Source organism: Medicago sativa, chromosome 2 (assembly GCF_051527215.1).
Source record: "Medicago sativa cultivar Bolivia chromosome 2, Bolivia_mono, whole genome shotgun sequence".
Classification (NCBI taxonomy): domain Eukaryota; kingdom Viridiplantae; phylum Streptophyta; class Magnoliopsida; order Fabales; family Fabaceae; genus Medicago; species Medicago sativa.
The window spans coordinates 62694544-62812260 of record NC_140750.1 but is presented as its reverse complement, the minus strand read 5'-3'; the positions used below and the strand labels follow the sequence as shown (position 1 = coordinate 62812260).

Sequence of the window (117717 nt, the reverse complement as noted above, 5' to 3'; positions counted from 1 at the left end):
GCTAAAATAGAGCCCGTTTGTTATAGCTTTTTTAAGAAAAAAAATCATTTTTTTAAACAAATAATCACTTTTAAGAGTTTTGCATCCGTTTGTTACAGATTTTTAAAAAAATCAGAATCTAAAAAAAATTTAAAAACAGCTTCAAATGAGAAGCTGTTAAGAGTGGGTCTGTTTGTTACAGATTAAAATAAAAGTGATTTTGATATAAAATAATTTAGAGATTATTTTTTAGAGATTTTATGAAAAATCAGAATCTATTTTGCGTTTGTTTACCGTAGTAAAAATCACTTTTTTTAAAAAATAATTTAGTTTGTTTGGATACAGCTATATAAAAGCGATTTTTTTGTTACAAAATTAGTTCAATCTTTAGATCCATATTTTCTCTCTCCTCTAAAAAAAATCTATTTTTTTAGAAGCTGCTCTCAACAGCTTCTCATTTGAAGCTGTTTTTAGATTTTTTTTAGATTCTGATTTTTTTAAAAATCTCTTACAAACGGATGCATTATTCTTAAAAGTGATTATTTTCTTAAAAAAAAATGATTTTTTCCTAAAAAAAAGCTATAACAAACGGGCTTAGAAAATACGATTTAAAAGATTGAACTAATTTTGTAACAAAAAATCCATTTTATATAGTTGTATCCAAACAAACTAGATTATTTGTTTAAAAAAAGTGATTTTTGTTACAGTAAACAAACGTAAAATAGATTCTGATTTTTCACAAAATCTCTAAAATATAGAGCTCGTTTGTTATAGCTTTTTTTAGAAAAAAAATCGCTTATTTTTAAAAAATAATCACTTTTAAGAGTATTGTATCCGTTTGTTACAAATTTTAAAAAAAATCAGAATCTAAAAACAGCTTCAAATGAGAAGCTGTTAGGAGCAGCTTAAAAGAAAATAGATTTTTTTTAGAGGAGAGAGAAAATATAATTTAAAAGATTGAACTAATTTTGTAACAAAAAAATCCCTTTTATATAGTTGTATCCAAACAAACTAGATTATTTGTTTAAAAAAGTGATTTTTATTACAGTAAACAAACGCAAAATAGATTCTGATTTTTTCATATAATCTCTAAAATATAATCTCTAAATTATTTTATGTGAAAATCACTTTTATTTAAATCTCTTGTTACGGATTAAAATAAGGGCCCGTTTGTTACGGATTAAAATAAAAGTGATTTTGATATAAAATAATTTAGAGATTATTTTTTAGAGATTTTATGAAAAATCAGAATCTATTTTGCGTTTGTTTACTGTAATAAAAATCACTTTTTTTTAAAAATAATTTAGTTTGTTTGGATACAACTATATAAAAGGGATTTTTTGTTACAAACTTAGTTCAATCTTTTAAATTATATTTTCTCTCTCCTCTAAAAAAAATCTATTTTATTTTAAGCTGCTCCTAACAGCTTCTCATTTGAAGCTGTTTTTAGATTATTTTTAGATTCTGATTTTTTTTAAAATCTGTAACAAACGGATACAATACTCTTAAAAGTGATTATTTTTTTAAAATAAGTGATTTTTTTCTTAAAAAAGCTATAACAAACGGGCTCTAAAAGTGATTTTGATATAAAATAATTTAGAGATTATATTTTAGAGATTATATGAAAAATCAGAATTTATTTTGCGTTTGTTTACTGTAATAAAAATCACTTTTTTTAAACAAATAATCTAGTTTGTTTGGATACAACTATATAAAAGGGATTTTTTGATACAAAATTAGTTCAATCTTTTAAATTATATTTTCTCTCTCCTCTAAAAAAAATCTATTTTATTTTAAGCTGCTCCTAACAGCTTCTCATTTGAAGCTGTTTTTAGATTATTTTTAGATTCTGATTTTTTTTAGAATCTGTAACAAACGGAGACAATACTCTTAAAAGTGATTATTTTTTTAAAATAAGTGATTTTTTTCTTAAAAAAGCTATAACAAACGGGCATCATTATTAAAAAGTGTTTTCTTTGTCCCCAAGTTTAGCTAAAATATTTTAGAACGCAATCTAGCATATTTTGGAACACAATAAGAAACAAAACCAAAAAACATCACAACCAATACAATCATTGATTAAAGAAACTTTTTGATTATTTTTACAAATATACCCTCATAAAAAATTGTGAAACATTAAATACACACACTAATATTAAAAAGAGAAGTATTAAATGAGGGATATAAAAGTCTTTTAAACAATAAATACACCTTAAAAGTTGTGAAATTTTCTTATAAATTGGACCAAATTTTTTTTTGAAAATTTTCTTATAATAAGGACCACACTGTTCTCCCTTGAAAAGTAAAATTTATAAATTAAAACAAAACATTTCATGGTAAATTAAATAAATTATGAGTTTCCAAAAATAAAACTAAACCCCCAAAAATATTCATCATCTTCATTGGTTTTTTTTTGAAGGATTCTTTATTGAACCCTAATTACCAAATTCTTTTCAATTCCTTCCATCTTATTCTTCCAACATCATCCAGAAATGAAGGGAATACAGCAGCAACACTTTTTGGTGAGTATAACAGGGACTCCACTTTGGTGCCATAACTTGTGTGTCATAGCTTGCATCTCCACCACACACACATCACACACACATCCATACACATCAATGGTCAGGATTTCCCCAATGGCACCAATGACACACAAGCTATGTCATGGAAGTATTTTCCGTATAACAGCAGCGACACTTTTTTTTTTTATTTGCAAACACATGATGTGTTCAAGCAAGTTTGCATATGGAACATACACCCTCCAAATTCAGAGTTGCCTCTTCATCTTCTTCTATTGAATGTCCTTTGCATCAATTTGTTTCCTGCTATAGCAACTTTGAGATTTGGATCTGAGATTAACTTTTGTCTGGTTTTCGATTTTAGATCTTTCTTTTTTTTTTGAGTTTGAGATTTGATTTTTTTGAAGGATTTTGGATTTCAATTCTGTTGTGAATTTTTTTTGCAATAGAATGTTCTTAATAGGTTTGAGAAGATGAGGGATTTAGTGTATTCTACCTTTTTTTTCCTTTCAGAAATGTATGAAGAAGATAAAGGATTTATATGATTTTTTTTCATTTTCTGGGTTTAAGGTTTTTATTCTTGGATTTGAATGTATAACAGTATAAGATGGAGATGAATAGTGAAAATAAGGATTTGTTGTGTTCAATTTTTTGTGAAGGAATGTGTTTTTTTATGTTGTGTGATATGTGGTTGAATGATGAAGCTAGTTGATGATGGGATGAAGTTGATGAGGATGATGATGATAAAGATTGAGATGAACATGTTGATGTGTTTTTATTTTTTTTATTTTTTTTATGATCTTAATTTTCTATTATTCATTTTTATCTTTCTTTAAATTTCATTTTATTTCTTTCTTTTTTTTAATTTTTTTTATTTCTTTCAACAACAATTTGTTTTTGTTTTAATTTCTTAAATGTTTAAATTATTTTTTAAATTAAAAAATGTTGATTTTATGACATGTTAATGTCATTTTTCAAGTTGGCACGGCCACATGGGTGGTCTTTTGCTATATTAGCGTTTTTGGGAGGGAAAATGGAGGTTAGGGCTAAAATTGCAAAAAACATGATAATATAAGGACTGTTTTGTTCGATTTGAAAAAGACAGGACTAATTTCGTGAGCTGGTTAAAATGCGAGGACCAAAAGTGTAATTAAGCCAAAAATAAATGGTTAGCCGATTATGTAACACCACACCCACTCACACTCACACAAAGCTGAGAGTCTTGATCAAGGATGTCTCGTCTAAATAAATTATCCTTGGTGGGAAGTCGAATTTAGTCTTTATTAAGTAAAAGGTCACTATAAATATATAGAATTTTGTTTTTGATCCTGCAAAATAAAATCACACTTTTTATTCTCTATGATATTTTCCTTCAGCATTTTAAGGACCTGAAATGTTGACGAAATATTTTTACGGAGACTAAAAATATTGAGAGAAATTTTTACAGGGACTAAAAATACGAACGAAAATTTTACTAGGATTAAAAAGTGCGATTTTATTCTCTAAGGACTAAAAATGAAATTATTAAGTTAATGATGATTAAACTTATATTTTTCATGTCATTTTGCATATATAAACTAGTTTAACTAATTTTGCCAAATGCTAAAAAATAATGTGCTAATTTATTCGCTATCATTTTTTTTTGAAAGATGATTCGTTATCATTTATCAACTAACTTTTGTTTTGACGAACCGTCAACTAACTTATCATTTATCCGATAAAAGTATATTCATTACAAGCTAGTTTATCAGTTATATTAATATTTTTTTTGAAGAAACTAAATTAATTCATCAAAATTGACTTCAAGGACAATCGAACTTGAAACTTTAAAGAAGAACTCACTCCAAGTCTCAATCAACACCACTAGGCTAATGTAAGTAAATTTATATCAATATGTTACTTTCTCTTATCATTTTTATAAGAGATAAATAAGTTAACAAAAGTTTACGTATTTAGTTGATATTATAAACTAAATGTAGTTAAGTCACTTGTCTCTTATAAAAAGCAGCAAGAAGTATCAAATACATCCATAGTCTATAGGGTCTGTTTGGTAAACACCAAAAAAGAGCTTTTAGCTCTTAGCTTCTAGCTTATAAGCTCATTTGACAAAAAAAGCTCTGTTTGGTAAGACTTTTTGACCATGAGCTTATAGCTTATTTCACGAGCTTATAAGCTATTTTTCAGAAGCTATTCCAAGTAGCGTTTGAGCTTATAGCTTATAGCTTCTCATATTTTCTTCCACTTTTACCCCTATTGTTTTATCTAAAATCCATTTTTACCCTTTTATTATAATTTAATTCAAACCTACAATTCCCTAATATACATCCCTCGTTTTTTTCCCTAATAAATATACATCCCTCGTTATTATTATTTTTTTTTGACAAATACATCCCTCGTTATTATTTATCTCACTTGCCTTATGTTGCTGACAATATATATACCTCGATTTATCTTTTGCCTTATGTTGCTGACAATATATACCTCCATTTATCTTCTTGTTTTTTTTTTTGACAAAATACCTCTATATATCTCTCTTGCCTTATGCTGTTGACAAAAAATATATATACCTCCGTTGACAAAAAAGTATATATACCTCGTTATACTTAAATAATTTTTTTAGTGAATAAAATTTAATTTACAATATAAAAGATATATTAAATTTATAAATTTCAATTACTTTTTAAAAAAACAAAATTGAATTAAGAATTCCTGAATATTTAAATATCAAGTTATATAAACTTTATATTTTGAATTAATAATACCCTTTTATGTCATTTTACATTTATCAGCTAGTTAAACCGCTAATTTTACCAAACACTTCAACTAGCTTATCAGTCATCAGTCATCAGCTAGCTTATCAGCTAAAAGCTATCAGCTAGCTTATCAGCTGTCCGCTATTTTTACCAAACAGAGCCTATGTCTATAATAATGAAATAAAGGTTTGGAAGTATTGTTTTATATCCTTGATAAATGTAGCACCAAGGTGTTTTATGACAAGAAAATACAAGTAATTAAAATTGAAATTGTGGTTTAACTTGATCAAAAAAAAGATGGTATGGTATGAGTATGACTGTGGAGGAGTAAAAGCGTTTCCTTTTGATCACCGCCCTACCCTCCTCGAAAAACTAATTCACTTTCCACGTAAATAGAAAAACAAAGTTAAATCACAAAAAAAAAAAAGCACTTTTTAGAGAGAGAGAGAGAGATGCAAAGAGTGTTGTACAGTTGAAGAAGAAGAAGTACTGAAGAAAACTCCACTTGCCATAACTTCTTCTCAAACTAAGATGAAGAAGAAGAGTACAACTCATTCTCTACTCTTCTACACTCTCATTGTACTTGCTTCCATTTTCTCTCTCCATTTTCAACCAACTCACGCTGCTCCTGCAGGTAACTAACACAACCAACCCATTTCTTCAACTACTTCAATTTTCCATTTTTACCAAATGGGTATTCTAAATTTTCAACCTTTTTGCTTATTGTAGTTCAATTCCAAACTGGGTATGTTTTCATTTTTTTTTATATATTTGTTTAATTTATTTGGTTAATTTAGTTAAATAATGTTAATGAATCAGGACCATTGATTAAGCATTTGTCTTCACTTATCAAATGGACAAGGTCTGCCACTACTAAAACACCACACTCAGGTCATTCTTCATCCTCTGCTGATAGTTTTTCAAGTCATATTTAGGCCATGTTTGTATAAATAGCTTAATTAAGCACTTTTACCATAAGTGCTTATCAATACTTATGTATAAGCTATTTTTATAACAAGATAAAATAAAGTCAAACTATTTTCATACAAGCTATAAGTTGTTTTCATAAGCTAGTTTAGAGAACTTATGGAAATAATCTGAAAACAGCTTATAATCATGTCATAAGTTGTTTCTATAAGCAGTCTCACAAGTGCTTATGGCAGTAGATAAGGTCAGCCGACTCAATGCAAATGCTTTATTTTTGTGTGTGTGTGTGAATGTAATTTGTTGTTTCTTTGTTTGTTTTTTCAGATGGGAATGTTCTTCAATTTGAGAATGGTTATGTAGTTGAGACTGTTGTGGAAGGAAATGAGATTGGAGTTATACCTTATCGGATCCGTGTTTCTGAAGAGGATGGTGAACTTTTTGCGGTTGATGAAATTAATAGCAACATTGTTCGAATTACCCCACCACTGTCTCAATGTATGGTTATACTCTTGTTTGTTCTCTTGAGTTTATGATATTAACTATTATGTTTCTCACAATAGCATTAATAGATGAAAATTATCTGGCAAGTTAAGCAGAATTTTGATATGGGTAAAAATTAGCCAGAATTGATTTCCATTAATTTGGCTTACGGATTACTTCTTAATTTCGTCGGTTATTTTTTTTATGGTATTGCAGATAGTAGAGGAAGATTGGTAGCTGGGTCATTTCAGGGCTACACTGATCATGTGGATGGAAAACCTAGTGATGCTCGGTTTAATCATCCCAAAGGCATAACCATGGATGATAAAGGGAATGTTTATGTTGCGGATACTCAGAATCTTGCCATCAGAAAGATCGGAGATGCTGGTATGTGTTTATTTAGCTACAAGATTTCAGAATCTAGTCTGGACTAGTAAGGTGTATTAGTATCTTACAATATTAGAAGAGTTTAATTTTGATACACTTTTTACACTTTCAGTAAGACGAGAATGGTGAAATGATATTGTTACTAATATCCATAGATATTTTTTAGGTGTGACAACCATCGCCGGAGGAAAGTCAAATGTTGCTGGGTACAGGGATGGGCCTAGTGAGGATGCTAAGTTCTCAAATGATTTTGATGTGGTATATGTTCGGCCAACCTGTTCCTTGTTGGTCATTGATAGAGGAAATGCTGCTCTTCGGAAAATTATTCTTGACCAGGAGGACTGCGATTACCAATCAAGTTCAATTTCAAGCACAGGTTTAAATTCTTATCTCATATTTTCTTATGCTTTAGTATTTAATGCAATAATTTGTGTTGATATTAAATGATACTATTTTGGCACTTTTTCTTTATCTGCAAAGCGTGTGATGATAATATAAGAGTATTCTGAATGATTTATGCTCCACTGAAAAATAAAAACTTCCGCTCCTTTGCAACACATGATTCTGATGTTAAAGTTCTGGTTTGAAATTTGAATATGCATACAAACATAATGAAAGGAAACTAAGTGTTAACACTTCCAATCAGCCATGAAGAAAAGACGAAAATACTATATGTTAATTGTATCACACTGTTTGTGGACTACTAATGTTCTTGCTGTGATTACTTGCATGTCTGTCATGTCATATTTTAGTAAAGTTAGAAAAGGTAGTAACTATGATGGAATTGGAAAAGAATTGAAGTTAAAGGGAAGTCTTTATTGACAAGACCCACGATCTCTGAATTGGTGCCATGGTAACGATGTACAGTGATTAAGAAAGACGTATATATAATGAATAGTTGAAACTCTCTCGTCCTAGGTATTCGAGAGCGAAACGGGTAATCGTCAAAACCCAGATCCTTTTTTGGGTAACTGTTTATTTGGGTTGTGTTGTAAGAGAGCAAAACGAGAAGGGTCATAGCTAAAGTGAAAGCTAGTAGTAATAGAACTACGAGAGGGTGGAGCTACGTTTGGTGAATTTTTTTTATCATTTTGAAAGGTGAGTTTCTGGTTCATTTCATTGTGGTGGTGATGCCGGATTCTAAGCCGACCCATGATAGTTGGAAAATGTGCTGCTGCGGAGGGAGAAAACCGGCAACGAAGGAAGTTGATCCTTTTGCAAATATAATCAAAAAACCGGAAAGATCTCATGGAGAGGATAAAGAAAATGATATTATTTCTTCTGATCGGTGAGCATGGTGGTCGGAGTTGCGTCGAGAATGTTGTTGGCAGTGGTGGGTTAAGAAGAGAGAAGGCTTTTTAGGTTCTTGTTCTTCTTTCAATTGAGTTTAGTGTTAATTTTTTTTTTGTTATTTTAAATTTTTAATTAATTTGCACGTGTGTGTAGTTGGCAAGTGTTGACCGAGTCAAAATCATGGGGGCCAGACTTGTGCAAAAGGGCTAAAGTTAGGGGCCTAGACTTTTTCAATAATAACTTAGGATTATTTGGCCTCTTGCTAACCTCAGACATCCCATATGCCTTATTTTATTTCTGCTCATATGAAAACCATTTAATTCCTAAGTTTACCTGCATAGCTCAAACTTTCTATCTATTTATTTGCTCAACTCACTAGGACATTATCATTTGGCAAACAAATGCATTGTGGTGCTTGATCTTGGATATATGTTTAGTAAGCATATCCAACTCCCAAGTTCAACTCTTATGATCCCATTTCAAATATAAGGGAGCATCTTTTGGCCACATGGACTAGATTTGTAGGTAACACATCAAACACATGTTCGATAAATGGAAAGGAAAATGCCTATCAGAGAAGTTATCTAAGTTTGATATGCTGTTCTTGTTGGATCTGATTCTTCTTTATCGGAAAATTATTAATTGAATTTGTAGTATATATAATATTTAAAATTTATTTTTGTTAAAATAAGTGAATTTTCTGTTTAGAGAAGTGAAAACAATGGGAAATATGTAAATTTGAGAACAATGTATGTGACTGTATCTTTTTATTAAATGTATTAGATTCTCTCTATCTCCAATTAATTGATTCGAGTCCATTTTGTGTTTTTCTGCAGATATCCTTATAGTTGTTGGTGCTGTTTTGGTTGGATATGCCACATGCATGCTTCAGCAGGGATTTGGATCCTCTTTCTTCTCAAAAACAGTATGTTTTGCATCCACAGAATTTGTAAATATACGAAATTTCGGAATTACATGAGTTGCATGATGTAACCTAAGTTATAATGGCGGGTACTGGGTAATGTTATTTTGGTATATGTAGCATTTCTCCGCTTCTTGATGTGCCAAAACATCTGGAGTGATTATAAACTGCAAGTAGTTCAAACCAAGTGGTTGTACTCAAGTAGTTACGAGTTTTAGTTAAATTTGAATCGATGGGAGTATCCGACCTTCATCCTTGACTAGAATAATCGTAGGTAAGATTTACTTATTTTCCGGCCGAATTCCAGATTACTTGAGAACCAGAGGGTGGAGACAAAAGAAACTGCAAGGAGTTCAATTCAAAGTCAAAACTTCAAAATTACCGTGTATTCATTTTTAAAAGGAGAAAAAATTCTTTATTTCGTCTTTTCCATTATTGTCAAACTTTTGGGGTTGTGGGGAAGAAAAAAGGGAGAACTTTTATCCCTCATTTAACTTTTCATTCTTTTGTTATGAAATAGCATCTTCTTTGGACCTTGATATTTACACTTTCATAGTTATATTATCTGATGTTCATATTTTGACCATGCTGGTTGCTAATTACACTGCATAAATGACACAGAGATCATCAGGACAAGAGTTTAAAGGGCAAGAAAGCAACGACAAACGCATGCCGATCCCGGAGAGCAGTAAAGAGGATCCCGGATGGCCATCTTTTGGACAACTTATTGCCGATCTTTCTAAGATATCCCTTGAAGCTTTGGCTAGTGCATTCACTCAATTCATACCCTCACATTTCAAATTTAACAGCCGGAATACCGGACTAACACCGCTGAAGGATCGTTTTGTGATGCCAGAAGACGAAGTCCAGCCTCCATTAGTCAAAAGGAAAACTACGCCTGTTACTGTTACCGAAAATAGGCAAATGCCACAGGTACATACTCCAACCATTGCCGAGAAATATTCAGAAGCAAAGCCTCCAAAGGTGAAATCGAGCAGTTTCAAGGATCCTAGTAAGCACCGGTCTTCAAAACGATCCGAGTATGCTGAATTCTATGGATCTGGTGAGGTTCCATTATCATATGCTAAATCAAAGAGCCAAAAAGAACGGCCTAGACATCGGCACCGAGAAAAGAGCGGAGAAGTTGTTTTTCCGACAAATGGAGCTGAGGCTAAACCTGTTGAGCCGAGGGCAGCTGTTGATCATAGTAATTCAAAATTTGATCGTTATAATATGAGGGCTGGTTATGTACCGGGAGAGTCCTTCCGATTCAACTCTCAGTAACAAGTTTTGCATCATATATTTTTCTCTAGTATTCTGTTTTCCATTATATCGAATATGTGCACTTGCATCTGTTTGAAGTTGGTATGTAATTCTAGTTGTACAATCAAATGTTCCGTGCTTAATGTTGACCCAATACTTGTGAGTTGTGATGAAAATTGTATCCCTACTTACGAAGCTGGGTATGACCACAATGGACAGAAAAACTCTCCCTCATGAGTTTTAAAGTTGCATTCTTAGATTTGGATTTGAATTCAGGACCTTTGGTTAAGTTGAAAGAGACTCAAGTCATCTTATTCAAACGATCTTGGAGTACAATTTCTGTTTGGCATGTGCATCAGTCAATATCATAGGTTTCTGTTTGCAATGGGAATTTTTATGAGATGTTTATAGCAGTGACTTTACTCCCAGCATGTTGTGACTAAATGCTTTTGTATTAACTGAGTTATGATATTATGAATATATTATGCAGGAAATCAATGGCATATTTTAACTTTACCTTGTGACTTTCTCCTTGATGAGTGGTTTTGAGTCAATGTGACTAGTGCCCATTGGGTTAATAAGTGTTGCTAATTCTGACGTAATGAGAGGGACCTTCAGTTCAGTTTTTTTTTTCTTTTACAGTTGAACCGTAGAACTTGTCGTAATGAGATAACATGAAGTTGAGTTTGTTGACCTATTCAACTAGTATATACAAAAGGGGAATTAGTCACTTTAGTCCCTGAATCGGAAGGGATTCGTCACTTTACTCCCTGAATGCAGATAAATTACAAAATAGTCCCTAAATGTAGACTTTGTTAGTCAATTTAGTCCCTGAATGCAAACTTCGTTAGTCAATTTAGTCCCTGAATGTAGACTCCGTTAGTCACTTTAGTCCCTGAAATTGACCATGCAGGGACTGTTTTGCAATTTCTCTTCATTCAGGGACTAAAATGACGAATCATCTCCCATTCAGGGACTAAAGTGACTAATTCCCCATATACAAAACTATGATATCAATACACTCTTCTTAATATAAAAGTACGCTTTAATTGATTGAAATCGAAATGCCTCACTAAACTTATGTGGAGTCTACATTAACATTATTTATTGTGACATTTAAATTTCAATCAATTAATGAGTATATACCGAGAAGAGTGTGTTGATAACACTCATAAAAAATCAATCGAGAAGGATTTATATGCTCATATGATGGTGAAGAAAATAGCTTTTGGTAGAAAAATAACATCCTTGGAAATGTAAATCATGCATCAAGAAATATATATTTGTAACCCTTCCCTTGTGTTGAGGTAATGACACACTATAAATGCACTAAATGCTTCTAAATTGTAGTTTATGCTGATTCTAGGGCATTGGCAAAGGAAAGCATGAGCATCCAAACACTTGAAGGGATTTGTAGTCAAGTTGGGAATTATGCAGGGCAAAGTAAGGTTAGATAAAGGAGGATGCAAGAGTTGTAGTCGGTAACCTGTTATAAGTGGCAGTGGTAAAGCTATTATCCCAAAAGGTGAGTTATTGGGATAGACTAATAATGTGAGACCAGTTTCAACAATTTTTTTTCTCATGCTTCCTGTCTACTGTTCCATTTTGATGTCAGGTGACATGTTTTAATGTATTGAATTTCAAGTGTAGCTAGGTGCTTAGTGAATGTTCTAAATTCTTCTCTCCAATCAGATTGTACAGAATTACTGATGGTATAAAATTGAGTCTTGTTAAAGCTGTGAGCTGATTGAGTGCAGGTAGTGCATGACAACAAAAAATGCAGAATTCTACAAAATCTTTCTTGGAAAAATGTTTACTTACACAAGGAACTGTAATATTAGTAAAAGAGAAAGAAGAGAGAAATATTAGTAAATCTCAACATATTTTTGAAGAAAAAAAAAAAGAAAGAATAAAAAGGTGAAAATAAAAGAGGGGTGGAAGCAATTATTGTGAAATGATTAAAGGCGCCGCATAAAACAAATGGAAGGCAGCTTGTGTTTGACCCCTATCCTTAGATAGAAGGAGAGAGATACACATCACACCCCATTTCAAAAAATAGTACTCCCTCTGGTCCTATTTACAAGAGAGATTTAGGTCAACAAAAATGAATGTATTTGGTCCAATTTTTTAACCAAATATATTAACTTTTGTTGACCAAAATTTATCTTATAAATAGGACCGGAGGGAGTATGTTAATATTCCGGTCTCAATTATAAAAAAGAAAATTTACTTTTTAAATTTATTTAATAAATCTAGTTTATATGAAAAAGATGTCATCAAACAAAATCATAGAATTAAGATTATTTTACATTTTATTTTTTAGGATTGATTTAATGGTTACATAAGATTTGATTTGAAATTTAAATTATGATTAGATCAAACTTGTTTTGATTCGAAATTAAAGTTTGGATAAATTTTAATTATTTAGTTAGATAAAAAAAAGAAGAAGATAAGATTGTAAACAAGAGAGTTTAGATGAAGAGGAAAATTGAAAGAAAAATCTATAATAAAAATTGACGTTTTCATTATATTACTTCCGATTTCAATTATAAGCAAAAAATTCACTTTTTTAATTTTTTTTTAATAATTAATATATTTTGTCCATAATATATATGAAATGCATTAGTTAATGAATGAATCTAAGATATAACTCTTGATTATAATTGAAACCGGAAGAAGTACACACTAGTGGAAAGACGTGTTTGTCTATCTGTATTTTCTAGCATGACACATAGCCACCGTTGCTAAATTATGAGTGACATCGTTGGCTTGTATCTTAATGAACCTAACATTAGAAATTACTAAATCATAAGCTAACAGACGTGTACAATCGTTAATCACTTCACTAAAATTAGAAATGCCACTTTTACTACCATATAGACCTATCCATCACACGTTTGAAATTAATCTCAAAGTCCAGAATACCCATTTGAAAGTTACGAACCAACCGAAGAGCTGATAACAATCCTAAGACCTTCCCCAAACCCACATGGCCACATCAAGGAGTGGAGCCGACGACTCTCTTTTGGCTAGCACAAATCAATCCTCTTCATCTCGAATACACATGCAAAGTCCAACTGTATTTTTTTTTTCTCATGCACTGAATAAAGTATCTATTTTATACCTATATATAAAAGGGATGCGTAATTTTCAGAAGAATTTTTAGGTTTCAATTATACTATTCATTTAACCTATTTTAATTAAAATTTTATTTTTTGTACAATATGGTTTAAATTTTCAATAAAAAAATCAGTTAAATCTCATTATAATAAGAATCATTCCACCAGTTAAATATTTATTTGATTGCGTTATATTCCAAAATATTTATAATCAAATACGATAATAGCTGATGGAAAAACAAATTATAAATAAATAAATCATTAAATTAATTTTGACCAAATAAAATATCATTAGATTTTGCCTAAAAAAAAGAAAGAAGAGTACTATATAAATATGAAATTTGATTATTTATTTGAGAGGTAAAATTTGATTGAATTTGTATAGGGTGACGTGTATAATGATTAAGTAATGAGTTAAGAGGTTCTCTCTCTCTCCCCATTGCACAACAACAAAAAGCGAGCTTGTAGAGTGTACAACCGATTTCTCCTTACGTCATTGACTCTCTCACTGAAAAAACTCTCTCTCTCTCTCTCTCTCTCTCTCTCTCTAGAGAGCTTCATCTTCTTCTTCAATGGGTTGTGCTGGATCCTCTCAAGCTAAAGCTGATGGTAACTTTATCTTCTTTCTTTCTTTCTCTATTTTGCATTGTAATTTGCTTAATCTTAATATATTTCATGTTGGGTTCTGTTCAAAATCTGTTCTTTATGAACTCTGTTTCATAATCAGTTCTTTCTCAATGTTGGGTTGCTTTCAAAATCTCAATTTGATGATAGCTTTAAAAATTTGCATTTTTAACATCAAGAACAACTCAATTATATAGATTCTTGTATATTTACTTTATTGTATTTTATTTTAAGGTCAATTTTTATTTTTAATATTTAATAATATTTAAAATTATACCCTTTGTGACTATATTGATAACATTTCTTTTTAATGTTTATTTATTTATTTATTTTTTCAATCTAATTTTGTTTGGTTGCTGCTAATGGTTTTCTTTGATATATGTGTTAGAATTGTATGCCAAATATTTGAATTTTATAATGTACTGAGGTGTAAAAGAAAAAAAAAAAAATCTGATTGGAAATTTTTAGTAAATTGAGAATTGAAATTGGTTCATCTTGAATTTCATGTGAAGCAGGTATTGAAATTTGGATTAGTGTAATTGGAAAGGGTAAATAAATATTATTGATTAGTTTAATACCTTTGATTTTCATGTTGGTTTGGATTTTTGATATTTTTGTTGAATCACAGTAGTTTGTTTTAAACATTTCGTAAGCAGCAACTTTCACATTGTGTAAAATGTTTTTAGTCGACGACGATGATGATATCAATGGTCCGTGTTATTGTTGCTGTTGTTGTCATTCATTATTTCAAATGCTTTGTGGGTAGATTTTTCATTCGTGTTGTTTTCTTAAGGTGGAACTATCTTTAGTGTCTTGTTCCTGATACAATGTTAGATTTTAGACTACAGTTCAATTTCAGCTTCCTTTAACATAAACTTGAAACAATTTTAACAGGTACTGTAAAGAAGATCCGAAAGCCTAAGCCATGGAAGCATCCTCAGCCAATAACAAAGACTCAGCTAATACAATTGCGCGACGAGTTTTGGGACACCGCTCCTCACTATGGTGGTCGGAAAGGTATTAAATTGACTTATTTTCAATTCCTATTTGTAATTAAATTGACTTAGAATATAAGGAGTTTAAATAGAAATGATTGCTTGCTATGAATTAGTTCACTTCTAATGGTTGACTGCATTGATCCCATTTCTTCGTTTAGATTACTTTTCCTGATTAAAATTAATAGCTTGCTGTTTCGCTTCAATCTCATCAAGTATGGTCATCTCTTAAGATGCCTCTAAATTTGATTTTGTACAATAGGGCAGTGTTTTCAATTGGGGATTATAAAAAATAACGGTTTGTTCAAATTCTACTGGGCTACAGTGCTATAGTGCCGCTAAAGCTGCTATTTAACTACACTGCAATAGGGTTTGTAACTATTAAGATATAAGTTATCATGTAATCTCAACCAGAACTGATAATTCCACTAGTTCATATTCCAATCGGATAATGAATAGCTGACCCTTACTCTTGAGTTTATATTTAAACCAACAAGAAGAAATAAACATGTCAACATGTATTTTTATTCTTAATATTTTTTTATCTTACTATGGGGCTCTAAAAAATTGTTCCCTCTTATTCAGAAAGTCTTCACTATTGTCTGTTGTTCACACACGTGATAGTGTCATGAGATTGGAATAAGATTGAAGTGTTTTATCTGGAAAAATAAGTTGGACATAAAGCTTCAACTTAAAGGGACTAAATGGATGGTTCTGTTAGAAGAAATTGAAGTTGAACTTTATAGATTGATTAATCTGTAGTTCTTCATATTGCGTTAGAACTGTTTTTCAATAATTTCTTAATGGCTTAGAGTCTTTTTTTTAGTAAAACGGATCCAAGTTCTTTTGTATTTATCAATTGCAAGAATGACCATGATGTTCATTTTGACTTGAGTTAAGGTTTTTTCACTACAAAGGTGAAAATTGGCTTCAATAGGCACGTTGGTGATGAGGAAATAATGAAGGATTATTTCCTTGGGATCAGTGTTCCTTGTGAAGTCATAACTCTCACTTTTGTGGTGAAAAAATAGAGAGAATGTCAAGAAAACAAGTAATCAACCTTTGAATTTGGTTCTCGAAAATTATTGTCAAATAATAAGAATTTCCGATAAATAATAAAGTTGCAGCCATTGTTTTTAGTTCCTGTAACTTATTTTGTAAGGCCAATCATTCCACTTTGTTTCATTTCTACCATAATTACTGTAAGTCAATTGAAATCTGCATTTGATTTTCCGCACGTTAGAGATTTGGGATGCTCTTCGAGCTGCTGCTGAAGCTGATCTATCTTTAGCACAAGCAATTGTGGATAGTGCTGGGGTCATTGTCCAGAGTTCTGATTTGACAGTATGCTATGATGAAAGAGGTAAGTAATTAGTTCATCTTGCATTGAACTATTTACCATGTTTTAAATAAAACTAAAAATAAAAACAATATAACATGATTTGGTTTCTATAATCTAAGTCTGTCTTTAATAAAAAGTTTAAGAACTCTGTTGATTCAATTTTCTTTGATTTTAAAAGTTATTAAGAAATTGGTAATTAAAATGAAAAGGCTGGAGCAACATTTATGCCATTCCTATGAATCATGTGGGCTTCCAACAGCACTACCATACTTTTCGCCTTAATTAAATGTGGTCCAGGTATACTGGCTTGGTTGTATCATGTGACACCCTTCTTTATTGTGGATTATGGTGGTGGTGTACACTGCACTTTTTCAGATATCTCGGTTGCCCGAGACTCAGATTCCCTACAGTCGGGATAACCACGTATTTATGCAATAACGAATCTGATCTCAAATGTCCGATCATAATCATACAGCATGAATTCCTATTTTTGGAACATGGCTTGTCTGACGTTGATCCACATAATGTGATTGTGTACAATCCATTTCCCTGGAGCCCCACCATTACCTTTCTCACCCTGGCTTCCCTACCACATAAAACATGTTTTCTCACTATCATAACTGTTTCATTTTACACGTCTCGTCAGAATTTATTACCCAAAAATGTAAACCAACCATTTGGGGGGTCTTTAAGATTCTTTACAAATTCCAAACAGGCATTTGAAAAGTATAATCAGGAGAAGTACAGTAAAAGTAGTGGCAACACTAGCTTGGCATGAGAGTAGTGAACTACTACTTAAGCAAAATTCTTTGAAATTTGGAAATACTATTGCACCTTGTGTTTGTTATGATAGGGCTAGAAAAACATGTTAATTTCTTGCAGTATTTTCCTTCATCAATGTTTCCTTGTTCTGATTCTTGTTATAATATTTGCAGGCGCAAAGTACGAGCTACCTAAGTACGTTTTGAGCGAGCCAACTAACATGATTCAAGAAAGTTAACAACAAGGAATAACTATAGTAACATTCGTCTGAAGCATATTGTAAATCATGTATATTTTTATCTCATTGATTTGGTAACTTTCATAGGGTAGCAACTTTTTTCATGTCCAAATTTGACTTTATCTTTCCTTAATCAAACAAAAAATTATGTCTGTTCTGTATGAGATGATGTTGATAAGTATCATCACTCTTTGGCAAATACAAACTCCATCTTGTATCTTACTTGATGAATGAAGTGAAATTTGACAATTACTCAAAACATTGATTTTATCTGGATTTGATGAAAAAAGACTTGCCCAATTTGGGTTTGTTACCATAATCATTATTTATAAAAAAAAAACTAGTTTAAAGACATTCTTTTTCTTTCCAAAATCATATTTAAACTTGAAAATTTAGTTTTAAAACCGGTTTTTGTAAATTTATACCATGTTTAAAAACTAAAAGAATGATTTCATCACTCGATTTTATACACTAAACATTATGCACTTATTATGATTCGAGCATTGTTATTGGTACAAAAGCCTAATATTATTATATGAAACTTCAAATAAAGGCTATAGTTGGACCCATAAACAATGCCAAAAATTTAATTTCAAAGGTATAAATTGAAAATTCAATCAACCTTAGGTGCCACAATCCAGAACTGGTTACATACCCATTTTAGAAAACCTGATGGATCATGCTCACCCAAGCTAGGGCATGACTCAAGGTTTAGAGAGTGCTGATGGATTATAGATTTATATAATCTATGAAGCACGTACACTTCTCGGGTTAGACGTGTTTTAGTGTCAATAATTACATTAAATTATATGATTTTCTTAAATTATTAGCAAAGTTGGTGTGTTAGTGTCCGTGTCGTGTTTGGTGTCTGTGTTTATACCCGTGTTTCATAGATAGCAATTGACAAGCACAAATATTCTCGTAGACAATACATTGAATTTATAAACAAATGCATGCTTGGGAGCATGCATAAGAAAATACAACACAACAGAACTATACATATACATACAGGAATAATGGTGTCTAAATCTTATAATTATGCAGTTGGATAAGATGGTTGCATTGCAATACCACATATTCCTTCTGAAGCATCCACACCCCTTTGCATCCTAATGTACCCTTCTTCACCCCATTGAGTTCCCCATGAATTCTTCACCAACCAATACTCAGTCTCATCTTCACCAACACCATAACCCACAACAGCTACACCATGATCCAACTCAGTTCCACATGAACCAGTAAAGACACCACTTTTGTAAAATTGAAAGTCAAAGCCACTAGCATCAATGGCTACCGAAACCGGTTGATTTGCTACGGCTTTTTGCAATGCCTGCTCATCATTTTCGGGGACATTCTCGTACCCGGAAATGGTAGCAGCAGAGCTGCCTACTTCAGTTTTATTGCATGTTCCATCAACACCTTGATAAGGGTATTCCACTTCAGTGCTAAGTCCATTATTTTTTATAATGAATTCGAAAGCATCATCCATAAGGCCACCTTCACAACCTTGGTCTTCACCACTTGTGTCACAATCAACAAGTTCTTGTTCTGATAAAGAGACCAAATTTCCTGTACTCAACTTATGAATTCCTTCGGTTGATGCAACAGCCGAAAACGCCCAACAACATCCTACAAATATTAAATCACAACTAAATTTTACTATTACAAGGTTAAAAATAAGAAACCACACCTTCATTGTTATATAAATAAATAAACACTTACCACATTGACCTTGATTTTTCACAGGTGTGACTGCTCCTTCCTGCCTCCAATCCACTGCAGATGGTACATCACTCACATTTTTGTACTTAAAAGTAGTTATGCTTGAGCCATGCAAATATCCATTGAATTTGTTTCTAGTTGCTACAAACTCATGGTTACTAAGATCAGCAAAATGATTAAGTCCTAATTTATAAGATTTATTTCCAACATTATTGAAAGATTCAATGTAATTCACATTTTCTTTGAATATCCCAAAACGTTTTTGCCTTTCATGTGCATCCTTATAGACTTTGCCATGTTGTACCATCCATTGCTCATGCCTCTCATACATAGGGTCATTTTGGAGAGTTCGAGATGTAGCTTGAAAACTCAACAATCCCAAGCAAAGAAACAATGCAAATGAAATATAATGTAATTGAATATTCATAACCATATGGTAGCTAGTGCAATGTGACAATAATAGGAACAAACAAGGTTGAATAATTGGTTGATGAAATATGAGAAAGAAGTGTTGTGTGTTTACCAAGATTTTTTCATGTATTTATAGCCAAGTTAATGCTGAATTGTATATTAGTTTATCTTTTTTTTTTGAGTAAAATATTAGTTAATCTTTTAGTGCTTAAAACAAATTTCTTTTCAACGTACTTGTGATGTGAGAATGTGCTGAATAAGACCCTCTTGTGGGAAGCGTAACGCAAAGGCTTTTGTTTTTTGTAATATAAAATTGGATAGTATATCACGATCAAACACAACGGCATTTAACTCAGATTTTTGGTTCATGGTAACCAAACTAGTTGAATAAATAAACAAATAAATGAAATAATTAAGGAGATTAAGTTAATGAAAATGTATAAATTCGAGCATTTTTAAACACGAAAGGAAAATGAATAAATTATTCCTAGTTGTGTACAGTGGATCCATGTCTTGTATCAGTAAGACTCACAGAATTAGAGTCAGAATAAGTTTTGAACACTTGTAAGTGAGCGTATTTAGAGAAGACAAAAACAGAGAATATATAATTTTGGAAAGTATTTTAATGCATTTGAATAGAGGGACATATTCATGTTCTCCCCATTAAACTTAATTGAACACCACTTGTATATTTTTGAAGGTGTTAATTAAACCCAATGAATTTTAATGATGAGATGATAAGCATTGCACTTTTATGTTTGATTCAAACATGAAATTAATCGGGACAAAAATTCTCTCTCAAAAAAAAAAAACTGAAAAAATCTATTGGACACATATATTGAACACCACTTTATATTTTGGAATATTTGGTTCTTGTGGCTTCGTCAAACTTGATTATAACTTTTATTTTTTCCCATTAGATTCTACTGGAGTCACTTTATTTTGAAGGACTGCAATAATGAATTTTGGAGCTTTCAACACATTAATGCAGACATTCAAACTGTCTGCATTAATGTGTTTAAGAACTAGTACAAACTTATCAGTTTAATGTAGTAATTCAAAGAAAAAATCACTTGTTAAAGATAAATTTGTACTTGTACAAACTTAAAACACTTATGTTTGGAAGAAGAGAAGAAGATGAGAGAGAGATATGGACGAGAGAAGTTGGAGAGAAATGCTTCCTTTCTGCAGCTTGGAGCATCAGAGAAATTGGGACGATAGATTAAAATGGGCTGGGACCCACACTTTTTTTCATCTCTCCAAAATAGCAGAGAAACTCGAGAGAGATAAATAATATCATTACTTTTCCATTTTTAGCCTTTTGTTTTCTTGTTTTCTTGTTTTCAATTTATGCGGTGCAAATCTACCAACTTACTACGTGAGTGTTTTATCTTTTTTGTTGGTAAGTGTAAGTTTTTTTTTAATTGTTGATCAAAACGAATCCATACATTTTGTTAATATAAGCCCTAGTTAGTAGTTATTATCATTTCATATCAGTAAAGTTGAATTAAAAAAACATTTATTTACAGAAAATAAGTCAAATTGAATGTGTATAAGAATATGAAATAATAATAACAAAAACTACTATATGAATTATTTTGCACAAAAAAAATATTGTAAATGATATGTATTATTACTAAAATAATAATTAAATTAATTATGTAAATTATAACAAAATTAAAAATTAAGTTATGTTAAAATAAAAAAATCAATCAATTTTAAATGCAAGGATATTTTTGTCTTTTTAAAATCTAAACACACTTCTTTCTCTTCTATTTCTCTTTTCTTTCTCTTATATCAAACAACTCATCAAATCTACTTTATTTCTCATCTATTTCTCTCTTTTCACACTCTCTCTCACCTATTTTTCTCTTCTCACTTTCTTCTCACAACCAAACACACCGTGCAGTCGCTTGTTAGCAATTTTATCCAATCTCAATAAACTGCTGAAATCACTTACTACAATGACTGTTTCCCTTTCTGCTCTAGACTTTACTACCATCACACCACAACATAACAAGAAAAAAGAAATACACAACATATTTAAGGTATTTCAACTATTCGGAATACAGATTACAAGGTAACGCCCAGACTAAAATAGAACTAGATCTACATAATGCAAAATCCTCACAATCACAAACGAAGTAACATTGATGAATTATCCTGCTAGAAGGGTCCCTTGAATATTGTAACTCTTTGGGAAGATGGCTTCACACTTTCTTTTTGAAAAATGAAAGAATATTGCCCTGTTTGGGATCCTTTATGTTTCCTGCTTTCTTGCTTCCTCCTCTTCCAGTAGTATTTGATGTAGCTGGTGGCTTCTTAGTTGCCGGTGCGCTGGAAATGCAATGAATGAAGTTAGTCATCAATCACTGTCAAGCTTTAAACTTGCAATAAAACAGTAAACTTTTGTTTCAAAAAAAAAAAAAATTGAGTTTAAACCATAAAATCAGATTGAAAGTACAGTGGGGATGTCTACAAACTTCAAAGTTTTAAAATGTTATTGCTGGCCAAAGTGGACAATCGGCTAGTAAGAATGAGCAATGAACTGCCTATATTCATGAATTGCTCATATCAATGTAAAACTTATTTTAATATATCATGAAATCAGGAATTTTTTGTCAAACCTTCAAGCAACTTTAGAAATAAGACTGTGCAAGTTGCAAAGCAAACCTAATGAGAATCACAGTATACTTCAAGGGACACCTAACAAGGAGTCATGCAGCCTTTGAAGTATTGATTGCTTCCAAAATTTCATTCATTCAATTCAAATGTAAGAATAACACCAACCCGTTAACAGCTTTGGTAGATATATTGTCTGCTTTCTTTGCAACCGTATCAGCTTTCTTAGTTGTATCCTTGTCATCTTTCTTTGGCTCTGTCTCCTCCCCCTCCCAGACTACTTCAGTTACTGAAGAATAAACATAAGTAAGAGACAAATACAAATATATAATACAAAAGAACTAATAGTCATACATAAAGGTGATAAGGATCACCCGATAATCATGCATATATAAGTGAAATTTTCGTAAAGAACTAGGTTCAAAACATAAGTGCAAAATTAACATATTATAGTCATACATAAAGGTGACTTCTACACTATAATATGGAAAAAAGAACCTGGTGAGTTAAAACAATGCATTTAAGGGTACCTTCTCTTCCTCGTTCATCAATCCTAGTCTTCATCACTTTTCTCCTCTTAGGTGAACCTGGAGAGACCTTTTTTGCACTATCCTTATTTATACAAATTTCCGGAGCATTGCTCTGCAACTTCTCAGTAGATGGTTTCCCAGTACTTGTGCACTTGGTGATAACTGATAAATCTTTTGGTGGTTGGAAAACTTTTTTCTCAGTAACTCTCTCATCCTTAACCAACGGTTTAATTTCTACCGGTAAATCAAAATTCAAAGCAACTTTCTCTAATGACTTTTTGTCATTTTGTTTGGAATCTTTAGATGACAGTTTACTAGGGACCTCATCTGATGCTAAACTGATGACATCTTCATCTTCATCTGAGAAATCAAAGACAACCCTCCTTTTCCTGTTGGATGATCTTCTTAAGGCGACACCTTGATTATCATCGTCATCACTGTCACCCAGTACTGCTTCATGAGCACAAGTTTGGGCATTTTCAATAGCTTCTGAAAGATTTAATTATGTCAGTAAATTTTTTGGAGATGCCATGTTACATAACTACTGCTATTATAACTATAATCATCGAGAAGGATTTGAAAAATCTTAAAAAAATATATTCAATAAACCGGAATGGAAACCAACCTGCAGGTTTTGAAATCATGTTACTATTTTCCTCTGGCACAGCGCAAGGCTTGGGTTTTGAAGATGGACGACCCCAGAAGCTTGCCAACGAACCTCCATTAACAGAGCCACTTTTATCAGCTTGTCCTTTCTTTTTGCCTGCGGGCAAGGGAAGAGACTTTTCTTTCTCTGCAATAGGTTTATTGATGTTATCATGAACTCCTGCATTTCCTGTACCATTGCTTTCACTCTTGACATCTTTCTCCACATTCTGTGTTTTGAGATCAACTTTAGCAATAGAATTGTGTGCTATGTTTTTAGGAGGTTGGTGAACAACATTACTCTTTGTTGGTCCCAAGCCTACTACAGATTTTACTTCTGGAGTGGCAGAAACTGCCGGTTGTCCATCCTCGTTCCTTTTTACCCTTTGTACAAAAGAATTAGAGATCCCACAGAACCTGAAAAATATGCTAGTTAGCCACCAGGAATTAGGAAACCGCAAAGACACATATAAGACAGCAACGCATGCGTGTCTGTTCAGAGTTCAAGACTGAGCACCTGGCGGTAAAAGAAAATTCTTATAATCATTTTCAGTGACTACATTCTTCATTAATGAAGTTATTGAGGAAATTAAATCTTACAACAGTAAAAAGAAACTGCCAGAAGATTGAAATATTAGATTGATTATTTTGGTCAACTCATTGCACATACATACAATGAATTAAAAACTGCAAAATCAAACCACCACTTTTTTTCTGGCTACAAAAATCAAATACATTTGAATGACACTGATTCAGAAGTTTATTGGAAGCACTTTTTGTTGATCTGAAACCAAAAAAAAAAAAAAAAAATTCCCCTACTTTTCAAAGCAGCTTTCTCATCTCTTTTTAAAACGTTGTGCAATTACATGTCCTGGAGAGATGCATCACACATTCACATCATTCTATCTTTCACTCTTTCATATCAAAATAGAAACCAAAATCATATTATATTATATCCATTCTACATTTTAATATCAGAAGACTTTAACAAAACAAATATATGATAAGAAAATAGCACAACAAGGGGTGAGAAAGAGGTCTTCCAGCGAACCTGAAACCCACACAAAAGCAATGGAAAGACTTAATGCTAATCTTTTTTTATGAACACTAAATTGGTGCTCTATCATTCCAATAGTGGAGAGCATATTCCAAAAGCAGAAGATGGAAGGATCCTGGTTTGGTTTCTCGAATTTCTACTGACACTGAACCATTTTTTGGTCACATGAAAGAAACATTATTAGGGAGGAAAAAACCAAGTTTTGGAACATGTAATAGTGATAGATTGTCTTGGCGACAAATTTAGTCAAATCATATAGTTCATGAAAAATAGTTTCATTTTTAATTATTGAATATATATTACGGTGACACTGAGTACTCCTACTAAAGCAATTCACAGAAACGTTACCCAAAAAATTTCTGGTCTCTTGTCAAGTATACAAAATATATTAGTGTTGTAATCGCCATTGGCAAAGAGAACCAAAAAGAAAATTTGTCAGTTCAGTATGAGTGGCATCAAATCTGCTGGCATAAATTTTATAAAGCAATCAGACTAATTCTCATAAAAAACATTCCTACTAATATCATGACTTGCTTGGGGGACAACAAATGATAAAACCATATATTCTAATAGACTAATACTATATACATACTCAATATTCCTTATCAAAAAACTAAAATACTATATACATATTCTGAAGACATAGAACCTACCTATTGTCTCCCAAGCAATTATCAGCTTTGGAAAGCTTCTTGAAGAGCTCTTCTGCTTGAATGAATTCTGCATTCCAAAGCACAGCTGCATCCTTTGGAATACTAGCTTGCACACTATATACCTGGACTGAGCATTTCCCATCAAACTCTTCCTGTGCTTCTGCATAAAAAATGAGAATCAGTTTCATGATACTCCTACTTCCTAATGTTTGTAAGGCACTCCAGAGTGACATGAAATTTTTTCTCAACTCATTGGACAACAATGTTTCCAATTTTTTTTTAACTGAACATCTAAATTGAGTTAGTTTTTTTGAAGAAGCTAAACTAGCCCACCTAAATCTAAATTGAGTTAGTTAATAAGCATTTCTTCAAATAGAGACTAAATTGACCATACCAAAATGATGGGTCAGAAAAACACCAAATTGGTTCATGTCATGGTTTCATATAGGAGAATTAATAAACACCAATTACTTCAGTTCCTGTACAAAAAGATGCTAAAGGACAATCAACAGTTCGCTTCATCACCATCAGTTATGTTTGTTTTCAACCTGACCCCAAAAGCTTGACACTCAAACCAAACAAACAAGCATAAACTCAACAGCCACAAAACTATGAAGAAAACACACCAAGTTTATGAGATAAAAATTAAAGATAGAGCAAAATCTAATGATATCACATCAAATCAAAACATCAAACAGTGAAGTATTAAGCAGTAGGGAAAAAAATTACAATTAATGGAAAGTCAAAATCATTTTTCATGATCCATGCAGCACCAACACTCCTAATTGAAGGCATGTCTAATATCCGACAATAATACAACACTGACACATGTGATAATTACTTTCAATCACTTTAATTTTCTCAAATGATTATTAGTGTCGACATAGCAGTGTCAGTATCGTGTGTCTGTTTGACATGTCCGGTACCTATATAGCACTGACACTTAAAATTTAAGACATGCCCGATATCTGACACCAATACGACACCAAGACATTTACTCAAATTATCATCAGTGTCGATGTATCAGTGTCGGTTTCATGTCTAGTGTCCGTGTCTAACCTTCATAGTTCATAATTGCCGCTACAACTATAATTATTATACATAAAAAAGATGATAGTACCTGCAAGCATTGTCCCAGTAACAAGCCTTACATGGTAGCTAGGAATACTACTCTTTAACCAGCCAGACAAAGCATACACCACTTCCAACCCATCCTCATGTTTTTCAACAAACTCCTGAAGCAACCTACATATAACAAAATTTTCAACTTTTCACAAATTTCATACCATAGTAAAAAAACCCATCAATTTCACAAAGCAACAAAGCTTTTTACGCATTAAAAAACCCATCAACTGCAGAAAACTAAAAACCCTACCTTTTTGCTTCATTTGATGATATCTTATAATTGCGACTAAGCCACTTGTATGAAACCTGAAATTAAACAAATTTTCATGAAATCAAAGAAATTTAGGATAAAAAAAGGCTTTGAAATTGAAAATCGGGGGAAGAGAAGTAAGGGGAAATTGAAGAGATTTGATTGGAGAGAGAGAGATGAATACCACTTGAAGTTGATCTGATACGAGAGATTCAATTTCGTGAATTAGGGATAGGGTTTCGGTGTTCGACATCGGAATCGGAAGAGAACGAAACGACGGTAAAAAGGCGCGTTTGGGGTTTTCTTATGCTTTCATTCGCTTTCTTTTCCCGCCCAATGTATTGTGGAGGAATGGAGATGATGATTCTATTTATACCTGGGGAAATATCCCCAATTTTTTTAATATTAATTGTAACAATTTTTTATTTTATTTTGACACAAGATTATTGCTAGAAACATTTTCTCTACACTTATCATTTTGTTGAGTTAAATCAATATGATTTTAGACAAAGTTATCAAGTCTATTAATTTCACATCATAAAAGAGTGAGTGATAAATAGAGTTTTAAAAAGATAGTAATATTTTATACACACACAAAATTAATAAGTGAAAATTAATTTGGACACACAATTTCTCGTGCCATATCTTGAGACCATATATACAAAAAAAAAAATTTGGACACACAATTTCTCGTACAATCTCAACACCATATCCTAATCCATCTCATTTTAATTGTCGCTTGATGGTTGTGTCCGATCATATTTACAAAAAAAATAACTTTTTATATTCATTGAGTAAACAGGCACCAGTTAAGGAGTCAAATATAATAATATTTTGCATTGAAAGTTGTGTAGTAAATGCATTAAAAGCTTAAAAAGTTCACATTTTTACTTAAAATTTCCTTTTTTGGGTTCGCCCCGGGGGCACCGGTTAACATGACCCAATGTGACCAGAGAGTATTATTTACTAAAACATTTTTATTAATTGAGTTAGTAGAATTATTAAGTGCAATGGACTTCAATAAATATTGTATTAGTATTTTAAATTGACAATTACTTTAAGATAGAGAAAAAAAACACTAAAGTGACAATAAAATTAGATAGAGGAAATATTTTTGAACAAAGATAAAGGAAATATTATTAAATGTAGACATCATACATGAGGAGAGATTTTCTTTGTTTGTAGGAAATCATTCGTAAGGAGAGATAACAAGAACGAGTTGCGCGTGAGTGATACTGAACTTTGATGATATTGCATATATCTCTCTCATAGCCAATCATTATCTATCATCAAAATTAATTTGTTTTAATCATTCCTAGAACATTCTCTCATCAAAATACACTAATGTGTCACCCAAATATTTTCCTAACAAGCACTAGATGAGTGAGAAAAATGGTGTGTTTGTTTAAAGGTTTGTAATATGATTCTCGGGAATGTGAGATTGAAAATGCAACATTCTCATGTTTATTTTAAGTTTTGAATATTTGTTCCCAAAAATGTTATATTCTCGAAATGTTATTTACATATGATTTCTTCTATTGTTATTCCCATGCTTAAAAGGATGGAAATCTAACATTCCCATGAGGAATAGAACTCAACTTGTTATTGTAACAGCCCGGTGGGCCCCTCGCAAGACAAGACACTGCACCCCCCGCACTGCACTGTTACTCACAAGCTTAATCACTAGCCCCCTCACAGCCCGGTGGGCCCCTCGCAAGGCAAGGCACTGCACTGTTACTCACAAGCTTAATCACTAGCCCCCTCACCATACTAGTGTTTTTGCCTCCCGTGGGAATCGAACCTAGTACCTGGGGATAAGTACTACTTCAATGCATTCCCACTACCAATTGAGCTAAGGAGGGCGTTACAGTTATAACTTCCCGCTACCACTCATATTTATTTCCATTTTTAATTTTTTAATTAAATAATTTCTAATACATTCTCAAGAAATCTAAATTTTTATCTAACACACAGGTAGGAATGTTATCCCTAAAAATATTATTCCTGAAAATATTATTTCAAAGAATGTAATTTCTTACCTTGAAACAAACACACCCATACAATTTAAAATTTGGAAACCATATAAATATATTATTTGTATGTAAATCTAGAATAAAAAACATTTCTCATATGATAAAAAAAAGGAACGAAAAAGACAAGAAAAAGATCTTAAAAAGAAGACAAATGTACATTTAAGTCTCTATTTTTGTTGATTCACAATTTCTGCTTCTTTTTTCTAAACCTAAAAATATAGCTCCTCAATTTTATAAATTTTAAAAAAATTCCCCGCTGCTAAATTTTCGAATAAATAACAGAATAATTATTGACAAAAATAATAGGGCTTTTGTGATTTCAATTTTCAAATCCTTTAACTTTAACAAACATTTGTTTTTATAAAATTCAAAAACACTAGGAAATTGCAAAGTTTGGAAAGTGGAAACTGATATAAGATGTAGTTGAAAGGTAAGTGTATAATGCACATTAGTTAAATATAAAGTTGGTGAAATAAAATAAAATAAAATGTGTCTGCATGGTTAGCTACAACATAATCAGTATCACCATTTGGTAACTAACATGTTTGATTTTATAAAAGGAACTAAATCAATCTATGGAAGAACTTATATGATCATATGCACCTGAACCAATGATCCTCAACACGAAAATCAAAGTGTTGCACATAGCTCATTTACATCATCACGAACAAGTACAATAACAAATAGGCCAATAGCTCGCAAGACTTAGAATCTTGCTTTAGGTTGTTAATAGCAAACTGTAATTTGGAAACATGAACACGATCAGCTTTTGAAAAATGTTCTTTCAAATCTTGCAAAACATCAATGAGTGAATTAGGTTATCGTGCCTTTCTCAAGCAGGACGATTCAGATTCATTTGTATCAAGAATATGAATTCTTCCATCAATGAAGGAAAACTTGTTTTTGCTGCAAAGAGCTTGTTGCATGGAACGGGAGGACTTGAAGTAGTTACGTACATTGAGAGGTGGAGCCTCCAGGATATTGCTTGACTCGAGCAATAGCGAATATGAAACTTTTTATTTTAAAAAGTTTCTCCTACTATTATTATCTTATATCATTTCCTATTTCTGTTAATAAAACTATTTTTTCATTTGAATTACATTTTTCCAATGATGAATTTTTCATGTACCAAACCATTGTATGAGAGTTTCTATAATCTTCTAATCAGTAAGTACTAGTATACGTTTTTCCTGTCATGTTCAAGTAGTCTTCAAAAATTAGCATGCTACAAAATAGTCTTCAAATACTAAACAGTATTAAAAAGTACAACATGTTATTAAAAAGTTAATTATTTTCCTACAAACCATCTTTAGCCGTGCATTGATTCTGCAGATGTACAACATAGGCCAATAACTAACTAGGCAATAACAGGATATAAAGTGTTAATAATTAAACATATAATTTAGTACAATGTTATTATTATCGCATACAAAATAATTGTGCTTGTGCATGATAATAATGGAAACATTATACATATTACATACTCGCGAATACAACGTGATTTACCGCTTTTCACATGTTCAACTGGAAAGCTACAAATTGGTATTGGAGCTTTGTTTGCAGTGAATCGATACAGAGTCAAAACCAATACACACAGATGCCTAATTGTTATGCTCTATTTGTTATCGGTTGATTTCTCCTGCATTTAGATTTATACAAATATATAGACTTCATCATATGCTTTCCTACAAGCAGAATAATTAAAATCAACATTAGCAAGTTAGTTAAACATCAACATTAGCAAGTTAGTAACTTGACATGCAAACCATACCAATATCAAAATCATAAACACATCTTAGGCTTACCCTGCCTTTGCATAAAAAATGGGACTATTATGGTAAATGAGATTGTCGAACAACTCTTGAGCATCTGGCCTGTTTAACGATTTCCTCGCTTCGCTGGAGCCGGATCGGTGAAAGTAGAAAAATGTCAAGTTAGTCAATGATAAGTGCGAGAAAATATGATACACTAAACTGAAATGCTACAAGTAGCAAATCAGAAAACGATAGAAGATCGTGAAAAAATTACCACAAGGTACAAGCTCTTGTGAGATAAAACAACTACCAAATAACTCTACTTTGACCATACAAGTTATATGATGTTATCTGCTATAAGCTAACAGTTTGACCTTGACAGAGAGCCTAAGTATCGATGGTACTGCTTCACATAATTGCAAATGGTAAAACTAAATTTCATCGTTTTTATCTTATTTTCATTGGAATTGTGATTGCTGTGAATAACATTGTTTAGTAACTATTCAGATTTCAGGTAGGCTGATGGTTCCGCGGAATCATCACCTAGTTATACGGCACGACTAGTAAGCATTGGATGAATGATTCTTGATTTCTAACCTGACCAAATAATTCGCGACATACTGAGTTGTCTGAATGGCATCTTCTGTGTGTGGAATTCTTGGTGAGCCCCATCCAAAAGAATTTTTCTATGGCATCAGTTATAAATAATGTTAGATATCTAAAAGAAACATGAAAAAAAGTGTTGCATGCCTTTAATTCTCTGGGATCCGGATTCCATGCAATAACACAGTCACACTTATAATAAATCTCGGCTATTGAGTTGAGATTAGACGACTCAAATCACATATTCACTAAATCAATTTTCAACAGTGGTCGACATTAGTAACTATGTCAGAGTTATTGCAGGGAATCTGTTTCCAGTTGCCTTGGAGCTTATTTGAATAGTATCTGCGAATGCAAATTTACAATACTACAATCACAGATTATGAACATAATGTTTTTAATAATTACCTCTGGATGCCATTGGAAGCCGGTGATCGGATATTTTCGTGAATGTACCGTGGAAACATATACCTAAAACAATTACAAATGCTGTTAGTTTTATTTATTTATTAAATCCTATAATAGTTTATGAATATGCAACAACATATCATCTCATAAGAAAACTTATTAATAAATACCTTATCTTCTTCGTCGTTGGAAGTTGTTAAAATCTCAAAAAAACTAGATAAGTTTTTATTACCGAGAAACTTTGCCGGAGATATGCCATACTGTCATGAAATCAGATATTAAAAAACACAGTACCAATTTAAAACATGTATATCAATGATGTGAATCTAGTATCAAAATAGTCTAATTTGTGACAATAAGAGCTTCATGGTGAAAATTAACTTATTGACCATATATACTCACTGCATGATTTTGCATGACTAGAAAATCTGTACTCAATTTCTTTAACAAGTCTGTAGGAAACCTGCAGAAAAAGATATCAGCCTCTTAAATAGATCTCAATTATCTCGGAGGATTAGTCTCCGCAGTTGCACGGAGATACCTTGCTTTACAAAAAATTGGACAAAACAAAACCACTTGCTTAGACAGTATCAGCCTTTATTTTGTATTTGGCTATTCATATCGACGTTAAACCGAAAATAGCCCATGATAAGGAGATAACAGTTCAGTTTTTTTTCCCCTTCTCTTTCAAGTAAAACAAAGGTAGAAATTCATTTAAGACGAAGAGATGAAAAATACAAGGCATTTCGTGGATTGAGGATTATCAGTTGCAAAAAACGGGTAAATCAAACACAAGAGTTGATACAGAGAAAACATAACCAAATAAAGTTGGTCAATTTGTCTGAACTAAATGGAAGAGAGGGATAATAGTATAAGTTCCTTCTATATGTACATATATTGTTTACCTTTGAAATACAGTTCCTTGTATATGTGCATTCTCCACAAATTGAAGAGTACTTGCCTGAATTTTTGCTTTGAATTCTTCAAGAATATTTTTGTCCTATCATCAAGAAAAAGAACAGCCAAACTTGTAAACAATCAAAAGAAAAAAGAAACTGGAATGTGTTGTACTTGTCACAATTCTTCAACTTTTTCTCAAAATTTCATGAATGTCGTTCAAAATGTTTAACATATGCTTATAATAAAATCAGCCTAGTCGATATAATAGTGACTCTTTTTATAGCATAGAATAAATTTGACACTGACACGTCGGCAACGGTAATAATTCAACACAGAATCATGCCAGACACCAGACACATCTTTAATATGAAGTATCGGTGTTACATAGATTACTAACAATAAAATCAGCCTAGTCGATATAATAGTGACTCTTTTTATAGCATAGAATAAATTTGACACTGACACGTCGGCAACGGTAATAATTCAACACAGAATCATGCCAGACACCAGACACATCTTTAATATGAAGTATCGGTGTTACATAGATTACTAACAAGTGAAGTATTGTAGCTACTATACACATTTCTTTGACTAATTTGAAAACCTCTCCTCTTGAGAAAAAGATATTTTACAGAGAAAATTATAAGAAAACTAACTCACCTCGCTTATGATCATTGATATAAGTTGAAAACCTAAGCATATTGCATATATTGGGAAATGGTCTCCAGCGTCATTTTTCTCTAAAGCTTTCTGCATCAACAAATACATATAAACCAAAAATCAACTATTATCTCATCAGAAACAATTCATGTATTGTATGCAGACCGTGGAGCGGCTTTGCACGTCTTATGCTAGTTTGCTCATCACCAATAAATTTTTGCTTACCAAAAAAATAAAAAACAATTCCTACATAATCACATATTTTTGCAGACTCGGTATATCGCTGGTGCAAAAAGTTTTATTTGCAACAAATACAATACAAATCCTCTGAAATCTACATGTATATATGACTGGAGAATTAGAATAACAAACATGTACCTTAAATATTCTTCCAACAGTTTCAAAATATAAACCACTGTTAGCCCATCCACCAGTTAAGAGAACCCCATTTACCAATTCAAGCTTCTGCAATTAGTGCAAAAATGTTGACATTAGTTCCAAATAAAGGCTATGACTAAAATAGAAATGTTTAGTAACATTTTTTTTCTTCTGACAAGCTTATTGTTTTTTATTAGTTTATAGCATTTTTTGATAAGCTACTTCAAGTAGCTTATAACTTGAAAACTTATTGCTTATCTTATTTGCTCTCAGTTTTATCCATGTTATCTTTGAAAATAAATAAATATTAATCAAGCATATCATTTTTATGTCATTTCATATTTATTAGCAAATCCAAATGTTAGTTTTAACAAATATTACAACTTTCACCAACGCTAGTTTGCTAGTTTATCCTTACAAGGAGCGATTACTTGAGCATTTTCTTTAACATTTCCTTTGAAAAGCGGTGACAGTGATCGATACCTTGAGAAGTTTCTCCGGTGGCTCGTTATAAATGAGGGGAATGACTCTAGCGCCGGCAGCCTCCACAAATTTAACATACGAGGCATGAATGAAGGAAGCGCCAGTAGCATTACCGAGGCGGCCAGAGACGCCATGGCCAGGGTGGCTAAGAATTCCGATGACCGGTGATGAGATAAGAGAGTCAGTGGAGAGAATGAAGGAAGCGCCAGTAGCATTACCGAGGCGGCCAGAGACGCCATGGCCAGGGTGGCTAAGAATTCCGATGACCGGTGATGAGATAAGAGAGTCAGTGGAGAGAAAGCAGTGGAAGATTGCAATGAGAAAGAGAAACAAAACGGCGTTGTTTAACATGTTGGAGAAGTAAAGTCAAGAGTGTTATGGAAATAGAGTTAACTAACCATGTTACTACCACTTTATTATGTAATATTAGATATTAGAAATCAGTGTCTTTTTGCACCCTATGAGAAGACAGTGAAGGTGAACAAACAACACTTAACTGACCCTTCCAAAATCATCACAGCTGCAAAGTATATTCCAACTCATTCCATTCCTTTAAGGGTGTTTCAAACTAAATCAGAAATGATAAACAAATAAATTAATATTAAAAATTTCTATAGGTTAAATATGTGCCAGCGAAAATTGGAGTATGGTTTCCTTGTGCAACTAAAAATGGACAGTGTGTGTGGTTTATAACTTGACTGTTATTGCAGAAGGAGAAGCTTCAAAATGAATGTGAAAATGTTGCTTTTTGAGTTAGGCTCTAAATTGAGTTGATCTTGATCAAACAGGATTCAATTACATAATAGATTCAAGGAGGTTCATCAAATGTTTAACTACTCGTATTTCAGAAAATGGAAACTATGATAAAAAAAATAATTACACAAATGGAGAACCATTGGTTCTTCAATTCCTTGTTTCTAATGTCGAATCTTAAATTTCAGGTGTTTTCTAGCCAAAACCTCACTTTTAGAGTGAAAACCTCAATTCAGCCATTACCTTCGGTTCGAACGGCCTTACATGCCTGCTGCATGGTCGTGCAAGACATCAATATAGAAAAAAACCACCAGGCAAGCTCCTTTCACTTGTATTTTGTGCGTTTTTGTGTAAAATAAACACTCGCTCGCCAAGTGAGCCAGTCTCTTTGCCAGACAAAAATGAGCAGATTAAAGGTATATTTTTGTACTTCATAGCCAGGCGAGCCAACGTGCCAGATGAAAATGGCTGAACAAAAGTACAATGGAGACCATTTCCATTATTATGCCTCAACAACTCCATAACTTCAGTAGCAATATTTTACCTCAAAGGATCAACATGGTTAGCTTAAACAGATGAAATATATAAGAAAACTACAATTATTGTCTGGTTTGTGGAGAACAATCTAACTAAGTGGTTGAGCTCAAGTAGTTAAGGACCGTCAAGACCAACAAAATTGTACAAAATAGTCTTCAAAAGCTCACATGCAACAAAATAGTCTTCAAGACGAAACAATCCGAAAAAAATACATCATATTATCAACAGTTTACTTATTTCCCTACAAGCCATCTTCAGCCACGAATTGATTCTAAAAATGACAAAATTGGCCAAAGAATATGCAATAACAAGATACAATGTGCTCATAAACATATCTTTTGGTAAAAGCTATCATGTACATCAACTACTGTGCATAATAGTGGATTCGTTCAACATACTCTCGAGTATCCTAGCTAATAGTTGATGAATTTAAGATGCATTTAGCTTTTGATTTACATTATTGGCTGCAAAACCCGCTGTTTGTCTCGATTTTGTCAACTAGTCTATGCCGTCTTTTCTTTTGTTTTCTGGTTTTTGGAACATTATGGATACTACTTAAATCTTCTCCTTGCTGCTGGTTAAGATTCAATTGTTGATTTTTAATATATTACATTTTACCTTAAAAAATATTTTTTTAAAAAAAGAAAAAGAACTAAGGAAGACTTCCAATGGGGTACACTACAATAAAATTTCAAATGTTTGTTAATAACAAAAACAAAATATAACTTACAATACGTAATCAATATATTTGCTTTAAGGCACAAAATAAGCTCGTGCAACATAGTTGCATAAAATGAAAATTTAGTCGTATTCTAATTCATCAGGAGTGACATGCCGTTTAAGAGGGCTGACGGACTTCTTATTAACATCACGAGATAACGCCTTCCTCATATCTGAAAATAAAGGGAAAAACGACAGCAAATAAATAGTGATACGGACTTTGTTCAAAGAGTTAGAGAAGTACAAAAAAAAAAAAAGAAACCATACCCAATCCATCTTCTTCCCCAGAATAATAACGTAGCACTCGTCGGTAAATCACATATCCAAGCTATAAGATGTCAAAAAGGAAAATAATTAGTTAGCAATTTAAGCTTGAAAATCAGAAAATCCTAATCTAAAAGAAAACATATCCTAATCCAACAAATGGAAGTCCATATCCAATGATTAAGTTATACATTAAATTCCTAAACTATTGATAAGTAATCTGTAAATTCTCGATAAAAAACCCTATTAGAATTTGGGTTGGATCTAACTCAACCCTACAAAATCAGCTTGTGCGGTGTCTTATTTAATTTCACAGATGTCTAACAAAGAAACCGATTTAAAACAAACCTTGTGTACAAACCTACAAGGAAGCAGTGGAAGGTTTAATCTGAAAGGAAAAGTACAAAATCATTACCTTTTCATACATCTTGATGGCTGGTGCATTTGATGCTCTCACAAATAGATCAACAAAGTATGCTTTGTCACTGCAAAATTCAATTCTAAATTATATCAAAACCTCCACACAGAGACAAACACACATACCGATGCCTTACATATTGTCACTGATGTCTTCGAGAATATTCATTAGTTTGTTTGCTAACTGTTGCCTGCGATACTCCGTAGCAACGGTTACTGCAGTTACATGACCATGCCAAGATTCTCCTTGCCCCTCTACTTTACCCATAACTGCATGAATGATATTGGTGGTGTTAATATCCCATAGTATAGTCTTTTACACAAAAAAGATGAAGAAAAAGACTTACTGTAACCCATGATTCGATTTCCGGGGCCTTGGGCGACTTGGAAATAGTCAGGCCATCTTGCTAAATAGGTCATGTAGAAGGACATGTTAAACTGAAACAGAATGAACAACTTATTAAGAACGAAAGCATAAAGTGAATTGAGTTGAGGGTTTAGGGTTTAGAAGAAAGAAAAACGTGAGTACGTACAGTTTCGGTAAGATGATCAAGATTGACATTTGTAAAACGAAGAAGGTCTTTGCAGCAAAACCTACGTATTGTCGTCATCTCTTAGGACCTTCAAAGAATTTGCCAAAGCAATTTAGGTTTGAATAAAAAATAAAAGTTTCATAAAAAAATCAAAACAATTATAAATATACTTTTCACAGGTTTTGAACCCCGGTCTATGCCAACTGAGCTAAGCTCACGATGACAATTAGAAGTATACTTTAATCAAAATCAAAGTTACATAAAAAAAAATGTTTATAATTTACACATGTGCCATGAAAAATAAGGATAGACGGACCAAACATTAGTATATATAAAGAGGATTAATGAACCCATCCTTTTTAGGTTCATGAGTTTAAGGAGACCGTGTTTTCTATGCATCCAGACAAATCCAATACAAATGGTTTTAATCTAATATTTTTCCAACATTTTGGTCGATGTGTAGTCTTGATATTTTTCAGGAATGTTGTCGATGGCTAAATAATAACCAGTTTCAGCGATCACTAAATTCCACGAACATTGCGTTGATTCGTGAAGGAAATGAGCAGAAATCGATGAAGGATTGGAGACCCATATCCTGGCGCAATGTCTTATATAAGTTGGTGGCGAAGGTACTTGCTAATAGACTCAACTATTTTACATAAGTGCATTTCTGAGGACCAGTCAACATTTGTCCCTGGGTTCCATTCTTGATAATGCTATGATTGCTACCAGGGACGGACCTCATCAAGGCACAGTGTGACAAGTGCCACACCAGTGTAGGTCCTTTTTTTTTTTTTTTATAATTTTTATTAACTGGTTCACTGTATAATTTTTACTCTTGTTAATATAGACTTGATTTTTTATTTTTTTTATGTTTATACATGTGTTTATATTTTTACTCATATATTAATACGAAGACATGTTTTTTTTTTTAAATTTATACACGTGTCTATATTTTTTTTACTCATATATTAATAAGATGACTTATTTTTTATATATTAATACGGAGACCGATTTTTTTATTAATTTATACACATGTCTATATTTTTACTCATATTTAATACGGAAATATTTTTTTTGTACAATTTGTACATATGTCTATATTTTTATTCATATATCAATACAAATATCTATTTTTTTTTTTTTTTTTATAATTTCTATGCAATTGCGACTTGCTTCCAAAATAAGAGCGCAATGCGCTCACCCGTCCGTGTGCACGTGTATCATGCTGGAACATTTGATTCTTCTCTTGTAACCTATATAGAAAGAGATGTTCTTAGAACAATTAGTAATGATATATTTTAGTTCATTTCAACAAATAAAAAATAGATTATTTTCTTTGTAATTTTGGTTGCTACTACTATTTTTAATATAACTTCTTATTAAATTCAGTATTATTTAATTATTTGACAAAAAAATTTGCCCCACTAATATTGTTAGTCCAGATCCACCCCTGATTGCTACTGAAGTGGTTCACCATATGAAAGTTAGTAAGATTCATTATTTCTTATTAATTTTAGAATTATTGGGCTAACAATTATATCTATAACAATATATAAAAGGTTCCTTAAAAAAACTATATGAAAGGGATACACCCTTTTAAGTTGGATTTTTTTCTTCTTCTCATGTTTACCTTTCATTTAAATTATTTTAATATTTTTGTAATTTTATAATATTATCAATTCAAAAATTAATTCTAAAAATGCACAACATTAGCCAAAGACAAGGTAATAGAACAGGATACAAAGTGCTCATAAAGCATATCTTATGGTACAATGCTATCATGGATACACTATACATGCCTAATTATTACAAACTAAACTCTTATCAGTCGATTTCTCAAGCATTTAGATTTATACAAATATATAAACTTCATCATATGCAATCCTACAAGTAGAATGAACATCAACATTAGTAAATTAGTAACTTCATATGCAAAACATACAAATATCAAGTCGTTATGAAATCTTGGACTTACCCTTCTTTTGCATAAAAAGTTGGACTATGATTGTAAATGAGATTGTCAAACAATTCTTGAGCAACTGGTCTGTTTAAGGATTTCCTAGCTTCACTGGAGATGCATTGGTGAAAGTAGAAAAACGTCAAGTTAGTCGGTGATAAATGTGTTGAAAATACGGTACACTATAAACTCAAATGCTACAAGAAGTTATAACATCTCAAAAAACACTATGAGTTCGTGAAAAAACGTTACAAGCTCTTCTAAAATAGGATCGCTGCCAAACAAACTTTGATTATACAAGTTTATATGCTATAAGTTATCGACTATAAGCTAGAAGTTTAGACTTTAACAAATAGAGCCTACGTATGACGTATCAATAGTACTGCTTCACAGGATTGTAACAGTAAATATAAATTTCATCGTTTTTATCTTATTTCCGTTACAATCGCAATTACTCTGAATAACGTTGTTAATTATTTAGATAGGCTAATGGTTCCAGAGAATCATCAACCAGTTATACCACATGAATAGAAAGCAATGGATGAATCATTTATCAAATTCATGAGTCTTTACCTGACCAAAAAATTGGCAACATACTGAGTTGTCTGAATGGCATCCTCTGTGTGTGGAATTCTTGGTGAGCCCCATCCAAAAGGATTTTTCTATGGCATCAGTTATAGATAATGTTAGATATCTAAAATACAGATGGACAAAAGGGGTTGCAATAATACCACACAGTTACAAGCAATAATCAATCTCGACTATTAATTTGAGACCAAACCGCTCAAATATAAGCATTCAATTAATAAATTTTAAACGATCTCAACCATGGATTTAGATTGAACAGTCAAGATCAGCAACTGCATCATACATTGTGTATAGAACTTTTTTAATCACCTCTGGATGCCATTGGAAGCCGGTCACTGGATAGTTTCGTGAACGTACCGTGGAAACATAAACCTAAAACAATTACAAATGCTATTAGATTAACATTTTTGAAGCAAGCTCATAACAGTGTTATAAATACGTGACAAGATGAATATATGAACCATATCACCTCATAAGATAACATCATCGAATACCTTGTCTTCTTCGTCGTTGCAAGTTGTCAAGATCTCGAAAAAACTAGATAACTTTTGATTACCATGAAATTTTGTTGGGGATATGCCTTGCTGTCATAAATCAGATATAATGAAACATTTTACCGAACTTCAAACATGTATATATGATAAACTTGATCAAAATTTGTTTTTCAAGAACTAAGATAGATCCATGTTGATTATTTTTTATTTTTTTTATCAATAATATGGATCTAGTATCTAAATACTCAAATTTGTGACAGTAAGAGCCTCGTATTGAAGAATAGCTTATTGATTATATTTACTCACAACATGATTTTGCATGACTAGACAATCTGTACCCAACTTCTTTAACAAGTTTGGAGGAAATCTGCAGAAAAAAAAGTGATTAATAACTTTGCATATTAAATTCAGTGACAAAGAACCTATACATTGAACACTGTTGAATGATTAAAAGTTTCAGAACATAAATTGTATGGTAGATGAAGAAAATTTCTTGTATATACAGTCTCCCTAGACTATATTACATTAGCACGTTGGTTGTCCTCATCGTTGTTACTCCCGGTGCTCTTTGGAATCCCAACTATTCTGACCTCATTATATGTCCATTAAGGCATCAAAGTGTAACTTAAAAAAATAATATTACATATATTGTTTACCTTTGAAATACCCCTTCTATGTTTGCATTCTCCGCAAATTGAAGAGTACTTGCCTGATTTTCTGCTTTAAATTTTTCAAGAATGTTTTTGTCCTATAAAAAACAGGCAAACTTATAAACAATCCAAAGAAAAAAGAAACTGGAATGTGTTATACTTGTCAGAAGTCTTCAATTTTTCACAAAATTTCAGGAATATTGTTCAAAATGTTCAACATAGGCATACAATCAAATTTTCCTAGTCGATATAATGGCTAATCCTTCTATAGCATAGGATAAAATTTGAGTGACATTAATAATTGAACACTATGTGTCATTGTCCGACCTAACACGTGTAGAACACCAAACACGTCTTCAATCGGAATTGTCAGTGCTACATAGACCGTGGAAGGAAATACTTTTATACATAAGACTAACTAGTTAAGTATTATGAGTACTATGCATTTATCTGACTCATCTGGAAACATCTATTCTTGGAAAATACATTATACAAAGCAAATTATAAAGGATAAAACTATAATAAGAAAGCTAACTCACCTCGCTTATGATAATTGATATAAGCTCAAAACCTAAGCAGATGGCATATAATGGGAAATGGTCACCTGCGTCATTTTTATCCAAAACTTTCTGCATGAACAAATACAATTTCATATGTAAAATTCCAAAATGCATAAGTTCATCTAACAAAATTAAATTACAAGCCAAATAATTGCTGGCAACTAGCACAAAACTAACTACCATTTCATCAAGAACAATTCCAGCACAGTTACAAATTTTAGGAGCATCTGTATAGCCCTTGTGCAAAAAGATTTTCCAACAAATACAAGTCCTCTGCAATCAACATCTATTTGACTAAGGGAGTATTACTGTATTAGAATAATGATAGAACAAGTTGACAGATTTTGGGACTATTATTGAAAGATTGAGAAATTGAGAGAGTGAGTATATGACGAGAATCAAATTTCTTATTGATGATGAATACGTATTTACAATATGATTGTATTCTAGTTATACGAAGTTAGTTATAACCTCTAACTAACTCGTTACTTACAACTCAAGTAATCCAATAATAAGTAACTTGTTTATTATCTAACAAGTTGTCTAATAAATAATACTAATGGTAATAACCAGATGAATTTAATTCATATCCACCGATAGTGTAAAGAGGTTTTGCTATGTCAATCGATCATAACTATCAGATTATTAGAAACATTTGACTTTTGTCATAACCAACTCCAAAGTCATATACATGATTGGTTGTGACGTGTTGACAATATAAAATCGTTTACATTAATGGTGCATGAAAATTAAACTTTGACCAGATACCTTAAATATTCTTCCAACAGTTTCAAAATATAAACCAGTGTCAGCCCATCCACCAGTGAAGAGAACTCCATTTACCAATTCAAGCTTCTGCAATTATTGAGAAAATGTACTCAATACCATCACAAACATTTCTAAATCACCTTAAGTGAAAAAAGAATAGTTAAGGTTACTGCTGTATATACCAAAAGATTTTTGTCTTCTCCATGTTTTGCAACATAAAATGTTTTTTGGACAACAAAAAAGTTATCTAACAATGTATATATACACAGTTTAGTAATCGTGTTAGATTTTCTATTACTTTTTTTCTTATTCCTCTTTTAATCAAAGAAATTACAAGTGATGTAAGAAATTACAAGTGATGTACTTTTATATGATGATAGTAGAGATTCGATGGATGTCGGCTATATTTTTCCAGAATAATCAATCAAGAAGTTACTAACTATATGAATGACAAAATTGAGGTGATCTCAATAGTTGGAAGTCGCCAAGGCATGGATGGTATCAAATAAACACGGATGCTGCCTTGCTTGGTATTGATCAAATATGTTAGCAAATGAAACTTTTTATTATTCTATCCAAACAAAAACATTCAGAAACTAAGACAATTCAATTGAATCATTTGAATTGACTATAATTCTAAATTCTCTAAAAATTTCCAATTACCTCATTCAAACACACTCTAAGTTTGATTCATAATTTTTTTACGAAGTTATGAAAATTGTGTTGGTGGCCTTTTTCAAATTACTGGCATTTTCTGATACCTTGAGAAGCTTCTCCTCTGGTTCATTATAAATGAGAGGAACTACTCTAGCACCAGCAGCCTCCACAAATTTAACATAAGAGGCGTGAATGAAGGAAGCGCCTGTAGCATTACTGTGGCGGCCAGAGGTACCATCACCGGGGTGGCTGAGAATTCCAATGACTGGCTGGTAGTAGAGGTTGTGGTCAGGAGGTGGACAACTGACCGGTGATGAAATCTTTGAATCACAGTGGAGTTGATCTGGGAGAAGGATTCCGGAGTTAGAGTTTGTGGAGCGAAAGCATTGAAAGACTGCAATAAAGAAGATAAACAAAACGGCATAGTTTAACATGTTGGAGAAGTGAAGTGTGAAAATGGAAATGGAGGTAACCACATTATTGCTTTATGTATCGAAAATCGTTGTCTTTTTGCGCCCTACGGAAAGACGATGAAGCACAAGAACATCACTTTCACTTGACACATTTTACTGAACCTTCCAAAACCATCAATGTTACAAAGTATATTCCAACCCCTTCCAGTCTTTTAAGGGTCGTTTCAAACCAAAACAAAAATGATAAAAAGAAAAATTAATATTAAAACTTATCAAAAGTTCTATAGGTTAAAAACATGCAAGCAAAAAATGGAATTTACTTTAGAGTCAACCATAGGATTGGTGGTTTTCTAGGAAATGGTCAAATAATGTTTTTGTTTTTTTTTTTTTTTCATGGTGAAACCAATTATTAATAGCATATCTTAGTCATGGTTTATTAATAGCAGAAAAGTCACACAGGCCAGGTAATAACATTCTTTTCGTACATTCGTTCATTAATAACATTCTTTTCGTACATCTTTTGGTTCAATGTTATCATACAACAATTATTGTGCATAGTAATGGATACATATTCATCTATACAACAATGTCATTTACAAGTTTACATGCATTTGGATGCAAGTTGAACTGGAAAGCAAACAATTTGAGCTCGGGTTTTACGAACGCGCCTCCAAACACGTTCAATCACCAATACAATACATATATACACTGAATTGACATGCTCAATGATATCTCCAGCATTTAGACTTATTCAAATATGTAAACTTCGTCGAATCCTTTCCTACAAAAAGCATAAACATCTACATAAGCAACTTCACAACATGCAAAACTTAAAAATGGAAAAGTTGTAAAGAAAACTTAGGCTTACCCTGCATACCCACAATAAGTGGGTCTGTAATTGTATATGAGATTGTCTAACAATTCTTGAGCAACTGGTCTGTTTAAGGATTTCCTTGCTTCACTGGAACCGGATCCATGAAAGTAGAAAAATGTCAAGTTAGGTATTGATAAGTACGAGAAAAAAATACAGCAAATGGAACTCAATCATCCATAGCTAGAAAGAGTGTTTCAAAGAAAAGCATAAAAGGTGAATAATAGGTCTCATCACTGTAAATGGTAAGCATAAATTTAGCAAGTAATGGATGAAGACATTGTAAAATTCTTTAGTCCTGACCTGACCAAAAAATTTGCAGCATACTGAGTTGTCCGAATGGCATCCTCTGTGTGTGGAATGCTTGGTGAGCCCCATTCGAAGGAATTTTTCTGTAAGCATCATTTAACAAGGATGTTACATGGCTAAAATTAAATATGATTTGGGAATCAAAATTAACAATGCTGCAATCAGAGTCCGCGCAGGAAAAATCATTAATCACCTCAGGATGCCATTGGAAGCCAGTAACCGGATAGTTACGTGAGCGTACTGTGGAAACATAAACCTAAAACAAGTACAATTGGTATTAGACTTTATTCATGAAGGAACATATCATTTTCAAAAGAAATAAAGGGAACATATCATTGATTACCTTATCATCTTGATCGTTGGAAGTTGTCAAGATCTCGAAAAAACTAGATAACTTTTGATTTCCCAGGAACTTTGCTGGGGATATGCCATACTGTTATGACAAAAACTTGATATAAAAACATAGAACTAAATTTCAAAGATGTATATATGGTAAACTTCATTAGACTTTGTTTTTCAAGAACTAAGATAGAGTCAATAATGGAAACTTTGCAAACATAAAGCATCCAGGTAACTGAAGAATGGAAGAGATTCCGTGAGAACTATCTATAAAACCTTGTCATGTATTAAGTTCTGTAATAGGCCATTTACCTATGAATCTGTCTTAACACTTTTGCATATGGTTTTCCTTGGTCTCCCTTACCAGTGCCTATACCACTCTAATCTCACGCATGCCCAAACCACCTAAGTTGAAACGTTACCATATTGTTTACAATAGAAGCTGCCCCAAATTTCTCTCCACTGACTGCATTTCTAATCCTACCTTGTCTCGTATATCAATAATCCATCAAACTATTCTCATCTCTTGTACATTTAGCTTACTTTCTTCTTTAATTCTTTACCAACTAACACCTGAAATACTTCCTCATCTCACTCATGTTGTTTGGATCTTGTGGTATTATATCTAATGTACTTGGAATATCTTCCTCTATTTGTCATTTTGTATGATATATCTAAGTTACTTGAAATGTATGACGTGTGGTATTAGATGTTCTACAATTTTCCGCTCCAAAGGGATGAAAAGTTAATTCAAAGAGACAGTTAGCACATAATTTGTCTAGGACTCTAGGCCTATAGTATGTACGGAGAGGTTATGATAAGAGAGATAGAGAAGAAAAAATTGCGAATATCCATGTGACTAAGACTGAGAGGAGAGAAGTAGTCAATGAATTGTGTAAAGGGTATTCTGTTATAGGAGGGAACGAAAAGGGTATCAAGAAGAATCATACAGTTTGTTAGTCGCAGAGAGCATTGGTTCTCTGAAGGAGCTTAGCTCTTGGCAATAGGATCTCATTCTATTGTATTTTCCTTTTGATTTTCGGAAACAATACACACTTTATCTTCCAATCGATTTGTTTTCTTCCATTTTCTGTTAATTTCATCTATCTTGCACTTTATGATGTTGGATTCGGATCAGATTGTCTTCATACCTATAAAATTTGACTTATTTTTTCTTTTGACACTGCAACTAAAACTAGATCATTTTCCTAAAGCATGTACGGTGGCTCCTTTCTTCTGTAGACCCTTTCACATTATCTTTCTAGACAGTCTATCATATACCTAGTCTTCGTAGCAAAGGTATAACTTCAATGGTTGATCTACCCAAAATAAAATCAAATTAATTATCAATGGTGCAGATCTAGTAGACGAACAATTGATCGTGTCAAGGAATAACTTATTGACTACGTGTGTATATATACTCACTTGATGATTTTGCATGACAATACAATCTGTACTCAACTTCTTTAACAAGTCTGGAGGAAATCTGCAGGAAAGGCGAACTGGTTAATGTCTTGCTCGTTAAACTCAGTGACAAAATGTTAAAGAACGTATAAATTAAAGACTTTTGGAAGATTGGAATTTTTAGAACATAAACCACATGGTTTGTTGTCTAAACACCGACTTAATATGTCTGAATGAAATCTATATGTTTGATGGAGAGAATTTCTTGTATATATTTATGTTCATACTCTGGCGTCTCTTTATGTGACACTCCCTCTTTTCCGTCTTACATCTTGGTCATCTTTCTCTAAATATGCTTACATTTTACATTTTTTCTTCTTTCTTCTCTCTTACTTCATCGACGTGCTAAATTGAAGCCATTACCTCTTGGTTACCAACTAAATCACTAAACAAGTGTACTTAGTATGATATTGTTTGATTGGAATCATGTTTTGACTAACGAGTCGTCAAGTCTAAATGCTACGTGTCAAGTCTATGTACGTCAATACAAGAAATTCTCTTAGATGAATACTATGTCATTGATAATAGTGGTATAATAAAGACAAGGAGGTAAGAGTCCTGTTTCTTTTAAAGCAAGAAAAAGAAAAAAAACTCATTTAAGATGAAGAAATGAAAACTAGAAGGAAATTAACCGACATGGATTATATGTTGCAAAAAAAAAGGGTAAATCAAACAGCAGAATTGATATAGAGAAAACATCAACGAAATACAGTTGAGGGATCCACGAAAATACAATGTACATAGATTGTTTACCTTTGAAATACAGATTCTTCTATATTTGAGTTCTCCACAAATTGAAGCCTGCTAGCCTGATTTTCTGCTGCAAAATCTTCAAGAATATCATTGTCCTATCATCAAGAAAAGGAACAGCCAAACTTGTAAGCGTACAAAAAATGGCTGGAATGTGTTGTAACTTGTCGACATAATAGCTAATCTTTCTACTTTCTTCGTGCTGGGAATTTTACTTCTGAGAAATATGTGCTGGGAATTTGAAATCTAAAAGAAATTATGAATAGCAATGTTTACAGTACCAGGTAACATAATAAGATATCATATAAGCGGCATACAACTGTAAGAAAACGAACTCACCTCGCTTATGATCATTGTTATAAGTTCAAAGCCTAAGCATGTGGCGTATAATGGGAAGTAGTCTCCAGCATCATTTTTCTCTAAAACTTTCTGCACCAACAAACAAATACAACTGTGAAATTAAAAAAAATACATCAACAAAGCATTCCTTGACATCTTGGAAACAAACTCATCTGACATAATTACAAGTATCTAACAAATGCATGTATATATGACTATGGGAGTATTAGAATAATAATAACAATAATAATAATAATAGATACCTTAAATATTCTTCCAACAATTTCAAAATATAAACCATCATTAGCCACTCCACCAGTGAAGAGAACTCCATTTACCAATTCGAGCTTCTGCAGTGAGGGCAAAAATGTACTCAATATCATCACAAATATTTCTAAGAATTCAAAAATAACAGTAAGGTTAACAAAGCATATATGAAAGATTTTTAATCAGTTACTAGAAAATACTGGATTTTTTTTTTTTTTTCAATTTCCTTGAAGTTTCAATTTCATGTGACATGGAATGGTTCAGCCACAACAAAACACTGTTGCATGTTTTCTTGCAGCAAAGAGAGAATCATTTGTTCGGTGTTTCTTAATGGAATCATTAACAAACTTAAGATTTAATATCGCGGTCATGTTGCAATCGATCATTGATGACATGGAAACTAAGTGCCATGTGGCAAGGACCAGTCATCAAAATTCCTTATTCAGCAAATCTAGTGTGACTACGGGGAGCAAAAGTGACGGGGTGAAATCAATTCTATAGACAAAATCAATTATTCTCGGTAATATTTAAACATGTCAAATAATCAATAAAAGTGGAAGCAAACATCTTAAAAAAAATGTTGTATTGTAAGAGTGATACCTTGAGAAGTATCTCCCATGGCTCAGTATATATAAGTGGAACAACTCTAGCACCGGCCGCCTCAACGAATTTCACGTATGAGGCAGCGATGTAGGAAGCGTCGGTAGCATTACTGAGGCGACCGGAGGCACCATCACCAGGATGGCTGAGAATTCCAATAACCGGCTGGTAGTATAGGCTAGAGTCCGGTGCAGGACAACTGAGCGGCGATGAGATACGGCGGAGTTGAGTTGGGAGAAGAATTTTCAAGTGAGAGTTAGAGAAGAGAAATGAATGGAAGATTGTGATAAGGAAGAGATACAAAACAAGGTGGCTTAACATGTTGGAGAAGTGAAGAGTGTGACAATTGAAGAAATGAGAGTCACCAGTCACCATACTATATAACAAAGAAGAGACCTATACGTTTCTACTAATGCAACTAGATATACAAGATATTTTTTTAATGCAACTTGTAGAAGATCACGTATACAAGTTCCTTTTTTAAGAACACGTATTCTAGTATAAAAATATATAAAAAGTCAATTCCATTGAATTTTTTTGATTAATTTTAATAATGATCATGCAAACTAATGCTCTGGAAGCATTTATTAAAAAAAAAAAAATTGTTTTACACTTTTAAAATGTTCACTACATAAGTTTTAAAATAAGTTTACTGTATTTAGTTTCGTAACAAATGTTCTAGAGACTGTTGTTTGCACTTTCCCATTAGGCAAAATGTTAAAAAAAACTTCTTAACTTCTTAACTTGTGATCAATATTTTAAGCAAAATGTTAATTTGTATCCTCCTAAAGGATCTAGTTACTTATAGTCTTGAAAAAATAGGTGTTAAAATAATTCATGCTCAGGTATACAAAGATCAATTAAAATGATAAAAAGGGTTGAGAATAAGCAATAAATTGTCACTTCATTAAATTGGATGGTCAATACAATGAATTGGTCAAAATTTCTGAAATAATAAGCCAAAATCGCGCAATTAAAAATGGTGAACCAAAATTGCATTTATGCCTATTTCAATAGCCAAAGTTTATATTTTAAATATAAAAGATGTACAGCCCTTGCCAAATGTTAGGCAATAATAATAATAATAATAATAATAATAATAATAATAATAATAATAATAATAATAATAATAATAATAATAATAATAATAATAATAATAATAATAATAATAATAATAATAATAATAATAATAGGACACAATACAAAGAGCTAATAATCAGCACATATTTTGGTACAATGTTACCATACAACAATTATTGTGCATAATAATGGATACATAGTACATACTCATCATATCCTTTCCTACAAGAAGCATAATAATGGATGCACGTTTAACCAGAAAACTACACATTTCGGGTTTAACGTGGTCCCAAGTTCGCACAACACAAATACAGTTATTATTAGGGTCATGCTAACTAGTGCCCCGGGTTGTAGTTAGCATTTCCCTTATTATTATTATACAAACATACGTCAACTTAGCATGTGCAATGATATCTCCAGCATTTAGACTTATTCAAATATATAAACTTCATCATATCCTTTCCTGCAAGTAGCATAAAAATCTACATAAGCAACTTCACATGTAAAACTAAAAAATAGGAAAGTTGTAAAGAAAATTTTAGGCTTACCCTGCATACCCACAATAAGTGGGTCTGTAATTGTAAATGAGACTGTCTAACACATCTTGAGCAACTGGTCTGTTTAAGGATTTCCTCGCTTCACTGGAGTCCGATCCGTGAAAGTAGAAAAACGTCAAGTTAGTCATTGATAAGCACGAGAGCATAAAAGGTGAATAATACTTCTCGTCATTGTAAACAGTAAGCATAAATTCAATAAATGGATGAAGACATTATAAAATACTTAGTCCTGACCTGACCAAAAAATTTGTAATATACTGAGTTGTCCGAATGGCATCCTCCGTGTGTGGAATACTTTTTGGTCCCCATTCAAAGACATTTTTCTATAGGCATCATTTCACAAGGATGTTACATAGCTGAAATAAAGATGAACTAAAAGTGGTGCATGACTGCAGTTCCAATCTTAATTAAATAAGATTTGGGAATCGAAATTAACAATACTGCAATCACCTCTGGATGCCATTGGAAGCCAGTCACGGGATAGTTACGTGAACGTACTGTGGAAACATAAACCTAAAACAAGTATAACTGGTATTAGATTTTATTCATGAAGGAAGCTCATTAAATTATGATATGAAAAAGATCGATTTACAAACCCTATCACCTTATAAAGGGAACATGTTATTGATTACCTTATCATCTTCATCGGAGCAAATTGTCAAGATCTCGAAAAAACTAGACAACTTTTGATTGCTCAGGAGCTTTCCTGGGGATATGCCATACTGTCATGAGTCATGACCAAAGTTAGATCTAAAGACATGATACTAAATTCAATTATGTATATATGATAAACTTCATTAAACTTTGTTTTCCAAGAACTAAGATAGAGTCGATAATGACAATTTTGGAAACCTAAAAACAGCTGAGAACTAAAGAATGGAAGACGTGCCATGGACTAGCGATAAAACCTTCATGCATTAAGTTAAAAAATAGACCATTTCATTTACCTAAAAACCTCTCTCAACAGTTTGGCATATGGTTTTCCTTGGTCTCCACTATCATCTATATAGTCAATGACCCTCCTTAGTCCTTACTAGCGCCTCTAAGACTCCTCCTCCCTCACGCATGCCCAAACCACCTAAGTTGAGACTTCACCATATTGTTGTTAGTAGGCCTCCTATTAATAAGGTTTGTGCAATGTGCAGATGGCCAATGGGCCGGCCAACCTAGTCTAGAATAATGCTGTAATTGAATTAATGATATTGGAAGAATTCAAATCGGTCCTTATTCAAAGATTTCAACCTTCAATGCTTCAAAGTCCTTACGAATTATTGTTGAGTCACAATAAAACCGGCTCAGTAGAGGAATACCATGCACAGAGGGGATGAAAGTATCTCAAATTAATTTTTTTTCCTCAATGGTTCGAGGGATTTGTGAAGGCTAAATTGAAATTACATCCTGTGAGTTCATTAGTAGAAATGGTGGATTATGCCCAGCGAATTGACATAAAGAATTTGTTGTCGAATAAAAACCATTCGGGAACCAATAAAAGTGGGAATGTCCCCATGAGTTATCCATCTTCTAAAGTTGTGAGTTGGGAATCAAGAAATAAGGGAAGTCACTCCAAATCAGTGAGAAGTAGTTCGATTGGAGCCTGTACTAGTATGAAAATTACTGGTTCTTATCAATGCAGAATAAGGGGTTATGTTTCAGATGGGATGAAAAATTTGGGCCAGAACTTGATGGGCCGGAACAAGGACTGAACACAGCAGAGGATGTAGAGGAGAGCCTAAAAAATCTGCATGTATCCATGTATAGCATTATAGGATTAACATCCAAGAAATCCATCAAGTTATGGGGAAAAATTGCAAGGAATAAGGGAAATTGTAGGGCATCTAATAGTTTCATATCTTCTAAGTTGGTTCAAGAAAAAGGAATCCAGGTGACTGCAATGCCTCCTTACACAGTAGAGTTGTGTGATGGAAGAAAAATCAGATGTGAATGAGTTTATAAACTAAGTATCATTTCCAAAAAGCCATGCGTTTTCAAAGAATTTCTCCATACCTATAGTTTTAAATTAATTTCTTCTTTTAACACTGCAACTAAGACTATCATTTTCAAAAAGCATGTGCACTGGCACCATTTTGGACATTTTCAATAAATACAATGCAGATTTTGCTAGACAAGACAATCTGTAAACTAAGATTTTGCTAGACACAACTAACTGAATATGTCTATATATGTACTCACACGATGATTTTGCATGACAAGACAATCTGTACTCAACTTCTTCAACAAGTCTGGAGGAAATCTGCAGGAAAAGAGAAGTGGTTAATAACTTGCATACTATACTCAGTTACAAAATGTTAAAAGAACCTCTAAATTAAAGACTTTTGAATGATTGAAACCATTTCTTTCGTCACCATCTTCTCATGTTTCATTGCTTGTAAATGCTAAGGAATCTGATAAATCTGATAATGCCTTATAGGTAGGAACTACTTGAGCTTTTCACTTATGCTAAAAGTAATAATTTGAATTTGGACAACAAAAACACACTTCCTAAGTTCGTTTCAGTCCTTATCTAAACAGCTTCTGCATTTGACTGTTCATATGGATATCCAATAGAAAAAATAGAATGTCTTACACTTTGGAAGAGTTTGATGTGGTACACATGGAAACCAATTGAGAAGGGAATGCAACAAGTAGATTTCAACACGCGATAAAAAGGAGAGATGGCTCACATCAGCGGTAGCAAGCTATATTAATCAACCCATCAAGGGATCAAAGTGCAACTTCAGAAAAATACAATTACCTTTGAAATACAGATCCTTCCATCTTTGTATTATCCACAAATTGAAGGCTACTTGCCTGACTTCTTGCACTAAATTCTTCAAGAATATCATTGTCCTATCATCATGAAAAAAACAGCCAAACTTGTAAACGTAGAAGAAAAAAACAAGGACTGGAATGTGCGTTAACTTGTCAGAAGTCTTCAACTTTTTGCAACATTTCAAATCATAAAATAGTATTCAAGGTGTTCAATATATGCATAAAATATATCAAGTCAACTTAATAGCTAATCTTTCTACTTTCTCCGTGTTAAGAATTTGAAATCCAAATGAAACTATGACAGCAATGTTCACAGCACAAGGAAACATAATAAGCGATTTTGATCGTATGCAGTGTGACTGCATGCAGTAAGCCACATGTAGACTGTATGATCTTAGATCGGACAGTCTAGATTTCAATGCAGATTTTGATCGGACGGTCCAGATGTGGTTGACTGCGGAGTTGTGAGTGCACACAACCCAGATCTTGTAATTAGATATCATATAAACTGTATCCACTCAGAAGCAAAATGGGGGGTAAAACACTTCTTATACACAAGATTAGTTAGTAAAGTTGTGGACACTAGGCATGTATCGGCTTATCTGCAAACTTTTCCTCAGGGGAATTTTTTTATAAAGAAAGTCAGACATGATAAAATCTATAAGAAAGCTAACTCACCTCGCTTACGATCATTGATATAAGTTCGAAGCCTAAACAGACGCCATATACTGGGAAATAGTCTCCAGCGTCATTTTTCTCTAAAGCTATCTGCACCAACAAACACGAAATTCATAAATGCATAAATCAATTCATCAACAAAACATTCCTTGACATCTTGAAAACAAACTCATCTCACAAAACTACAAGTAATACAAGTCAACAATAACAACTTTTCCACCTTCTATTCATATACTGAATTCTAGAAGCCTCAGAGAAGCAAAAAGACTCTTTTCATTAAGGTTTACCCAGGGTTCTAACAGATGCATGTATGAGTATGGAAGTATTAGAATAAAATGATAATAATAAACCAATACCTTAAATATTTTTTTAACGGTTTCAAAATATAAACCTTCTTTAGCCCATCCGCCAGTGAAGAGAACTCCATTTACCAACTCGAGCTTCTGCAGTCAGTGAAAAAATGTAATCAATATCGTTACAAACATTTCAAGAACTAAAAGATATAACAGTTAAGGTTAACATGGATTGGAGTATAAAAAAGATTTTTTTTCTTTGTTTTTTGAAATCCTATACTTTCATTAAATGTTTTTCTATATTCATTTTCATGATAAGAATCCAATTCTCCTTTAACCAATCAATACAAATGCTGATTTTTTTTTCCTTCAACTCCCTTGAAAAATTATTAAACCGGGTGATACCTATACCTATATACACAATCTCAAGCTTGACTTGAAGCAAAAGAGTAGAAAATAGAAACTCATGGCTAACTGAAAGATAACAGAAAATCATAGTAGAAAAGTATTAGAATCAATTCTAGACAATAACCTCCCAAACATGATTTTACCTCCACTTAAAATAGAACCAAATTTACACCAGTGTACATTTGGTATCACAGTAGACTTGCGAAAATCAAAGTAAACCACTGTGATTTTGCAAAAGATACAAAATGTTGCTTTTGCATAAGCTACAAAGTGTAGGCTGAACGTGGTGATTATGACAAATCTAATGTGATACCAAGCATGCATTAAATAGCTTATTGATTGATACCTTGTGAAGTATCTCCCAGGGCTCACTATATATAAGTGGAACAACTCTAGCACCACCAGCTTCAACAAATTTAACATAAGAAGCAGCAATATAATTAGCTCCAGTTGCATTACTGAGTCGACCGGAGGCACCGTCGCCGGGGTGACTGACAATTCCGATAACTGGCCGGTAGTAAAGACTAGGGTCCGGTGCCGGACAACTCACCGGCGAGGAGTCACGGTGGAGTTCAGTTGGGAGAAGGATTCCAGAGTGGGAATTGGTGGAGTGAAAGCATTGGAAGATTGAGATAAGGAAGAGAAACAGAACAACTACGTTTGACATGTTGGAGAAGTGAATGATTTTCATTACTACATCACTGTTTTGGTTTTTATAGTAACTAATAAGTGTCGTTTTTTGACTCCATAATAGAATTAAAAAGCTGAAAAACACGTGAAGACTCCCTCAAAAAAAAGAAAAACACGTTAAGACATCACTGTCACAGGACCCACTTCACTCTTTGGAGTACATAGGATAAATCGTTTTCGTTTTTTCAAAACAAGAAAATCTCCCATCCCCCCCCCCCCCCCCCCCCCCCCCCCCCCCCGCGCAGAAGATCACGGTTTTATTAAAATATCAAAATTTGTGGATCGTGTGATACTCGAGTTTAGAGAGTAATATTTTATATTTGAAAGTGTTATTGGACAGGTGTAATTTTGAAAAAGGAGATGTTTCAATCCACTCATATGTATGCTCAAATCTGTTAAAATACACCACCAAAAATTAAAAAAAAAAAAATCTTATTTGATGAAATACATTGACCGAACCGTTCTTTTCGTAAAATGCTCCAGTTCAGGGGGTTGGGCAATCATCCTCAATAAATGCATATCTTGTAAATGCGCAACCTACCTAAGAAACAAAATGACCAGGATTCAACAAATTCTCTCATGCACTAAAATGAAATCAAACTCCAGTCCACACTTGATGTGAAGCTTGAATAGACAATTGAGACCCAATTTTTAAGAGTTGAAAATTTGTTTCAAGAATAAAGAACGAGGCTTGGGCACATGACATGCTGCTAATTTGCTTTGTTTTATTTGATTTAAGCTGTAATAAAATGTGTGGGCAAGTTTTGCTTAATAAGGCCAAACACTTGAACTTATTTTATTTTTTTAGAGAATTTTTTTTCTCATCCTCCACCTTTCTCGTGTGCCGTCCATTCAAATTATATAATATAATCTAGAGCATGTTTTCCTTTCCCACCTTTGGATTATATAATACGAGATATGCTTACATATATGTTTTCCAAAATCAGACATCACCTCACCACCTTTCTCACCTTCCACTCCAAACCCCTAAAAAAACACCCTCATTTACAATGTTATACCTTGGCCTAGATATAGAAAATAATAAACATGCTACAAAATAGTCTTCAACACTAAACAGTCCTAAAAAATACGCCATGTTATTAAAAAGTTATTTCATCCCCTACAGGCTATCTTCCGTCATGCATTAACAGAGGCCAAAAACTAGGCAATAACAAGATACAAAGGGGTAATGCTGAACCTATATGGTACAATGTTATCATACAACAATTATTGTACAAAATAATGGATACAGACTTGTGTATACAATATTTACCAGTTTTCATGTGTTCGGATGCACGCTCAACTGGAAAACAACAAATTTGAGCTCCGGTTTGATGTGTGCCCAAACTCACTCAACACCAATACAATTATACAATCATATGCCAGATTATCGTGCACAATGATATATTCAACATTTAGACTTATTCAAATATATAAACTTCATCGTATCCTTTCCTACAAGAAGCACAAACATATACATAAGCCAACTTCACATGCAAAACATAAAAACGGCAAAGTTTCAAAGAAATCTTGGGCTTACCCTGCCTTCCCACAATAAGTGGGTCTGTAATTGTAAATGAGATTGTCTCGCAATTCCTGAGCTACTGGTCTATTTGAGGATTTCCTAGCTTCACTGGAACCAGATCAGTGAAAGTAGAAAAATATCAAGTTAGCCATTGATAAGTATGAGAAGAAAAATAATAGAAAATGGAACTGAATCGTTCACAGCTAGTAAGTGTGTCTCAAAGATAAGCATAAATGGTCAATACTACTTCACATCACTGTAAACAAACGATAAGCATAAATTTAATAAGTAACGGATGATAATACTATCAAATTCTGGGGTCCTGACCTGACTAAAAAATTTGCTACATACTGAGTTGTCCGAATGGCATCCTCCGTGTGTGGAATACTTGGCGTGCCCCATTCGAAAGCATTTTTCTATTGTATCATTTAACAAGGATCTTACACAGCTATAATAAAGATGAACTAAAAGTAGTGCATGACTAGTTATGAACTTGACTAAATAGTATTTGGGAATTGAAATTAACAATACTGCAATCAGAGTCCGCACAGGAAAAACTATTATTCACCTCTGGATGCCATTGGAAGCCAGTCACCGGATAGTTATATGAACGTACTGTGGAAACATAAACCTAAAACAATTCCAATTGACATTAGATTTTATTCATGAAGGAAGCTCATTAAAGGTTATGATATTAAAAAGATTGATTTACGAACCATATCAACTCATATTAGAACATAACATTGAATACCTTGTTATCTTCATCATTGCAAGTTGTCAAGATCTCAAAAAAACTGGATAATTTTTTATTGCCCAGGAGCTTTGCTGGGGATATGCCACACTGTCATTACCAAAATTAGATATAAATACATAGTACTAAATTTCTACATATGATAAACTTCATTGAACTTTGTTATTCAAGAACTAAGATAGAGTCAATAATAACAACTTTGGAAACATAAAAGCATCCAAGTAACTAAAGAATGAAGACATGCCATAAACTACCTATAAAACCATGTCATGTATTAAATTTAAAAATAGACTATTTACCCATAAATCTCTCTCAATAGTTGGCATATGGTTTTCCTTGGTCTCCTTATACCTCTAACTATTGCACTATTATCTATATGCTAAACCATCTAAGTTGAGACTTTACCATATTGTTCACAATGAAAGCTGCCCCAAATTTCTCTCTAGTGATTGCATTTCCAATTCTATCTTGTCTCGTATAACATTATTCCATTGTAACATTCTCACCTTCCTTGTACATCGACGGTGTAACTAAACTAAGATTATATAATTTTCATAAAGTATATACAGAGGCGCAATTTTAGATATGTTCAACAAACACAATCTAAATGTAGACAATTAAACTCCTTTCTTCTATAGAGTCTTTGACATAACCTTTCAAGATACTCTATCATACACATTTTTCTAAATCACTAAAAACCATGCATATGCCTCCACCCCTTCCATACCCAATATCTCTCCATTAGTCTCCGTACCAAGTATATAACTTCAATGGTTGATCTACCCAACATAAAACCAAAATTGATTATAAACGATGTGGATCTAGTAGATGAATACTCCAATTTATGACAATTTATCATTTGGAAGAATAACTTATTGACTATGTCTATGTATACTCACACGATGATTTTGCATGATAAGACAATCTGTACTCAACTTCTTTAACTAGTCTGGAGGAAATCTGCAGGAAAAGAGAAGTGGTCCATAACTTGAATATTAAACTCAGTCACAAAATGTTAAAGAATGTGTAAATTAAAGACTTTTGAATGATAGAATTTTTTAGAAAGAAAAAAAAAAACCGCATGTTTGTTGTATAAACACGGACTTAACGCGTCTGAATTTCTTCAAAAAAAAAAAAAAAATGTCTGAATGAAATTTACAGGTTTGATTGAGAGAATTTCTTGTATAATGACAGTGCTAATCTTCTGACTCCTCTTTATGTGTCACACTCTATCTTTTCTGTCGTATCTTTTGATCATCTATCTCTAAATATGCTTATATTTTTCATCTATTTTCTTTTTCCTCTCTTACTTCATCCATGGCTAAAAGAAAGCCATTCCATTTGTCACCGATTATGTCAGAAATCAAGTGTATTTAACTAATATAATGTTTTATAGGAATCACCTTCAAGCTAATGAATTGACGAGTCTTAAATGCTGTGTGTTAGGTCTATGTCAACACAAGAAATTCTCTCTTAGATGAATGCTCTGTCATTGATAATAGTGGTATAATAAAGATAACAAAATAAGAGCTCTGTTTTTTTTACAGTAAAACAAAAGAAGAAATTCATCAAAATGAAGAAATGAAAACTAGAAGGAATTTAGTGGATAGGGGATTATCTGTTGCAAAAGAAGGGTAAATCAAACACCAGAATTGATATAGAGAAAACATCAACAAAAAAAAGTTGGCCAATTCTTCAGCATATCTGTTGACGGGAAGATTGAGACAACAATCTAAGTTTAAAGCCCACATTCCAACCTCATTTTATGTCCACTGAGAGATTGAAGTGCAACTTCATAAAAATACTATTTACATAGATTGTTTACCTCTGAAATACAGATCCTTCTATATTGGCATTCTTCACAAATTGAAGGCTACTTGCCTGATTTCTTGCACTAAATTCTTCAAGAATATTATTGTCCTATGATCAAAAAAAAAAAAAAAAAAGCCAAACTTGTAATGTAGAAAGAGAAGGACTTGAATGTGCTGTAAATTGTAACAAGTCTTCAACTTTTCTCAACATTTCAAATCATGAATATTGTTCAACATAAGCATAAAATAATAAATAATACCAATTCGACATAATAGGTAATTTTTCTACTTTCTCTGTGTTGGGAATTTGAAATCCAAACAAAATTATGAGCAACAATGTTAACAACACGTGACAACATGATAAGACATCATATAAACTGTGTCCACTCAGAAGCAAAATGGTGGATAAAACGTAACTTATACAAAAGACTAACTAGCAAAGTTGTGTCCACTACGCATTGTGCAAACTTTTCCCCTTGGGAGATTTTTTTATAAAGTCAGAAAAGATACAACTATAAGAAGGCGAACTCACCTCGCTTATGATCATTGATATAAGTTCAAAGCCTAAACAGGTGGCATATAATGGGAAGTAGTCTCCAGCGTCATTTTTCTCTAAAACTTTCTGCACCAACAAATAATACAACTTATGTGAAATTCAAAAGAGCATAAATTAATCCATACATTAACAATGCATTCCTTGATATCTTTGAAACAAACATATCTACCAAAATTACAAGTAATCGATAAAAACTCTTCCACCCTCCATTCATACTTTGTATTCTCGAAGCATCAGTACACACCCCAGGAAAGAACCTTTGCACTGGGGGGAGTACTGAGGCTTCTTACAAATGCATGTATATGACTATGGGAGTATTAGAATACTATTATTAACAGTAATAAACAGATACCTTAAATATTTTCCGAACAGTTTCAAAATATAACCCATCTTTAGCCCATCCACCAGTGAAGAGAACCCCATTTACCAATTCGAGCTTCTGCAGAGAGTGCAAAAATGTACTCAACATCATCACAAACATTTCTAAGAATAAAAAATAATACAGGTTTACGTTACCACAGAATGTAAAAGATTTTTTCTTCCCCATTTTTTGCAATCCAACACAAAGTAGTACAGACTTACCAGAACTTCTATAAGTAAAATTAATTGAAGAATATAACCTGTTTTCTTAAAATTTTGTCCTCATAATGTATACCTCTTCTCATTTCAGATTTATCTACCGGTGCTGCTAACGAACGATAAAGAACAATGATGATTAAGTAAATCAAATCGCGAATTTTATTGCAGCAAAGAGAGTTATTTGAGGGATGTTTCTTAATGGAACCATAAACAAACTATCATTCTTCCTTTGTAACGCAAGTCCAATTGTGCTAGTTGCTGGAAGTGAACTGAAGTTTAAAATTGTGGTCATGTTGCAATCATTGATATTGTAGAAAATTACATTAAAATATGGATAATGCAGCAGCAACCGCCAATCGGGGGATGGTTAAGGAAAGCCGAAAAATGATGAGAGTGAGTAATTAACTTCTAATACCTTATTTTGAAATTGGAAACACTCTTCTGAAAACGTATTAAAATTAAATCTGGTGAAGTCGTTACACACAATCACAAGCTTGACTTGAAGCAAAGGAGTAGAAAACAGAAACTCAAGCTAACTGAAAGCTAACAGAAAATGATAACTAATTAACTAACTAACCGTTTTACTTTTTTTTTGGATAACTCATTAACTTAGTCTAATTATTACTCTCTGCAATTTAAAGTCTAAAATATATAAAAATATTAAATATGAATTCCGTCACTTTAATTCCAACTCTTTAAAAGTTAGAGACTAACATACATATTTTCATATACTTACCAATAAATTAACGAGTTCATATACTATACAGATTACTGATTAGTTATAAATAAATTGGCAACTAAATTGGAGAGAGAGTTATACTCTAGGCACTGAATACTAATGTGTGTTTTGTTCAGACAAAAATTGATTTTGACTAAAAGTGACATAAACAAAAAATCTGAAACTGAAAATCAATGAGATAAAAACTCCTAACTTAGAGTTGAAATCAATTCTAAAGGTAAATCAATTATTCTTGGTAACATTATTCACATCACTGTTCTTACGTTACTGTTTCATTAATCTTTTGTGCTTAAGACAAAGCAGTAATTCTACTACCTCTCCAAAATTGGAAGCAAACACACACTATTCTACTTCTAACTATTTTTGTGAGGGTAAGAGTAAATTGAGAGTGATACCTTGAGAAGTATCTCCTCTGGCTCGGTATAAATGAGGGGAACAACTCTAGCACCAGCAGCTTCAACGAATTTAACATAGGAAGCAGCGATGTAAGAAGCATCAGTAGCATTGCTGAGGCGACCAGAGGCACCGTCGCCGGGGTGACTGACAATTCCGATGACCGGTTGGTAGTAAAGACTGGGGTCTGGCGCGGGACAAGTGATCGGCGATGAGATACGGTGGAGTTGAGTTGGGAGAAGGATTTCGGAGTAAGAGTTGGTGGAGAGAAAGCAATTATTGAAGAAGATTGTGATGAGGATGAGAAACGAAACGGCGTCGTTTGACATGATGTTGGAGAAGTGAAGAAATGGAAAAGAGGATCACCGCCGATCAATCACCGCAGCAGACTGTCACTTATTATATTATCAGAAATTAGCAAACGTCATTTTGAATTTTGCCCATACGGGAAGATCATGATTCAAGATAACACGTTGACATCACTTAGGAAAAGTAGGTTTCACTTAAATTTTTTCTTTCTTTTGAGTTAGTGATCATTTTGTATTCCCTTTTGTCATATTTATAAGAGATATTTATGTCAACCAAATTTGATGTATTTAGTTCAAAATTTAGATCATATATGTCAGTTTTTGTAAATCCAAATGTCTATTATAAATATGATCAGAGGAAGTACACTATGCATTTCTTTTGAATATAAAGTAGGTCTATAAACGACAATACATATTTTATTTGGGTGACATTGATAATTTTCTTTCTACTAACCAATCATTCTCACTCACCAAAAATAGTTTGTTTTCATCATTCTCCCTCCTTAAAATACACTAATGTTACCAAAACTTAATGTCATCTAAATATTTTTCATTCTTATATACTCCCTCCGTCCTAAATCATAAGCAAAAAAAAAAAAAAAAACCCATTTTCTTTGTCCCAAATTATAACAAAAAAAGACCAACTTTTATCATATTCAATTATGTTTTTTCAAAAAATCATCTTTTCCAAATGAAAATTAAATGCAAAGTGCATTCAATTTGCTTTCTTTTTCATTTTTTCTATAATCAACTACCAATGAAAATTGATTTTACATCTTCCTATAAAACTTATTTCAAAGATAGCACAAAATACTATGTTACAAACTACTACTCCCTCCGTTTCAAAATGAGTGTCGCTTTAGCCAAAAAAATTTGTTTCAAAATGAGTGTCGCTTTCAGTTTCCAATGCAATATTAACTTTTTCTTTTCAATTTTACCCTCCAATTAATACTCTGCACACTACTTCCAAAGTATTGCTTTTGAAACTAACCAATAGTTAATAAGGATAATTTGGTAAAATAACCATTCTCTTTCTTTTAATCATTGCATTTCTTAATATGTGTGTAAACACTTAAAACGACACTCATTTTGAAACGGAGGGAGTATATTTTAGTTTTCTTAATAAGTGTGATTTTTTGTTTTTGCTTATAATATGGGACGGAGGGAGTATAATAAAACCAGATATAGACCCAAGTAATTGAACTAAAACAGTTAATGAGATTCAACAAAGGACAATTATTTGGGAAAACCAAATTCAATTCATGAGTGAAATAATTCTTAGTTGGTCTTTATTTACCTCTCGCCCGAACTCCAGATCACCAAGGACCCTTTCGCATGAGAAAAATAGGTAATTTTTTTTTTTAGGCAAAACTCACTCATTCAACCATTAAGCACAACATTAACAATCGATTGGTCACTTTCAAAAATTACTTATTCAAAGCTCATGTCTACAACTATCGGAATAGCAATATCTTTATTGGTTTCAAGCGTGAGTAGTTAATATTTCACATCGCTTATGAATGTGTAAAATATTTTTTTTTTTTAAGGAATGAATGTGTAAATGTTAGATATATACAAAAGATGACTCGTATACTTAACATCTTAAGATTTTTGGTCAAGATGACTCGGCGCTTCCCAAACTCTCCGATAAACCCCGCATTCAATCACATGACAAACAGGAGAAAAATACAGCGTAACCCAAGCTATCACCAAAACATATACCGACTCCAAAACAGCCTTTTTTACTTAAAAAGCGCAATCCACATTACACTTCAATAAAATAGGAGGAGGTAGAGACGTGCCTCCATGAGATGGGATAAAGCTTGAGCACACCATTATTGGTAATCACAAACAGCTTCTGTCACAAGCCTGCATGTTGCAAAGGATATCATAGCAATGTTCGCGGGAGGTAGTATATGTTGAGTTCAATTTTACGTAGATATAATTTATTAGAAGTAAAGATATATCAACTCAGAGCTATATAAAGTTTTAATCCTAATACTAGCGTGTAACTTTTCTTATTTCTTTGGTTACAAACTTGAAACATGCCAATAGAAAGAAAAACTATCACTACACCTAATCCCTAACTTAGGTAAAAAATCAGCGGAAGATTTTCCTCTTGATAGCACAAATTAAACTCCGATAGCTATGACTTCTTCTTGAGTAAGTCATGATAGCAAGTATAGTAAAAGAAAAAAATAATCAATAGCAAAACTATGAATGTAGTTTTCAAGAGGATTTGTTTTGCCATACAAACGGTCAACGGTACAGCTTGTTGTCCGTTGTCTCTGGTGCAATTTTCTCTATATATAAATCAAATATAACTTGCACAGTTGGTCAAATAATAGCAAATAATACTCCTGATTTCAGAGACCAACACAAGCGCCATAATATTTTTTTTTTTATGAAGCAGAACAATTTATCTTTAAATTACAAGGTATTATTAACTTTTTACATAATCAAATTCAAATGCAATTGACAGAACTTTAGAGAATAAATTGCATATTTTCTTAACAACTGACATACTCCTTAAATCACCATACAAAGACTTACCTAATTTAGGTAACTAAAATCCATCATGAAATGGAACAGATTTGGTGGATGATAGCATAGTAGCATGCCTGACATAATCAAATTCAAGCTTATAGTCACACGAGAGAGGGTAATCTGATGATGTTAATTGGTCCTGATCAATTTGGTTATGATAGGGATTAATAACATCTATAGGCTCTTGTTTTGTTGATACAGAAAGTGGTGATGAAAATGCAGGGTATTGTTCTTTGATTTGGAGGCTGTCATTGAAGCTAAGGAACATAGAAGAAGTATTATTAGGTTCCAATAATGTGATCTCTGAATTTGATAAAGAGCTTTTGCAACTATGATGGCCATAATATATGGTTCTGTATAATGGAGGGTCCTCTTGAATTCTCTGCACATGTTTCATAGCTTCACATTCTTCATCACTTTTGTAACTGCATCTGTAGTAGCTCCTATAATATGAATCACATATTGAACTATGATTAATCATTAAGAATAAATAGTGCCATATAGAAGGAAAAAAAAGAGATTTTGAGTAAGTTATTATAAGTTGAAATTGAAGATATATACCTGAGGTATTTTGCATTGATTAACTTTTTTTGTCCATACTTTCTCCATTCATAGCCATCTTCAATCAAAATTGAGCTATCCTTCTCCCAAGTAAGTGCTTTTGATCTTATCAAAGTAAAAGAGTCTACCAGTAAATATCATATTTTGTACAACTAACTCATAATCTGCTGAGTTTAATACATGTTTTTATGAAATCAATAGCATTAAATCACAGTTATAATCCAATAGGGATGACAAAGTAAGCCGACCCGTCCCGTTTAGGCAAGCCCCGTTTAAGCCCACCCAAAAATGGGACAAGGCAGGCTGAGTTAATTTAGGTGGCCGAGTTCAATACTTCGACTCAGCTTGCCAAACATAGTGGGCTAAACGAGCCGGTCCAGCGGGTAAGCCCTGTTTTACCATCCTTATAATCCAATGATATTAGAGGAAGAACAACAACAAAGAGAAAGTAGTTCTGCTATTACTTAAGCTGCAAGCTATTACTTGAGCTGCAAGCTTCTTATTCTTACTTAGGCTTAATCATGTTGATTAGCATGTAATTAGGCTTAATGTACTTTACTTGTTCTCTATAAATACTCCATGTATCCTCATTTACATCTATGACAAATGAAGCTATTTTGCTCTTTCTCTCTTTCATAATAAATGATTTTATGATTATGATAAATCTATTTATTTAACCTTGTCGGTTTGCTAATTGAAACATAATGAACTTAATAGACTAAACGTTTTGATATCATTCAGTTGGCAATGCAACAACTATAAAAGGAAATCAGGACCTTTGAAAGTTAGAAACGAAAAGGAAATCAAATTCAAAGGGATGTAGTTTAATTTAACTAGAACATTAATTACTTGCAAAAAAAAAAAAGGAAAAATAGAGAAGTTTACACAAGTTCACTCTGGCTTAATGTAGTACTCATACCACAGGATGATGTGACACAAGTAGTAGAGGAGAAACTCTTGTGTGAACCAGGACCAAGAAATTTGGTTTGGTCACACATAGAGTTTTTGCCTTCTCTCTCTCTCTCTCTTCACAAATAAATAAATATTTTCCATTTTCTCTCTCTTCTCTCTTCTCTCTCTTCTTTCTTTGGTTGTGACCAAAGAAAATTTCTTGGTCCTGGACCACCTAAGAATTTCTCAGTAGTAGAGACTTTGATTCTTAACAATTTGATCAGAGGTCTAATCTCTTAACAGTGTACATGAAAAAACATCAAGGTGGAAGAAGTCAACTCTTAAACGAGTTAGGCTCTTAACTCGATGAATTACCCTCCGCAATTGTGCTCTAATAGTACATTGGTAAAAAAAAATTGTATGCTTTCATTAGTCGTAAACTTTTTGTTTCCTTTCTCGCACTTGTTTGGTGATAAGTGCTAGAAAGTGTTAGTTTCATGATTTATATTAAACTCTTTTAGTTACTTGTTGTATAAGTTATCCAAGGAAAATATATGAAAAAGTGGCAAAATGCATAATTATGTTTTTTATGTCTTACGTAACCCAATTGTGCAGGAAAATAGTGATCAAGACATGAACCAACGAAAGAAAAACAAAAAGAGGAGCAAAAGGATTTGTCGCCCGAGCAACAAAATCCTGCCTGGCAAGATGTCGCCCAAGCGACAAATGTCGCCATGGTGGGAATGGAGAAACAGAGAGCATGTTTTTGGCCATCAAAGTTCGCCAGAGCGACAAATGTCGTCTTGGCGGGAATTTCCTGCCTGGCGAGATAAGGCGGTTTGGAGCAAGTGGATGATGACGTGGCAGAAACCCAATGGCAAAGAAAGTTCTTGTCGCCAGAGCGACAAAAATCCTGCCGGGCGAGATCATAATATATGCAGAAGTATAAAAGCCCCTTCTTCTTATTTCAGAAAGATTATTATCAGATATTATGCTATTCTAGGAAGAGAAAGGAGCACAAGGATTGAAGGGATTCACAAGATCATTGAGACATCATGGCTTGCTTCCATTCCATCTCATCTTTTCTCCTTGTAAGGTTACCATGACAATGAGTAGCTAGACTATTTTTGTTGGGATTAAATGTAATCAACTCTACTAGTATGTATTCCCTTTGATTATGATGTTGTTTGATTTTAATTATCTCATGATGCTGAGGTTATTCTTGTTTTCCATGCTTTTAATCTTATGGATTGATTTGTATTGAAAAATACCTTTTGAATCTAGGTTAGAATAATCTTCTATCAAAGCTTTGTTCTAGACATGGAATTTAGGTTTTGTAATTACTTTTGAATATTGGAACCCAAAGCTTTTGTATCGTTTAATAGCTTGGGAAATCAACTATACAACGATACAATCGACTATTGGATCGTTTAATAGTTTGGGAAATCGACGATTGAACGACCCAATAGAAGTCACAACATCATTTGGACACGAATGATGTTGCCGAGCAATATGTGATAATATCAATTGATAATTAGAATCCGCAACACTTATCCGAGAATACGTATAAGTAGGTTGATGATGTTTAATCCCAGCATAATCATTTCCCTGTTAACTCTCAAACCTTTTACAATTTCGTATTTTATCGTTTATGAAACAAAATCTTGTGAAACCTTAGCTCAGAACGACATTGATTGTTGAACGACTTAGAATATCGCACCAGTCCCTGTGGAGACAATAAACAAAAATACTTACTTTTGATACTACATCATTTGGTATCTTACATGTTAGTCTATACCATTAATTGTTAGAGATAGTTTGAGATTTGTTATAATTAGTTGAAATATTATTTAAAATAGTTACAAATTAGTTGAAAATTGGTTATAATTAGCTAGCTTAATTAGGATCCCTATATAAAGTGATATACACATTGTAATCATGTTTTTTCATTCTATAAATTTCAATTAATCAACCTTTATCTCAAATTTATCTTCCTACGCTTCTCAAAACTAATTGTTGTCAGCATGAATGTGGGTTGGGGTAGTGGATCAGAAGTTATACGAGTATCAGTGGATACAACTGATCCATGTCCGGATGGGGGGGTGAATAGTATTGATGAAGCCCAAATCAATATTGACGAATCTAATAGTAGTGAAGCAAAATTTGGAGGAAGTGGTTCTTCTAAACTCCGACAATTGCTTTTTACGCACCTCAAATTCGTTATTTTCAGCAAAACGAACAATTTTGAGGTGCTTAAAGAGCGATCGTCCTAAGTTCCAACCCTTGTTGTGGAGCAAAACAAAAGTAACAAATCAACCCAACCCGTGTTGTAGAGCTGAAACACTTCAGAGAATAAGAATTCAACAAAAGTATCGTTAGATTACGAGATTGAAGATAAAGAGGAGCCATAATTGAACCATAACAATGGCGATAACAATGCGAATAAGAAATCAAGGAGCAAGAACATCTCATGCACAAAGACTTCAACCTCAAAGAATAGAAGAATGGGAGAAGATCCGATATAATGAAGTGGATTCTCATGGCAAACTAGTGCATTTAACACTATTTGCAGATGTTGAATCAAAAAGTTTTGAATGTGCCATGAAAGACCCAAGGTGGATTAATTCTTTGAAGGTATTAATTACTTTAATTGCGAAAAATCAAATAAGGAAGATAGAAAGAGTACAATTGGTTTAATTTTCATGATTGGTGCTCAAAAAAGGAACTTGTACTTGTTGTAGCTCTCTCCTCATGTCAGGCATAATATATAGCAGCTTCCTTAGGATCTTGCTAAATTGTATGACTCAATACATTGCTTGAAGAATAAGGTGTGAAGATATCATAAACTGTGATCATTAGAATCAACAACAATTAAGCTATAAACCTAACCAAGAATCCAATTGCTCATGGGAGAAGCAAGCATATAGATACACATTTCCACTACTTGAGAGAGAAAGTTAATTAGTAAAGGAAGACTAGGGTTGGAGCACTCCGGAAGTGAAAATCAAGTGGCATAACATTCTAAGTAAGGAATTAAAGAAAGATACTTTCAAGCATTTGAGAGATGAACCTAATGTTTTGGCTCGACCTAATCTGAATTACAAAAGATTATTGAATTAATTAATTCTGTTAGGATATTTAGTTGTTTTGTAACTGATTTTGTAACAAAGTAAATGTGTAGCCAATGTTTGTATAAATAGCTTGCCAAACAAGCAAGTGTTTATGTGTGTGCATTCAATTCAAAACAAAATTTCTCCCTCACAATTTGGGCTAATTCTTTTGTTGTCTTGTATTGTTCTCCCTCCTTAACCCCGATTACAAACTCCTTGTGCCTAGAAGCAAATTGTATCACTTCTATATCCTCTCTTATTATCTTTCATATATTAAATTATCTTCATCTTGATGTTTTTGGGGGATGAGTTTCGATAAAATATATGTCAGTAGGGTTCAATGTGAGGTTGTCTGGGTGGTGCAAATAGCAAAATAAGTACAAGCTTTTAAATTTTTCTTTTTATAGTTTTTTTCTCTTTATTAGACATGTCTTTTTTTACCCTCAAAAGTATGCATTTTATGCAATTGTATCTATCCATGATAAAGGAAAAACCTGCAAAGGCGCAAGCAAGGTTGTTGTCTACTTCAAAGGTGCTCAAAACTCTTCTTTGAAACGATTCATATAAAAGAAATGAATTTATTCATGCATAAATCTAAAGAACATGAACCAATTCATGCCCTGGAAGGAAATTACTTTTCAGGTTTGTTGAAATTGCATCAATTTGTATGCTTAAGTATGAATTGATTCATGTGAACCATCTGTCATATTTTCTATGTTTTTACCTATATCATATAAATAACATTCATTGAGCAGTTTTAATTCATTCACATTCTGAAAAATCATCAAGATTAAAAAATTTCTCCCACTCCAATTTTCTTAGTGCGATATTGAGAGAAAAAAAAGTGAGGGATCCTTTCTAAATGTGTTCTTAAGAGAAAAGTGATGAATCTTTTCTCTTCTATGGTGAGGGATCCTTAGATTGTTAATCGAATTTATATTGAAGAAGGTTTTCTTGAAATTTTAATTGCTATCACAATCTTGATTAGAGGAGTTAATTTTGTTTAGCTTTATCATTTGGATAAGTTTGTTAGTGAGTTACAAGTGACTTGCACTCTAAGTCATGTATATAAATACTCTTGTAACCTCTATATTTATAATCAATGAAATAACAACTTTCCATTATTTTATTTCTCTCTCATTCAACATCCACTAACAACCTCTAACCAACTTCATCTTCTTCTTCCTCCATCAAACCCTAAAATTGTGATTGTTTGCGTTTTAAGAAACCATAGATGCGCTAATAATTGACATCTAGAGCCTTGGGTTCAGATTCAGGGAAACACGAGAGAAATTGTGAGAGGTGAATTTTCTGGGAAACACGAGTGAAATGTGAAAGGTGGAGTGCATTGATGAAGTCTCTATTTGGAGCACAAAATATTCTTGAATTGGTGGAGAATGGGTATGAAAATCTAAGTGCAAATCCTACAGATGTGCAGAGATCAACCTTCAACAAATTGAAGAAGAAAGATTGCAAGGCTTTATTCTATATTCAGCAGAATGTGGATTCTAATCACTTTGAGAAGATTTCAAAGATAACAAGATCCAAGGAAGCTTGGGATATCTTAGCAAAATACTATGAAGGAGGTGACAATGTGAAGCAAGTGAAGCTTCAGTCATTATGAAGGAAGTATGAGTTGATGCAGATGGAAGATGATCAAAGGATCAATCATTAATTCTCCAAACTATTAGCTGTAGCGAATCAGATGAAGGCTTGTGGAGAAGTTATGTCAGATCAACAAGTGGTGGCTAAGATAATGAGATCCCTTACTTCTAAATTTGATTTCATAGTTGTAACCATACAAGAAGCTAAGGATGTGAAAACATTGAAGATTGAAGAAATTCAATCATCACTTGAAGCTCATGAGATGTTGGTGATTGAAAGAGGTTCATAAAGAAATACTCAACAAGCCTTGCAAGCTTAATTCACCAAGAAAGATGGATATGACATGTATTTAAAGAAGAAAGGAAAATGAAAGTTCAAGAAGGGAAACTGGAACAAGCCTGATGAGAAAGGTGAAACTTCATAAACTGGTACAGGTTCTGGTAACAATCAGAACAAGAAAAAAAGAATTTGGTAAGAGAAAGATTCAGTGTTATAATTGTGAGAAGTTTAGTCATTATGGTGATGAGTGTTGGCACAAGAAAGATGGGAAAAAGAATGGCTGATTAATTTTGATTCAAGCAGAAAAATAAATGCCAGGCTTGCAGATAGAAGAAACCTTGCATCAAAAGGAATTGTAGATATTGCTATAAAAATGAAAGATGGGAAAAATGCACTAATTGAGAAGGTGCTATATGTTCCAGGAATGAAGTGCAATCTGTTGAGTATTGGACAACTGATTGAGAAGGGGTTTTTAGTCACTATGAAAGGTAATATCTTGCATCTATATGCAAGGTAAACTAGTGGTGAAATCCAAGTTAACAAAGAGCAGAACCTTCTTATGTTGCATTCAAAATGCAAAAGAAGTGTGCATGTCAAATGTAACTGATGAAGATTCAAACTGGTTATGGCATATGAGGTATGGTCATCTAAATTTTAGAAGCTTGTCTTATTTAAGCTCTAAGAATTTAGTATCAGGATTACCAATTTTGGATGCACATAAGAAAACTTGTGAAGTTTGCTTAAGGGGTAAGCAAAATAGGCTCCCTTTTGTGTCTGAAAAGCCTAAGAGATCAAAAGCTGCTCTTGAAATCATACATTCTGACATTTGTGGACCATTTGAGACACCTACAATAGGAGGAAGCAAGTACTTCATCACTACCAGAATGTTATGGCTATACACAATTAAGCTGAAGAGTGAAGCTTTGGAAGTATTCAAGAGATTCAAGGTCTTAGTTGAGAAAGAAAGTGAAAAAGCAATTAAGATCTTAAGAACAGATGGTGGTGGAGAGTATACCTCATAGAATTTTGAAGAATTTTGCACTAAACAAGGTATATCTCATGAATTTACATCTCCATACACTCCCCAACACAATGGTTTAGCAGAAAGAAGGAATATAATCATACTTGACATGGCTAGAAGCATGTTAAAGCAGAAGAACATGCCTTATATGTTTTGGGGAGAAGTAGTCAATACATCTACTTACATTTACAACAAGTGCCCAACTAAGAAGTTGAATAACAAAGTCCTAGAAGAAGCTTGGAGTGGAAGAAAACCAAATGTCAAACATTTGAAGGTGTATGGTTCAATCTACTATAAACACATCCCAGATGCAAAGAGAAGGAAGCTAGATGATAAGAGTGACAAGATGGTTCTGATTGGTTACCACTTAACTGGAGCATACAAATTGTATGATCCAAAAGCTCAGAAGGTTCAAATTAGCAGAGATGTGATAATGAATGAGAATGAAACATGGAACTGGGAGAGCACCATTGAAATAAGAAACGTGAATTCACATATCTTCACTGAATCAGATCAAAGTGAAGCATCTGATGAAGATATTGAAGAGACTGAGAATGAAACCGAGAATGCAGTTGAAAATGAAGATGTTCAAACTACACAACCTATTATAAGACCTCAGAGAAATAGGCAAGATCCAAGTAGACTTGAAGATTGTGAGTTGTTGTCTGATAGTGCAATGAAAGATGAAGGTGAACTCATTCACTTCGCACTAGTTGATGTTGAACCACTCAATTATAAAGAAGTTATGCAGACTGAAGTGTGGAAGAAATCTATGACCGAAGAAATCAAGGTTATTGAGAAGAATAACACCTGGAAACTAGTTGAATTACCTGATAAGAAGAAAATCATTGATGTGAAATGGATTTTCAAAGTGAAATTGAATCAAGATGGATAAGCTTTTAAGTAGAAAGCAAGGCTAGTGGCTAGAGGTTTCCTACAGTGATATGGTGTGGATTATAATGAGGTATTTTCTCCGTTAGCAAGATTAGAAACTATAAGATTGGTCGTGGCACTGGATAGTAGCAAGAAGCTGTCACTACTTCATTTAGATGTAAAATTTTCATTTTTAAATGGACCATAAGAAAAAGATGTGTCTATTACACAACCTTCATGACTCGAAGTAAAAGGGAAGGAGCAAATGGTGTACAAGTTGCACAAGGCTTTCTATGGCTTGAAGCAAGCACGTATAGCATAGAACAAGATAATTGATCAGTTCATACTTCAAATTGGATTTAAGAAATGCAAAGCCAAATTTGGAATATACGTTCAGAAACTGAGTGAAGAGAAAATTACTATGATATTCTTATATGTAGATGACTTATTGGTAACTAGAAGCAATCAAAGTGAGATTGAGAAGTTCAAACACACTATGCAATGTGAGTTTGAAATGACTGATTTGGGAAAATTATCATACTTCCTGGGATTAGAATTCAAAGATAGTAAGCTAGGAGTTATAATGCTCAAGTAGAAGTAGATTGGTGAATTGCTTGAAAGGTTTGATATGGCAGATTACAACATTGCCACAAATCCATCTGAAACAAATGCTAAGCTGGATGAATGTAGTAATGAAGATAAGGTGGAAGCTACTGAATTCAAGCAAATAGTTGGATCTTTAAGGTATCTATGCAATAACGGACCTGATATATGCTTTGCAGTCAGCATAATCAGTAGATTTAGGAATGATCACAGGACATCTCATCTTACTGCAGCCAAAAGAATAATGAGATATGTGAAAGGAACTCTAAAGCTTGGTTTTCCGTTTCCAACTTCTAGCAAGGAAGGAAAGATTGAGTTAATAGGGTACTCAAATTCGGATTGGTGTGGAGATAGAAGTGATAGGAGAAGCACTTCTGGTTACCTATTCAACTTCAATGATGTTGCAATCTTATGGTGCACTAAGAAGCAACCAGTAACTGCTCTATCATTAGAAAGAGTTAATTTTGTTTAGCTTTATAATTTGGATAAGTTTGTTACAAGTGACTTACACTCTAAGTCATGTATATAAATACTCTTGTAACCTTTATATTCATAATCAATGAAATAACAACTTTCCATTATTCTATTTCTCTCTCATTCAACAACCTCTAACAACCTCTAAGCAACTTATTCTTCTTCTTACTCCATCAAACCCTAAAACTGTGATTGTTTGCGTTTTAAGAAACCATAGCTGCGCCAATAGATTTTGTATATTCAAATTCAACTTTAGTGAAAGAAATTTCACATTTTTTTTGTTAGGGTTGGATGTAAGTCACGAGAGAGGATATGCGTGACTGAACCAATATAAATTGCGTTGTCATCTTCTTTACCCTTATCTCTTTTGATTTTTGCAATTTAGTTTCGATTGATATCATTTTAAATTTCATGATAAATTGTTTGGCTCCAAATATGTTTCGTATGGGGAGGGTCTAATTGGGCGAACAAAATCCTTTGGGTCCAATGGTTGGATGTTTAGAGGCCTAAGTCTAAGGGAGGTCTAGGAGTGATAGACTTGCATCACGTCAACCTGACTCTTCTGAGGAAATGGCACTAGAAACTCCTCGTAGGCGGAACATGATTTTGGAGGGATATCCTTTGAGTGAGGTACAATGCAAGTCGGGTGTTTTCCACTTAGCGCGAAAGGGGAGGTAGTCTGAGATATGCCTCCCCCTAGTGGAAGGAGGTTTCATTACTGGGTGAGAATGTGAAGTTCACCTATGATTGGTTCATAGAGGGTGTGGTTAAGAATACCAGGAATGGTCTTGCTAGTGGAATAACAATGTTCATTTTTTTGTTACAAGAGTCAAGTCTGAGATACGTCTCCCCCTAGTGGAAGGAGGTTTCGTGATGTAAGTACGGTTGTGCTCTTGTTCATTTTTTTGGTACGAAAAATGTACGGTTTTGATGAGATATGCCTCCCCCTAGTTGTTCATTTTTACTTATTGGACAATGACATATTGATAAATTCACTATAAAGTCTGGATCCGCCCTGTATGTACGGTTGTGCATATGATCATTTGGCACGGGTAGTCCTAGCTCTGGCTCATTTTTTTGTGGTACTATTTACTTTATGTTCAACCCAATTAGCTAGTACTTTTGTGTATTAGGTTTAAAGTAGCTTTATACTCTCTTGTAAATAAACTTTTTTATATTAAAAATAAATTAATTTACACATTCATGGTTTTTCTCTATTAATAAAATTTGCATCTTTATATTTCATAATATATGTTATATACTATTTAATACGATAACAAAAATAATAATAATTATAAAACATCACTTTCTACAAAGACATGCATATATGACTTCTAAATCTTACTTTCTTTTGTAGCACCCTCTTTGAGTTTTATATAAACTCTTGCAACCTTTATCTGTATCTTCAGGCTTTGGGCAATTTGCTGGTGACAAATCTTTGATAGTAACAGGCAAAACCTCCTCATCACTGAAGACATAATCATTGGTGTTCAATAGAAAAATAGTATTTGTGAATGATCTAAGTACCTTCTTAGCAAGATCTTGAGCAAAGGGTAGTATTAACCCTTCTAAATCTCCATGAATATTCACTCTATGAACATTAATTACTTCAAGTAACTGATTTGCTGTGTCACGGCCTCTAATTAGCTCTTGTTCCATTTCCTTTCTACAATTTGAAGGATCTTGATTTTCCATTATTAGGAAGTTTTGAAACCTTGGTGTAAAGGGGTAAGAGAGAAGGAGAGACTTAGTTTTTTTGGTTGAAAATGGCAACAACCAACATAAAAAATTGTTGCATAAAGTAGAGACAAAATTTGCAAATAATTAGGGTTAGTTTAGGAATCAACTAGATAATTGAATACCACAAGATAAAAAAAAAAAACCTTATAGTACTTCCTTAATAAAAACCTTAGTTCTTCCCCTCACAAAAAAAAAAAAAAAAAAAAAAAAAACTTAGTTATTTTTTTCACAAGATAAAAATTTAGTTCTTTTTTTGTTAACAAGATAAAAACTTATGGTTCTGAACTCTTCTTCAAAAAAAAAAATTATGGTCTGAACTTTAATAAATGTAGATACAGATGAAGAAAGTTTAGAAAATGAATATTATCCGTTTCTTTAAAAAAATTAAAATATGGGGGTTACTGACAAATAAATATTTTTATGTTTAATTTTTAAAAATACAAGTGATGATTCACAATAATATTAATAATTTTTTATTTTTTGACAGGTATTATTATTATTTAAAAACAAGAAAGACACATAAAAAAATCGTATCTAAGATCCAGTCAAAAACAAGAAAAACTAATATGATGAATTACCTGTCTTTATTAGAACCATTGATTCACGTTGAAGCAGAGTCATCGCTGTTGAACAAGAAAGAAAATGCTTCTTTTTCTTTTCCTGCATATCTTGTGCTGGGTTTAGAGAGAAAGCTATTAAAAAAAAAATCAACTAGTGACCAATAACAGTTAGGATGAGGAGAAATACTTATATACACGGAACACTAAATCAAAATTATTTAGGCAGATACTCATTAAAATATCTATCTTTTAATTATTTCAAAAATATGTATTATTTAAATTTTTTTTCTCTTTCATACTTTCTCTTATTATGTGTGTGTTTAAATGACTCATTTTTATGCTTGTGACCAAGCAAGTGTAGCTCTAGGATGAGATGGTAAATGATTTCCTATAGTTTAATTAGAGATCATGGGTTCGAAAGCTTTATCATCCATTGCGATTTATCTGACTCAAGAATTTGTCTTTAAAGTTGCATGCACGTAACATCTGATTTAAAAAAACTTGGTCCCCGTGAGCATAGCTCAGTTGTCAGGGACATGCATTATTATATGCATGGGGCCGGGGTTCGAACCCCGGACACCCCACTTATTCATCTTGAAAAAGGTGAATTCTAGCCACTAGGCTACTTGATAAAAAATAAAAATAAAAACTTGTTAAGAAATAATTATATGAAACCAACCACTTTAATCTCTGAAGTGTGAGACATCGTCGATATAATTTCAAGAGCAAATATTGTATGGTCACAAGAGCAAAACTATAGTGTTTAAGCGCACACGCAAATCCTTAGCCCAAAATGTAAAATAATTTTTTTTTTTATCAATTTTTGTCATCTAATTATTAAAAAAGTATCTTTATGCGTGTGTTTAAGATTGTATATTTGATTATGATCATACATGATTTACTCTAATCTATGAATGTATCGAAAATCAACATCCTTAAATATTATAGTGATAACACATAATATATTTTTTGGTGGTGATCGGGGTTTGAGCGCCAAACCTTGCATATATTATGCATTGTCCATACCAATTAAGTTAAGCTCACGAGGACAATGATAACACATAATATATTATAACAAAAATACACACAAATATTAAAATATTTTTTGCGTATCAAATATAAATAAAATTGGATAAAGAAAAGATAAATTATATTAGCACAATTATTTTTTTGCCAAACCAAAGTTAACTATTATCATTAATCAACTAATGTTCAATACAAGAAGGATAAAAGTCAAAAATACGGTGACTAGCCCAAGAACAGGTCACCCTAACTAAAGTATGAGCAACCATGTTCTCTTGTTTGCTAACAAACTTCACCTCGAAGTTGGAATGTAAAGACAACTGATAAATAATGCTAGAAACAATAGCATAGAATTTTGAATCACCATGGCTCAGAGATGATAGAGCTTGTACTAGAGTAGCAGAGTCAGACTCGAAGACAACCTGATTCCATCTGTTCACATCAGCAAAGTGAATGACATCGAGTATAAGGCTACTGTCTCCCCCTCCAAAACTGTCATTTTTGCTCGCTGCCATTTCGTTTGAGCCCGAATCAATTGCCCACAGGAGTCTCTAACATAGCACACAAAAGATGTAAGATGGTTTCGGTCATGGAACACAACATCCACATTGCACTTGAACCACGTCTCGCTCGGTTTTTCCCAAACTGAGATGTTGCTTTGCACTCTATGTTGCCCGTGTTGCACAACCGGTGGTGAGGGATGTTTATGAACCTCTCGTCATTGTTGTCATGCATCTAGTGATGTCCTTCCAATGCTTATTGAAGTGTGATGAGCGTCGTTCCAAATAACATCATTACGTGCAGCCCAAATTTGCCAAAGAAGTAAAGCCACCCGACCAGCAATGTATCGGCTTTCTGAACAACATATGTTAAAAACAAACTCTGCCAAACTGCTCTCAGTTCCAACTCGCGTTTGCAGGACAGTAGAAAGTCCTTCCCAATACCAACTCTCACGCGTCATCGTACAACCTACAAAAGCATGCCAATATCCTCAACAACTGTATCACACCAGGGATAGATCACCTCACATTGTACATGTCGTATTAGCACAACTATTTATAAACAACTTTGGGATAATTATCTCTTTTATGCTCTCATTGTGTTCACACTTTTTGTCATTGTTAATTTAGTTTTTATATCAATATCTACAATTTTTTTTGGGGAATATCAATATATAAATTGTCTTGTATGTCTTTTTAGTTGTTTCATTTTTTTTTTAAATGATTATTCAAATAAGATACCTTAAAAAGAATCGATGAATTTGAATAATTTGTTTACTCTTAAAATTAAGAGAAATGATATTTGTACAACCATTTTCTAACAACTTTTTGACAATTTTCTCTCTCATATTTACATTATCTTCTTATTCTCTCTCTATTATTTTTTATCAATCAAAAGAGAAAAAACCAAAGTTGTAATGAAAATTGTACCAAAGAATTGTACTAATATCAATACTCTAAAAATTAACTAGAAGACAATGGCAACTGCTAAAACTAACTTTTGAACGCTGCAAGGTGTCATGTGCAAGACACGACCAAAAAATGCAAAGGAATATGCTGCTGAATGATGTCACCAGGATTGCGTAAGTGCCTCAGGTTATACCTGTCACCAACCTTCAAACGGCAATTAACAATTGAAAACAAATGTACTATTATCTCATTATTCAATTAACTAATAATTCGTACTATTATCTCATTATTCAATTAACTAATAATTCAAGTGATAAGATAGGATAAGGCTAGCCAGACAAAGTTCATGAGTTGTTGTTGTATTTGTCTAACAATTGTCTCATTTTTCACTAGTAGTAAGTGTGAGCTGGTTGCATCCGGATTTTACTTAGGTTACATCAGCTTTTGTGACAATCATGACATTACATTTTAGATAAAAGAGAATACTGCATAAATGATTAAAATAAATTATTTAGAAAAGAAAGAATGATTGACTAAAAGAGAAATAGAAACGATATCACCAATATTGTTAAAAACTAATGTCACTCAAGTATAATCCGTCGAATGCGATATCGAAATTGTTTGTGTACCAAATGCAGATCGACTCAATAACCTACCGTTGCTCCTGCCTCATGTCCTCTTAATGCAAGCAGGGCTGCCGACCTATAGTAGGTTGTTTTAACCAAAGTTGTGATTCACACACACACACACACACACACACAATATATATTGTTCATGGACCGAAATGGATGAGGTTGAAAAGGTTCCAAGAAAATGTGGAGTGTGTCGAGCAACAGGTCATTATCGCAAAAAGTGTCCTAATGTTGCACCCCGAGAGTAATTTTCAATAATTTTCTTTGTAATATATATATATATATATATATATATATATATATATAATGTTATTTCAAAGTTTTCAATCAATTATTTATGTTGATCAATTTTTATTTGTAGTTATTTATATTTTATATTATTAATTTTTAGAAAAAAAATAACTAAAAACAAAAATAAAAAGAACCCAGTAAGATGACTCCATCTCATTTGGAGTCATGATGAAGGACATATAAATTAATGGCAAAATAAATCTTTTTGTTTTTAAATAGGTTCTTTAAATTTTTTAAGTTCGACAAAAATATCAGGTTAGTCCTTTAAGTTTTAAATAGGTTCTTTAAATTTTTTTAAGTTTTTTTTTTGGTAGATAGATGAGATGACAAAGTCATCATAAACTCACACACACAAAGTGGAGGTACCGGGGTTCGAACCCCAGTCATGACGTCCGGCCTAACAATTTCGGCATTTTTGTCAGTTGAGCTAGGACTTATGGGACAAATTTTTTCAAGTCTTAAATAAGTCTTTTTAGTTTTTTTAAGTTTCAAGTAGGTCATTTGAGTTGTTAATTTAATGCAACTATTTAAAGTTTTTTAAGTTTGTGTTTCAAATAGGTCCTTAAAAGGGTAATAAGGATCTATTTAAAACTTAAAAAAACTTAAATGATTTATCCAATATTTTTGTCAAATTTAAAGGAAAAAAATTATATTGCCTAACTTAATTAAAAAAATAAAATAAAAAAAAATTGGGATGACAGGAGTCCTCCTAAAAGATGAAAGTGTCGTCTCAGATGATGAAGCTATGGTGAAGGCAAAATGAAAATAGAGTAGATTAGATAATAATATATTTTTTGAAGAAAGATTAGATAATAATATTGAAAGTAGGGTAGATCGAAGTCTTATTTTCAAAAGTATGTTAGTTAAAAAAAGAATAAAATCTCAATTACACCGGTATTGCATTTGTCCCTGCATATGGATGTATAAACATATATCCCAAATTACCCTAACTAGTTTAAATATGGGTTATGTTACAAGACACCTTCATAAAAAGTAGTGTGGTGTCTTTTATCAAGTCACACCTCAAGGTGTGATTTTCACTTTTTTAGTTATAACTTTGATAAAAGACACCTTCATAAAAAGTAGTTGGTGTCTTTTAACAAATGCTCATAGAGTAACTTGATAAAAGACACCTTCACAAAAGGTGTCTTCTATCATAACCCTTTAAATAAATTAATAAAGCACGTGGGCGGCTTCAATACCATCTAGCATGCATCAAAGGATATAAACGTCTTCTTGGTAGAAATGTAAAATTGTGTTCTCAGCAGCATGATGTCAGCATGATGAGCTCACCCTCGTACAATCCCATTTAAAAAAATATAGTGCTTCTTTTTCAAAGCTTTAAACCAATTAAAATATAGTGCTTCTTTTCCGGAGCTTTCAACATTAAAATATTCATTTTGATCATATTTATAAGCAATTTTTATTTTTTAAAATTTAGTAAATAACTATTTAGACTAATATTATAATTTAAATATATCAGTTATTTAATGAATCTAAAAAAAGAAAAAGAAAAATTGCATTAAAATGATCCAAGGGAGTATATAGGATTTCTTAGGGTATAACCATCCTAGTCGTTATAATGAAGAGAAATGGGGAAAAGTGTAAAAGAATATGAGTGAGGCATGTGGATTTTTACATGACCTTTGTGCGGTATTTTAATCAAATAAAGAGTTGTAGGTCTAAGAATGGAGCTAGACCAGTGGCATATTTGATATAAGACCATCCCCAATGGGGTTATTGAAAGCCTATTGAACCATTGGAGAATTGCTTGTTGAGAGTGACATGGAGGAGTTGGGTGATGACATGATTCAACAAGTTGAATCCTGCCAAGGGGAGACACGCGGCGTGCGTTTATTGTGTGAAAAATGGCGCGTGTATTACATGCGCCGACATGGCGTGTCTGCGAGCAAGGAGAACGGAGAGAGAAAGCCTTTTGGTTGGATAAGGACAGCTGTCGCGTTTGTATTGGCTGGCTGGATTTTAATTATATTCATTTTTTGCCCTCAATTATTTCGATGGAAATAATTTTTTTTTTACCAAAATTCGTGATTTTTTTTTCTCTATAAATAGAGACTTGGATCATTTGATTTGGACACAGAAAAAAAATCAAGTTTGTCACTCTCTTAATCTTATTATTAGCCTTTCTTTTGAAGTTTTAGTCTTTGATTAGTGAAATGGATCCTAATAACAATCAATTTAACACCCAAAATTCTTCTGATTACCCATTTAACTACCAAAATCCCAACAATTATCAACACCCAAATCAATTTCCCAACCAACATCCTCAAAACCCAAATCAATTTCGAAACCAACATCCTCAAAATCCAAATCAATTTCTCAACCAAAATCCTCAAAACATGCCTAACTTTGGTTTTGCCTCAAATTTCAATCACCCATCCTCTGTTCCAAACAACTTTCATCCATATTGATCTATGATGGGATATCCATCTCAAACACCCCCATTTAATGGTTATATGCCGATGGTGAATGAAAATTTGCAGAGTCTTGGTGAATATCCTGAATTTTCATCACAAATAAATCGTGGTGGAATGACAAGATCTAATGAAGTCACTCCAGAGGATACAACTCCTAAGAGCAAGAAAAACCAGCAACCATCATGGAACACTGAACAAAATTTGGTGTTAATTAGTGGGTGGATAAAATATGGAACATCCAGTGTTGTCGGGAGAAACCAGACAAGTGAAGCATATTGGGGTAAAATTGCTGAGTATTGTAATGACCATTGCTCATTCGATTCTCCACGCGATGTCATTGCATGCCGAAACCGTTTTAATTATATGAGCAAATTAATAAATAAATGGGTTGGTGCTTATGATACCGCTAAGCGTCAGCAAGCAAGCGGTTGGTCGGAAGCTGATGTGTTGGCAAAAGCCCAGGAAATATATGCAGGTGGGAAGAATGTTCAATTTACTTTAATGGAAGAATGGCGCGCTCTCCGTGATCAACCTCGTTATGGAAGTCAAGTGGGAGGCAGTCAAGTGGGAGGAAATGTTGGCTCAGGAAGTAGTGGATCTAAGAGATCTAACGAGGACTCTGTAGGATCTAGTGCTCGTCCAATGGGTAGGGAGGCAGCTAAAAAAAAGCAAAAAAGAAAAACAAGGACGCTGGTTTGGAGGAGGTGGAAAAGGAGTGGGTTCAATTCAAAGAAATGAAGGTGCAAGAGATGGAACACTTTAAAGAGTACACCGAAAAAATGGAAAAGTACACCGCAGTGCAACAAGAGAAAAACAAATTGAAGAAAATGGACATGTACATAATGTTAAGTTCCCAAGAGCATCTCGATGACAGGAAAAAAGCTCTGTTGGAAAACTTGGAGCGTGAGCTGTTCGGAAATTAATTTCACTAATATTTGTCTGTATTCGGTCAAAATTGTCAGTGTTGTCTAGTCCCCAATGTTTACTTTAAATAATTGTTAGTGTTTTCTAGTCTTCAATGTTGCTTTAAATAATTGTCAGTGTTGTCTAGTCCTCAATGTTGCTTTATTAATTATGCATAATATTTGTCCCGTGACTTTTTTCACAAACTTTAATTTCACAGCCCATGGTATTGCTTTACTATGCATACAAAACTTTAATTATGCATACTATTTTGTCAGTGTTACATCCATGGTATTGCTTTAATTATGCATACTTTTTTCACAGCCCATGGTATTGCTTTATTATGCATACAACACTTGAATATTGTTACATCCATGGTATTGCTTTAATTATGCATACTTTAATAATTCACTCCCCGTGCTTCAACTATTTGCTTATATATAGGGACTTGAATAGCATTCATATCTACTTCCAAACCTATTTGTCACTTGAATATTGTTTAAACTATTTCCTTTCTCAAATTGCATTCATATCTACTTCCAATATCTACTTCCAAACACTATCAATGGATCCTTTTGGTTTTGATATGAAAGCCTACTTCCAAAAACGTGATGCTGAAGACACTTATATCGTCAACCGATTTATTCAGCGTCGAAAAAAACTAGAGGAAGGTAGTGGATCTCCTAAAAAAAAAATTAAATAGAGATCATGCAGCAGCTAACCAAAGACTCATTGACGACTACTTTGCCAATGAGCCTACATATGACGATGCAATGTTTCGTCGTCGGTTCCGGATGCAAAAACACGTTTTCCTTCGAATCGTTGGAGACCTTTCAAGTAGTGATAACTACTTCACCCAGCGAGTTGATGCCACCAACAAAGAAGGTATATCACCATTAGCAAAATGTACCACAACAATGCGAATGTTAGCATATGGTGTGGCAGCAGATGCGGTCGATGAATACATCAAAATAGGAAGTAGTACAGCATTGGAGTGCTTACTTAGATTCTGCAAAGGAATCATACGACTGTATGAGCAAGTGTACTTGAGAGCACCAACCGAAGATGACCTGCAAAGAATACTACATGTTAGTGAAATGCGGGGGTTCCCAGGGATGATCGGGAGTATTGACTGTATGCACTGGGAGTGGAAAAATTGTCCTAAAGCATGGGAAGGTCAATTTACCAGGGGGGAAAAGGGAACCACCATGGTTATTCTTGAAGCAGTTGCATCTCATGATCTATGGATCTGGCATGCCTTTTTTGGATGTCCGGGAACGTTGAACAATATAAACGTTCTAGATCGGTCACCAGTGTTTGATGATGTGGAACAGGGAAAGACTCCAAGGGTGAATTTCTTTGTGAATCAACGTCCCTATAATATGACATACTATCTAGCTGATGGTATCTACCCTTCTTATCCAACTTTCGTCAAATCAATTAGACTTCCTCAAAGTGAACCCGATAAGTTATTTGCAAAACATCAAGAGGGATGTCGGAAGGACATCAAACGTGCTTTTGGAGTGCTTCAAGCTCAATTTAAAATCATCCGTGAACCAGCTCGCTTGTGGGACATAGCCGATTTGGGTATCATCATGAGGTCATGCATCATATTACACAATATGATTGTTGAGGATGAACGAGATACATATGCTCAACATTGGTACGATTTTGAGCAATCTGAGGGATGTGGATCTAGTACACCGCAACCATACTCGACCGAGGTGTTACCCACTTTTGCAAATCATGTGCGTGTTAGATCCGAGTTGCGTGATCCAAATGTTCACCACGCATTGCAGGTAGATCTAGTGAAGCACATATGGACAAAATTTGGAATGTTTCGTAATTGAAGATCATTTGTATCGTACTAAATAAATTACGTGTGTGTTGTGTGTTTGTTTGTTGTCTTGCATTTTAAGCTATTCGTGTGTCGCGTGCTTAGTTTGTTGTATTGCATTTTAAGTTAAGAAAATAAAAATAAATTATTTAAAAAAATATTGTTTCTTTAAAAAAATTATTTGTATTATTTTAATTTAATAATAATCGATAATTATAATTTTATGCAATTATAAAAACAAAAATTAAATAAGAATAAGAAATAAAAAGTGGTGGGGTAGGGTGTTGAATGAAAACTATTGGAGTGGTAAAAATTGAATGGGTGTTGAATTAAGAGAGAGAAAATGATGTGGAGTGTTGGGAATTGAAAAAGTGGGTGTTGAAGGTTATTGAATATTTTTTACCATTGGACATGGTCTAACATCTATATCTACAACTTTCATGAAGACGCCAAAGTCCACATCATCCTACAAAAGGGTGAAAATCTCAATTTACACAAAGCATAGAAAAGTTGCATAATGTGAAGGATTGAAGACTCAAAATGTATCGTCTACTTCCTTGTGTGTGATGCATAGAGGGAAGTGCGCGACACACGTGTGTGATTCATGAAAAAGTGGAATTTTCGAGTTCTATAAAAGGGACACGGCCATAAATGAGATACAAGTCAAAAAATACATAGAAAGGGCTATAAACTCGTTTTTGAAGTTGTGGAGGCTAGCGAAACAACTTAAAAACAAGACTCTATCAACATCTTCATCATTACTCATGTGTAATTTAGTAATCTTGTTGCCATGTATCTTGATTATGACTAGCTAGGTTTCTTTGATTATATCATATTGATGAACTTCTTCATAGATATTTGAACCATATAATCTATTGAGTATATTTTTAATGCAATTGTTTTGTTGTTTTTTTTTTTTTCAATTATAACTTGTTCTTAACTTTTTATGTGTTTATGAATGCCCATAAAATGATTCGATCTCCCTAATTATTAACCCTAGCTTGGATGATTTTCCTTAGTCATAAATACCTTCACCAACGCCCGACTCAAAGAGTGAAATTGGGAAAGGGAAACCTTCATCGAAGAATCTTCCCCATCATGTCGGTCTTCCATCTTACGGATATCATAACCGATTGTGAACCAAAATGAGTTTTGAACAATGCCTATGAAGTTTTGATGATAACATATAGTATGAAAGAACAATTAAATTTGATAATGTGTGTTCAAGTATGTAGAACCATTGAATTCAAATCTTACACTTAAAGTCAAGTTTTAGTTTTGAAATATCAAGACTTTGAATGCATAAGAAGGCATCTGAAGCAAAAGAGAAGCTTGTATGACTTGGAACTAGATTTGAAGAAAGGTCAACTAGAAAGTCAACACTTTGATCAGAAGAGGCTTTTCACTTAGAAGCTTCTGAAGGAATGAAGCATCCGATGGAATGAAGACTATGAAGGATGAAGCATTTGAAGATGACATCAGAAACTAAAGACTGTGACTCATTTTGTCGTCTTTTGGAGGAATGTCGCTATCAGACTCTGAGTAGTACAATTTGTGGTCTTTGGACCACATGCAGAAATAAACAAGAAAGTTCAAGGACAAAGAGAATGTAACATATCATTCTATTAGAAGCAAATGCTTTTCAAATGACTATTCAACGACATTATCCAATTGAGGCAAAATCTCAACGTCTCTCATCAAGCGTCTCAAGGACTTAATTGATCCGCTGACACTTATTAAACACCTCTCTCATTCTCTTCTATATAAGGACATGAGCAGTTGAAGATTCATAACAAGAATTCTATCATTTTACAAGTGTTCTTACTCTGTCAAATTATACAGCGCACAAACACTTAGAGAAATTCTTACAAACTTCCAATCTTAGAATTTCTTAAGTATTCAGAAGTCATTTGCACTTTAATTTTCTTACACCTCTTATTGTATAACAAGTGTAAACACAGTCTCTTTTCTTACTATGTGTTTGAGAAAAGGAAGTCTCTAACTTTTGTGTTTGAGCAAATTGTAATCTTTTGTGATTATAATGAACAAATCCTTTGGAAATGCATGGAGAATGGACTATCCTCGGATTGTGACGGAAACCAGGACAATTTGTTTGTGTCGTCTCTCTCTCTCTCTCTCTCTCTCTCTCTCTCTCTCTCTCTCTCTCTCTCTCTTTGTGTTTAACTTGATTTCGCTGCATACTCTATTTCAAACTCTAAATAGAACTCTGTTTTTGATCAAACTCTGAATTGTTTTTGATAAACACTTATAATTGTTTTTTGAAAGAGAAATGATATTTGAACATCCATTTTTTAACAATTTTTGTGACAATTCTCTCTCTCATACTCTCATTGTACTTTTATTCTCTCTCTTCCTTTCTCTTTCTATTGTTATTGTCCAATAAATAGAGAGGAAAAAGGTTGTCACTAAAAGTTGTTGGAAATTGGTTGTAAAAATATCATTCCTCTTTTTGAAAAAGCCAACACAATTCAACATGTAACACCCTAACCCTCACTAGTATTTTCTACATTAAAATACAATTAATATTTAAACATACTAGGATGTCACACATTCTCATCGTTTAAAAATTACTTCAATTTAATTAAAAATAGTGCAATGAAAATAAGTTCAAATCATGGTTACATCATCATAGCCAATAAACTGAATTTGAACATGAATATGAAAATAAGGTCTGAAAATCAAAAAGAAACTCCAATTCACAGTGTTACAGAATCAGAGCAATGACACTAAATAACTCCCATTAACTACGAAAATTGACGAGAACGGCTCCACACCATCCTCCAAGACTTGCAACTTCTAAGATTCTTCGTCCTGAGTATATGTACTACACAAAGTAAAACATGGGGTGACTATACATTCAAAATCATATGAGTGCATAAACACCATGAGTAGACTCAAAGAGATAGAAAACATGTTCATAATTAATTATCATCAATTAATAAAACTCAGTCAGTCATCATAATTTAATAATTGTCATTCAATCACCATCATTAAATAATCTCCAATCAATCACTATCATTAAATATTCACCAAATGATTACTCAAAATATAAACAAGACAGGTACAATTTACGAATGCACATTCATCGATCAAATACATTTGTGTATTATAATACTCCTAGACTCGACCTAATATGCATGTGGTACCAAACCTACTCACCAATTTAGATATCAGAGGTATGTTACTGAATTTATCCAACTCATCTTTAAATACAACATCTTCAAATAGACTCGATCATGAATAGATGAATACCAAAATATACTCATCAATACACATCATCATATGACTCATCATTACACATCGTCAAATAACTCATTAAATAAATCATCATTACACATCATGAAATAATTCATCATTGCACATTGTTTGATATTTCATTATTTTGAATTATTGTTTTAAAGACACTTTATATTAACATCACATTTTTCTACCCAAGAAGGACTACCCGCTCACCGTTACCTTACATAACAACAATTGATTACACGCTAATTGATCTACGTATTAACATCACTCTATTACCTACATGTCCACTTAACAACAACAATCCGTTCATCAATCCATCTAAATAATGTTAATCACACACTTAATAATTAAACAATAGGTTCCATCCTAAAATCACTCACTTCTCATCTAGTTATTATATTATAAGAAAAGGAAGGTTTTTCAATATAGGAGGAAGTGCAAGACCGTGCACCCTAAGGGGATGGTCGTGCACCTTCAAAACACACGAGGAAGAAAAATAGGCAGTGAAGAACCGCACGGTCGTGCAGCTCACACACACGGCTGTGCGTGTTGCACAGACTGTGCAGAAAATCACAGATTTTGCGATTTTTCGTCATTTGAGCTTGCCTAAGCTCCGATTTTGACCCTAAACACACCTAAATCGTCCAGAAACATTATCCTAGTTTTACCCTAACATTTATTACGTCAACTTCCCATTTGATTATTCCTCATTAACACACCTACACCTTGAAACCTCATCTATATCTCTAATTCCATGATTTTTTATTCACTTTTTCTTATATATATATATATATATATATATATATATATATATATATATATTACATAACACATCATCATCATATTCCATTCACGAATTCAGCATGAAAACATCCCAATTAGAACTAAAATTAAACATATAATTACAACAACTTATAAGAACATGGATTTATTAAGGAATCATAAAAAATAATTACATTAACATAAAAGAACACGAGTTTAACAAAGATCCATCAAAAGTATTTACAACGACACAAAGGAACATGAATTTAACAAAGATTCATCAAAAGTAATTATAACAACATTAAAGACTATGATTTTAACAAGGATTCATTAAAATTAATTATAACAACATAAAAAAACATGACTTTAACAAGGGTTTATCAAAAGTAATTATAACAACATAAAAAGCAATTATAACAATTTTTGTACCTACACAATCTTTTAGATTTAATGTTCTCAGATAATCTTTTAAACATACCGCTGATGACAGTCCGTCATATCACATTTTTAGAGTCTTTTTAATTAAGTTTTTAGTCTATTTTATTAGTTTAGTATTTCATTTAGAGTCATTTTAAATAAATTATGGTTTTATTTATTAATTGAGTCAATTAGTTTATTTTATTATTATTATTATAGTTAGTAGTCATAGTAATCAAAGAAAGAACAATTGATTGTGCTTATATAAATTATATTCATGTGTCACTTGGCTTTGTTTCATGAGTTGGTGTGAATAATAATGAGGAAAACAAACACAAATGGGCCTTTGACCCAATTTGATATTTGTTGAACCGAGAGAAGAAAACAAAGGCATGACACTATTAGAAAGAGCAGCCGCACAGTAACTTGGGAGAGGAGGATTTCACGTTTTGGAGAAGGGAAAAAGGGCACCACTCATCACACTTTTGGTGGAGATTTGGTTTCCTAGAGAAATGGCATTTCTATAGAGAAACACAAAGCAAGGTGTTAGGAGTAGATTCTACCTAAGATTTGTTGAGACATCATGAGTCTAGGCATGGAATCTTCATCTTTCTTTCATCCTTTGCCAAGCTTGCATAGACATATGTAGCTACATCTACCCTTGTGGGTTTTGAGGTATTCAAACAAGCTATTATGTAATCTTTTGATCTTTTAATATATGGTTCTAGCTTATTTATTCAATATTGTTGTTATTCTTGTGTTTAATGTTTTATTGAGATTCAAAATGATATTGACAAATACTTTTGGATTCAAGAAATAGAATAACAATCTATCTTAAGTTATTACTCTAGACATAGATGTTAATATTTGATAATCACTTTTAATCTAGAACTTAATGCTTTTGGGTCATTTAATCGATTTAGAAATCGTCGATTAAATGATCCGATCGACTTTGTGATTGTTTAATAGTTTGGGAAATCGACTTTTAAATAGTCCATTAGAAATCACGACATCATTTGGACACGAATGATGTTGTTGAGTGATTGTGATAATATTGTTTAAAAAGCTATAATTCGTTATTTGATCGTGAGATTGCGTTGTTACGCTTGGTTGAGTGTCTCTGACCCCAAGCGAAATGGCCCTATCTCTTCTCTATTTATTTTATGCCAAATAGTTTATATAAGTTTACACAAACACACATTTTAAATCCACACACTTAGAACAATATTGATTGTTGAATGGCTTGAATACCGCGCTAGTCCATGTGGAGACGATATACAATACTTACTTTTGATTGATAGAAAAATACTTCCCATATGATTATTCCTCATTAACACACCTACACCTTGAAACCTCATCTATATCTCTAATTCCATGATTGTTAAATGGATGGCATGGGAATGCGTGGCATGCCCCAAAGAATTTGGTGGAATGGGGTTCCGAAATTTCAAAGCTTTTAATCTCGCAATAGTAGCTAAGCAAGGATGGAGCTTTCTGTCTAATCCTGAATCTCTGGTTGCTAGTATATTTAAATCAAGGTACTTTCCCCGTTCTTCATTTATGGGTGCACAACTCTGATATAACCCGAGCTTTGCTTGGCGAAGTATTTGGAATTCGCGTTAGTTACTTTTATACGGATGTAGGTGGACAATTGGAAATGGGCAACAGGTCAGCGTGATGAATGATCCATGGGTTCGAGGTGTCCATGGTAGCTGGATTCAATCCCCACAAAGCCAAGGTGTGCACAGTTTGCGTGTGTCTGATTTGATAGTTGATGAGGAGCGAGTTTGGGATATTGATAAGCTTGAATCTTTATTTCCAGACGATATGGTGCAAGCTATTCTCGACACACCACTATTTGCAGAAGTTCATAATGATAGAATAACGTGGATGATGGAACGTAGTGAGAGGTATACTGTTAAAACTGGTTATAAATTGGCTATGATGGAGTTGTTACATACTGATCCGTTCCATGTTGAAGGAGAGTGGCATAGAATCTGGAAGGTGAACTCCCCTCATAAAGCACGTAACTTATAATGGAGGATTTGTAAGGGGTGTGTTCCGACGCGCCTCCGTCTACAAACTGGACATGTACAATGTGAGGTGATATGTCCCTGGTGTGATACGGCTGTTGAGGATGATTAGCATGCTTTTGTGGGATGTACAGTGGCGCGTGAGAGTTGGTATTGGGTAGGGTTTTTGAATGTGCTGCAATCATGAGTTGACACTGTGACCAGTTTGGCAGATTTAGTTTTTGACATATGTTGTTCCGAAAGCCGAGACATTGCTGGTCGGGTGGCTTTACTTCTTTGGCAAATTTGGGCTGCACGTAATGATGTCATTTTGAATGACGCTCATCATACTTCAACAAGCATTGGGAGGACATCACTTGATGCATGGCAGCAATGACAGGAGGTTCATAAACAACCCTCACTATCGGTTGTGCAACACAGGAAAAATAGAGTGCAAGGTAACAACTCAGTTTGGGAGAAACCGCGCGAGACATGGTTGAAGTGCAATGTGGATGCCGCGTTCCATGGCCGTAGCCATATTACATCTTTTGCGTGTTGTGTGAGAGACTCCTGTGGACAATTTATTCGGGCTCAAACGAAATGGCAGAGGGCAAATATGACAGTTTTGGAGGGGGAGGCATTAGCCTTACTCGATGCCATTCACTTTGCTAAGGGGAACAGATGGGACCGAGTTGTCTTCGAGTCGGACTCAGCTACTCTAGTGCAAGCTCTATTGTCTTCGGGCCATGGTGATTCAGAGTTCTATGCTATTGTTTCTAGTATTATTTATCAGTTATCTTTACATTCCATCTTCGTGGTGAAGTTTGTTAGGAGACAAGCGAACATGGTTGCTCATACTTTAGCTAGGGCGGCCTGTTCTTGGGCTAGTTGATGTAAGTTTTTCCTACATGTCATAACTATGTACACGTGAGTATATATAGGATCGTTTCCACAGGGAGTTACGTTAATCATAAGCATTTTCACAATAGTTCACATTAAGGGTGTAACACCCCGTTTTCCCAACATAAAAATTTCATTTAAAAATCAGAGTATTTTGATCACAACGGAATGTCACATACTTCATTTAAATCATAAAACGGATAATAATAATTATCCTTCAAATTCAACATCATGAAAATCTTAAAATTGTTGCAGCGGAAAATAGTTCAACATCTAAAAGTCTTGGCACGCAGGCCTTATTGGAAAATCTCATAAATTAGTTCATAAAAGAGACACGTAAGGAATAGAAGTAAAAGCAAGCCCCCATCCCGTTACGTATCAGAGCACCTAGACACCAACTGAGAGTCCACTCATGAACGCCTCTAATCTTTATTACCTGCACATTACCCACGGTCGAGGCAACATATACGCAGAAGGGGTGAGATTTCATAATCAATACATTAAGCATATAATCCAATAAATGCATTTAACAACTTAAACATTAATAACATATCAACAATTAACAATTAGCATATTTTTCATTACATAACAAATACAATCATCAAATACCATTACTAATTTTCATCACAAATCATCCTTGACCATGCAACTCTATCAACTCAACAACAACTTAACAACACGACTCATCTTTGACCATGCAACTCTATCAACTCGACAACAACCTGACAACTTAAACATCATGAACTTCTTGATATGCAAATGCATGTGGTACCAATCAGCAACAAATTGAGCATAATAGGCTCTTCAACGTGTGAGCACAAAGGCTGCCGGGCCTAAAGCCCCCAACTTTAATGAGCACAAAGGCTGCCGGGCCTAAAGCCCCCAACTTTAATGAGCACAAAGGCTGCCGGGCCTAAAGCCCCCAACTTTAATGAGTATGCAATGGACTCAACTCCCAACAACTTAGACAACGACGTGTAAAACTCATACGACTCATAATCATAGACAACTTCTTAAATTCCAACAACATAGACCGACTCATGCAACCTCAAGACACTACAGTTGACAACATAAAACAGCAGCAACATACAACAATTAACAACACTGGAATGTGTTGACATTCACATAAAGAGTTAATTACTTCAATATAAATAGCACAAAACATCATTATAGCATTCGTGTAGCAACACTTCTAATTTCAGTCGCCATAACAGACTTCTGGAGCTTATGAAAGCATCCTAAACAGCTCTCTAACTTACTTCTAAGGTCATCTCAAGACTACACGTGCGAAAGGATCGCATCGGGACAATTTTGGGCAACTAACAGCCTAACTCGCAGTGGCGAGTAACTTCACTCGCAATGGCGAGCAAAGTGTGCATTCTGGGTTCCTACGCATTTACTCGCAGTGGCGAGTTATTCTGCTCGCAGTTGCGAGCTCACAGGTCACTCGCAGTTGCGAGTTGTGTTGCTCGCAGTTGCGAGTTCTGGGTTCTAGCTCGCAGTTGCGAGTGTTCTTGCTCGCAGGTGCGAGCGATGAATGTCAGTACGGCCAGAAACCTAAAAATCACAACTTTTCACCTATATTCATGATTCCTTCATCCAAATAGCATCTAATTATCATCTTAAGTCATATCTAAGGTCTGTACACTAATTTTGCATCAATCTAACATCTGTTCTTGATTCATTCATCAAAATTGATCCTAAACCTAATTCTCAATTCTCACCAAAACTTAATCTAATCATGCTAAATTCATCCTATAGAATCATACTCTTAATAATATTGAGAATTAGTCTCACCCTTACCTTGTAATTGCAGAATCGATAGCCTCTCCCTCTGGTTCTCCTCTTCTGACTTTTCTCCCTTTTCTCCAAAAGCGTTTCACGTAAAAACGTTTCCCACTTATGTCTGTATTATTTATTTACCCTTATTACTCATCTCACCTATAAACTTACTCTTTCCACCTCACAGCCCAACTCCTAATATTTTTATTTTATTTCTAATATCTTATTTTATTTAATAATAAAATAAGTCACACTAACATAACAACTTCACAACATCGTATACTCCACATAATTTATTCATAAATCATATAACTTACTCAAATCATAAATCATATAAATTACTCCAATCATAAATCATATAAATTACTCAAATCATAAATCATATAAACATATATTTATAAATATATTCTAAACTTCATCAAATTAATTAAATAATTAAGACGGGCGTTACAACTCTCCCCAACTTATAGAATTTTTGTCCTCGAAAATTTACCTCAAGAAAACAACTCTGGATAAGACTCCATCATCTTACTCTCTAGCTCCCATGTCAGGCTTTCACCAGTCGTTCCACTCCAAACAACTCTCACTAGAGGAATCTCCTTGCCTCTCAACGTCTTCATCTTGCGATCATCAATCCTCAAGGGCAAGGTCTCTACCGTAAGGTTGTCTCTAACTTGCACATCATCACTCTGAATCACATGGGACGGGTCTGGAACATACTTCCTCAATTGCGACACATGGAACACATCATGCAAATTTGATAAATGCGGTGGTAAGCCAACTCTGTAAGCCACCGTGCCAATTCTCTCTGATATCTGATAAGGACCAATAAACTTTGGAGTCAACTTCTTTGACTTCAATGCACGGCCAACCCCGGTCGTTGGAGTAACTCTCAAGAACACATGGTCTCCCTCTTGAAACTCAAGGTCTTTCTTACGCTTATCATGGTAACTCTTCTGTCGACTCTGCGACGCTTTCATCTTCTCTTGAATCATTTTCACCTTCTCGGTAGTCTGTTGAACAATTTCTGGTCCTAGAACCACACTTTCACCTGTCTCAAACCAACACAACGGAGTCCTACACCTCCGACCATACAAAGCCTCGAAAGGTGCCATCCCAATACTGGAATGATAGCTATTGTTATAAGTGAACTCTATCAACGGAAGATGACTATCCCAAGTTCCACCTTGCTCAAGTACACAAACTCTCAACAAGTCTTCGAGTGACTGAATCGTTCTTTCCGACTGACCATCTGTCTGAGGATGATAAGCCGAACTCAATCTCAACTTAGAACCTAAAGCCTCTTGCAAACTCTTCCAAAATCTAGAAGTAAATCGTGGGTCTCTATCTGACACAATGCTCGAAGGAACACCATGCAGCTTCACAATGTCTCGAATATAAATATCTGCCAACTGAGCCACAGGAAAACTAATATTAATCGGAAGGAAGTGTGCCGACTTCGTCAATCTGTCAACAATCACCCAAATTGCGTCATTCCCTTTAGGAGTATTTGGCAAACTCGTCACAAAATCCATGGATATACTATCCCATTTCCATTCTGGTACATCTAACGGTGTCATCAACCCAACAGGTTTCTGATGCTCTACCTTCGACTTCTGACAAATCAAACAAGAGTACACAAATTGTGCCACATCACGTTTCAATCCTGACCACCAAAACAGCTTCTTTAAATCATGATACATCTTTGTAGCTCCCGGATGAATGCTCAAGCTACTCCTATGACTCTCTTCCAGAATCATCCTTTTTATCTCATCATTGTCTGGAATACAAATCCTACCTCGGAACCTCAACACACCTTGATCATCGACTTTAAAGTCACCATCTTCAGTTTGATTACTAGCAACCAACAAGTCCACAAACTTAACATCAACCTTCTGTGCATCTCTAATACTTTTCAAGAAATCGTTATCAATTTTCAGCATTCCTAACTTAATGCTCCGAGACGACATTTCACAAACTAAGCTCATATCTCTAAACTGTTCAAGTAGTTCAAATTCCTTCACCATCATAGCAGACATATGTAAACTCTTCCTACTTAAGGCATCCGCAACAACATTAGCTTTACCCGGATGGTAATTCAAACTAAAGTCATAATCCTTCAACAATCCGAGCCACCGCCGCTGTCGCATATTCAATTCTTTCTGATCAAACAAATACTTCAAGCTCTTGTGATCACTAAACACCTCAAATCTCGAACCATACAAGTAATGTCTCCAAATCTTAAGGACAAATACGACTGCAGCTAACTCAAGGTCATGAGTAGGATAGTTTCGTTCATGAGTTCTCAACTGTCTTGATGCATAAGCAACAACTTTACCATCTTGCATAAGCACACCGCCTAAGCCCAATTTGGACGCATCACAATACACTGCAAAAGGTTCATCAGGTTTTGGCAAAATCAAAACTGGAGCCGTCGTCAAACGCTTCTTCAATTCATTAAAACTGTTCTCACAATGAACATCCCACACAAAGGTTTTACCTTTACACGTCAACTGTGTTAACGGAAGTGCCAACTTAGAAAATCCTTCTATAAATCTTCGATAGTATCCTGCCAAACCCAAAAAGCTTCTAATCTCTGTAACTGACCTAGGAGTCTCCCATTGTGATACTGCTTCAACTTTAGATGGATCAACTGCAATACCACTACTAGAAATAACATGGCCTAGAAAACTTACCTCGTTCAACCAGAATTCACACTTAGACAATTTAGCATACAACTTCTTCTCTTTCAGCACTTGCAAAACGATTTTCAAATGTTCCGCATGTTCTTATTCTGTCTTAGAGTAAATCAAAATATCATCGATGAACACAACCACAAAGCGATCCAAAAATGCATGGAAAATGCGATTCATATACTCCATAAACACGCCAGGCGCGTTACTCACACCAAAAGGCATCACCTTATATTCATAATGACCATATCGCGTCCTAAAGGCCGTCTTCTGCATATCTTCATCTTTTACTTTAATCTGATGATAACCCGACCTTAAATCAATCTTGCTGAACACACGTGCACCCACCAGCTGGTCCATCAAATCATCAATTCTAGGAAGTGGATATCTATTCTTTATAGTCACTTTATTCAGTTGTCGATAATCAATGCACAACCTCATACTTCCATCTTTCTTCTTAACCAATAATACCGGCGCTCCCCAAGGTGAAACACTCGGTCTAATGAACTTCTTATCTAGCAAATCCTCCAACTGTTTCTTCAACTCAGCCAACTCAGAAGCTGACATACGGTAAGGTGTCATAGACACAGGCTTCGTTCCCGGAACAAGGTCAATAGAAAATTCAACTTCTCTCTCCGGTGGTACATCAGGGATTTCATCAGGGAAAACTTCAGGAAAATCACACACCACCTGCAACTTATCAATCACTGCTTGATTCTCCAAAGATAAGGATGCCATCAAGGAAAACATCAAGATCCCATCGCGTTCTAATTGCTTCAGCTGCTTAGTAGACAAAAATTCTGCTCCACTTTCCTCTTCAGCAGAAGAGAAACGCACCGACTTACTAAAACAGTTAATGAGAACATGGTTGTACTCTAATCAGTTCATACCAAGAATTACATCCATTCCACTCAGAGGCAGACAAACTAAATCAATCTCAAAATCACGATCAAACATAGACAAAGGACATCGTAAACAAACAAGAGAAGTAGTCACCGAACCCTTAGCTGGAGTTTCGACGACCATTTCTCCACTCATATCAGACACAGCAAGACCCAACTTAGAAGCACAATCAAAAGCAACAAAACAATGTGTAGCACCAGTATCAATAATAGCAACTAAAGGAGTACTGTTAATATAACAAGTACCTCTGATCAAACGATCCTCATTATCAGTCTGAGTACCAGTCAAAGCAAACACTTTCCCTCTAGTCTGAGTCTTCTTCGGATTCGTACACTGAGACCCAATATGACCCTCTTCTTTGCAGTTAAAACACACAATGTCCGCATGCTTACACTCTGCAAGTGTATGTCCTTTACTGCCACAACGAAAGCACCGTTTAATATCCTTAGTACAAGCATTACTCTTATGGCCTTTCTCGCCACAAGTGTAACAAACAACCTCAGCACCAGCATCCTTCTTATTTGACCTCCTCTCATCATTAGCTCTTCCTTTTCCTTTGTCAGCAGGAGCACTGTAAGGCTTTGGGCGACTTTGTTGGCCCTTACTCCTCTTCTCACTCATAATCTTATAATGAGCTTTGCTGTCATCTTCATAGATTCTGCATCTGCTCACCAAAGCAGAAAAGTCTCGGATCTGTTGGTAACCAATGGCTCGCTTAATATCAGCACGCAAACCATTCTCAAACTTGATACACTTGGAGAACTCAGCATTGTCCCCCGTGTAGTGTGGATAGAACTGAGCCAGCTCCACAAACTTTGCTGCATACTCTGTCACCGACATGTTTCCTTGCTTTAGCTCAAGGAACTCGATCTCTTTTCTCCCGCGAACATCCTCAGGAAAATATCTGTTTAGGAATTCTCTCTTAAACACAACCCAAGTAATAACTGCATCATCCTGCTCTAGGGTAGGTTGGAGGCTCACCCACCAGTCATCAGCTTCCTCAGCCAGCATATGCGTTCCAAAACGCACCTTCTGATCATCAGTACATTGCATAACTCTGAAAATTCTCTCAACCTCCTTGAGCCACGTCTGTGCTCCATCAGGGTCGTACCTTCCTTTGAAGGTAGGAGGATGATTTCTCAGAAAGGTCTCCAACATCCTCACATCCGCATTCGCACCAGCACCAGCATTTGGATGTTGTCCCACAGCTTGGGCTACAGCTTCCAAAGCAGCAGCAATCGCAACATCATTTCTTCCAGCCATTCTAGTCCTCTTATAGCAAATAAGATTCGCAGCCTCCAGGTCTCTTCTCTGCACAACACACAGCATTTAGAATATCATAATAGTGGTATTCCAACTCCTAAAGACACAACTCGACTCACTACTTGGCCGGACGGACCGACCTGCTCTGATACCAATTGTAACACCCCGTTTTCCCAACATAAAAATTTCATTTAAAAATCAGAGTATTTTGATCACAACGGAATGTCACATACTTCATTTAAATCATAAAACGGATAATAATAATTATCCTTCAAATTCAACATCATGAAAATCTTAAAATTGTTGCAGCGGAAAATAGTTCAACATCTAAAAGTCTTGGCACGCATGCCTTATTGGAAAATCTCATAAATTAGTTCATAAAAGAGACACGTAAGGAATAGAAGTAAAAGCAAGCCCCCATCCCGTTACGTATCAGAGCACCTAGACACCAACTGAGAGTCCACTCATGAACGCCTCTAATCTTTATTACCTGCACATTACCCACGGTCGAGGCAACATATACGCAGAAGGGGTGAGATTTCATAATCAATACATTAAGCATATAATCCAATAAATGCATTTAACAACTTAAACATTAATAACATATCAACAATTAACAATTAGCATATTTTTCATTACATAACAAATACAATCATCAAATACCATTACTAATTTTCATCACAAATCATCCTTGACCATGCAACTCTATCAACTCAACAACAACTTAACAACACGACTCATCTTTGACCATGCAACTCTATCAACTCGACAACAACCTGACAACTTAAACATCATGAACTTCTTGATATGCAAATGCATGTGGTACCAATCAGCAACAAATTGAGCATAATAGGCTCTTCAACGTGTGAGCACAAAGGCTGCCGGGCCTAAAGCCCCCAACTTTAATGAGCACAAAGGCTGCCGGGCCTAAAGCCCCCAACTTTAATGAGTATGCAATGGACTCAACTCCCAACAACTTAGACAACGACGTGTAAAACTCATACGACTCATAATCATAGACAACTTCTTAAATTCCAACAACATAGACCGACTCATGCAACCTCAAGACACTACAGTTGACAACAGAAAACAGCAGCAACATACAACAATTAACAACACTGGAATGTGTTGACATTCACATAAAGAGTTAATTACTTCAATATAAATAGCACAAAACATCATTATAGCATTCGTGTAGCAACACTTCTAATTTCAGTCGCCATAACAGACTTCTGGAGCTTATGAAAGCATCCTAAACAGCTCTCTAACTTACTTCTAAGGTCATCTCAAGACTACACGTGCGAAAGGATCGCATCGGGACAATTTTGGGCAACTAACAGCCTAACTCGCAGTGGCGAGTAACTTCACTCGCAATGGCGAGCAAAGTGTGCATTCTGGGTTCCTACGCATTTACTCGTAGTGGCGAGTTATTCTGCTCGCAGTTGCGAGCTCACAGGTCACTCGCAGTTGCGAGTTGTGTTGCTCGCAGTTGCGAGTTCTGGGTTCTAGCTCGCAGTTGCGAGTGTTCTTGCTCGCAGGTGCGAGCGATGAATGTCAGTACGGCCAGAAACCTAAAAATCACAACTTTTCACCTATATTCATGATTCCTTCATCCAAATAGCATCTAATTATCATCTTAAGTCATATCTAAGGTCTGTACACTAATTTTGCATCAATCTAACATCTGTTCTTGATTCATTCATCAAAATTGATCCTAAACCTAATTCTCAATTCTCACCAAAACTTAATCTAATCATGCTAAATTCATCCTATAGAATCATACTCTTAATAATATTGAGAATTAGTCTCACCCTTACCTTGTAATTGCAGAATCGATAGCCTCTCCCTCTGGTTCTCCTCTTCTGACTTTTCTCCCTTTTCTCCAAAAGCGTTTCACGTAAAAACGTTTCCCACTTATGTCTGTATTATTTATTTACCCTTATTACTCATCTCACCTATAAACTTACTCTTTCCACCTCACAGCCCAACTCCTAATATTTTTATTTTATTTCTAATATCTTATTTTATTTAATAATAAAATAAGTCACACTAACATAACAACTTCACAACATCGTATACTCCACATAATTTATTCATAAATCATATAACTTACTCAAATCATAAATCATATAAATTACTCCAATCATAAATCATATAAATTACTCAAATCATAAATCATATAAACATATATTTATAAATATATTCTAAACTTCATCAAATTAATTAAATAATTAAGACGGACGTTACAGAGGGTTTAGATATAATTTGTTTGTTTGTAACACTATATCCACAGATGACATAAAAGTAAAAACGAGAGGGGATCGAACTATTTCGCTTGCGGTATAAGATAACGAGCAAGCATAACAGCAGCAATCTCTCGATCGATTAACAGACTCTAGCTTTATAACCAATATTATTACAATCATTTCTACAACATCCTTCGTGTCCAAAGCGACATCGTTATTTCCAAGTTAGCGTTTAAACATTCGTGTCCAAATTCCTTAAACGATAACAAAGTCGATCGGATAACTTAATCGACCGTGTCCAGCCTGATTAAGTATCCGAAAGCATTAAAATCTTGATTAAAAGTAATTATCAAAGGTTTACAAACTTGTCAAGAGTGATCTAACATAAGATAGATTGTTATTCTAGTTCTAGATTCAAGAGTTCGTGTCCAAATCATCTTGAATCACTTTGAAAGCATTAAAAGCAAGAATAACAACAATATTGAATCATTAAGCTAGAACCTTATATATTAAAAGATCAAAAGATTACATAATAGCTTGGTTGTTACCTCAATACTACAAAGAAGGTGATAGTTACACATAGACATGTAAACTAATGCAAGGAACGAAGGAAAGATGAAGATTCCATGCCAAGATCCTTGATGTCTCAATGAATCTAGGGTTGAATCTACTCCTTAATCACTTGCTTTGTGTTTCTCTCTTTGAAATAGCTCTAACCTCTCTCTAGAAATGTATAAAATGTTTTAATGGAATAGTGAATGACCTAAAAGAGAGGTAAAAATGCTATTTAAATGGCCTGTGTTTTTGTACCTACGCCAATAGCGCAAGATACGCTAATAGCGTGGTATGTCGGCCTATAATCTGGCCAATGGGCTTGTGCCACGTTGGCCTTGCCCTGCTTCTACGCTTCAGCTACGCTAATAGCGTGGTCCTCTGGAGCTTCTACGCTTATAGCGTAACCCACGCTAATAGCGTGTTTCTTCATGACAAGCTTCGCTCCAGGTGCGCCAATGGCGTAGCTCTCTGGAGCTTGTACGCTAATAGCTCAGTATACGCTAATAGCGTATTCTTTAGGAGTGATCCAGATCCACGCCCCAGGTGCGCCAATGGCGTACCTCTCTGGACTTGGGCATTTCCTCATCACGCTAATAGCGTAGGACACGCTGACGGCGTATGAAATTGAACTTTGACGTTTCTTGCTCCTTGCTTGTATTTTCCTGCACAAAAAGGGTAGAATAAGGCTCAAAAGCATAAATGACATATTTACACAATAATTGGAGTTTTCCATAGAGAATCTTGCAAAACAAGTCACTAAAATGCCTAAACTCCTATATGAAATATATCACTTTTAAACACTTATCACTAGTCACCGTATTTTTTATTCTTATCCTTCTTGTATTGAACATTGGTTGATTAATGATAATAGTTAAATTTGCTTTGGTCAATATATATATATATTCCATTCACGAATTCAGCATGAAAACATCCCAATTCAGAACTAAAATTAAACATATGATTACAACAACTTATAAGAACATGGATTTAACAAGGAATCATAAAAAATAATTACATTAACATAAAAGAACATGAGTTTAACAAAGATCCATTAAAAGTATTTACAACGACACAAAGGAACATGAATTTAACAAAGATTCATCAAAAGTAATTATAACAACATTAAAGACTATGATTTTAACAAGGATTCATTAAAATTAATTATAACAACATAAAAAAACATGACTTTAACAAGGATTTATCAAAAGTAATTATAACAACTTAAAAAGTAATTATAACAATTTTTGTACCTACACAATCTTTTAGATTTAATGTTCTCAGATAATCTTTTAAACATACCGCCTATCTTAGATTTAATATTCTCAGATAATCTTTTAAACATACTGCCTATTTGCACCTATAGCTTGGTTACTGTTCTTTTTGTAACTACACAATTTTTTTGTTCACACCTCCCTCTGGCCAAATCGCTAAAACATTATAAGACCTGCCACTTACACCTCTCTTTCTGCCCAGTTTTACTAATGCACCACTGTTTGCACTCCACTTCCCTATTCTCGCCAAAAAAGCTATTTTCTTCTTTAAAATTATTTTCTCTCATTCTCTTTTTAATTAAACTACTACTATTAATTAAAGATCTAGTTTATCTATACTACGTTTTGTCTCTATCCCTCTTAACTAAATACCCCATCCAAACATGTCAAAAATTGATTTAATTCAAATAAAAATAATAATGAAATAATAATGTCAAACAATCAATAATAATAATATTATTATTATTATTATTATCTAATAATAATACTAATAAATTACTATTAAAAACTTAGGGTGCTACACAACCCACATTGTTGTGTTTTTCTCACCTTCAACCGATTCATCCTTAAGCTATGTTCTCATACATACCAGTAGCAATCAATCACATTCACATACTCCGACATGTACACGTGACACGACACAAACATATAGACATTTCTAATGTTAAAAAACACATGACACTGACATTGCTACATATATATATTAACTTATATATTAAAATTAATCAAATTTTGATATTATTTATTAAAGATCTAAATTAAGAATCAAAATAGATATGCTAGTTGAGCAATTTATTTCATTAAAAAAAAGTATTAAAACAAAATACAATAGTATTTGAACTCTATTTAACTATCTACTATTGAAAAAAGTAAAAAAAATATGTTGTAATTGAATTTACTTTTTTTTCGCACATCTTTCACCCTTGTAGATTTGTTTGAGTTGTGACCTAGCAAGTAGAGTATAAGATGTATCAAAGCAAAGAAAAGATGATTTTTTTTTTTGTGACACTTTTTTTAGTTTATTCGACATATGTTGCGCTAATGTTATATATGAGTGTCGGATACTGATTTAAGAAGTGTCGAAGTAATGATAAAACAAGTTTTGTTGGACACTTTTATGTGATTTCCGACACGTCATACAAGTTTCTTATGAGTGTCAGACAGTGCGACACGTCTAATCCTAAAAATGTACGTGCTTCATTGTAGAGTAGTTGTGTTGAGAATTTTTTATTGAGAGATTTCTTTCGTCGATTATTTTATATTGATCTTTACATAGTGTGTGTTCTTCACGCACCAATTTGGCTTGTGTGAATTGAATCTGATCAAGGAAGTTTTGTCTATATACTCCCAAAAGGAACAAGTTTTATATTCCCAAGTGGGAAAGTACCAAGTTCAATAAAAGGCCGTGTCCCTCTTTTCCCTCTCATATCCAATATTTGACCTAGTTATAGTAAGGTGCTAATTAATTTTACACTACCAAAAAAATAATGGAGAATCTGCTTTGGCTTCCAACAAATGGCAAGAAGGCAATGGAAGATGAGCTTATAAGAGGACGTGACATGGCAAATCAATTACTTGAAGCACTAACTTATGATGATAAGTCAAATATAGAAGTGAAAGGGTCAAACTCAAAATCATCAAAAGTGTTACCCTTAATTGCTGGAGATCTTGTGCGTGAGGTACTTAAATCATTGACAAATACACTTTTACTCTTGAACAATGGCAAAGATTCCAATGATGTGGATGTTCCTATAAGTGTTAAAGATTTTTCTTTCTCAACAAATTGCAACAAGCTTGAGGAGGATTTTGATGGATCTTGCAAGAAACTCAAGACTCTCAACACCAAAAATCCAAAAGGGTCGAACAAGAGAAAGTAAGATTTATAATCCATGTTTTATACGAAGTTTCTTTGAGTATTTGACTTGTTTCAAATGTTTTCTACTATATTAATTCTCATATATCCAGTTAAAAAAAAAGAGTTATGTCATATATAATTTTCTTTTGTTATCAGTTTTTATATTTACACCTATCATCCAGTTAAGATTTTAGAGGGAAAAAAAAAATCAAATTTTCTTATTTTATTTAATTGTTTATTGGAAAACATAAAAATGATAGGTGAAGGGAAAAGAAGATCTGCTCATCCTAATTTTTTTTTTTTTCTGGTGATGCCAAACTTCTTTTTTTGGTGGTGCGTTCATCCTAAAATTAAATTAGTGTTTTTTTTTAAGGGAAAAATTAAATTACTGTTATTCTCTTCTTCTTCAAATCCAGAAATTTAACAAGAAGTTTTAATTTTGTGTTTTTGTTTGCCTTTCATAAGTAAACTCCCTTCTGTGTTCTATTTCCATTTTTACAAACCCTTTTTTTATTAAAAGTATATAATTTGTATTAAACAAACTCATTCTATCGAAATCGAATTGTAAGGTGATAATTGTCCCTACTTATAAACACCTCTATTATGTCTATGGCCGAACATCTGAAACATGATCTGAGTCGGTTGATAACGGAAATCAAATAGCATTTGATCTAATAGATTATATGGATAAACTCTCCTACTATATTTGACTTTAGATTGGACATGACCCTACCTTATAAAACTTGCTTGTAATGTTATAATTGTCGCTACTTATAAACAAATGTTCAAACCTTATTTCATCAAATGTGGGATTCTTAACACACCCTCTCACACTCAAGTACAGACATCTGGAGCGTGACATGTGTTGCCTTTCAAGTATAAGTGGTTAAGTCCCACATTCCTGATGAATGAATAAAATGTTGGATATAAGAGAGGTGGACCATATACTTTTGGGTGGAGATATGACGCCTCCGTCTCTTGTGGTACTTGAGCATTGGTCTGTTGTTTCTTTCGACATTCTTTTGAACTCCCTTACAAGGGTATTGGAACTATGATTCGACTTGGTGGAGTATTGGATCCTGGTATTGGGTTTCAAGTGTGATTGGTTAAGTCCCACATCGCCTATAAGTTGGTGAAATGTCATATATATATATATATATATATATATATATATATATATATATATATGGGGTTTGCTAGAACACACCCACTAGTTTTTATGTGCGAGTGTTTTAGCAAAGCTACACCTTAGGGTGTAATTAACCACTTTTTAGTTATTTACTTGCTAAAACACTCCCACATAAAAACTAGTGGGTGTGTTCTAGCAAATGCCTATAGGATTTGCTAGAACACACCCACTTGTTTTTGTTAGAAGGTGTGTTATAGCAACATACACCTTAGGGTGTATTTAACCACTTTTTAGTTATTTACTTGCTAAAACACTCCCACATATTGCTAAAACACTCCCACATAAAAACTAGTGGGTGTGTTATAGCAACATACACCTTAGGGTGTATTTAACCACTTTTTAGTTATTTACTTGCTAAAACACTCCCACATAAAAACTAGTGGATGTGTTCTAGCAAACCCCTATATATATATATATATATATATATATATATATATATATATATATATATATATATATATAAGAAGGCTTAACGGAGATTTACCAAACCAGTTTTGGGTAGAATTTAGATTAGGTATAACTCAACGGTGGATGGATCCCCTCTAATTAATAGACCTTATTTTTAATCTCTGAATGACTTTAATAGAGCTGAGTGTGAGGGAGTTTGAGTGTGAGGGAGTGTACTGAGAAAATTCCAAATCACAAATAGATTAAAGATAAGGTTTGATTTATAAAGAGTTGATATCTTTCATGCCTTACAACTCAGTCATGTAAGGTTGAGTTAAGCTCAGCGACGAAGCTCGCAAAAAATTTATGCAGGGGCCAACTATAAAGAAGATTTTTTTTTATAAAAAAAAAACATATTAAATTTAAGGATAAATTATATTTTTAGTCCCACAAATTATAATTTTTTAGGTTTAGTTCTTAAAAAAATTATCCAATTTTTGTCTCAGTTTTTTAAAATTTTACAAAAAAAAAAGTGGTTTTAGTCTTGAATTTAATCTCTAACAAAAAATTAAGGACTAAAATTAACAAATCTTAGGAACTTAACATTAAAATCGCTATTTAGAAACGTTGGGCAAAATACGTTTCAAGAACCCAATTTCATCAATAATTGTCTGTTTAATAATAGATTAATAATGTCTTTTCAAATGTAAATAAATATGTTATTTGCAAGAAACTCATTGTCCATTTAATTTGTTTATGATTATTGTCTTGATAATTTTTATTGTTGAAAAAGGTTTCTCTATTGTTGTTATTGATACCGAAAGTATCAAACCAATACAAATAAATATATCAATCTTGTAGTAATTTTTTTACTTTATTATTTATGCTAATTTTTGCAACTAAATTTATTTGGGATAGCTCAATGTTTATTATTTAGGGTAGCTGGATATAAATACATACCGACCACTTCATGAATAATATTTTTTTTGGGGTAGCCAAGGCTACCCCTCCCATATGAAGGGCTACGCCCCTGGTTAAGCTCATCCAAAACTCCAATACTTTCACCACCAATTAAAGCTCTTATCACCCTAGCCCACAACCCTTCACTCATACGAAAAAATGAGTTTAATTTACTAGGAGTGATATCTTTCACTCTACAAGTCACTTATGTAAGTTGTTTCAAAAAAAAAAAAAGTTAAGCTCGTCCAAACTACAATACTTTCACCACCAATTAACGCTCTTATCACCATAGCCCACAACTCTCACTCTTTGATTTACATCTTTCCTTTCAAACACTTTTCCACCTATGATATTATATATGTTTGCTCTTTCGTGTTCTTTTTACTTAGAGTAATGATATTTTGACATCCATTTGATGACAACTTTGTTGACAACCTTGTTTTTCTCACTTCTTATTGGTCAAAAACAATGGAGAGAGAAAAAGGTAGAGAGAGGATAACAACATCATGTGAGTATGAGAGAGAAAGTTGTCTAAAAGTTGTCAAAAAGTGGTTGTCAAAATATTATTTCTCTTTTACTTAAATCTTCGGCAAAACAATTTTCACTCTTCAGTGTTAGTTACAATCGCAACTCAATTTCGGCCTGATGCGTTGCAGACAGTGCCGCAATCCCAATATAGCAGCCACGTCACGTTATACGATCCACAATACAGTGGGTTTATTGAATTGTTTATTTATTACTTCATCCGTTTCACAATACTTGTCGCTTTTGAGGAAATTACACAAACTAAAAAATCAAATAAATTTTGTTATTTTTGATGAAATTCTTTGTTTTTTCTATAATACTCTTACTCATTTATTATTTCATTATATTATTTCTCTTTTTACAATAAAGAGATAATGATATTATTGATAAACAATAACTAATGTTGCATTGAAACTTGAAAGTGACAATTAAAGTGAAACAAAATTATTTTTCAAAAACGACATGTATTGTGAAACGGAGGGAGTACATAGTATTCCGTTCATCATGGCTCTAGCTAATTTTTTTTTTTTGAACAACTGTAACATGTAGTTATAAACCCTAATTATTGTTATGACAATGAGAAAGAACCCTAATTTAATTTTAGGAAAGAACAAGTTTTTATTTTATGGAGAATGCTAATGAACGTCTTTTGGGCAATGATTAAAGTACTAAAAAAATTAGATAGGATGGAGTTTTTTTTTTAAACTCAGTATAATTTGACCGTCCACTTAAGGACCTCAAAGTCAAAGTTACATATAGCATTAGCACAACTTTGAATGGATTTAATCCACCAAAATTGACATCAAAAGAAATCGAATACTTTGAAGAGAGGGCATTCCATGGTCCAAGCCAACATCACTCGATGGACCCAAATAATTTATTTTTGCCTTTTTTCTTTTTATGAAATAAAAACTTGAGTTTGGATAATTCATGTGAGATAGGGTACACAAACCATTATTTTATACTTGTATTTTAATCATCGCTCTAATTAATTCTCCAATCTTTTCATTCTTTTATACTTTTATTGCCCCCTCCCCCTAACAAAACAAAAGTATACTTGTCAGTACCCTTTCGTTAGGGAATATGTCTGTATCCTTTTATTTTGGAGATGTGCTGTACACTTAAAGGACGAATTTAAGAATAAAAAATAACATATGATGCCTCGAGTAGAATTTGATCCTTTTAATCTGCAGCACAGCTAGACATCCAGACATACATAATTATCAATTTATGGGATGATTAATGTTTTATAGTTTATTTATATTTTTCTGGTACATGTTTATAACTATTTTTGTCAATTGATTAAGGTATTATATTTAGTCATTAAAATATTGAATAAACCTTTTTTGTCTTCATACTTAAGGTCAATTTCACCAACTTGGGAAAAGAGCACCTCAATATTGATGGATGACGGTCATACTTGGAGAAAGTATGGACAAAAAAAGATCGCAAATACGAAATATTACAGGTATATATTCATCAGTTTGCATCTACACATTCACATGAGAAAAAAGATTAGTTAACATTATGTACCAATTCATGTAATTTTAATATAGTTTATAAATGTGTGAAATTCTATCATTCTATAACATTTGAATTAAAAGTTCTTATAAAAGAAATTAAATTCCTTGTGATAATTTTATACATATACAGAAAATTACACATAGAAGACAAGCATGCAACAAACTGCGCTGCTAAGTCTTTTTAAATGGCAAAATTCATCGACAATTAAATAACTTTTCTGTATACTTCAAAACTATTAATTAATTGGTAATATGTATGCAGGAGCTACTATAGGTGTACACACATGAACGATCAACATTGTGAAGCAATCAAACATGTTCAAAGAACTCAAGAGAACCCCCCATTGTACCGGACTACATATTATGGCCATCACACTTGTAAAAGCTATTTGCATTCAGATATAAATTTGGAATCCATTTTGTCATCAGATGACTCTTCTATATTACTTAGCTTCGATAGTAATATTCCAATTAAAGAAGAAAACTCGTTTCCACCATCCCCATTGCCATTGCTTGCATCTATAAAAGAGGATCCCAAGGAAGAGATCCATGATGATTATTGTTTTCAAAATCAATTGGTCTCATCAGATAACCTTATATCATGTAACTTTGAAGTTTATTTTGATTATTTGAGACATGCCACTATGCTATCATCGATTGAATCATTTGAATTTGAGAATGTTTATGACCAGTTAGGATTTTGATGGTTATGGATATGTTTGTGCCTAAGTGTAAATTTATTTTCAAAGTTTGGCATTGGAGGATAATAGGTATGTCAAATAATTAATATTGTGATTCACCCAAAAAAATAATTAATATAGCGGTTACTTTTTAGAGATTTTTATATAAAGTAAAATTTTTTTTTTGGTTACTTATATAAAGTAAATTTAACTTGTACAATTAATATATTTTTTTATCGGTTATATCTTTCTAATGTTTCAGTTATATATATCTTCATTATCTTGATGGCTCATAGATAATGGGAGATTTATTTTATGGTTTAACTTATGATGTCTTGCTCAGTTAGTTGATAGTAGTACATTTTAATGATATGTGTGATTGTAAAACTAGCCCGATTTCTCGCAAATAATATCTACAAATTCTACTATTCCACCCCCTAAGATAAAAATTCTATGTCTAATAATTTCTAAATCAAAAGATCAATTTCAATGTGCACGTTAGAAAAACATTAAGTGCAAGGTTAAAAATAAGGGTAATGATAGAATAAAACAAAACTTACATATAACCTGCCAAATCAAGTATTTACATTAGATTTTTGAATGGGATGAAAACATTTATGGTATGCTGAATGTGATTTTTGAGATGGATAGCAAGCAAGTGGTTGATAATATGTGCAAGGAAAATCACAGTAATTTTGAAAATGGCATTATTCTTAGATGTTTCGTAACCAAAATACAAAATTATGGCAACTTTAAGGTTGTTTTTTTGTAGGCGACAAATAATAGTTGTGCTCATGCTCTTGCAATTTGGTCATGTCTATCTTATGCTCATCCAACAATTTTTTATTATGTTTCAAGTTGCATTATGAATATTTTGATGAATGATGTTTCAAGTTGCATTATAAATATTTTGATGAATGAAACTTCTTGATTTTCTTATTAATATTTATAAATTAGGTTTGAATACTGATTCTTGTAATTACTTTTCGAATTTTTGTGTAAACTTACTCCCCCCTCCTCAGAGTAAGTCATTATTGGACAAATATTGTGTGTGTTTTCTTCTTTTCATTCCTCATTCATATTGTTTACTTTTGTTCAAGATTAATATTGCATTTCTTTTAGTTTTTGTTGTCATTGATTTGCTCCACACATCAAGTATCGGTGTAACTCTGTTTGAATATTCACAATATCTATAAATGTCTCCGTGAGCTATGCTCAGTTGGCAGGGCCGCATGGGCAATGCATTGTTATATGCAGGGGTCGTCGTTCGAACCCTGGACACCTCACTTATTCACTTTAAAAAGTGAATTCTAACCACAAGACTACTTAAAAAAAAGAATTTAATGATCAACTGAAACTCAAATATTTTATATCACAGCTGAAATTTTTATGACATTTAATCTATTTGCAAAAAAATTATTAGAGACATTGAATCACCTTGAGCTTATAATAAAATCTTAACTTCTCAAAGTCTAACTATTAATTCCTAATTCTACACATGATAATGAGAAAATGCTTTTTTTTTGCCAAAAATAATTTTTAACTGTTTTTTTATGGTAGTAAACAGATACAAACTAGATTATCTTTCATAAATATCACCAAAAATTAATCTCTATCTTAGCTAGATTATTTCCCATTACAAGTGAGCTTAACTCAATTGGTATGGACAATGCATAAAATATGCAAGGTCCAGGGTTCAAACCCCGGCCACCACAAAAAAAAAAAAAGGGTTGTGTTAACCGGTGTCTCCGGGGCACGGGTTAAGGTATCTAAAAAAGGAAAAACTAAATTGAAAAAGACACTTTTTAGACTTTTGAAACATTGATTACACAATTTTCAATGCAAAAGCTTCTACTTTTGCTTCCTTAACCAGTGCCCCCGGGGCACTGGTTAACATTTCCCAAAAAAAAAAATTATCCTCCAATGCCAAATCAAGAATAAATTTGCACATAGAAACATATCCATAGCAATCAAAATCCAAACTAATATGATAACAATCTCAAATTAAAAAGATTCAATCGATGATAACTCAGTGACATGTCTTAAATAATCAAAATAAACATCAAAATCACATAACTGGAGGTTTTCCGATGGGAACAATTGGTCTCGAGGAAAATGATCATTGTGGATCACTTCCTTGGGTTCCTCTTTTGTAGATGCAAGAAGTGGCAATGGTGGCGATTGTGGTCGCGGTCGAAATGGATATTCTTGTTCACTTGAAATGTTGTTATTGAAATTAAGTAATATAGAAGAGTGTCACCAGATGACAAAATGGATTCCAAATTTATGTCTGAATGGTAAGAGCTTTTGCAAGTGTGATGGCCATAATATGTAGTCCGGTACAAAGGAGGGTTCTCTTGAGTTCTTTGAACATGTTTGATGGCTTCACAATGTTGATCATACCTGTGAGTGCACCTATAGTAATTCCTGCATACATATTACCAATTAGGTTTTGAATTATAAAATTTAAACTTAATTAAATTCGAATCTAATTGATTGATTTGATTTTTCACATTAAAAATATTACAATTATATCTAAGAGTGGTACTATTAGTGACATGAAACATCTTAAAGAGAACGACCTTATCTACGACTCTTCGATGATAGAAAAATAATTTTACCTAATTTTGACTATTGTTCCAACAAGTACATGATGTTGACTAATCTTGATTCTCAAGTGGATGTAGATGGAAGTTATGAAATTAAGTACCTGAAATATTTGGCATTTGTTATCATCTTTTGTCCGTACTTTCTCCATGTATGACCATCATCAAGCAATATTGAGGCCGTCTTTTCCCAAGTTGGTGCACTTGACCTTATATGAAGACAAAAATATCAGTTAATTAAGCCATTATTTTCATAAGTACTATACTTAATACTGGGTCAAATTGAAGAAAAATATTTATAAATTATTAATAGATCTATAATTATTCCATTAAGTATGTACTGATGATCATATATGTCTGGAGGTCTAGCTGTGCGGCAGATTAAAATTATTAAAAGATCCACTCAAGGGAATATCACACTGTTTTTTATTTCATTAATTTGTCTTTTAAGGATACAGACAAATATTCCCTAAAAAAGGATACACACATATATACTGTTTTTGTTAGGGGAGGGGGATTTGGACAATACAAGTATAAAATAGTTTAATCGAATGGGTAAGGTTGAGTTTTAGTTAGCGTGATGGTCAATATTTTTTTTTGTTAGTTGAGATTTGAACCCCATATATATTATGCATTATCTATATCAATTGAGATAAGTTCACGAGGACGGTCACTAACTTCTTTTTTGAAAGAAGAGTGATGGTCAATATTTTAAGTATAAAATAGCCAGGGTACCCAAATCTCACTTGAATTATCCAAACTCAAGTTTGGATTCTATAAAGCGACCTGTTTTTTTTTTTTTTTAAGAAATAAAACGACCACTTTTTAAAATTTGAAACGGGGTTCCAGATAAATAATCTTAACGTTGGAATTAATTCAACTACACCGTCAATTTAAAAATAATTTACATTATCAATCAATGATAATTTTGCTAAAATAAAATCAATGATAACCGTTAGATCATTAAAAATATTTGACTTAAATCATACATACTAGTTCTAAAATATACACCCTCATCCTTAAAGGCAAAAGTTATGGTGCATAAGCCATTTGCTTATGCACCATGCATAAGGACTTCACAACCATCAGATTGATTGGACACTTGTAATAATCCTAGGCCTCTCAGCTCACACCCCACAATCTGCTTCTTCTCACAACTACTCATGTCACTTCACGATTCTGGGCATACACTCTCCTCTGCCGACGAATACTTTCCCGATGAGGAGTTTAATGTAACTAACAAGATCGTCCGCCTCTTCCCTGAAATCGACGTGGATCCCACCGACTGGTTCGTCTCTCTCCACGAATTAACTCAGTGGAATCTTCAGTAGGCTTAAAGGGAATTTTTGCATCGAAGTCAGAAAGAGATGGATATTCATGATAAGAATCACGTCGGATTCGTTTCATTCTCTGAATATGCTTCTCCCACTTGGCTTCATAATACAGGTTTCTCTTCATTTTCATACTTCACTTTCAATTTGGTTTTGCTATTACGCTGATCACTGTTTGTCTCTTAGATCCACCGCCTCTGGCCGGCGACCACCGCGCCGAAATCATCATGTGTGGCCGGAAGAGATGAAGACTCATCTGAATTGTAGAGAGAGGGAGAGCTTTATGTTTTAGTGAGAGAAATGTTCGAAATCAAATTGGGAATTTTTCTGAGAATTGTGATTTTGTTGCTAAGAATTCAAAGTTGGTGCCTGAATCATGGTTTTGAAAATGTTTTGTTATGGTTAGAAAATTCCATATGTTTTTGATTTTTGATTGTCATATGCACCCTGCTGGATCAAAGAAAACCATTAAGTACATCTAATGGTTTTGGAGTACAACTCACATAAACCATTTCCACAGCAAAATGGTTTTGGAGTACAACTCACTGAAATCATACCCATAGCAAAACCATTAGACAATATTTTGGTTTTTCATAGAAGACTATCAAAACCATTAAACCATAATTATGGTTTCAGTAATAACTTCAGTGTATAACATCTTAATCATTATTCAAAATCATCTAACAATAATAATTTCATTAAAAACCATTACACAATTATCTTGGTTTCACATACATGACTATCAAAACCATTAAACCATACTTATGGTTTCAGTAATCCATAACCATCATTTCCTTTATTTTTTCCAGAGAGTTATTAGTGACTATTTGAGTTGCCGTTACGTACGGAGTTTCACGAATTCTGAGGCGCGTTGGAATTCTTAAAATTCTTAGAATGCTTTTTACTCTTTTTTTCCCTAGTTGAAAATGTGTTTAATGGGTGAACAATATAATATGTTTGAAACAGTAGCGTTAATTTTTTATAATTGGTGCTAAACCGAAAGTAGACGATATATGATTCAAAACTATCAAATATAAAAATCTGTTGGACTTGCGGTTCAGAGGCCGAGCCTTGTCACGAAGGCAAGGTTGTTGCGTTGTGAACATGAGAAGTGGTTACAAATTTTATTAACAAAAATGATGCTAGTTCACAATTCACATGGCAGCAAGTATCATTTCAGACGGCACAGAAACACCTTTATTACTACCAACAACTCATGATAATGGAAAACAAAACGCAATACCAGAAATGGAGAACAAATGGTGGAACAAAATCTTGGACATGGAGGAAGCCAAATATCAACTCATGTTTTCACTACCAATGATTCTTACAAATTTATTTTATTACTTGATTTATTTTGTTAACAAAAATGAGGCTAGTTCACAATTCACATGGCAGCAAGTATCATTTCAGACGGCACAGAAACACCTTTCACGAAGGTTGTTGCCTTGGAATATGTTATTGGTTTCTCTTGGGGGTGTATGACAAAATGGGTTGGGGTGTACGAAGCAATTATGTTGGGCTACTAGTTAATGGGCTGGGATTTATGCACGGTGCATAAGGATTTCCTTATGTACCATAACCACTCCCATCCTTAAATACTCCCTCCGTCTCTAAATAATAGTCGTTTAAGGTTTATGCACGAGTATTAAGGAAATGATTAATTATGTTGATTTTGATGGTAAAATTAGTATCATTTACTAAAACACCCTTATTAATTGTAGTTAGTGGAGTAGTTAAGTTGGATGAAATTCAATAAATAAGGGTATAATAATGGAAAAAAATAATAAATGCTGCATTGGTATTCTAAAGTGACAGTTATTTTGAGAAAAAGAAAAAATGATAAAGAGACAATTATTGTGAGACAAAGGGAGTATAAGACTTTTAAGTTATTAAATTTTATGTCCCTTTTTATAAGACTTGTTTCAAATTATAAGTGCGTTAATTATTTTTTTGGCGTTAACCCTCTGGTTCTCAAGAAAAAGGGGTCCTAGTAATCCGAAGTTCAGTTGTGAGGTAAAAATAGTCTGACCAAGTATTGTTCTATCTAATTAAGAATCAAACTTGGATTCTCCCGAACGATTCGTCTTTGATGAAGCTTATTAACCACTTAAACTCAACTATTTGGTTGCATTCGTTAGTTCTTTAAAATTTTTTTTTTTTTTTGAAAGATTAAAAATATATTCTTAATTATGTTACATATTTTTCTGCAATATGGAATGAAATGCTTTTATGCATGACATTAATTGATTCTTACTCGTAAAGGAAAAACTTGTAAGGAATGCAAATTCTCAATAAAATTAATGTCACAACAAACTTTCTTAATTTATGTGATATCTTCTGTTGTTTAAATGTAAATTAATTATCGCCTTGTGCTATAACTAGAACTTTAGGCTAAATAATATTGGATCTGAAGAGAAAAAAATAGGTGCACGGCCTTTTATTCAAGTTTGTACTTCCTACTTGTAAATTTAAAATTTGTTCCCATTTAGGAATATTCAGACAAAAATTCATCGACCTGTTTCATTTCACACAGGCCAAAGGGGTGCGTGAAGAGCACACAACATTTCGATGTAACATAAGTACATGTAGTAAGAAATTTCTCAAGATATTTTTTTTTCAACATACAACTATACAAGTATTATTATTAATTGAAATTCAAATAAGTTTCATTAATTTAAAAAGATTTCTAGACTAGGATATGATCACACTAAAGCTAAAGGGAGATCCAACATCTATGGTTGGTAATTTTAATAGCAACCATAGATGTCGTAAACTCTGCCTTTTCAAAGAAGTTATAGTTTTCGCATAATGTTCACATTTAAGAAATTTCATTGTTTTTGGAATTATAATTCTTATGTGATAAAAATAATAAATGAGATACATTCATCAATAATGACAGAAAATATACAAGCAAAATCCATTGAATCTTAATACTTCTCTGTTTCAAAATACATGTCATAATTTTACAATGTGCAGTATTCACATAGCTTACTTTGATCATATTTTTCAACTAATATATAAATACAAATGTTAACATATAAGATGTTATTAAATTTGTCTCAATAAATATTTTCAAAAGATCAAATTTTTATAATTTTTTTATTATATATAATTAATGGTCAAAGTTGTATATTGACATGTGTGCAGTGGTTGACTGCGATATGTATTTTGAAATGGAAGGATTATATTTTTCTCTGTTCGTTTTTTTTTCAAGACTAGGTCTTGATGACAAATTGGTATATAAACTTTATGGAAACTACAAAGTTTTTTGAACATTAATTCATAACTTCCATTAAGTTGCAAATATTCATAGAAGCTTACCTGGCCCTTTCAAGCATATATGCAACCTTTACATGATTCACCATAGATTAATTAAATTATTATTCTGGACTCGTTTCACATTATAATACTTCTATCATATATAAAGTGTATCATTGTTCAGTGAACTTAACTCAGTTGGTAGGGGAAATGCATAATATATGTAGGGGTTGAAGTTCGAATCCCAAACATTCAACTTCTCTACATTTAAAATGTGTGAACTCGTAGGCTACTTGAAAGAAAAAAAAACGTATCATTGAACCTTACATGCATTGATTTAATTAAAAACATCAAAATTATGAGAAAAATCTCCTTTATGAGCACCAATATAACATCCAAACAACCCTCTATAAAATAGATGAGTCAAGAGATGCACGAGATGTGTTATCATAAACAATTTATAACTTATCTAAATTCCGTGAAACTCATATGAATTTCACTACATCTATCCTTAAATATATATTCTCATATGATATTCTAGCGTACCTTCTATATGACATTTTCTTAGTTGTCAACTAAAACAAGTCTTTGTAAACATACTTTTAACCATTCACATAGTTTCCTACCATCAACAATAAATATTATGATGGTAGCATAAAAATTTATTCGACGTGTAAAAAATATCAATTAAGATCGATCTAATATTGATCTCGAGAAATTGGTGCAAAAATAGACTACTAACTAATAATGTTAGATTTTAGTAAATTGTTAAATTGTTATATTTTAGTAGACGATCTAATGTTATATTTTTACTAAAAGCTAGTGTATTAAAAAAAGAGGGGTGTAGGAAAGAAGGGTGATGGCAACATTTCTTCTCTTATTGGTTTGGATTTGGTCATTAGCTTGGGGAATGTAGCACTATATAATATATTTGTTTTAAGAATTTTGCTCTCCACCCAGCTCGTTTTGCTCGCACCCTGCAGCCATGTCAAAATTGCCCTTGCGCATGTTAACTAACGCAAGTGTAATACTATGCGTTAGTTACGTAACGTTGCGTGACTTAAGATGCGCAAGTGTAAAACTATACGTAAGTTAACTAACGTATAGTCACGTATAGTATAAAACACTACGTGAGTTAACTCACGCAATGTATTACACTTGCACGAGTTAACTCACGCACTACTGATATATCAGAACTGCATTAAATGCTATACTGATGTGCATTGAATGCAGTTTGGGTCCAAACCTTAATTTGCTCGTAATTGAACCTACTTACGCCAGTTTAAAAATATTATGGGATAATACGAC

The 117717-nt window shown here is 33.3% G+C and overlaps 11 protein-coding genes and 3 pseudogenes across 18 annotated transcripts; 4 read left to right on the top strand and 10 right to left on the bottom strand.

Annotated features, from left to right (window-relative positions):
- Nucleotides 1-5653: 5653 nt before the first annotated feature.
- On the top strand, nt 5654-11039 carry LOC146949520 (uncharacterized). The gene is made up of 7 exons (XM_085745515.1): nt 5654-5885; nt 6071-6142; nt 6503-6673; nt 6875-7045; nt 7212-7421; nt 9175-9263; nt 9882-11039. The coding sequence occupies exons 1-7, from the start codon at nt 5783-5785 to the stop codon at nt 10542-10544; spliced, it is 1479 nt and encodes a 492-aa protein (XP_085601641.1). The 5' UTR covers nt 5654-5782; the 3' UTR covers nt 10545-11039.
- A 2961-nt stretch (nt 11040-14000) lies between these two features.
- LOC146949519 (uncharacterized) lies at nt 14001-17862 on the top strand. The gene is made up of 4 exons (XM_085745514.1): nt 14001-14251; nt 15161-15283; nt 16505-16624; nt 17539-17862. The coding sequence occupies exons 1-4, from the start codon at nt 14215-14217 to the stop codon at nt 17601-17603; spliced, it is 345 nt and encodes a 114-aa protein (XP_085601640.1). The 5' UTR covers nt 14001-14214; the 3' UTR covers nt 17604-17862.
- A 655-nt stretch (nt 17863-18517) lies between these two features.
- Nucleotides 18518-19834, bottom strand: LOC146949518 (senescence-specific cysteine protease SAG39-like). Its single transcript, XM_085745513.1, has 2 exons — nt 19326-19834; nt 18518-19232 (listed from the first exon to the last, which is right to left on the bottom strand). The coding sequence occupies exons 1-2, from the start codon at nt 19756-19758 to the stop codon at nt 18640-18642; spliced, it is 1026 nt and encodes a 341-aa protein (XP_085601639.1). The 5' UTR covers nt 19759-19834; the 3' UTR covers nt 18518-18639.
- Nucleotides 19835-21649: 1815 nt separating this feature from the next.
- POLD3 (DNA-directed DNA polymerase) lies at nt 21650-26961 on the bottom strand. 2 transcript variants are annotated; one of them, XM_085745511.1, is made up of 8 exons: nt 26803-26961; nt 26619-26674; nt 26364-26488; nt 25244-25403; nt 23514-23950; nt 22889-23377; nt 22527-22647; nt 21650-22073 (listed from the first exon to the last, which is right to left on the bottom strand). In XM_085745511.1, exons 1-8 carry the CDS (start codon nt 26869-26871, stop codon nt 21947-21949), a joined length of 1584 nt encoding a protein of 527 aa, XP_085601637.1. In that variant the 5' UTR covers nt 26872-26961; the 3' UTR covers nt 21650-21946. The 2 variants fall into 2 exon arrangements, with proteins under 2 accessions (XP_085601637.1, XP_085601638.1); XM_085745512.1 differs by having other exon boundaries at nt 22889-23374.
- Nucleotides 26962-30033: 3072 nt separating this feature from the next.
- Nucleotides 30034-34219, bottom strand: LOC146949516 (gamma-glutamyl hydrolase 2-like). Its single transcript, XM_085745510.1, has 10 exons — nt 33838-34219; nt 33355-33441; nt 32977-33066; nt 32322-32416; nt 31819-31879; nt 31587-31676; nt 31417-31479; nt 31003-31091; nt 30457-30549; nt 30034-30336 (listed from the first exon to the last, which is right to left on the bottom strand). The coding sequence occupies exons 1-10, from the start codon at nt 34186-34188 to the stop codon at nt 30303-30305; spliced, it is 1053 nt and encodes a 350-aa protein (XP_085601636.1). The 5' UTR covers nt 34189-34219; the 3' UTR covers nt 30034-30302.
- Nucleotides 34220-35787: 1568 nt separating this feature from the next.
- LOC146949515 (N-terminal acetyltransferase B complex catalytic subunit NAA20-like) lies at nt 35788-37175 on the bottom strand. The gene is made up of 6 exons (XM_085745509.1): nt 37062-37175; nt 36876-36966; nt 36666-36798; nt 36527-36596; nt 36115-36175; nt 35788-36020 (listed from the first exon to the last, which is right to left on the bottom strand). Exons 1-6 carry the CDS (start codon nt 37137-37139, stop codon nt 35929-35931), a joined length of 525 nt encoding a protein of 174 aa, XP_085601635.1. The 5' UTR covers nt 37140-37175; the 3' UTR covers nt 35788-35928.
- Nucleotides 37176-38773: 1598 nt separating this feature from the next.
- Nucleotides 38774-43265, bottom strand: LOC146949514 (gamma-glutamyl hydrolase 2-like). Of its 6 annotated transcripts, none has more exons than XR_015027288.1 (10): nt 42843-43246; nt 42082-42168; nt 41293-41382; nt 40760-40851; nt 40410-40470; nt 40104-40193; nt 39893-39981; nt 39595-39683; nt 39040-39132; nt 38774-38948 (listed from the first exon to the last, which is right to left on the bottom strand). XR_015027288.1 is itself a non-coding variant. In XM_085745502.1 (10 exons), exons 1-10 carry the CDS (start codon nt 43170-43172, stop codon nt 38915-38917), a joined length of 1050 nt encoding a protein of 349 aa, XP_085601628.1. In that variant the 5' UTR covers nt 43173-43252; the 3' UTR covers nt 38774-38914. The 6 variants fall into 6 exon arrangements, 4 of the variants coding, with proteins under 4 accessions (XP_085601628.1, XP_085601629.1, XP_085601631.1 ...); XM_085745502.1 differs by having other exon boundaries at nt 39040-39127; nt 42843-43252; XM_085745503.1 differs by having other exon boundaries at nt 39919-39981; nt 42843-43252.
- Nucleotides 43266-43616: 351 nt separating this feature from the next.
- LOC146949513 (gamma-glutamyl hydrolase 2-like) lies at nt 43617-48438 on the bottom strand. Its single transcript, XM_085745501.1, has 10 exons — nt 48091-48438; nt 47487-47573; nt 47224-47313; nt 46888-46982; nt 46096-46156; nt 44675-44764; nt 44525-44587; nt 44326-44414; nt 44020-44112; nt 43617-43932 (listed from the first exon to the last, which is right to left on the bottom strand). The coding sequence occupies exons 1-10, from the start codon at nt 48409-48411 to the stop codon at nt 43899-43901; spliced, it is 1023 nt and encodes a 340-aa protein (XP_085601627.1). The 5' UTR covers nt 48412-48438; the 3' UTR covers nt 43617-43898.
- An 856-nt stretch (nt 48439-49294) lies between these two features.
- On the bottom strand, nt 49295-54773 carry LOC146949512 (gamma-glutamyl hydrolase 1-like). Its single transcript, XM_085745507.1, has 10 exons — nt 54222-54773; nt 53531-53617; nt 53175-53264; nt 52480-52574; nt 51918-51978; nt 50360-50449; nt 50178-50240; nt 49962-50050; nt 49719-49811; nt 49295-49633 (listed from the first exon to the last, which is right to left on the bottom strand). Exons 1-10 carry the CDS (start codon nt 54564-54566, stop codon nt 49600-49602), a joined length of 1047 nt encoding a protein of 348 aa, XP_085601633.1. The 5' UTR covers nt 54567-54773; the 3' UTR covers nt 49295-49599.
- Nucleotides 54774-55742: 969 nt separating this feature from the next.
- On the bottom strand, nt 55743-61357 carry LOC146949511 (gamma-glutamyl hydrolase 2-like; annotated as a pseudogene). Its single transcript, XR_015027290.1, has 10 exons — nt 60922-61357; nt 59561-59647; nt 59185-59274; nt 58667-58761; nt 57741-57801; nt 56842-56931; nt 56659-56721; nt 56418-56506; nt 56106-56198; nt 55743-56020 (listed from the first exon to the last, which is right to left on the bottom strand). The product of XR_015027290.1 is annotated as a gamma-glutamyl hydrolase 2-like (transcript).
- A 2234-nt stretch (nt 61358-63591) lies between these two features.
- LOC146949510 (putative WRKY transcription factor 62) lies at nt 63592-75788 on the bottom strand. The gene is made up of 4 exons (XM_085745508.1): nt 75510-75788; nt 74537-74905; nt 64336-64440; nt 63592-64217 (listed from the first exon to the last, which is right to left on the bottom strand). The coding sequence occupies exons 2-4, from the start codon at nt 74884-74886 to the stop codon at nt 63794-63796; spliced, it is 879 nt and encodes a 292-aa protein (XP_085601634.1). The 5' UTR covers nt 74887-74905; nt 75510-75788; the 3' UTR covers nt 63592-63793.
- Nucleotides 75789-81023: 5235 nt separating this feature from the next.
- LOC146949509 (uncharacterized) lies at nt 81024-84037 on the top strand (annotated as a pseudogene).
- Nucleotides 84038-103507: 19470 nt separating this feature from the next.
- On the top strand, nt 103508-109241 carry LOC146949508 (WRKY DNA-binding transcription factor 70-like). The gene is made up of 3 exons (XM_085741520.1): nt 103508-103965; nt 108372-108476; nt 108794-109241. The coding sequence occupies exons 1-3, from the start codon at nt 103580-103582 to the stop codon at nt 109233-109235; spliced, it is 933 nt and encodes a 310-aa protein (XP_085597646.1). The 5' UTR covers nt 103508-103579; the 3' UTR covers nt 109236-109241.
- A 1974-nt stretch (nt 109242-111215) lies between these two features.
- The window catches only part of LOC146949507 (uncharacterized), a 7056-nt pseudogene continuing 554 nt past the window's right edge, over nt 111216-117717 (bottom strand).

Excerpts from the sequence above, each read along its gene's own strand:
- LOC146949513 (XM_085745501.1), bottom strand. The coding sequence starts at position 48,411 with ATGTTAAGCCACCTTGTTTTGTATCTCTTCCTTATCACAATCTTCCAT. Across the intron at positions 47,314-47,486 it reads TTGTTGGAAGAATATTTAAG|AAAGTTTTAGAGAAAAATGA; the intron begins GTATCTATTATT and ends TTGTTGGTGCAG. Across the intron at positions 44,113-44,325 it reads GCTGCAAATTTTTTGGTCAG|TGAAGCAAGGAAATCCTTAA; the intron begins GTCAGGACTAAA and ends ATCCGGTTCCAG.
- LOC146949512 (XM_085745507.1), bottom strand. The coding sequence starts at position 54,566 with ATGAAAATCATTCACTTCTCCAACATGTCAAACGTAGTTGTTCTGTTT. Across the intron at positions 50,051-50,177 it reads GCTTCCAATGGCATCCAGAG|AAAAATGTCTTTGAATGGGG; the intron begins GTGATTGCAGTA and ends TGATGCCTATAG. Across the intron at positions 49,812-49,961 it reads ATTACAAATTTTTTGGTCAG|TGAAGCGAGGAAATCCTTAA; the intron begins GTCAGGACTAAG and ends ATCGGACTCCAG.
- LOC146949520 (XM_085745515.1), top strand. The coding sequence starts at position 5,783 with ATGAAGAAGAAGAGTACAACTCATTCTCTACTCTTCTACACTCTCATT. Across the intron at positions 5,886-6,070 it reads AACTCACGCTGCTCCTGCAG|GACCATTGATTAAGCATTTG; the intron begins GTAACTAACACA and ends TTAATGAATCAG. Across the intron at positions 6,674-6,874 it reads TACCCCACCACTGTCTCAAT|ATAGTAGAGGAAGATTGGTA; the intron begins GTATGGTTATAC and ends ATGGTATTGCAG.
- POLD3 (XM_085745511.1), bottom strand. The coding sequence starts at position 26,871 with ATGTCGAACACCGAAACCCTATCCCTAATTCACGAAATTGAATCTCTC. Across the intron at positions 26,489-26,618 it reads TCATCAAATGAAGCAAAAAG|GTTGCTTCAGGAGTTTGTTG; the intron begins GTAGGGTTTTTA and ends TGTTATATGTAG. Across the intron at positions 22,648-22,888 it reads TGATGAACGAGGAAGAGAAG|TAACTGAAGTAGTCTGGGAG; the intron begins GTACCCTTAAAT and ends TTTATTCTTCAG.
- LOC146949508 (XM_085741520.1), top strand. The coding sequence starts at position 103,580 with ATGGAGAATCTGCTTTGGCTTCCAACAAATGGCAAGAAGGCAATGGAA. Across the intron at positions 103,966-108,371 it reads AAAGGGTCGAACAAGAGAAA|GTCAATTTCACCAACTTGGG; the intron begins GTAAGATTTATA and ends TTCATACTTAAG. Across the intron at positions 108,477-108,793 it reads GCAAATACGAAATATTACAG|GAGCTACTATAGGTGTACAC; the intron begins GTATATATTCAT and ends ATATGTATGCAG.
- LOC146949518 (XM_085745513.1), bottom strand. The coding sequence starts at position 19,758 with ATGGTTATGAATATTCAATTACATTATATTTCATTTGCATTGTTTCTT. Across the intron at positions 19,233-19,325 it reads GAAAAATCAAGGTCAATGTG|GATGTTGTTGGGCGTTTTCG; the intron begins GTAAGTGTTTAT and ends TAATATTTGTAG.
- LOC146949510 (XM_085745508.1), bottom strand. The coding sequence starts at position 74,886 with ATGGAAAATCAAGATCCTTCAAATTGTAGAAAGGAAATGGAACAAGAG. Across the intron at positions 64,441-74,536 it reads AGAGGGTGCTACAAAAGAAA|ATCAAAAGCACTTACTTGGG; the intron begins GTAAGATTTAGA and ends TACTTTGATAAG. Across the intron at positions 64,218-64,335 it reads ATCAATGCAAAATACCTCAG|GAGCTACTACAGATGCAGTT; the intron begins GTATATATCTTC and ends TTCATATTATAG.
- LOC146949519 (XM_085745514.1), top strand. The coding sequence starts at position 14,215 with ATGGGTTGTGCTGGATCCTCTCAAGCTAAAGCTGATG. Across the intron at positions 14,252-15,160 it reads CTCTCAAGCTAAAGCTGATG|GTACTGTAAAGAAGATCCGA; the intron begins GTAACTTTATCT and ends CAATTTTAACAG. Across the intron at positions 15,284-16,504 it reads TCACTATGGTGGTCGGAAAG|AGATTTGGGATGCTCTTCGA; the intron begins GTATTAAATTGA and ends TCCGCACGTTAG.
- LOC146949515 (XM_085745509.1), bottom strand. The coding sequence starts at position 37,139 with ATGACGACAATACGTAGGTTTTGCTGCAAAGACCTTCTTCGTTTTACA. Across the intron at positions 36,597-36,665 it reads GAAGACATCAGTGACAATAT|TGACAAAGCATACTTTGTTG; the intron begins GTAAGGCATCGG and ends TGAATTTTGCAG. Across the intron at positions 36,176-36,526 it reads CCATCAAGATGTATGAAAAG|CTTGGATATGTGATTTACCG; the intron begins GTAATGATTTTG and ends GACATCTTATAG.
- LOC146949516 (XM_085745510.1), bottom strand. The coding sequence starts at position 34,188 with ATGTTAAACAACGCCGTTTTGTTTCTCTTTCTCATTGCAATCTTCCAC. Across the intron at positions 30,550-31,002 it reads GTCGCGAATTATTTGGTCAG|CGAAGCGAGGAAATCGTTAA; the intron begins GTTAGAAATCAA and ends ATCCGGCTCCAG. Across the intron at positions 30,337-30,456 it reads ATTTTTTATGCAAAGGCAGG|GAAAGCATATGATGAAGTCT; the intron begins GTAAGCCTAAGA and ends TTCTGCTTGTAG.
- LOC146949514 (XM_085745502.1), bottom strand. The coding sequence starts at position 43,172 with ATGTTAAACTATGCCGTTTTGTTTATCTTCTTTATTGCAGTCTTTCAA. Across the intron at positions 41,383-42,081 it reads CTGTTGGAAGAATATTTAAG|AAAGTTTTGGATAAAAATGA; the intron begins GTATCTGGTCAA and ends TTGTTCATGCAG. Across the intron at positions 38,949-39,039 it reads ACTTTTTATGCAAAAGAAGG|GATTGCATATGATGAAGTTT; the intron begins GTAAGTCCAAGA and ends TTCTACTTGTAG.